Source organism: Ambystoma mexicanum, chromosome 9, assembly GCF_040938575.1.
Source record: "Ambystoma mexicanum isolate Mex_15411 chromosome 9, UKY_AmexF1_1, whole genome shotgun sequence".
Classification (NCBI taxonomy): Eukaryota; Metazoa; Chordata; class Amphibia; order Caudata; family Ambystomatidae; genus Ambystoma; species Ambystoma mexicanum.
This window is the reverse complement of record NC_090931.1, coordinates 1,121,020,112-1,121,164,290: the sequence shown is the minus strand read 5'-3', so window position 1 is coordinate 1,121,164,290 and position 144,179 is coordinate 1,121,020,112.

The window sequence follows — 144,179 nt, the reverse complement described above, 5'->3', positions numbered from 1 at the left end:
ATAAACATAGGGTCCTCTTACTATTTCTTGGTTGGGTAGAATTAACTCTGTGAAAATGGTCATACTTCCCAAAGCGCTATACATGCTCCAAGCTCGACCTATATGGATTCCCTTGTCATTTTTCCAGATGCTGCATAGAGCGATTAAAACCCCAATGATAGCCCTAAGTACATTAATGGTTCCAACAGAAGAGGGAGGGTTGGGACTCCCTAATTTTCTGAAATATTATCAAGCAGCTCAAATAAGGATCATCAAATACTGGCCTGTGGGGGAGACAGGGAAAATATGGCTACATATGGAGCAGGCTGTGGGGGGACCCTGGCTCAGGGAGGCCCTGTAAATGCCGAAGCAGGATAGACCTGCTAATATACATGCAAGTGAAATTACAAGTATGGTTGAGGAAATCTGGAATATAGCCGTTAAAAAGTACTAATTGACAACGTTCCCCTCCCTGTTCACGCCTTTTTTCTTTAATCCTCAATTTATCCCGGCCCTTGAACCCAATGCATTCAAGGGTTGGAAACAAGCTGGTTGTGAGAAGTTCAGAGATACGTTTAAGGGATACAACCTTGAATGTTTTATACAATGCAAACAGGAGCTAGGCCTGCAGGAAAATAGCAGAGTCCAGTATTTCCAAGTTAGGAATTGGATTCTTGCCCCACCAGTAAAGAAGGCAGCAGTAAGAGATTTAAAACCGTTTGAAACATTTGTGACATCTAATCCAGGAAAAAGAGCTCTCATCTAGAACCTGCATAAACTGTTGGTTGATGCAATTCCAAAGGAGTCAATAAGCTATAAACAGTGCCCGAAGTTTACACTGGGGGCCTGTGGTGCTGGAAGAGGAATGTGAGTCCTTATGGAAAGCAATACCTAAACTTACTAGGTCAATCCAAATGAGAGAATTTTGGTACAAGCTGATGGTGCAATGGCACTAAACACCTGCTCTCTTGGGGAAAATAAAACCCCCTATTTCTGATAAATGCTGGAGGGAGAGTGTGGTCTGGTGGGAGACTGGGAACATGTATGGTGGAGCTGTCCTGGGTTGGCGCAATATTGGTAAGAAGTGAATAAATGTATGGTTGAGATGTTTCCTTGCAAGAACCGAAGTCGTTGCGATCACGTCTTTTGGTGATGACTGGGGAGAACTTTAGATGGAGCCCGAAGCCAACTCTGAAAGATTTTGTTATATTACAACTAGTGTCTCTGTTGGTGATAGCCCAAAAGTGAAAGGTGAAATAACCGCCTCATATCACCGATTAGTTCTCTAAAGTTTGGAATTTTTTGGCATTAGAATGGTAAACGTTTTCCATTCAGGGGATCACTCTACATTCACCAAAGACTGGAATATTGTGTTTAACTTCTTACATAAAGACTGTAATGTTCCGCCATGTTACTTCGTATGGCTTGGAAATAAAGGGCTGTAATCGTTGCTCCTCAGATATCAGCAAGGGAGGTTGTGTCTACAAAGTGGCAGTTAAATAATCTGCAAAATCCAGCAAGACTGAACGTCGCTCTGTAAAGTGACAATGCGGAATTCAGCAGCTATGCTTTTTTGCTTCTTCTGTTTTTACGTCTGCCAAGGCAGATATTTGGCTCTCTGACAAGGCTTTTGCAGACGTCTTAGAGGAATCCTGGTGTCAATCGACTGCTCAGTGATGCATTTCAGCGTGCATCATAGTGAAGGATCTGTTACTAAATTAGCTATTTTGTAGAAGTCAAGGCTTCTGTGTAAATTGGAGTTTTGAGGGTGTGGTTTGTTGCCTCTCAAAATGATAATATTTGGGCCCCAAAAAATATTTATCATAGCTCGGGGGTTATTTTTCTCATTTTGCAAGGACATCTGCTAGCATAAAATCTGCTTTTGACTTCCAAAAATGCTTCAAGTGTAGCTATGATTCCAAAATATATCCACTTAGGCTGTCAAATAGTTTTATGGTGAACATTCCCCTGTTTGTACGCCAGGTTAGAACACCTGCTATAGTTAAGAGAGAGACCTGCAATACAGAGGAGAAGTTCAAAGTTGCCCTGAAAAGAAGGCAATTGGCACAAAGCTTTCATCTCTCAACAAGGGATGTCATCCAGCATAGAAATATCCCTTTAGCCACTACGGCCATCCTGTGTGGACCCCATCTACCTACAATTTGGCCTTCAGGATTAGCTGGGAATTACCTATGTGACAGGATTAGGAATTTAAATCTCTCAAAAGGGGATGGGGACAGCTCTCAACCTGGGGCAGGAGGCCTACCAGGGTATTTTCGAGAGACAGTCCTGTCTCAGAGGGGGGATTAGCGAGTTGGGATGGTGCCACTCTCTGTCTGCTCCACATGTGCCAGGTTACAAATGCTAAAGTACCAATTGCAGTCACGTGATAGGTGCCGTACAAAAATCTGGGCCTTTGCAAGACTTCTACATTCAAATTGTGTGGAGGGGAGTGTCACAGACAACCCTTTGGCGAGAGAAGCGGTGACACCGGCAGACCTGCGTTCAAATTGGGGGTGGGGCTTAAAAGGTGTTTCATGTTTTTCCATCTCTCTTACCTGAGCCAATCGCTACCTATATCTGCCTGTTAGGCCGAGCTGAGCATAAAGACCAATGAAAGGAGGAGGATAAAGGTCCCGGAAGTATAGTGCAGCGGCAATGTGCTCGCCTTGGAAACAAGACGACATGAAGCAACACAGGTTTGATTCCGGCTCCGCGCTTAGAAACCTCTGGGTATTAAGCGCATTATAAATATGCAACTAAGACATATTCCTGTAACAGGGCCTCGATGCCCCTGGGGTGTGTGAGTGCTTTAAAAATGCAAATAAAAAGAAATAATAAAAAAGGGCCTCAGAAAGACCAGAGGAGTGTGGGATGTTGAGAGAGGTCAAAATAGGAGAAGGCAGACCAAGAGACCAGGCAGAGGGACAGTGAAGCAGAGCATGGAAATAATTTACCAAGAGTGTGTGCAAGGTAGGATATTGGCTGATGAGAGATAGTGGTACTAGGGTGTGAGAGCATATGTATGGTAAGTCTGAAACTCTGGAACTCCCTACCACTTGCTCTAAGAATTGAACCATCCTTCCACCGATTCAGACAAAATGCCAAAACCTGGCTGATCACCAAAGACGCCTAAGCTCGCATCCATCATTCATCTGAGACACTTGTACATATATTTATAGACATATATAGCCAACACAACTTGCATTAACCGCTCTTCTTGCAATTATATTGTAAATACCCTACTTGCTATTTCTGCTTTGAATATCCCCGCTCCATAACGGATTGCACAAACTGTGAATAATATGTACCACAAGAACCATGCATATGTAACATTCACACTGTACTACAACCACAATGTATATATCACCTGCTACCCTGTAACCTGTCTATCCTGTGTATATTTTCTGCTACCTTGTAACCATGTCAAGTGTCCAGTTGCCCCAGGGCCAGGCTGTGCTATACAAAACAATAAATTAAGCTAAACTAAGTAAGGTGAGGAGTGAGACTAGGTGGGAGATTAGGAGTGTAAGTGTGGCTGAGTGAGCGAGGTGACTTAGAATGTGAAAGGGGGTGACTGTGGAAGAAGGAGTGGTGGAGTGCAGTGTAGAGTAGAGAGGGTGGTGTAGTGTAGACAATAGAGAATTTTGGGAGCAGAGAGTAGGGAACAGTGGGAGGAAAGTAGTAGAGCGTAGTAGAGGAAAGAAGGAGAGTAGGAGTAGGCACAAGGTGGCATAACATTTTAAGGACAGAGAGAGAGTGAGAGAGAGAGAAGGAGAGAGAGGGACGAGAGTGGGAGAAAGAGAAGGAAGGGGAGTAGAGGAAAGAGTATTCGAGTTAGGAGTACAATGGTGTGAGAGATCTGAGCAATTAAAAGGCACTCATTCTTGTGATCATTATTCTTATGGGACCCTGGTAAGGATCCACCTAGAAGATTCTGGTGGGAGTAAGAAAGGGTTGAATACAGCGTAAGGCCTTTTCCCTTTGACCTGTTCAGCACCCATGCAGTGTTCTAGCTCTTTGTTAATGAGGTGTGTAGGGAGCTTTTGAATGTGTTTTCACTGTCTATTTTGCAGATATATCAATTTCCTTAGGTTTGGAAGAAGATCATGCCCATCCCAGGTATCATTCAGCTTGCGGCAAAATAATCTATATGGCAAAAATGACCAAGCAACAGTTTCACGTACTATCAATGGCTTTAAAGGAATTCCTATTAATGCACATGGGATTGCTCATGAATTGCAAAAGATTCATGAGCAATTTTGGACAAGCTGTCATCAAATTCAGTCAACTACACCAGGAGCCATTAGGAGCTTCCTCAGGGTTGCCAGTCTCTATCAATGTTTCATCTTAGAGATGTCCACCGTTATGACTCCCATCACGGCATTGCATTGAATGGTGTTTGGGTTTCATTTGCCCTCAAAAACTAAGCAGGCCTGCTGTACCTTGAACCAGGTCTTTACTCCAGCCCTTGTGTTACTACTCCTCAATGGGCACGACCAGTATATTGTAGGAACATGCATCAGAGATGGCTTTGGAAGGGGGCATTCTTTTGCAGAATGCCCCTGTATCAGAGCTGGCCCATCCTGTGGCTTTTTTGTAGCATAAATTCACCTTGTGTGAAAAGGATTATGTGTTGCTGTTGAAGAGCTACTTGCTATTAAGGAAGGAAGCCTTTACTGATTGCAAATAGTACCCATTAGGGGCTCGACATACCGACTTGACTTATACGGATCACAGTAAGCAACAGTTAAAGCAATCATACCACAACATGACTACCAGAACACTTCTTTGCCACTTGTTTTCTATCAGAATTTGGATTTGTTGTTACTTGCTGCCTAGGATCCACTAAGCATGTGACGTGTATTATGAACATAAGATGCTCCTGATTCCTCCAGAGAAGATCCTCTCTTTCACTACAAAGATGATTGAATTACTTAAGGAAAATTCTCTTTCTCAGTGGAAGTGAAGTTAGCATCTTCTGCCCTTTGTTAATGGGGAACTGTAAAACTCCACACAAGAGTTTTAGAGGTTGGTAAAGCAATGGTGCCACAATTCCAATCTGGCAGGGTACCAGGGACAGATGGAAAGTCATTTGGTGGACGAGATTGTGCTCCACAGTTCAGAACTATGGATCTGCCTGTGCCGTATACACAAGCACACACAAGAACAATGGCAAGTCCAATGGCACTACCTACACCTGATGTCCCTTGATTTCCTCCTGTACAGTATTACGAGTGATTTTGTGATTTGATTGGCAAAAGGTACCGATCATGCAACTATTATAGTGGAGGTAGACAAGTTACTGAAATTAAGAATTTGTGTGGACTTGAACAGGGCTTCCAAAGCTTCGCAGTTAACCAGACTATTATTAGAGCATGTAGTACATCAATAATGGTTATTAAGGAGCATGGCCCTCAGTTTACCTCCTGAATCTGGCATAGCTTTCACAACATGATGTCCATATAACCTGAGTTCCCGATGATCTTCCATCCACAAACAGAGCATCTGACCGAGCATCTGAATCAGTCAGTTGAGCAATTTCTCAGATGTTTTGTTGCAGAAGATCCCTGCTTTGTGGAATTTGTACAGACAATGGATTTAGTGTATAATTATTTGAGACATTCCTCATTTAGTGAATCTCCATTTCACTTCACATAAGTATACCATCCCAAGTTTTTTATGTGGGTGACTCTCCGGCACCAGCCCATCAACGAGTATAAACAAAAAGCTCTGCGAGTAGTGGGGTTTGAAGACTGACATCAGGCCAATTACCATGAAATGATAGGAAAAGAAATACCCACTGAGAAATCACTGAATTTATTTTTTTAATTTATTTTTCATAATGTGGGGGAGTCCCAAATTGCCCTACCACTTCCCCCTACCCTAGCCTATCCCCATACCGCACACCACATCTATTTTTAATAAAAAAATAACACAAATACCTAATGAATTTGACACAAAAAATGTGATCATATTTCATTAGGTATTTTTGTACTCGTTCCTTTCTGCAAACCATATCAGGCACTGCTGATAATTTTCAACTTAAGTGTGATGTGTTGTTATCCACCCACAATATCATGTTTGAAGATGATTTCAAGTCAATACTAAGTATATTGGTCTTTTCGGGGTCATCACCCTGATACAATCAGTTACATATCTATTGGTGCTGCCAAAATATCTGAAAAGTCATCCAGCAGTTCATACAGTCCGTCTAAGAGGGGCTCTGGCCTCAGTTTACCTCCCGCATCAAGCCCAGATTTGACACAGTATTCCTCCGTAGTTTGTGGTAGGACATATTCTACATTCAAGGTTAGTGCAAGGGCTGCTTTGGTACCTTGTCAACTCAGCAGGTAAGCATCCAGAATGTTAATCCTGGGGTTTAGCTGAGCAGGTGCATGCCCCGGGACCAATTATTGTTGTACAGCTGTATCACTAAGCTAAACCCTACATGTGGAAGTGGCATTGAGAGTGCCATGCTGTACTCATCATCACCAAGGACATCCCAGTCATCATGTTGACTGAAGCATTTTCAGTTTTCTTATGACGATTTTCTAACGTGTGGAGATAGTTTTTTTTAGAACAGTGAAATCAATATTTTTAGCAATGACCTTGTGCTATTAAGGTTATTTTCCAGTCAGTCGCTACATACTCCCTTAACTTTGGTTCAGAAGGACATGATATTCTATTGATGGGTGCCATGTGAAAGCATGCACCCAGTTATATTGGTTTCCAAAATACTGCTTAAAGCAGAAAGGAACTATTTGAGGTTTGACAAGGATGTATTGGTGATGAAGGATGCATGTTGCCATTTGATGCAATACTTACAAGATGTGGATCACCCATTTGTGACTAGAAACAATGAAAGCGGTTGTATCTTCAGACCATTAAATAAGTGAATCTAAAGCAAGCAGAACTGATTCTTCCCTTTTCATGTATGAATGATAATGCTGATAAGGCCTGGGCAACTCTCCCAAAATGTGACTAACAAAATATTTGTCTTATTTATGTATTTAATTAATTACTTATACCACGCCACATGCCTTTGGGCCTCAGGGCGCACATGCAACAACACAAACAAACGCACACATAGTCAAGGGGCGTAAATCAGTCAGCTACACTTGTGCTTAACCAGGATTAACGTTAAAAACATGGGTTTTGATGGCTTACTTGAACACAAGCAGATCGGGAGATATTAGTATTGGTAGGGGAAGAGCATTCCATTTCCTGGGAGCTTGCACGTCAAAGCTTGTCCCACCAAATCCGACCAATTTGAATCCCGGTTGCAGCAGTTTGTGGGAGTCGTTACAGCGAAGGGATCTGGTGGGGTGGGCCACTGTTAAGCGACTCATTAAGTAAGGAGGGGCAGGGGCCACATGACATTTGTACGTCAGTGTGGGCACCTTGTGAGTGATCCTGCGTCAACTGGGAGCCAGTGGAGGGCCTGCTTTACAGGTGTAATGTTTAGATAGACCCTGAACAGCTCTACCGGTTCCATTTTGGGCAATCTGGAAGAGATGTAGGTTAGCTTTGGATGTCTCTATCAAGAAGCTGTTACAATAGTCTAAACTTGCATTGAGAAGGGGAGAAGCAAGAAAAGATCGTTTTCAATGGACAGGTAGGGTCTTATTTGATACAGCAATATGTTCACATAGTGACAAGAGGAATAGAAAGTTCCACATCAAGGTAAACTATTAGTGTCTTAGCCTGTTTGGAAACAGGTATCATGCAACCAATGACCTTAAAGTGTGTTTAAAGAGGATGACTTTGTTTTAACCGAGGCCAGGGTGCAATAACAAGGAGTACTGTTTTCTCTTCATTGAGGGTCAAGGAATTGAGAGCCATTCAGGATTGAATGGCAGCAAAAGCTCTGTTTACGGCTTCAGTGTCCTTGATGTAATTACATGATAACTCGAAGAGAATCTGGGTGTCATCAGTACAGTTGGTGTATTGTACACCCAGGCTGCCAAGGGGGTTGAGAAAAGGCCTGATGCAAATGTTGAATAAGGTAGGTGACAAACATGAGCCTTGGGGTACCCCACAGAAGGTGATAATATGGAGGCTTGTGCGCCATCAACAGTTATTCAGGAAGATCTTGGCCCAGGAAAGATTAAGCGATCTTCGAGCAGCAGGTGATGTCCTCGAGTCTGTTAGCTAGAAGATTGTGATCAACAAGGTCTAACACTGCTGAGAGATCTAATAGCATCAGCAGCGCCAGACAGCCCCTATCCACAATGCTAGAAATGTTTGACTTTAAGTCCAATAATACTGTTTCACTCCTGTGTTTAGATCTGAAACCTAGGATGTTGGTTGCCTCCACACATTCCTGGTACTGAAGGTAGTCAACATGGTCCAGGATCTTCAGGAGATATGGAACATAATTAATAGGATGATATCTTATTTTTTAATAGAGGGGTGATCCAGGATTCTTTGAGACATAGAGGCACAATGCCATCTCTAAAAGTAGTGTTCACAATCTTCGTGAGCCAAAGGACCGAGACATCAGTGCACAAGGTGGGCTTGTTTGTTTGTTTGTTTGTTTGTTTGTTTGTTTATTTTATTTATTGGGTGCACCAGACCCGCAGGTATTAGGGCGCCGAAGGCATAAAGAGGGTTGTTCAGCTTAGGTTACAGTGCTGTAAGGTATATGTTAAAATACATTCCATTACAATACGTCAGAATATGAAGCTGTGTGGCGACATATACATGCAGTTATATACATATTAGGCAAAGTCGTCAGGAACATTATATACACAGAAAGATAACAATAGAAAGGTGTAGAAAACATTATGTACACAGAACACAGAAGGTGTAGGTAGGGACTAGTTAGGTTAGATGTTGTTTTCCTTGATCCATTGGATGAGGTTAGATCTGAAGCGTAGGTAAGGTAAGTCTTCCCTTAAGGAAGGTGGGAGTGAGTTCCAGTTCTGAGAAGCTTTGACCTGGAAACTACTTCCACCTGTTTTAGTGCGTTTGAATCTGGGCACTAAGAGGAGGTTATGAGGAAGTTAGCTGTAGCTGTTCTAGAAGGGCGGTTGGAGGATTGTTTCATAAATCCAGATGTCAGGTATTGTGGGGCGGCTAGGTGTAAACATTTGTGAGTTAGGGAGACTGTTTTGAGGAAGATTTTGTCTTTAGTGGAAAGCCAATTGACAGATCTTCTCAGATCAGATATGAGGGATTTCTTGGGAATATTTAGGGCTGCTCTCGGGGCGTTGTTTTGTAGGATTTGAATCTTGTTGGTAATGTATTTATTGCTACCTGCATATAAGGCATTACAGTAGCCTAATTTCAATAGTACAAAGGCTCTTGCTAGGGTAATACAGACTTATTTTTTAACGGTGAGAGTGGAATCCAGGTAGAATCCAAGGGTTTTAACTTCCTTGGCTACTGTAATATTGTTATTGTCAATTATGAAATTTGAGTAGGAGTGGCCCAGTTTCTTGAGGTTGGCCGAGATACCGACAATAAGGAGTTCCGTTTTGTCATCATTCAGGCATAGACCATGAGAAGCCATCCATGCCTGGATGATGAGGTACACTCTGTTCACAAAGGCCAAATCCTTGTTGTAATCTCCCGTCAGCGGGCTGAGGATATGTGTATCATCTGCATAGTTCATGTAGGTGATACCCATGCCATCTAGATCATCAAAAAGGGGCTTTGTGAAAATGTTGTACAGGGTGGATGAGATGCAAGAACCCTGGGGAACACCGCAAGTAATGGGTATTGGGTCGGCAGATGCTGGGGTGAGAAGACCCGCATCGTTCTGTTGTTAAGGAAGGATTGAATCCATCCTATAGCTTCTTTTGAGAAGTTCGTGGTGGAGTCTAAGTGATGCCAAAGGGTCTTGTGGTCGACCAAATCAAACGCTGCTGGGAGGTCAAGTAGCAGTAGGAGTGCTGTTTTGCTGTTATCTCTCATGGGCCCTCATTACAACTCAGGCGTTAAGGGTTTAACGGCGCCGTCGGCGGCGTTAACCCTTAACGCCTGATTACAAGTGTCCCTTTGCGGGTTGGTGTTTAACGCCTGCTTTTAGCAGGCGTTAAAAATCCAACCCACAAAGGGACTTTGGAGCTAATTACTGCACCGTAATTTACGGTGCCGTAATTAGCGCCTTCCCCATTCCCATCATGCCCTATGGGGGCAAAAATGGGAATGGGGAAGGGCAAATGGTGAATGGGGAATTACCGCCCCACTCACCTTGGAATGGGGCGGTAATTCCGCCATCCACCATGGCGGAATCGTAACCTTAGCGGCATGGACCATGGTGCTAATAGCACCATGGTCCTCCGCCAAGGTTGTAATGAGGGTCATGGTGTCTATTTGTGCTTTAAGGTTGATCAGTGCGGTTTCTGTTCCAAGTTGAGGTCTAAAGCCTGATTTGCGTACTCCTAGAAGGTGGTTATGTTCCAGATATTGTTGTATTTGTAAGTATGCCACTTTGTCTAGAATTTTCAACAGGAACGGAACTGTAGTAATGGGGCGATAGTTTGTAGGTATGGCTGGGTCGTGTTTGTTTTTTTAGATGTGGGAGGACCCATGACTGTTTCAAGTTGTCGGTGGAGAAGGAAGCATTTATGAGCTTAGTGATGAATGGGGAAAGGTTTTATGATTTGTGCTGGACAGGGGTTTCCATGGCAATTGGATGGTTTAAGAGTTAAGATAACTTTTTCCACTTCTAAAGTGGATACTTTCTTGAAATTGAAGCGGGGTGTAGGTGGAATAGGGTGGGCCGGGGGTGAAGGGGTAGGGATCGTAGAGGTGGTGATGTTATTAGGATTAGAGGCCAGGAGGAGAGAGTCTTTTTTGTTGTTGATTTTCATCTGGAGGGTTGTAATCTTGTTAGCTAGGGCGCTTTGGATGCCTGTGCACCAATTTTTATCTTTGAGGCAGGTGTCGGGGGCTAGAATAGGTGTTTCTATTTCTTTTAAAATAGTGAACAGTTCTTTGGTATTGGAGTTGGCTTGGGAGATGCAGTGAAGCTAATTTAGTGAGGTTGTATTTATTAGTAACGGATGGATCCCGTCTCCAAATTAGTTTGCATTTGCGTTTCTCTAACCTAATAGTTTTTAGGTGAGGAGAGAACCAAGTATTCACATGTTTCTTTTGTTTGCACTTTCTAATTTTCAGCGGTGCGATAGTATCAAGAGCTGAAAGCATTGCTTTATTGTACTCTTCAATCAATGTGAAGGGATTAAAGGAGTAAGTTTGTCAGCTGTAATATTCTTTTTAACTCTAGTGGGGACGGCGGGAGCTTTACTGTCGACAGTTTGGGGGGATGTGGCTAATAGGGAGAAGGAAATCAGATGGTGATCGGACCAGGGCACAGGTATTATAGAGGTAATGGAAGTCTGCCAGTTATGCTCCGCTATCCAGTCAAGAGTTCTACCTTTGGAGTGGGTGGCGCCAGTTATTTTCTGGGTGAACCCTAGTTCCTCAAGGGAATCATTGATCAAGGAAGCTTTAGGATCCGCAGGGTCTTTGAAGCCTAAGTTGAGGTCTCCTAGGAGAAGGCAAGGTATTCTTAAGGTTATTGGAAAGGATATTGGTAATATCTTCTTCAAAGAAGCCTAAAGGACATGGCGGTCTGTAAATGAGGTGGAAGGATGGTCTGGGTATCCAAAATAGTCAGATTGACAGTCAGGGCTTCGCAGGAATCAACATTAGTTTGATTTGATTTGATTGTTTATTTGATAATGCGCACAAAACCCAGGGGTAGCCGGGCGCAGCAGGTACAAGGTTACTTAAGCTTGGGTTACATACAGAGTATAGGCGAGAAACAACATAACAGTACAGTAAGAACATATCAATACACGCCGTGTGGAAGGAAAAAAAACTAGCATATTGTAGTTTTGAGGGAGTGTACAGGTGTAGGTATGAGAACAGAATCGATTTGGACAACGGTATCATGGTCATTGGGTGCCACGAGAGTTAGTTGTCATTTGTCCAGAGCCAGTTTTTTACCTTGCATCTAAAATTGGAGTAGGGTAAGTTGGCTCTCAGTGCAATGGGCAGTGCGTTCCAGGCCTGGGCAGCTTTGACAGGGAAGCTTGCTCCGCCCGCTTTGGAACGTCTGAATCTAGGGGTTTCGAGCAGGTAGTGGTTAGTAGCCCTAGTATGGTGCCTGGATGATTTTCTAGTCAGTCTGGCTGAGATGTAGGGGGGAGCAGTGTTGTTGAGCCCTTTATGGGTAAGCGATAGTGTCTTGAGCAGGACTCTGTCGCTGATTTTGAGCCAGTGGTGGTCTTTCCTAACGTTTGAGATATGTGCTTTGCGGGGTATGTCAAGGGCTGCTCTAAGAGCGTTGTTTTGAAGGATTTGCATTTTATTTATGATGGATTTGTTGGCACCTGCATAGAGGGCATTGCAATAGTCCAGTTTGGACATGACTAATGCATTGGCAAGCATGATGCAGTTGGTTTTAGAGAGGTAAGGTCTACAGGTCCTGATTAATTTGCAGGTGTACGCTGTAGAGGATGCCAGGGTGTTAACTTGTTTTTTGAGGGATAGAGTGGAATCGAGGTAAAAGCCCAGGGTTTTTACCTCGGTGGCCACCTTGATTGTGTTGCCATCTATGTTGAAATTACGATAGTTGGGGCTCAGTTTTTTTAGGTTAGAGTCGGAACCCAGTATTAATATCTCAGTTTTGTCGTCATTTAGGCAGAGGCCGTGGGAGGCCATCCATGCCTGAATGAGGAGGTAGATTTTGTTTACTAGAGCCGTATCTTCGACAAAGTTGCCTGATAGAGGTATGAGAATCTGCGTATCGTCCGCATAATTTGTGTAGGTTACCCCTAATTTGTCAAGTTTGTCGAAGAGAGGCTTAGTAAAGATATTGTACATAGTCGGGGAGACGCATGAGCCTTGTGGGACACCACAAGTGATCTGGATTGGGTCCGCTGCTGCTACAGGGGAGAACACTCTCATCGAACGGTTGGCTAGGAAGGATTGTACCCATGCTATAGCTTCACTTGAGAAGTGAGCGGCAGTCGCTAGATGGTTGCATAATACTGCGTGATCCACAAGGTCAAAGGCCGCTGACAGGTCAAGGAGGAGGAGCATAGCTGTGTTACCTTTATCCTTCAGCTCGTCGATTTGTGTCTTGAGGTCAATGAGGGCTGTTTCGGTACCGTGTAGTGGTCTGAAGCCAGATTGCCGTGTACCTAACAGTTGGTGCGTCTCCAAATGGTTTTGGATTTGGAGGTAGGCTACTCTATCAATGATTTTAAGGAGAAACCTTAAGTTGGAGGTGTTGGAGGTGTAAGTCTCATAGCTAGGCAGGTTTTGGCAATTACTTCAGATTGAAAATGATTTGAAGAATTTCCTTCTCGGTACATTGTCAGAATACAAACTGGTTTAGATTTGTCTCACCAATCAACCGTAGTGGAATCAATGGGGGCCATGTGGCAATAGAACAGTCTTTCAGATGGTACTGCCACGAGGTAATGGCTTGTCGGTGGACAGCAATTTTCTTCGAAAACTTATCCTGTATACCCTGGTACCAAGCATAGTTCTTTTCCACCATAGGAAATACTGAGGATTCACCCTTGATTTCCTCAAGAATTCTAAAGAGTTCTCTGGAGCTGGACTTGCTGTTAGTGATTCTGGTTTTAAGATTATTGGATTTGGCTTCAATGATAGCTCCTTTGAACCCACTTACAGACTCATTATATGGCGCCAATGTAACGGGCCAGGATTCTTTCTCCAATCTCGCTCCAGGACTGTCCTCTGTTTCCTGCCTCAATGATGTCATCACTCAACCAATAATTCTTCATGGTCTCAGGCTTAATTGTTTTGGTCTTCTCAGGGGCTAAGTGATTAATCGAGGTCTGAACGGATTGGGGGAAATGAGATACCAAGAGCGAAGGGTCATCAAAGTGTTCTAATGCTTTTGATTTAGGAGCTAAGGAGCCTGAAAAAATAAGAGGCGTAATACGCTTCAGGTTCCTGATCTTTTTTGGATACTCTCAGTAGCATGTCCAAACACAAGTGTTTGGAGGGTAGTATGACTATTGTTTGGAGATGAGCATGACTATTGCATGTTCAGACCATGGCCATTAAACACTGGTGATGGGCGAGATGGAGATGTTATGTGTCAGAACCCAGTATAATATGTGACCATCTCTGTGGGTCTGTTCTTTTACCAATTGTGAGAAGCCATGGTTTTAAGGGATGCAAGTGGAGCTGGTACTTGAGCATCCTCCTTCTCTGCCCACAGGTTAAAATCACCCTACACAAGAGATTGAGATCCACTGATTTCATTGAGAAGGGTCAGGAAGAGTTCTTCAAACTGCAATATGTTATTCAGGGGTTTAAGTAAGACGGCAAAACTCATTGAAATGTTGTGATTAACTTTCAACTTAATGAGTAGAGTTTCACAGCCTTCAATATGTGCAGTGTTTCACGGAGTGGCAGTCAAAATGGTATCTAACAATCAAAGCCACGCCTCCCTCTTTCTGTCCCAGTCTGTCCAATCTGAATATTTTATATCTGGGTGAGAGTGCCTGAGAGGCATGGGAAGCTGCCTCATGAAGCCAGGGCTCCGTAATGGCAAATATGTCTAGGTTGGTTGTGGCAACATGATCCGCAATCTCAAGTCCATGTTTAACAAGGGGCTGTGAGTTAAGTAGTGCAATGTTTAGGTGTGGTCTATGAGTAGTGTTCTTAAGAATAGAGAAGTTTGGTTCACTCAATGTTGGCTCTGATAGATCTGAGTTTGTGACCATCTTTTTATCAGAATATTCCATAGCATAGTCAGTAACGCAATTGAGAGTGGCTGGCTCAAAAGTGTTAGTGTTACTGAGTTGCAACATTTCAGCTAGTCCTGTGTGAGTAGTCATACCGTAATACAAGTCAGTTATTTCAAACAATTAGAGAGGCCAGGATGAGAAAGATTATCAAGCTGACTTAATTCTTTGTTTAATTATGAGGCGCCAAAAGCCTGCGGGCATTGGGGCCCAAAACATACACACGAGGAACATAGAGAGACAGTACAACTCAAGGAACAGTTAGGAGGGTGTGGGGGGGGCTAAGGGTACTATGGCCTGTCCCAACATGGAGATTGAGGTCACCGACAACAATTGAAGAGCGGTAATGGGCACACGGACTCGAGTACCTGGCTGAACTGAAGAGCGGGTATGTTGGTGCAGCGTAACAGGAAAGAAGAGAGGCGTGGTGAGTCCCTAAGAGGAGCCCAGTAAAAGAAAATACTTGGGGAAGGGCCATTACGCTCTACTGCGCAAAGTCGCATTGTCTGAATGATGCGCAAGCGTAATGTAAAGTAAAGCTTAGAGGAAAGGACATAAAGAAACGTGTAGATAACGTACAGTGGCCATTTTGTGTATACAAGTTGCCAAGGTAACCCATACAACACCGGAGGAATAGAAATAGCGTTGCAAAACACGATACAAAGCTGGAAATGAAGCTGAAGTTAGTGAATACAATAAAATAGCCAAAATACAAAGATAAGATTGTTACTGATGGTGATGTGCAGTGCGAGATTAAGGGACATATACATTTAAAAAATAATGAGGAAATGAATGAATAATTGAGCAAGTTAATGGACAGTGTTATACATCCATGAAACATATGTTAAGGGAAATACCTATGGTAAAGAAGAGTTGTTACGACAAGTGTTGAACAAAAGAACAAGAGTTGAAATCTATTGACATTTAAAACAATACTACCTGTAAACTAATCCAATAATGCAAAACATTACTGCACCAGCTACATTTTTTGCACAACCAGGAAATCCAGTATGCAGTTGTGAACAGTGGGTAGACAATTTCCAAGTGTATCTCAGAGCAGTGGGAGGAGCCAAATTCAATGACGATCTCAGAGAAGCCACATTATTGAACTGTATAGGTGCAGAGGCCTTGCAGATTTTTAAAGCTTTACCTGAATAAAATAATTTGAAGGAAGGATCTGAGAAGGTAGCCACTTGTTCTGGCAACAATAGGAAGTATGAATTGGCTGTGGCAAAATTGACCAAACATTTTGGAAATAAAACAAATATAGTATTAGAGAGATTCCGTTTCTTCTCGAGGAAACAAAACAAAGGAAAGACTGTTGATACATATAAGGCTGTTCTGAGTGTGTTTATATCTATGTGCAGGTTTACTGGAGTGGCAGACAAATATTTGAGAGACCAATTGGTTCTACAAGTAGCTGATTCTCAGATACAACAATGCTTATGGCAAGTAAAGGATCCAAACCTAGAACAAGCCATAGACATTGCCAGATCAATGGAATTTGGAGATAAGTGCAAGAGATAAGTGCAAGATAAAGCTCAAAGTACTGAAATTAGATGCGTACAAGAGGTCCAAGAAAATACTTCAGATAGAGATGAAGAATATTTTATTGCAGCGATCAAGAGGATGTCAAAAGACAATTATAGTAGCAATAACATGAGGAGAAATGGAAAGTCTGTTGGCAGGATACAGAACAGGTGCTACAAGTGTGAAAGGTATAAACATAACAACAACGAAAAAGAATGCCCAGCATTCTCAGCAGAATGTTACAAGTGCTGTTATATAGGACATTTTGGGAAGGTGTGTCGAACACCCGAGGAAGAGGGAGAACACTAGGAGCATCTTCTTTGAGTAGAATACAGAAAGAAGGGAACCAATTCACAATGAATAACATCTCAAGTATAAAAGCAGTGGAGAATAATCCTAGTCCCAGCAATTTAATGGCTATGATCAATGAAATAGAGGAACATGTACAAATCCTGACTTTGAGACCGTCTGAAGGAAGTGTTGGATTGTGGGTGCCAATGCTTGTAAATAGTATACCATTAAGAGTAATGGTTGACACAGGGTCACCATATACCATGGTGGATATACAAACATTTGAGAATGAGTTACAAGGAAGAAGAGCTGAATTAAGAGACACAAGAGTGAGGGCAACTGGATATGGAAAGACAACCATCAACATAATTGGTTACACATGGGTGCATTTATGTTTTAAAGAAAGGAAGACATAATGCAAGCTTTACGTGGCTGAAAATGGATTCTAAATTGTATGATGGTGGGAACAAGCTTCCTTACAAATCAAAATACATCCAGGAGAGACAGTACCAATTTTGGGTATCACTGAAGAGATGTGTAAAACAAGTGAAAACTTAGCAAAGAGTTTCCCAAAAGTATTCAACGAAAGCATAGGCAAATGAAAGGGATTCAAACACAGGTTCATATTAAAAAGAAATGCTGAACCAATAGTCCACAAGGTGAGAAATATTCCATTGGGCACAAGACAGGCTTTACAGAAAGAACTAAAGAGACTATGGGCCTCATTACGGGTTTGGCAGTAGCCATGCCGCTATTGGCGGCATGGCTGCCACCAAAACTGGGTCCGGGTTCCCTGGATGGGGAATTACTGGGCCATTCCGAGTTTGGAGTGCCCGGTAATTCCTCCCTCTGGGAACACGGACCCGGACCTTCCGCATTCCCATTTGAGTCCCCATAGTGCTCAATGGGAATGGGAGAGGGAGCTAACAACGGGCCGATTACGACCGGCCGTTGTTAGCTCCCTCCCTAGCTCCCTGGTCCCCTCGCGGGGACCTCCTAATCATGCAGAATGGTGTTAATGGGTCCCACCCATTAGCGGAACCCGTTAACCCATTCCGCACGGGTTGTAATGAGGCCCTATGTGAACAAGACATTATAGAACCTATAGAGAGCTCGGAATGGCTGACGCCTGTTGTTATTGTATGCAAACCAGATGGATCTATAAGGATGTGTGTAGATCTAAGAGACTTAAATGCAAATATTTGGATAGTCAGACATCCTCTACCAAATATAAATGAGATGGTGACGACGATGAAGCCGGCGAAATATTTTACAACACTAGATTTGTCATCTGCTTATCATCAAGTAGTTTTAGATGATGAATTGAAACACCTCACATTGTTTGTTACCCCGTTAGGTGCATTCAGATATAAAGGATGCCTTTCAGATTGGCGTCGGCAGCGGCCGTATTCCTAAGGTTAATGCACCAGTTGTTTGATGGTCTCCAAGGGGTACACTATTTTCAAGACGATATTTTAATATCAGCAATGACTGAAGACGACCATGATGCGAAATTACTAGGAGTATTGCAGGTTATTCAAGAAAGAGGTCTTACACTCAGAATTGAAAAATGTAAGATAAAGAAAAGTGGGGTGACCTATTTAGGTAATTCCATAGATGCTAATGGCATTAAAACAAAGAAAACGCTAGTGGATACAATTATGGGAATACCAGAACCTGTCAACAAAGACCAACGTCGCAGTTTTTTAGGATTGGCGAAGTACTATTCAGAAATTTGTGCACACCATTTTTCCCATAAGTCATGTCATATGAGGGGATTGATGAGTAAAGGCATGAAGTTTGCATGGTCAGAAGAATGCAGGAGAGAATTCGAATCACTCAAAGAACAAATCAATACAGCTCCAACAATTAAGATGTTTGATTATGGTGCCAAAAGTATTACATCTGTGGACGGCAGTGGAATAGGTTTAGGTGGAGTCTTTGAGCAGATACAAAGTGGCATGGTTGTACCTATAGCTTTTGCCTCCAGGATGTTAAGAGAGGCAGAAAAAAATTATTCCACTATTGAGAGAGAAGCATTGGGAGTGAGGTGGATTTTAGAGCATTTTAAAGGTCTCATTTGGCAGCGATTGAATTGAGAACAGATCACAAACCATTGATTCATGTTTTGAATGCTAAAAATATGCAGTTGACATCCCCATGCATCAAAAGGTGGATTTTAGACATCATGCAATATAATGTCACAGTGAGGTATACGCCAGGCAGATCTAATTTTGTGGCCGACTGTCTGTCAAGATTACCTTGGAATAGTGCTGTGGAAGATGTGCAAAGTGAGGAATATCTGGAGGAGAGAGACATAGGTTGTGTAATAGCACACATCACTTCAGGATTTTCAAAGGAAGAATGGATCGAGGCAAGAGATGAGGATGCTGAACAAGGACATCTCAAAAGAGCTATCAAAAGTGATTGGAAAACTATTGATGAGAGCATCAGAACGTGGACCAAGATAAAAGATGAAATCTCATGTCATGATATGTGTACATATAGAGGAGATCGCATTGTTCCACTGATTACATTGAGAAATAAGATATTGACAATTGCCCATGAAGGACATATTGTAAGGAACCTTACAAAAAAAGAGAGTAAGGGAGGTGTATTGGTGGCCTGATATGTGGAATCAAATGGAACAATTAGTAAGAGAGTGCAGAGCATGTGCCACCAGTGATAAAGGAAACAAAACACAACCCACACCATTGCAACCTGTGGAAGTTCCTAAAGAGGTATGGACCAAATTGGCCATTGATATAACAGGGCCGTTTCAAATATTGGAGCCCCAAAAAGTGTACATTATAGTTTTGATGGACTATAGGTTAAAATGGGTAGAGTGGGGGTGTGGCAGAATAAAGTATTACTGCTACCAAGGTGGTGACATTTATGGAAGACATTTTTAACAGAGAAGGGGATCCTCAAGAAATAATTTCAGATAACGGTGCACAATTTATATCTTTAGAGGTACAAAAGTTTATGAGAGAAAGAGATATTGAACTTTCAACAACGGCCTTATATCATCCCATGGCGAATGGATTAGTCGAGAGAATGAATGGATTCATCAAGAGCATAATCCAATTGGCAGTGGTTAATGACCTACCATGGAGAGATACCTTGAAGGAGGCATTGAACACTTATAGAGTTACCCCACACTCAGTCACGGAAGATGAATCTTTCACCCTGATGAGAGGCAGAATGGCTTCTATTAGGCTAAGATCGGCTTGGCTTACGTTGAAGAAGAACAAGGAGATTAATATGGATGAAATTATAAGGAGAGTAAAGAAAAGACAAGCCGAATACAAGAGATATTATGATGAGAATAAGCATGTGAAGAAGAGTACCATCAAAGGAGGAGATTGGGTTTGTGTTAGAGAACCAAGAAAGATTTTGAAAGGAGAACCTAAATACAGGGCCCCACAAAGGGTGGAACATTGTTAGAATAAAGCTGTAATACTGAAGGATGGAAAAAAGTGGTCCTGTGACGACGTGGTGTTGGCAAGAACAAGGTTACCTTTGGAAGATAAACAAATTAAAGAAGATATTGGAGACAATGAGAAGGAGACTAGTATGTCTTCAAAAAACAGAAGAAGTATACGTAACTTTAAAAAAGATTTTGTATACCATTGAATCAACATGCAACTTATGCAGAAACTATGATTTCTAGAAGTTGCTTCCAGAACATATCCTTTTTGAGTTACATTACCACCATTGTTTTCATAGTTCATATTGATTACATTCTTGCATTGTTTTTTTTGTCAAATGTTATTGAGTGTTTTGTTGTGGAAGGGGAGATGTTATAATATTACAGCTGGCACTGTTGCCTTTTGTGATGCAGTATGATTCTCGAGAGTCATAAGATCGCGGAATGCCAACGGCGCAGGCAGCAACCTCCTGAGGCGGGGACCTCAGTAATGTAATACGTATAAATAAATGTATTTACGTAAGATCTATTCCGGAGTGAAGATTATTAAATTATAACAGGTACCAGCAGGGAATTCATGATAATAGCAGTGTTATCTGCAGCTGCCCAAAGTCACTATCAAACATTGTGAAGGACTCACTGATTTTACTGATATCACTTGGCTTGTCTTGGTGGATACTTTCCGGGTCCCTATTTAATATACTAGTGGAGACAGCTTGCAACTTTAAGATAATTTTCCGGCATGATCGAATTCAAGGTAGAACTTGTGTCAGATTTCCTGTTCTCTTGGGTTGATTCATAGTCCAATCAGGAGCCTCAGATCATGGGTAGAATCTAGGGTTGATTTGAAGACTTTTTCCAGTCAATTGGAGGACTTTCTGACTGAATCATCAAGTTTGTTCAACTAATCAGATCCTTCAAATCTCAAAGGACATTTTGGGCTCTACAAAAAGCACATCTTACTTCCTGTTCCTTTGACGGTTTTTAGAGACTGTTAGGGAAGGAGTAAAATAATTGTTAAGTTTTAGGAATGTTTTCAGGAGTATAGGAGCAGGGACTCCACTTTGGCGTTTGTTTTTGTGTAGTTTGGCATTGTTTGAAGAGTTTTTGTTGTCTATTTTGTGCACCTTTGTAGATTATTTGTTGAGTAGTTTGTTATTTTCACCCTGAAGTGAAAATCAAAAATGCCTTTACTCTTTACCCTTGTCCCTTTGACTAGTTTCCCGCTGATAAAACGTTTAAAGGCCAACAGTCTTTCCTGTCCCATTCCTTTCCCAAAAAAACAAAAGTTTACACGTTCCCAATGTCCCTCTAAGTGTGTCTTGTTGCATCACGCCTAGAAACACTTGTGTACAGGCGCATTATAAATGACATATCATATCGTATCAGTTGTCACTGCACCTGTTAGTTGTGCTGATGGTTTGTCTTTTTTGTTGTATCTGTCTGTAGAGCACTGTAGTCGTCTGTGTCTTCTACCATGGGTGCGATTCTCTGGGTGTTTTTGGTTCTATAGTCCTCACAATGTCCAGTTCTCATAATAGGAGTTGAGTGGTAACTGTGCAGCACTGTAAAGTGTAGGAGCTGGGAGGGGAGAAGGAGAAACTGATTTTCTTCTTGTAGTAGGAGAAGGCTTCCCCAATGATTGATTCCTCTTGCTGTTCATTGGTACTGGTTCATGGGTATAGCTCATACAGCATCTTCAGTTTCCATGTTGGTGGGGGCACTGAGGCATTGGGATGGCATTTGGAAAAGGCAGGGAGGTGGAAGAGGAGTAGGGCCATAGAACGAGTCCCCATTGGGTGCAGATGCAGGGAGGGTCATGGCCTCTGTTGGAGGTTCCCCAGGATACAGGACTTGTGGTGGAACAGGAGGGTATTCAGGTGGTGCAGGCAGAGGATACAGGCATGTTCCTTATCTGGTGCTAGCAGGCTATTGCTGCAATCACCCTGGAGTACAGTGATATGGACCCTGTTGTGCAAGGGACCAGTGCAGAGGTGGAAGCGGTCTTCACCCAGCAGAGAAAAGGCAAAGAGGAGGGGGAGGTCCTTAAGGAGAAGCATTGTGTTGGGGAGGAGCCTCAGGGGGAATAGCGGCTGCAGGCGGTGTACATATCTACAGGGGTAGGAGTTAGAGGAGTGCCACCATGTGCCTACCAAAAGATGAGGAGGCAAGGTAGTCAAAGAGTTCATATGCGTCACAAACACCACACCCTCCCAAAAAGGTAATTGAAGTGTAATTTCTTTGGCCTGCCATCAGGAAAGAATGGCAAGTGTGATGAGTGGTGTGAAGTGTTCTGGAGGGTGAAGGGCTATGACAAGAAAGAAAGGCGGGGCAGAAAAACATCCTGAGACGGAGGCCACCCACAACATATTTGCCAGTGGCATGAAGATATTCAACAGGTGAATGAGTCTCCCAGCACCACAGAGCAAAGCATGACTTGGCTTCCCTCACATCTCCCGCCAGCAGTGATCATGATGTAGATGCTAATGCCTCCTAGGGTCCGGGTGCAGCAGAACATCATTGGGCATGGTGTGAAAAGCAGCAGAGAACCCCTGTTCCTCCCAAGTCTGCCCAGTCAGTGCCAGTGTCACCAGCAACGGCAGGCAGCAGCATGCTCCTATTGATGATTTATTTATTTATTTGATTAATTTTGACATTTGTATAGTGCGCCAAACCCGGGGAATCTGGGTGCTGATGCTTCCTCAACAAGCTATTGGAAGTAGGAGGTCACTGGAAGCACCTACATTTGAGTATAATCACTGGTACTTGGTGATGCATCATGCAGGCATCTACTACTTGGCTTGTACCTCTCAACTGGAAGGAGCCGGAGTCCAGGACAATGAAAGCTGACACAGGGCCGCATTTTCTGCAGCACCATCCTTCTCTTCAGTAGGTCACTATCAAGGGGAAAGCTATGAGGCAGTCATGGGGAGCAACTGCTCTCTATTGAAATCTCCCTGCATATGATAGTGGTAGTGTCCTTTATGAAAGCTCAAAAACTATAGACGCTGTCTGTGCTCCGTGGGAGAGCATGTGAACTTCCCATACTCTGCGCCCGCACCTCTCATGCATTTTTCAAAAGCTGAGAGTAATGTACTGCCCGTTGATGCCATCAGCATTGGGCCTGACATTCTCAATGGAGCTGCCAACATTTTTGCTGCCTTTGTTCTTTCTCCAAATGAAGTTGCAAGGGTTGCAACAAAGAATTTGCATATCTGCAGAGTGTCACCTCATTGCGATGTGTGCTGTGACTCATGTTCCCCTTACGCAAGCAGATGAGAAGCAGGCAATTTGACCTTGAATTATAAGTCCATTAATAAAAGCCTAGAATCAACATTGACTTTAAATCTAACTATCTGTAGATCACCACTCCAGGTTTAAAGTAAGTCCTTCACCATCTGTGATGCATCCACATCACTTGCCAAGGCATGGACGTTCACCATGTTGAACTGGTTCAGCTCAAGCAGGTACACCAGAGGGAGAAGCTCACTGAGGGATGTGGGGGCTATCCCCTTCGTTGGAATCCTTGAAAAGTCTCAGTGCAGAGTAGACAGTACCTGCCACTGACACTGTATCAAAAATGCCCCATCTAGAGCTCTACTGTGAGTGTTGCAAATATCTGTGATCGCATTGCACTTCTGAAGAAAACTGCCCATCAGGTGCAAAGTTCCAGCGGGTGGCCAATGAGATCTTCAGGTTGTGCATTCGAAACGTGCAGTTGTTGAAGTGCATTTTTGGCATGGTAAGCTCAACTGAATTGGGCGCTGATCCCCTGGGCATCATCGATCATTTCTTTCACAGAATGCACACTGCTAATGAACCACTTTCCCAAAACCGGACGTGCACTGTTTTGCCAGTTCATAAAGTACAAATGGCATTTGTATGATTATCAGCTACAACAAAGACACAATTGAAATTACTAGACCTTTTGAACTGCTCCAACCCCTTCACCTTCTCTCAGATGGTAACTACACTGTGGCATCTGTCCTACAATCCGTGCCCATGCAATGAATGTTGCCTAGGGTTAGGAAAGATTTCTCTTTTAGGCAAATTTCCCTCCATTTCTATGGACCTCCAAACCTTTTGCTTTTATTTTTAGATCTGACTGGACCTTTGTCCAGTGATATTTACCCATTTGTCACGGGGAAACCGACTAGTCCTTAAGGCTGCCAGTACTGGGAAACTGTGTTTCCTTAGCTGGATACAAGTTATCTATGTTTTTGGGTAATTTTGTATCATTGCACAATGCATCTTACAATGCACCACAGTGGAGTTATTTTAATATGACTTAGGCTAACACACAGAGGATTGTTGGTTACCTATGATGTGCCTAAAAGACAAACTGATGGCAGCTGTGGCATTTTTACTATTTTTGCAATACTTTTCTTTAGCCCTACTGTGTTTACTGCATTTGTCTACTAACTGTGGAAAGTGTCCCAACATGCTCGTGCCACAAGGTTTTTGTGTGTTCTTTTGGTCATCTTGTTCTGTGACCTTCTTACTGCACTGCCAGGTATGGAAATTCTTTTTAAGGTCATGTGCTTGCCCGGGAAAGCCTTAGTTTTCACGGGCTAGTGCAAGACCATGTGTGTGTGTTTGCAGGAATCGGGATGGAAGTGTCTGTCTTGAATCCAGATACTGGTGCCTGAATGTCTGGTGTGCATGCTTGCAGGAGGCCCAGAGTGGTCCTTGATTAGACCACTGTTGGTGTGCATGAGTGGGGCATATCTTGCCATTGGAAGGCTGAGTCTGAGCACTCACCTGGCTTTGGATAAGAATAGGAGTCCTACAGCTATGCTCCAGACATTCTGCAAAAAGTCCTGCATGGAGCCAAGTATCCTGCATTGCTGAAGATCAGTGAAGAAACTGTGGACCCATCCAATGAAGGCCTGGCAAACAACTTCTGCTGCTGTCCTGGAAGAGCCCTGTCTGGCAAAACATCTTTAGAATTCCTTTGTTGGAGCTTCGACACTGGGAGTGGAGGGAATATCCATTCCAGATGTCTTCTTGGTGTCCTTTGAACGAGAGCCTTCAGAAGTGCCCCTGAGCCAATCTGTGGTTGTCCAGCTAGAGGGTGGGGCTACCTCACTGTAGATGTTGCAGTTCTGCATTGAGGCTCAGAACTTTTAGGATCAACAGCTTGTGCGACTGGACTCATCCTGCCAAATATTGTGGTGTCAGCATCGAGGGGACCGGAGATAGGAGGCGAAGTCTGACTGTGACAAGTGTGTCCTCCTGTGTCGCCATGTATCGGTGGCCATGGTCAGACAAAGAAAAGGGCAGTTCCTGTTTGGACCTGTTCGGACCAGGAGGATCATGGTCCAAACTCCTGTTCAGACAGCGGGTAAGCATGCACCGACATGTGTTTACTCCCTCTGTCCCCACAGTCCTTCCCCACCGCTCTGGCCCCCCTTTGATGTTCCCTTATGCCCCCCTTCTTGCACACAGGTGTTACCTTTATTTGCTTGATTCTTCTACCCTGCAACAGCCTACTTCTGCAGGAGTCTATCCTGATTCATTCTGGTTTGGGCCTGTAGGAATGTCATTGTATTTTCCCATGTTCCCTCCCTTGATTTGAAGCGCTTTGAGACACATTGTGTATAGGCGCTATATAAATAAACTATCATATCATAGGATAGATGCGCTTCCATTATACTCATTGATCAAGAAACACATTGTATTTCTAGATTGTGGAATGCATTGAGCAGGTAATTCAAGATGAAGCTACATCTGCGTGCACTTGATATCCTCAATCCGATGGACATAGAGAAACCCTCAGCCAAACACTGAACCCTGGAAAAACAATACTTTGGGGGTCTATCTGTACACACCTATGCAACTCATTCACCATTGAAATCTCTACATTCTTTTCTTTTCAAGAGCCTGTGCTGCTTCCGGTGAGTGGTGTCCCAAATGCGTACTTATTGTTAGAAACCTGATTTTAGAATTACATCAAGGACACAGTGTGATGTTTTAATACTTGCAGAAAACGAAACCTAAACGAATTATGCACATATCATTAGGAAACTAGTTACAGATTACTAAATTGAATATACAATATGGCTCAGAACTATGCATGTGTATTTTCTTGGCTTTCATACGAAATTGTTTCAAATTGCAAAAACTGGAATCCTTTTGGTTATCCAAATAGAGATTCTGCCATTGAAGAGTTTAACTATTATTTAACCCACTCCATCACCAATCGGTCTGGTGATTTCGAGCAACATGTTGAGTGTGAGATTAAATAAATATTTGATTTATGACACCACAATTCTGGTGGAGATTGACAGGAAGGGGAATGCGCGTGAGAAATGGTATTGGGCACTCCCTCAGAGTGTTTAATCAAAGAAGTTGGTACAAACGTACCCTGGTTAACCTAAATCTCATGTCTCAGACGGGTAGGGTCTTTGCTGAGGTTCTCTCAGGGTCTGACTAAATGAGAACAAACAAAAGTTGATCGTCTCAATTCCATAACGTTTCATGGTAGATATGGCAAATTGGCCTATGTAATGGTTTACCACAGCTATACATGGACATATCCAGAGTGTGGACAATCTGGGGTTTTCATAGTAACCCTGCCTCTCAGACACTGGTTGGCCTCTTGTTGATGTTAAGTCCTTGAAGTTACTGGAGGTTATGAAATGTTGGCAATGGGTATGCCTGGGGAAGATGAAATAGAGACGTCAGGATGGAATGACAGAAGAATGTTGGCTACTGCAAATATTGATATGATATGGCATTTGTAGCGCGCCTATACACAAGTGTTTCAAGGTGCAATGAGGGAAGATAAGAAATTGCTTCTACTGGGTAGGATTAGTTTTGTTTCATTGACAATTCTTGTGCAAACGATGTTAAGGATCAAAGGGACAAATCCAGTTTAAGAAAACAAACATGGAGGGTAAGCGTTCCATATTTGCATTGCATTATGCACGTGTTGCAGCGTATTTGTCAGTCAGTCAGTATTTGTGCCATGCAGGAACATGCTTAGAGAACATAATGAACATGATCGAGACACAAGGCCTCATTACGAGTTTGGCGGCAGCCATGGAGCTATTAGCTCCATGGCTGCCGCCAAACCGGGCTCCTTTACCGGGTTCCTGCAATGAGGAATAACCGGGTTATTCCAACATTGGAGGACCCGGTCATTCCTCCTTGCAGGAACCATTCCCCATTCCCATTTGAGCCCCCATAGGGCTCAATGGGAATGGGGATGGAGGTAACAACGGGCACATTATGAGTGCCCCGTTGTTACCTCCTTCTTCCCCTCGCGGGACCCGAAAAGCACACCTGGTAAAACCAGGCGTGCAATCCGGGTCCTGTGATGGGAAGCTTGGAATCAGCCCTGTCGGAATAAAGGGGGCCGGTCCCGTACCGGCCCCCTTCATTCCGACACTGCACGGGTCATAATGAGGCCCTCCGTCTTGGAGTAAAGCGCTCTATAAATGACAAATAAATACAAATACACAGACATTGATTCTGTAAAACATATCCAAATAAGGCCCTAAGCATCCCTCAGTAACTTCTGGCCTGCCTTGCATCGCCAATGTAAAAGCATACTCTGCTCTGCTCCCACTTCTCCCCAACCATCCATAACATTACCATTTTACTTGCAGGACCCAAAGAACCAACAAGGCATGAGGATGCACAGGTTGTGGTAGAACAAAAGGAAATCTGAAGGTTGATAACTGGAAGGTTTTGATCTAGCCATAACCACTGGCATTGCTCTGGGCAACCTTCCCGACATTCTTTGTTCACATGTTAATCCTGCCATGCCAATACAGTAGGAGAAAGACTGTATGCACATCAGCTTAGCCCCACCACAAGTCGCACCACAAAAGAGGTAGTACAGCCCAAACTGCTAGGCCACATGCCTTATTCACAAGACCACAAGCATCCTCACACATGTTTTAGATAGGTATTTAGGCACAGAAGGCTTGGGCAGAGGTCTGGCTGTGGAGTACTCCAAGGCTCCCTCCTCTCACCAATATATTTAAACTTTACATGGTGCTGCTTGCCACACTCCTCAAACATCCCACTACGGCCATCCACCAAAATGCAGATGATGCTCAGTTGTACATGAGAGTAAAAGCCCACAGGACTTCAGTCATCTTTGTGGATACCGAACCATCATCCAGTCCTGATATCGACTGCCTAGCTCAAACTTAACCCATCCCAAACGAAATTCATCCTCATCGGTCTCCCCGCTATACAACTTGCTCAACAATGGCTTATTTCTAGGCACCTGGAAGGATTTGATTGGCAACTCTCAGATTCAGCAAAATCCTTAGCATTCCCAATTGAAAGCAGCTTGTCCTTCCAGAAACACATAGCCAAGAAGGCCCAAATGGCCTGGTTCCAAATCTCCACACTTTGCAAAATCAAGCCCTTAAACCAGTCACAGGACTTCCGGCCCATAGTTCAGGCCCTTGTGATCTCGAATATCGATAGGGGAAACACCCTCTTTAAGGGGCTCTAGTTGCACGCTTGGTTCTCCTTAAAGCAGTCCAACATGTGGAAGCATGTCCTATTATGGGTGTACATAATTTTGACCGAACCACCCTATCCTACATGAACTATATTGGCTTCCTCTCTAGAAAAGGATACTGTATCATTTACAAAGCAGTCAAGAGCAGCACACCAGCATACCTGTCAGATAAACTCCACATATCTGGTGGCACCAACCGAAGTGACTCACAACTGGCTGAAAAAGAGAGATCCTGCAAACAACATTTCTCTTGTGAGGCATCAACCCTTTTGAACTTGATCCCATTATCAGCTCAGAATGCCCCCAAAATTCTCGAATTTGGCAAATCTCTCAAAATGTGGCATTTTCAGCAACACCTGACCAAAGAATAATCCAACAAGGGATGCACAGACTGATACACAGAAGCAACTCCTAGTACTGCGGTACTGTTAAAAGATGCCACGGTACTGTTAAAAGATGCCACGGCAAATGCTGGCTTCTCACACCCTATTGAGTGCTTTGTTGTTCTCGAGCTAGGTCTGCTCTTTAAACAATAAAATTAATACATAATGTGGCATTTTTGATAGAGTAGGGGTCCGTGACCTTTGGCTGCCTAGATGTTAGGGACTTTAACTACACTATGCTCTAACCTGCATAGTCAATGGTGGAAAGTTAGGGCAGTCAAATTTCAAAACAGCAGGCTAGCTGCAGGTTGTAAACGCATGTGATAGAGGATGGCTATCCTCAACAAAGTACCAAAAGTTAACTTTTACTTAGCTCAGGGGATCTTGCTGATTTATTTTCTGGCAGCAGCCTATTAGCCAGGTCCAATAAAACCAAAAATATATACCTTTTCATATACCAAAGTGATGCTGCAAAGTGTTAGTTGCAGTCTGCAGTGTGTGTGCGGACCATGGTTTTTCTTCACTGCATGTGGATTTTCTGGCTCCTCCTATTACCCTGCAACACCTTAAAACAGCCAACTCGCCGCAAAGTGGGCCACGAAGTGAGGCTGCAAAGTGTTGCTTGCAGTCTCTAGTCTGCTGTGGGATATATTGACCCACTCGACGGCATTGCCCCACACCACTAAGCTGCATTTGTGCAAGAAACAGCAACCTGGCTGTGCTGTCTCCTGTGCGCACCAGAACCTAAAAACTGCCTTTTTACAGCAACAAAAAGATGGCTGCACCATCCTGCCTAGCACACTTCAGGCAAGACGGAACATGGGGACACACTGAAAAAGTATGCCAGTGTGTTCCGAAACTGAATCAAGTGAAAAGGCAGCAGTGCTTTGCTGAAAACCCAAAATTCCCCTTCAAAATGAAACATTTTCACCCTTTAAAAATGCTGCTTTGACGCTAATTCCATCTGTTCATTCTGAAACCACTGTGATTAAAAAGGCCCTGTCATGCCCAGGATATTTCACTGTGCTTCACCAAAACCAGGTATAAATCCTGAGTGACAGGCCCAGTCAAACCAACTCTGAGAGAAATCAAGAAGCAACTTCACTTTCACTTGCACGGGAACACGCGTTTATTTCTTTCCAAAAGTATCCAGGCTCAGAAGTTTAAAGAGACTTTAACTCTCTGAGCCAGGTTAGTGTCAATCTATCTATGCTTTAGATACAACTCCTGCATTCAAGGAAATGACTACAGCTGCAAAGGCAGTGTGGCAATCTGGTGGAGCTGCCAAACCGAATTTAAAGAAAGAAATGCTAGCAGTTTTTAACACATGTGGAAAAATGGGCTTTGCTGACTGAAGAAAAAAAAAAGGCCTATGAAAGGAAGATCGCAGGGAAAGCAGGTGCTTGTGATTGTTACTACCTTTACATTGTTGCTTTAGTGAAGAACTGTATTTGTTTCAAGGTTTTTGCACACATTCATTATTTTATTCATCCATTTCTGAGTGTCATTTTTTGGATTTCAATTCTGTTTCCTGTTTGTCATTCCTGATTACCTGCTGCTTCTGTTTATCCACTCAAAATTGATTATTTGTGGGTAGAGGGAACATTGCAGGGGGAAATTCTAACTGAAGTGCTATCTTACCTAAAATCAAAAAGTGCTCCTATTCCCTGGTCTTTTGTAAATGTGTCCATAGAAGGTTAAACTAAGTGCATTGGTTCCATTCCTATTGTTATTATCACCCCATTGGTGATCGCTGCTCCATATTAAAAATTGTAGGATTTATTTAGAATTTTAAAATAAGTAAATAAATATTACATTTGATGAACCAGCCTGGTTCATGGTTTATCGTGCCCTGGGGTATTTGAAAAGGGGGTGTGATTTGAGTGGTTCACCATCTCAATATTGAATCTAACATAAAAACATAAGCATTTCAATCGTGTTCTGCACACTGGGCTGAGACTAAGGTGTGCGTTGCCTGATTGAAATCCTCAACACTGCGGTACGTGGGAAGGAGACTAGGTCTCTATCGGCATCAATAACAGCCAACACTCTGGACAAGCCAAAGGTGGGTGTGAAGTCATACTGACTATAGTTGGGAGGTTAAATCCTCCGGTGCGCTGGACTTATTTTTCGGTGTCTTACTTCCACCACCCAGACACCTCACAGAGTAATTGACACCTGGTATGGTATGGTATTGTTTATTTATATAGCGCCTAAACACAGGCAAGTGTTTGAAAGCGCTCAAGGAGGGTGGGAACATGGGGAAAAAACAATCAGTTGCTCAGAGCCCTTGAAATTCTGAGATGATAATAATCTACACAGGCAGAGTAAGTGCGTAAAGAATACATTTAACAGTTTGGGAGACAGCAAATAGGCGGCGATTCTTTAGTTTTAATAGTGCAATTTAGGGGTGAAGAGAAGGGAGAACAGACAGACGATCTTCAGGTGCAGTGCGTACGGATCGTGCAAGTGCACAGAGGGTCTTAGGGAAGAGGAGTATCAAGTGGATCCGGTCGGTTGGGACTGGGGTAAGTGCAGGGTGCGCCACTCTCTTGGATTCATTTCTCAAGTGCATTGAGTGAGGGTGTGGTGTAGGGCTCTGGGGCAAATGCAAGAAAGGACTGGCAAGGGTGCCGAGCACCATTGAGACTCTGAGGTACACCCGGTGGCCAGTCAGCATGCTGTAAGGAAGAGGAGGGAGAGAGGGAAAAAACAGATAACTGGATTAGCAGGATAGAGTGAGAGAGAAGGAAGAGGAGAAGAGGAAAGTCTTGAGGAGTTTCTGTAATTTAAGGAGATCCAGCTCAAGAGGGAGGGTGGCAGGGAGGCTATTCCAGAGGGAGGCAGAAGAGGATAAGGGTCTCCCTCCAAATCTCTGCTTGCTGAACCAGCTCACTCGCAAAAGTGGCAAATCTAACTACTGGCAAATCGAACTACTTCAGCTGTAAGGAAAGGCCCTAAGAAGAGGTACAACCTTCGTAGTGAACAAACTACATCCCTGGCCGGGTCACCGAGTGGTCATTTTTTGAAAGAAAAACCATAAACCCCTGATAAATCTAAAATCTCTGGTTTCTTTCCTCTAAAATTAAATTAGTCATTGAACAAATTAATTCAGACTGACCCCTGGCCAGGTGAAACAGGGCTGGTTGAAATCACATTGTGTGAGATGTCGGGTCCCTTGCTGCGGTAAATAGAGCATAGACTCAGTATCTCTCCACTGGAGGGAGGGATCATTCTGGAGAGATCCACCGATGGAGCGACTGAGCTGCTCACCATGGATGTTTGAAACCCAATCCCAGATCTGCTCATTGGACTTGAGCACATCAATTGCTGAGGATGAATTTGAGGAAGAAAATGAGGCGGACCAGTCCTCATTGTCCCTGCCTGGTGACCAAACGGCCGATACAGAGGACTCTGACCCGAATTCCAATCCCCTGATGGCACTGAATATTAGACTACAGTCCTTCAGTAGGCAGTATGATTCAGTTGTGCATGAAGTCAGTGCTCACTGAAGCTCGTTGAAAGAAATCCAAACTTTATTACTAGAATGGAAAAAGGCAAAACTGGATGGAGCCGTGACAAATGTGGGAGAAGTCCTATTTTATGGTGCATGTCTTATGCCTGAACTAGATAAGGCTGTGCCCTTAACTTCCGTGCTGGAGTCTGACATCGACCCTAGTCCCCGCAAGACTGTGCCTATAACTTCCATGTTGGAGACTGGCATTGTCCCTAACCCCCGTGAGATTGTCTTCCCCGATCCACAGTGGAGGCTTCCATATATCCTGCGGAGGCATCTGCTGGGTGAGGGAAAAAAATCTAAAAACAATCATATGTCACACCAGCAGAGAAACGCGCTTGAAAACATTCTTAAGAACCATGTTCCTTCAAAAAACCTGAAGGCCCTGGAGACCAAAGCGAGTGAAACCAGAGAGCCAGTGGCAGATAAAATCATGCCTTTTGTGACAGGTGAGAGTGTGTGCAAACCAAACAACAACACAAGCAAAAACAAGGACAAAAGGATTCAAAAGGACTGCAAAAGGCAAGTGGTTGAGAATAAGAACGGCAAGAAAAAAAGTAGAGAAAGCCCTCCTATAACAGACGTAATAACCCAAGGGTCTACAAGCATGGTGCTGAGTTGGGCTCCGCCAACATTGAACATGCCGAGGTGAAAGGGGGCAGACAGTGAGTCTCAACTGAAGCATACTGCTTGGTCACAAATTAGTGGGCGGGCGCCTCAGAAAACCGAGTGACTCATGCTCTGACGGGGCGTGCCCAGGTGGATCAAAAACCTACGCCTAACCCCATGAAGCCTCTGACATTTGAATCCTTCTTTGAGGAGGAACAAAACATCCCATTGAATCAGGCGAAATTATTATCTCTGCTGTTCATCAATCTCAACACAAGAGCTGAAATGTATGCATCTGAGTGAATGATTGCGGCTAGGCAGGTGCACTGTTTATTTCACCTCTAAACTGATTGAAGACTTGGTTTACATGCATCAAGAAGATATCTTGGTTCAGGGCTTTGAATGCTATCACTCCAACTTGGACTTGAAATATTACGCACAACCAGAGCAAAATGTAACCGTGACATGCCACTATGACTACGATCGCTGTTGGCTCACTAATCGCCCATACCCGGATGATGGGTGGAGATGGTTGGCAAGTACCCTGCCCCCAATTCCAACCGTGCGACCCGGATTCTAGACTGAACTTATTGTGCTGCAACACTTGAGGTTTTAACTCCTTTCTGCAACAAGGCCAAGCAAATAAAATGATATGTCATGATATTATCATGTTTCAAGAGACTTGGCTATTGGAGAGCCCCGTGATTGATGGCAGACTTATAAATCACAAACATGCTATCAAAGGGACGCGTGGCCATCCAATGGGAGGTCTGCTAATGACAGTAAAAGACACTGGGCCTCATTGCGAGGTTGGAGGTAAGGGTTTACCGGCACCAGTAAGGGTGCCGGTGCCGGTAATCCCTTACCTCCATATTCTGAGGTCCCTTAGTGGGTCCCGCAATGGGTGCCTGGTTTTAGCAGGCGCCCTTAGCGGGAGCCGCTAAGGGACCAGGGAGCTAATAACGGGCCCGCTAATAGCGGGCCCGTTATTAGCTCCATCCCCATTCCCATTGAGCCCTATGGGGGCTCGAATGGGAATGGGGAATGGTTCTCGGAATGGGGACTTACCGGGTCCTCCACGGTTGAAATGACCCGGTAAGTCCCTATTTCGAGAACCCAGACCCGGAATGCGGTAAGGGGGTAGCCATGGTGCTATTAGCACCATGGATAACCTCCAACCTCGTAATGAGGCCCACTGTAAAAACTGCCCATGCAAATCTGCCGCTTTATTGCCAACAGTAATCTCTTAGTGTGTGGTCCCCTCACCTTCATATATGTTAATAGTGAACATTTACTTCAACTCAATACCCTGCCCTATTGAGGAAGTGCAAAATTAGTTGGAAAATGTGCTAATAAAATGGAATGGCACTTACCCCCAATCTCCTATTATAATAGGTGGGGATTTTAACTGTCAGTGCATAGTCTCTGAGGATGGAGAAGGGTTTGGAGGTGATAAACTCTGTACCACGATTAATTACCTGGTTAGCTTAGGGAAAAGGGGAGCTCATGGCAGACTGTGGTCTCAGTTCTTGTCCAGGTGGGGCTTTATTCAATCTAACCTACTCTTTGGTGAGACTTGGCAAAGTAGCCCACTTGGCAGAATCACGGGGCCGAGTCCACGATTGACTATATGTTTTTGAAAAATATGGATCTGAGTGATATACATGCGTTTAAAGTGGAGACAACGTCATTGAGTGATCATACTATGCTCTGCCTTACTATTAGTGTGGGGGCAGCTGTGGCATCCAACACTGGGGGCCCGATCAATTTGGTAATAAATTGTAGGAAAAACAGAGTATGGAAAATAGTCAAGGTTCACAAAACAAAATCTTAAAATTAACATCTGGCTGGCATCACTCCCTGAAGATCAAAAAAATTAAGCTACTCTACCAGCATATTTTGCCAATATTTTAGCCAAATTAGGCTCCTCTGGGCTGGAACCATAGGCACCCTCGCTAATTGTGTTTGTTCTAAATCATGTTAATGGGCCTCATTAGAAGTTTGGCGGTAGCCTTGCTGGTAAAACCGGCAGGTTGCCGCCAAACCCCCGAACATTTCCAGCGCCCGCGAATGGGCAATTACCGGGGCATTCCGGCCCTGCCTGACCCAGTATTTGACCATTCACAGGCGCCAGAAAAAAGATGCTCCCCATTCCCATTCAGCCCCATAGGGCTGAATGGGAATGGGGAGGTCTGCTGCAGCGGCACTGTTTATAACGGTGCCAGTGCATCCGACATGCTGTGCTCGCGGGTGCCTTTCTACCTGCCAGGTCCGACCTGGCGGGCAGAAAGGCACCCGTGAGCACTACTCGTAGTTTGCCAGTCAGGGAACTACAGTACAGACAAGCTTACCGGTACCGTAGTTCCCAGACCGGAAAACTTATAATGAGGCCCAATGTCTTGGATCAAACCATAAATTACAAGAAAAACGAGCTGAGGCAGAAATCGAAATCCCTCAAGTCTACTATCCGAAAAGGGGCAGTCCTCACAGGAAGGTTAAAGATACTCAAAAGAGAATATAGCAAATGGCTTAAGTCAAATAGACTTCAACTCTATCTCCAGAAATGAAATCTAACCCTTTTTAAAAGCCTGGTCGTCAAAGACATCTGATATGATATGGCATTTGTAACACGCCTATACACAAGTGTTTCAAGGCGCAACGAGGCAAGGAAGGGGGATGAGAGGGAGGACAGAGACAACAATCTTACTAGTCCAAGTGACATTGAGATTCTGCAAGTGCAGGTGACTGGGGAGAGGAAAAGTGCCAGGGGAAAGATGAGGCTAGCAGTGCTGTACATGTGATCAAAACAGTAACACAAAGTGCTGCAAGCAGGTGGCAGGTGCAAGGGTAAGTGCAGACAGCAGGTGTCCAAAAGTGCAGTTAGGGGGATTGTAGGGTTACAGATACAGACCAAAGTGCAAGGGTTGCCGGGAGGCAGTGTGGGTGTGAAACTGGGCGGGCAGGGGCCTGGGCCTGAAATCAGTGGGTAGCCAGGTTACCAGTGCAGTATCTGACAGAAAATCAGCAGGGGAGAGGAAGAGAGAAAGCAGACACAAAGAGGCAGGTCTTGAGGTGCTTCCAGAACTGGAGATAGTTCTCCTCAAGTTTCAGAAAGGCAGGGAGGCTGTTCCAGAGGGATGAACTAGCCGAAGAAAGAGATCTACCACCAACTTGTTGCTTGGAGAAGCGACTGACCCTGAGGGAGTTGGATGTGGAGGAGCAAAGAGCTTGAGTAGGAAGGTTTTTACGAAGAGTGGGTTGGAGGTATTGAGGACTTAGGCCCCAGAAGGCCTTGTGGACAATGCAGAGGGTCTTGATCTGGTACTCTTGTACAGAGGAGAATTGCCCAGCATTTCAGTGCTGGACTGCCCAGGGCAGGACAAAGACTTCTATGTTTTAGCTATTTCTCCTCTGTAAAAGATTGTGAGCTAAATAATCTGGGTAAGGCTCTCATAACGAGGACTAATATCTGGCAGAGGGACTCCCAGGTCCCACCTTCATTGTTTGGATCTTAAATGGCAAGCAGGACCCAAAATCAAGTTTGCAATCGTGTTGTGTATCAGAGACTGAGTGGTGTGACTAATACTACAAAAAGTTTGACTGCGGTACCCCAAGTACCTTAGGGGATCGAAAATTTACCAACAGGCTTGAGATCTGGAAGTATGATTTTGATACGACAGACATCTCTGTGGCAATTAAAACGCTGCACAATTCTGAAGCGAGTTGTCCTGATGGGGTGTTGAACTAATTATATAAGGAAAATCTCAACCTCTGGTCTGACATCCTATTCAGACTATTTCAGTGGATTGCCAAGGGTATGGACTGCCCTGGTTCTTGGTGAACATCAACTGTCATCCGATCTTTAAAAGTGGTGACAGATCAAGCCCGGCAAACTATAGGCCAACTGGGCTGATAGACTCTGCAGCCAAGATCTTCGCCAAACTGGTGCTGAAAGATTTAACTAACTGGACAGAAAAGGAAAGTATACTTAGCCCTCGTGAGACTGGGTTTAGGAAGGGTGTAGGCACTTTATGAGTGCTGTGGCTCTCTCTGTCTGCACCTCAGGCATAAGCAGACGTTTTTGTAAAACGTTATATGTGGCAGTGCTGGATTTGAGCGCTGAATTTGATAATGTTAACAAACAAATCCTTTGGGGATGACTCAGATGGTGGGGCATTGCAGAGGGCCGGCTAAGAATGATCCAGCTGTTATACAGGGAAAACTCAGTAAGAATTTGGCTGAATAGTCAGGGGGACCTGTCGAAGTGCATCCGGATTACCAAAGGGGTGAGACAGGGATGTGTAGTGGCCCCAACAATATTGAACTTATATTTACCTGACCTATGGAAAGAAAGTTTGGCGTGGCGAGGATATGCACCTAGATGGCGAGATCTGCGGGTGAAAATCATCGCTTACGCCGATGATCTGATAGTAATGAATTGCACCCTGGCAGGCCTCCAAAGACTTCTCGACGGCGTCCAAACCTTTCTGGCGAACAATCACTTGAAAATCAACCCCCTCAAATCCTATGCATTGTCCTGTGCAACAAAACGTACAGGTAGCAGGTACGTATGGAAAGTAAATCAAACCCTGATCAAGCAAGTAACCAGTATAAACTATCTGGCCTTCCCCATCTCCACAATGCAACATCTTATTATTCAAAAGGGGAGAATGGAGGCAAACAATTAATTCATCTATTACTTTAATGAAAGTACTAAAAAATAAGCTCTGCACATACTCTCTATTGCTATTGGTCGAGCGGTAACAGCAATAATGTTATGTGGTTGTGAGCTTATATTGTTTGCAGACAGGGTTTTCCATGATCGGTTAAAAAGTAAAATTTGCAAAGCAGTCCTGAATTTACCAAAGTCTACACCGATCAGTGCAACCAGACTGGAACTGGGCCTGATCTCGTGGTGGGCACAATACATAAAAAGATCTCTGTCTCTAGTGACCAAAATAGAGGAAAGTGAGAAACATTATTTGAGCTTGTATGTACAAGAACGTATGCAGAGCGGCTTAGAGCCTAAATCATTCCTACTAAAATGTTATACAAATTGTAATATCTATTTGGACATGATCCAAGTGGCTAGTGCAGACAGTGCTTTCAAAATAAAAACAAAATAAAGCACTGGGATAGAAACTCTGATTACGGGGAACTATATAGGATACACCTACATAAAACCAATCAGCACCTACGTATCCACTCAAACCTGATAAGATCCTATGTCCATAAATTCCCTTTTAAAAAGCATAGAAACTTATACCTGAGATTTCATCTGAACGTTCTTCCAACAATGGAAGTACTGGGGCCTAAATTCTCAGTATCAAAGGAAATGTGAGGTTGCTGTGCATGTGGGCTAGACCCAAACGAATCCCTGTTGCTGTGCAATGCCGGTTGCCATGCATGTGGGCTATACCCAAACTAATCCCTCTTTCATCTGTTCCTGGAATGTCCCGTCTTTCGGGAGCAGAGAATTCACTCACTAACAAAGTTCATTCACTCGACCTCCTGGGTTCTGTCAGACAACTTGTGGTTGAGGATTATGATGACCACTAATGAGGGTCTCAGAGTCGCCTTAGCAACACTGTTAGAACAAATATTCGAGGATTAGAATAAGAAATTGATGCAGGGAGAGGCAGACCGGAGAGCAATGTGTTGGGACTTACTGCCTGCCCAGGTTGCTCTCTCTGAGCTGGCTCATCCCGCATACATTCTGACAAGGGATATGGCTATTGGTTGGAACATGATGTAATTTCACTAGGCACATGAGGTAATTACGCTTGGAACAGGATAGCTATAGCACTTATGGAAAGCTTTCTACTGACACCATGGTGTGAGGCGACGAGAACAGTGTATGGAAACTGATATGCTGTATGATTTTGAATGTACCATCTACTGTATACATGCTTAGATATTAGTTCTTTATTGAAGTGTAAAACGTGTATTCATAAACTAAACACACATTTTCTTTTAAATATATACCTTTCTGGTATATTTAAAAGAATGTTACTACTACCCCATGTATATGGACTGACCATTACAAAGTCGTTTTCAATCTACTGATCCCTCAGTTAGCAAAAAAACCTGCTAACGATGCTAAGAAAGTGCACTCAAGAAATTTTAAAAATATCGAAAGTGCAGATCTACAATCCTGCGTCAACAGTATCATTATGGCTGACATTAAGGAAACAGACTCCTGTGACACCATCATAAGCAAATATGACCATCGGATGCTAAGTTTGATAAACCTAAAAGCACCTAATCGCAAAAAAACAGTCAGGCCTAACTCTAACCATCAAAAATGGTACACATCAGAACTGACTAACCAAAAAAAGAAAGAAAAACTTAGAGAAGCACAATGGCAAAAAAATCCAACAGACGACAATAAGATCAGTTGGAAATCACTAGAAAAATCATATAAGAACAGCATTAACAAAGCCAAAAGGAACTACTTCAATAGTCTAATTGAAGCATCCTCGAGTTCAGCTAGCAAACTCTTCGACATATTAAAATCTATCGACAAACCACAGGCTCTGGTTCCCAATTTCAATCCTTCCCAACTTGAATGTGAAAACACTCAGATAGCTTTCGCTAATAAAATCACCAACGCCAGAGAAGGAATTGCATCTGCTCTTGAGACCAAGTCCCAACCTAACCCCTCAGTCGAACCGACAACTGACAAGGGGAAAGAGAAATTCCAATTTCAACAAATATCTATCGATACCATGAAGAAAACATTGACATCTAAGAAACCATCATCTTGCGTGGAAAACAAGCTTCCCCCTAAAATAATATTTGAACACCCTGACATATTTGCTCCTTTAGTTACTAAAATTGTAAATACATCTTTCCGAGACAAAACAGTGCCGGAAAATATAAAAAAGTCACCATTAACCCACTTGTAAAAAAAAAAACAACTTAGACCAACGCGACCCTAACAACCTGAGGCCCATTACAAATTGCAACTTCACTCTTAAAGTCATGGACAAAATCGCTACATCCACAACAATCTGGTTTTAAAGCCGCACATAGCACAGAGACAGAAATGCTAGATCTACAAACGAAAATGCTGGAAATCATGGACAAGGGCAAAACCGGCTTACTAGTGCTTTTAGACCTAAGTGCAGCGTTCAACCTGTTAGACCACCAGCTATTACAACAAGCACTAGCCAAAACTGCAAATTGCTCCAATGAAGCGATAAGCTGGCTCATCTCCTTCCTTGAGAATAGAATATCACGTGTCCATTGGGGAGACAAATTTTCAACCGAACATAACATCGCGTGTGGGTTCCTCAAGGAGCTAGCCTGTCACCATTGCTCTTTAATATCTACATATGCCCCCTGTGTGAATTACTAGAACAACTCCAAGTGTTTTTCACAAACTATGCTGACGACACGCAGCTAGTCATGGAATTGAGCGGTGATCATGTTAAGGACATTATTACACTTAACACCCTCTACAAGAATATTGAAGAGTGGATGAACAACAACTGGATGTGCCTTAACAGCAATAAGACCGAGTTAATGGTATTTGGATCCACCCAGGCGCGTGCCAAATTGTCATCCGACTACAAGGCATTTCTAATCAAGGAATCTTGCATTGAAGTAGTTGGTAAGGTTAAAACACTTGGCATGACTCTGGAAGCTTCACTCAATGCAGATGCCCAAGCTATGTATGTCAGCAAAAATTGCAACTACTATATTAGACTCCTCAAAGCAATGAAAAGAATTGTGCCACTATTGCCAGAGCCACAATTTTATCGCGTTTGGACTATGGTAACGCACTCCTTGCTGGTGCCAGCAAGCAAAGCCTACACAAGTACCAACTGATTCAAAATCAGGCGATAAGAGTTATCAAACAGAAATCAAGGAGAGATCACATTAGCGAAGCCAGACGCAACCTACATTGGTTGAAAAGGGAAGACCGTGTACAATTCAAGTCCCTGTGCCTAACCCATAAATGTCTTTATGGAAAAGCACCCGCCTACCTAAAGACCAAACTCACACCCTACAACCCGACCAGAACATTAAGATCTGAAGCCAAGGGCTTGATAACAACCTTAAAATTTAAAAAAGAACTAGGGCTAGGAAGAGCCTTACCCACCCGTGCGGCAACCTTCTGGAACAAACTACCGACATGTCTCAGACTGGAAACAAACCTTTACTCTTTCCATAAAAAACTTAAAAGCATGCTCTTTAAATAATACCAGATAAGATTCCTCGTCCACTGCTGGCTTAATCCTCCTATGTGCTGACTTGTCCCGTCTACTGTCGTGTCTTCTTATTATTTGTCTTTGTCTACATGTATGCGCCCCGATACTTGTGAGCAGTCGGCGCAATACAAATAAACAAATTTAAAAAAAAAATACTTCCAGACTAAGCCCCAGGCCCTCAAATGCTACATTAACTATTCCTATAGCAGGGTCCGGTCTCCAACACATCTGGGCATTGCCTTTCAGCAAGTCACTCAATAATTTAGCAGGGGTTTGGTGGAATATATAGCAAGGTCTGTGTTTGATCCTCCTAAATACGTGACTGGTTATTTGATGGTTGGAAGCATGTATCTTCATAGGGTGCCTGGCTGGAGATAGGGCACTGCAAATGAATCCAGTTTAAGCAAATGGTATTAGATCCCACACTACGTACATTCAACAATTATTAGAGATAAGATATTCAAACTATGGTTGGTGCAAATGCAATGTTATCATCCTGCTCATAAAATATAAGCATTCATTTAGATATCTATTGATGTAATAACAGCAAAGTGTCAAACAGGAGTGTTCCACCACGCCAAGCAGGGAAGGTAGTTATCATGTCTTCTCAACACATACCTGTGTGCACTTGCAACATACATTTAAGGACACTGAGTAATGGCCATAAGCAAGTGTAAGTTTAGGCGTGAAATAGGTGTTGGTCACTGGATTTAATTTGTCACAGTCTATAATTAAAATTGAACCGAAATCAAGAACCAAAGTGGATAAATACAGTCTTAGTAACGCAATAGATATAGTGAATAGAAATAAAGTTTCACCAATTATTGCCTGAATAGCCCATGTCGAATAACTTTTGAATGTAATTAGCGCAGGACTGAAATGAAAACAGAGGATTTTGCTGAGTCAATAATAAAGAATGTGACTACCTACAGTTGTGGTGTAGTCCACCAGCATACGGGTGTCACAGTCTTGGTAGATGAACAGCACACCTGAAGACAGCTAGCTAGCTGAAACCAAAAAGCATGAAGTGTTCACAAGATTCCCTGTGAGGTTTCAAGGCAGACCCTGAAACACCGATCCAGGAACATTGAAGGCACTCGCAGATACCTGTAAGCTATCCTAATGCATAGAATCCAAAAAGTTCCCTCAAGTACCACAGGATAAAGTCAGACAAATCAATGGAGTGGATTTGTTGGGTCGGGCCAGTAACTGGAATGAGAGTAGAGGGGCATTAAAAGGCATGTGATAGTAGAAGGGGCAGTTACCAAGTTGCATAATTCTGCAGGCTTTAAATTGATCACAAAACTTACCTAAGGCAAGGTCCTCTGAGCAACTGAGGTGATAGGTCGCTAATCAAGGGCCTTTCAAGGAGACACTTCCTGGTCTGAGAAACCAGAAACTCAGGACACCACTGAAATCATTGTGAGTATGGGTGCAACTGTAAAAATATACACGGAAAGTGCTGCATGGTTAAATATCCCACATTTCCTCATGTACACTATTTCGTATGCTTCCATGCAAACCGAAAGAATTTGGTGGCAGTTTAAAAATAGTTCAAAAATACCACGTTTTTACCATTACCACTATACTCACAACGAGGTAAGGGCTTGTTGTTGCCTGCCCTCGCAGGGTTGAAGCTGACCTTAATAATTAATACTTTCAGGGAGAACGAGGGCATGTGAAGGTTTGAAGATGGAGTGTCTGTCACCCCTTTTCCTGAGAGGGTGATGAAAGATGCAGCTCTTGACTTCTTCATTGGACTGTACTATGTATACGGGTCCTTAGTAGATGGAACTCTGATAACATGACTTGGAGTTAGGAGCAGTAGAATGCTCAGTTAGGGGCTATTCAAAATGTAGAGTTGTCAAGTAACCACAAGGAAAATACTTCAAGGTGGTGTGGTATCAATAAAAGACAAATGGACGCCTAATGAGTTTAGCAGTTTTCTGGTAGTAAATCCACGGAAATACAGTCAAACAGAATTGCTGTTACTGCCACTTGGTCCCATGGATTTACCGGAGGATTACAAGTGGTGGTAGGGCAGTGTTATTACTCATTTTTGGAGTACATAGGACTACATGGGCCTTTTGGCAGAATTACCACCAGCAGTAATTCTGCTGATTTTGCTGATTTTGAGTGTTAAGGCAGCAGATTCACTTCCAGCTTTTTGCTGGAGGTGAATCTTCTGCTTCACAGTCAAACCTGCAGTATGGGGTGCAGTAATGCGGAAGTGAGGGAATTGCCACCATATTTCTACAATGTTTACTACACCAGAGTACTCGTATCCTGAACAATCACTCCAGAGTTACCCTGGGCCCTTCTACAGGTATGGTAGATTCTTGATAGAACATTCATCTTGTAATCCAGGACACCACACAATTAAGTCTTGCAAAATACTAAAATGATAGATCACCGGGAAGTGGTTGAAGCCGTCCCCATGCAGTTTAGAGATATTGTGGCTTCAGTGATGAATGTTTCCTGAAGGACTATTGCTCTGGAAATCTGACTGTTGTGTCTCCTTGGGTACCCCACTTTGTTTCCCTTTGCCTCCCATCTCTTTGGCTGTCCAGAATATTCACTGCTTTTCCAAGGTGTGCCAGATACATATAGACTTTGTTTGGGCTGGTGCCATGCCAATCTGAGGAGGTATACACGAATGCTGGTTGGGCATGTGCAAACTCTGTACATGTGCAATACACCATAAAACAAGATGTTTATAATGGCTTTGTGATCAGTCGTCAAAGGCAAGATTGTCAGTCAAACTTCATATATGGTTCCTTCATAAAAAGGATTCTTCTCATCCCAATGAAATACACCCTGTTCTTCTCTATGACTGAGGTATTCTCCTTGGAAGCTGATGCAATCATTGGACAGAGGCATTTCCTAAATTGCAGAGGTATTCATGTGTCCACATGCTCTCTTTAGCACCACTGGTTATTTTTTGTAAATTTTGTCAATGATTTGTGGTTGAAGTATGTTTGGGAACAAAGCCTCTGGTTCTTTTTCAGTTGATCCCAGAATCTCTACTTCTTCCTTCCTTGAGGTGGAGATCTGTTGCATAGCAACTGTGCTACAGCATACATTTGCTGTTCCTCAAAAGAGAGATCCACAAAATTTAAGAGTAGAATGCCAACATTCCCTCTGATGTCTTCACCTGTGACTCCTTTTCCCAAACCAATAGAACTCATCAGAGCTAGCTCCGATCTGGCTACAACTTTCCAGGAGTTTTAACTGGAAACCCCACTCTGCCCGTTGGTTTAAACAAATGCTCAGACTTTCTCAGGAATACTATAGTTTTAAGTTCTACACAAGTCCAATTCATTTGTTAGCTGGGACCTTTGGTAGGGGCATACGACTTCGGAGTAAGTTTGTAAGTCTCAGAGTAAGTTTGATCAAACCCAGCATTAGGTTTTCTGGATGTGTCACGTTTGCAATTGTCTTCCTTCCATGATATGGCGTCTATGGTCAGGTGCAGTTGCATCCCACTATGCCACCAAATGATGTGATTTGTTAAATGAGAAGAAAAGGTAGAGTTTATGAATTGTATTATTAATAGGTGTGTCGTGTGGGATAGAGTATTGTCAGTGTCCACAATCCTTTCTTTCTGTCTCAGGGTGTTTTGAGCTTTGACTTCAAATTGGAAGATGTAGTATTTGTTAGCTTAAATCCTGATTTTAATGAGTCCATGAGTGCTGCAGGTTTCTTGAAATAGCACAGCATTGACATTTTGGTCTTTTTTATCTTGTAGTTATGGGCCTTGCAGCACTGGACTGCAAATGAGGAATAACAAGCCAAAGCTGCAGTATTAGTGGACAATGGCCACAATTCCTGGGCTACACCGTCCCTACCTACACACAGAGCAGGCGATGAAAGTGAACCTCCTCAGTTCAGGCTAAAACACATGGCGCTGCATCTGTTGCAGAAAAATTAGAAACAACATATGATCACACAACAACTATTCCAGCAGAGGTCAGCATTGTTCACGGGGCAATGTGGCATTTTTATACAAGTGATGATGCCAAGCAGAGAACGAAGAGTGTGCTCTTCCCTTTGTTGTATATGAATTGTTTGAGTCACAATTGCTCTAATGACAATTGACCTTTGCAAACAAAACTGACTGAATTCAGAAGGTCAATTGTTACATATATGCGGGGCTAAACCCTCCATAACCCCCCACCCAATGCAAACCCCTTATATATAATACTGTGATCAAGCCACAGGTGTGTGGTGAAACGCGTCAGGATGCCAGCCAGCATAGATGTGACTATGAAAACTGCATTTTAAACTGCACAATGTTCAAATAAAGGTTGCTTTACTATTTCAACCCCTGCAGTTTGCAAGTTGACTTTTGTTTTGCTGCAACAACTTGGAAAGACTGTGAAATTCACGCATGGGAGTGTTGCTCACCGTAATGGTGTTTTTGTTGTTTTTTAAGTATATATATGTGACCAAGCGCTCAGGGAAGCGCGAAATGCGTCGTTCAGGACCCTTCCTTGGCGTCCTGCTTTGTTTGTTGTGTATGCTTTTGCCTTATTTTTACCTTCATTAAGCTCGTTTCTCCACTTGGATTCGAGTTTGTTATTTTTCTTGGGATTGCCAGTACCTCATGTTTGGAGTACATTTTTCTTCCTCTGCTGTGTTCCACGATGATATATATATATATATAGTAGTTATGGTTAAATTGGTGTTTCCATAGGAAGAGCACTTTTTGGGCGGCTTATAACTTCGCTCCCCCTGGACGAATCCTCACCAAACTTTGCAAAACAAGTATATGGCCCACTCTGAATTTTTTGCAAAGTTTGGTGAGGATTCGTCCAGGGGGGGGCAAAGTTACAAAGTTATAGGGGGGGTCCCAAAACTTTTTTTTTCCCATAGACTGAATGGGAAAAAAAATGTGCTCGCGCCTACAGCCCAAACTGCTGGTGAAAATCCATCCAGTAGTTTTTGTTTTTTAAATGACCAAAAAGTAGGTAAAAAAAAATTAGTGATATCTGTGTTGGGTCCGCTGACACACTTCCCTGTTCGCTCCGCGGACAATCTCCTGATTGGCCGAGCGGCTTACGTCATGTCCGCAGACATGCAGCGTGTTCGCTGATTGGAAGGTGTGAAGCGTGAAGCGCGTCAGATTTTCGGTAGCGCCTGCCATCTTGGATTTGCGGACGTCCGCGGACAGCGCGGTGAAAGTTTGTTCAAAATGTGTATTTAGTAGAGTATGTTGGTGTGTAGGAGTGTTTGGGGAGGATGGGAGGGTATGAGATTAAATGTTGTGCTTTTTTATGTGGTAGATGTTCTTTTTGTGTTCGATTTGTCTGTGGACATCAGGGGTGTTCTGAAATGTTCTAAATAAACTGAATGGGGGGTGTTCTGAGGACTCAATATGTGTCCGTTTTGTTCGCAAGCAAGCTGAAACTATTCTAAGAACACTCGCGGTGTCCTGAAATGTTCGCAAATAAACAAAATGGGGGTGTTCTGGGGACACTGTCCATATTGTTTGTTGTCAAGTTGAAAGTGTTCTAAGAACACTCGCGGTGTCCTGAAATGTTCGTAGGGGGTGTCCTGAAGACGCTGTCCGTATTGTTCGTTGTCAAGTTGAACATTTTCTAAGAACTCTTGCAGTGTCCTGAAATGTTCGTAGAGGGTGTCCTGAAGACGCTGTCCGTATTGTTCATTGTCAAGTTGAAAATGTTCTAAGAACTCTCGCAGTGTCCTGAAATGTTCATAAATAAACAAAATGGGGGTGTTCTGAGGACGCTGTCCATATTGTTCTTTGTCAAGTTGAATGTGTTCGAGGAACACTTGTGGTGTCCTGAAATGTTCGCAAATAAACAAAATGGGGGTGTTTTGAGGACACTGTCCATATTGTTCGATGGTAAGTTGAATGTGTTCTAAGAACACCCGTGGTGTCCTGAAATGTTCGTAGAGGGTGTCCTGAAGACGCTGTCCGTATTGTTCGTTGACAAGTTGAAAATGTTGTAAGAACTCTCGCGGTGTCCTGCAATGTTCGCAAATAAACAAAATGGGGGTGTGTTCTAAGAACTAACGCATTGTCCTGAAATGTTTGTAGGGGGTGTCCTGAAGACGCTGTCCGTATTGTTCAATGGCAAGTTAAATGTGTTCTAAGAACACTCATGGTGTCCTAAAATGTTCGCAAATAAACAAAACGGGGGTGTTCTGAGGACGCTGTCCGTATTGTCCTGTGGCAAGCTGAATGTGTTCTAAGAACACTCGCTGTGTCCTGAAATGTTCGCAAATAAACAAAATGGGGGTGTTCTGAGGACGCTGTCCGTATTGTTCGTTGTGAAGTTGAAAGTGTTCTAAGAACTCTCGCGTTGTCCTGAAATGTTCTTATGGGGTGTCCTGAAGATGCTGTTCATATTGTTCGCTGGCAAGTTGAATGTGTTCTCAGAACACTTGCGGTGTCCTGAACTGTTCGCAAACAAACAAAATGGGGTTGTTCTGAGGACGCCGTCCGTATTGTTCATTGTCAAGTTGAAAGTGTTCTAAGAACACACATGGTGTCCGTATTGTTCTTTTTCAAGTTGAATGTGTTCTAAGAACACTCGCGGTGTCCTAAAATGTTCATAAATAACCAACATGGGGGTGTTCTGAGGACGCTGTCCGTATTGTTCTTTGTCAAGTTGAATGTGTTCTAAGAACACACACACGGTATCTGTATTGTTCTTTTTCAAGTTGAATGTGTTCGAAGAACACTCGTGGTGTCCTGAGATGTTCACAAATAAACAAAATGGGGGTGTTCTGAGGACGCTGTCCGTATTGTTCAATGGTAAGTTGAATGTGTTCTAAGAACACTCGTGGTGACCTGAAATGTTCGTAGGGCGTGTCCTGAAGACGCTGTCCGTATTGTTCGTTGACAAGTTGAAAATGTTCTAAGAACTCTCGCGGTGTCCTGCAATGTTCACAAATAAACAAAATGGGGGTGTGTTCTAAGAACTCACGCGTTGTCCTGAAATGTTCGTAGGGGGTGTCCTGAAGATGCTGTCCGTATTGTTCAATGGCAAGTTGAATGTGTTCTAAGAACACTCGTGGTGTCCTGAAATGTTCACAAATAAACAAAATGGGGGTGTTCTGAGGACGCTGTCCGTATTGTTCCGTGGCAAGCTGAATGTGTTCTAAGAACACTCGCTGTGTCCTGAAATGTTCGCAAATAAACAAAATGGGGGTGTTCTGAGGACACTGTCCGTATTGTTTGTTGCAAAGTTGAAAGTGTTCTAAGAACTCACGCGCTGTCCTGAAATGTTCATAGGGGGTGTCCTGAAGACGCTGTCTGAATTGTTCGTTGTGAAGTTGAATGTGTTCTCAGAACACTCGAGGTGTCCTGAAATGTTCGCAAACAAACAAAATGGGGGTGTTCTGAGGGCGCTGTCCGTATTGTTCGTTGTCAAGTTGAAAGTGTTCTAAGAACACACGCGGTGTCCGTATTGTTATTTGTCAAGTTGAATGTGTTCTAAGAACACTCGCGGTGTCCTAAAATGTTCGTAAATAAACAAAATGGAGGTGTTCTGAGGACTCTGTCCGTATTGTTCTGTGTCAAGTTGAATGTGTTCTAAGAACACTCGGGTGTCCTGAAATGTTTGCAAATAAACAAAATGGGGGTGTTCTGAGGATTCTGTCCGTATTGTTCGTTGTCAAGTTGAATGTGTTCTAAGAACACTTGTGGTGTCCTGAAATGTTCGTAGGGGGTGTCCTGAAGACGCTGTCTGTATTTTTCTAAGAACACTGGTAATGTCCGCGGACATTAAAGGTTTCCATAGGCCATAGTTGAAATGTTTGACTCTATGGGTGTGATATGCTGCAGTGGTTGTAGCCAGGGCATAGAATGTTGGGTACATGACCATTTGGTCATGCACCCAACACTCTATGCCCTGGCCACAACCACAGTAGCATATCACACTTATAGTTGCTTATAACTTTGGGACAAAAACACATTTATAAGGAACAAAGTTATAAGATATTTTGGGTGTGATATGCTGCGATGGTTGTGGCCATGGTATACAGTGTATAATATACTTACTGTTTGGTTTAGTAACTGGAGTACATGTATTTCTTGTTAATTTCTGTGATAAAAGAAAATAGCATGTTAGTATTAGTATTTTGTAATGAGTTGTTACATTGTATTATCAATATTTCTTTTTTTTGGACCCTCATATTTAGTAGATTACAAACCAGACTACTGTGCAATTTGCTCAGTTTCTCTGTTCGTTGCTAAAATCATTGGGTCTGTGGGAGGAAAAAAATCCATGTTGGATTAAAAAAAAAATCTTTTTCTGTTATGCTACAGTTTGTTTGTTTTCAGTGTTCACTTGTTGCTTCTGGTGGAGCAGTTAGATACCAGTAGGCATATTCTAACTGTCTATTTATTGATATATTTTAGTGGCATTGATTTATCTGTTTGGATATTGTTAAATTTTTGGACAGTTAGATACAAATCGGCGTATTCTAATTGTCTATTTTTTATATATTTTAGTGGTATTGATTTATCTGTTTCAATATTGTTAAATTTTGGGACAGTTAGATACCAATTGGCATATTCTAACTGTCTATTTTTTGCTCTAATTTAGTGGTGTTCATTTATCTGATTAGTTGTTGTACAATCTTTGGGCAGTTAGATAGCTTTTGGAATATTCTAACAGTTTATATTTTTTACTACAAGTTTACTTAAGGTTTAAGTACAGTTTAGTTATCAAATTTTGGTTTTTAAGAACAATAATAAGCGTTTGTAAGATATGCTGGTAATCTCTGCTTTAGAGTAATGGTACTATCATTACATTCAAACCATCCACATTTCTTTTTTATATATGCAGTGTAGTGCCCTGAATTGGTTGTGGCTCCTGCGTGGCTCCTATTGTTGTGAAGGTTTTCTTACCAAGTGATATTTGACCATGTGTGAATCCAGTCAGCTTGCAGTTGTTTTTGGTACCATCTGCATTGTAACATAGAAGCATTAGTATTACGTATTTACTATGTGTTTGTATTACTAACGTGGAGTGATTATTTGAATTGCAGGTAGAACATAATCTACCATGGTTTGCATTTTGTACAAGTTGCTGAAATGGAATGGATTCACAATTAGGTATTGATATATATATATATATATATATGAAGCATTCATTGGGGATTTCTTCGTGTGTCACATTGTTGCAGAGATTGCATGTATGCTTCCACATGTATGAAATCTGGAAGATTTCATTATAGGTATGTTTTTGTATTCCAGTACTAATAGTAAGTACATTAGAAATCCTTGTGGTTCTTCCTGTGAGTTTATAGTGAATTTCACCATTCCAGCACAGTAGTCTAATTGTTGGCGTATTCCATAAACACTATACGTGTTGTTAAGGTTTATTTGCTGCATTACTGTGAAGTACTAACATTTGCATACACAATGGGCCTGTACTGTGTATGTAAATGTTGTCAACAATTGGTGGTAATTGAAATAGAATATTCATTGCTACATTTGCGTCACAACTTACACCAACTATATTTGAGAGTTTAAATGGACCAGGTAGTTCTGTATCTGACTTCTTTTTTTGGAGTTCAATACACATGATATGTTCTTAATGAACAAATTGTATTGTAATGACTAACTTTAGCGAACAAAATATCTTTACTATGTTTGTGAAATTCATAATGTACCACTGAATACCACTATTTCTGTAACTAAGGTCTTCCAGGTAATAGTGTCTCAATGTCATGCTTAAATTAAAGTAATTGAATAAATAAAGAAATAAAACAAAAATATAAAGTCAGTTTGAAAATGTGTTAATGTATTGTACAGAAAATATGCATACCTGTAGTTTGTGTTCATGCATTTGGATATGCATGGAGCTACGAGTAGAAATCTTGGAGACTTGTACAGTATTTCTTGTAGATGGTGCTTGCCAATGATATGACGCTTGTACTCAGAGAGATTGACAGTACATTTGCAGTGCTGATCTATGATGATGCAGGTAGATGTAGAGGTCTTGAATGTGATTGGTGGATGGTCATGTGACTTCTTAGCTACGTCCAATGAGGGAATGGCACAGAAAGTGAAGTGGAAATGGTAGAAGGGCTGTTCATGTTACGATATGTCCGCGGACATGGTGGTAGTACTGATTGTCATAGGTTTTTAGTGGCGCAACTTAACCATAACGTCCCTGACTTTATATACATGTAACATAGAACATACTGAACCCACAGCTAGTGATTTTGATGTCCGCGGACTGTGCGTATGTCCGCGGACAAGACACGGACAACAACACTACCCAAAAACTCAGGGGGTATCTTAAATTGTTCTATTAAGTCATATTAACACTGCACAAGTTCAAAAAGCAGCATATAAACACATTATATGCAATAATAAATAAGAAGTGGAACCTATATATGTAACACATCAACCATCCATTTAAATACCATATGTACTAAAATGGAATATACCAAAACAAAAAAGATATGCCTCCAACATAATATCCTCACAGAAACTGCACAGCTAGGAGCAACAGCAGACCCACAAAACAGTAAGAACACAATTTACCAGAAGCTATTAAGTAAAGTTAAGGTTTCTTATATATTTCTAAACTTTCTGTATTAGGTACACTAAAAGTAATATATATATTTTTTTACACAGAAATGGCCAATACTTTGGAATGGCTTCAGGAACATTTTCCACGTGAGGAAATGACTGAAGATAATGATACTAATGGTAGACACTTCTCTATGTAAGCAAATTAATAATCATAACTTTATGTGTACTTAACATTTTTATCTTTCTTCACAGACCATACAAACATTGAGAATAATACACCTAAAGACACCTTAGAACATACTCTGCACCGCATGGAAGAAGAAATGGACATGCTAATGGAAAATTTCAATCTTTTGAAACATTTTGTGGAGGACCGGATAAAAGAATAAAATTAAATATCACTGTCCCACGTGTACCTTTTCCCCCTCTCCATGTCAAAGTTAACTACCCCAAACCTTCCCCGCCAAGAAAAACATTACGATGAGACGTCCATCCCTTCATTTCCTCCCATCCATCCTCTCCAAACCCCCAATTCCCCTGTGTTTGTGTCAGTTTCTGCTTCCCCCTCTCTTTCATAAATTTGATATCTGTATATAATTAAAAAAAATTAGATGTGTTTTAATTCAGTCCTTTTAAAAAAAAGGCAGTTAAGATGTCCGCGGACAGCGCGGGTGTCCGGAATGTTCGTAATTAACCAAAATGAGGGTGTCCTAAGGACACTCCCCCGTCCGTACTGTCCGCAACCATGATGGAACTGTTCTAAGAACACACTCGGTGTCTGGAATATCCACAATTAACCAAAATGGAGGTGTCCTAAGGACACTATGTCTGTCCATAATGTCCGCAGTCAAGTTGAAACTGTTCTAAGAACATGCGCGGTGTCCGGGTTGTCTGCAATTAACCAAAATGGAGGTATTCTAAGGACACTATACTCGTCCGTACTGTACGCAAGCAAGATGGAACTGCTCTAAGAACACACTCGGTGTCCTGAATGTCCGCAATTAACCAAAATGGAGGTGTCATAAGGACACTATACCTGTCCGTACTATCCGCAGGGAAGTTGAAACTGTTCTTAGAACATATTTGGTGTCCGGAATGTCTGCAATTAACCAAAATGGAGGTGTCCTAAGGACACAATGCCTGTCCGTAATGTCTGCAGGCAAGTTGAAACTGTTCTAAGAACACACGCGGTGTCCGGGTTGTCTGCAATTAACCAAAATGGAGGCGTCCTAAGGATACTATGCCTATCGACATGCAAGTTGAAACTGTTCTAAGAACACGCACAGTGTCCTGGTTGTCCGCAAATAACCAAAATGGAGGCGTCCTAAGGATACTATAACTGTCCGTAATGTCCGCAGGTAAAATGGAACTGTTCTAAGAACATGCGCGGTGTCCGGGTGGCCCGCAATTAACCAAAATGGAGGTGTCCTAAGGACACTATGCCTGTCCGTAATGTCCGCAGGCAAGTTGAAACTGTTCTAAGAACACACTCAGTGTCCTCAATGTCCGCAATTAACCAAAATGGAGGTGTCCTAAGGACACTATGTCTGTCCGTACTGTACGCAAGCAAAATGGGACTGTTCTTAGAACACGAGCGGTGTCTGGGTTGTCCGCAATTAACCAGAATGAAGGTGTCCTAAGGACACTATTCCTGTTCGTACTGCCTGTATAACATTTACGCACATGCGCACCACACCCATAAGTCCTACGAACATTGCGCCTGTCCGTAACTGTCTGTCTCACTTGTGTCGCACTTTTAATTAGTGTTAGGACCCAAACACTGTCCGTAGAACACCCGCGCGCATGCGCACAGCCGTTCCTGTACATTTGGTTCCCTTCGCGGAAGTGTCTGCAATGTCATCATGTGACCGCACCCACGCTGAGCGTGTGTCCTGAATTGAGGACACTGTCCAGGCCCCCAAACATTTAAAAAGTACTTTTTCAGGCAACCCAAAGTATGTTATAGTACAAAATCACCATAGCACATGTCCCAGACAATGTCCCTGACTTTCTACATACTTTTTGGAACTTTATGAGCCTTTTTTGGGTGTTCAATCTGTCCGCAGACAGTGCGGGTGTCTGCGAAACGTGCACACGCATACCTATAAAAGGCCACACCCCAGAGCTCATCCTCATTGTGCTTCTGGCTATCTGACAGAGCATTGTCTACTTTGCTGGTAATCTTACAGATTTTTCTGCCATTGCTGCTGCTTTCCATGAGACCTGATGGCATCAATACTTTCTTCTCCAGCTGGTGCTACATCTGTCTCAGCACCACCCCCACCCGCTCCACCACCACCACCTCCCCAAGTGCCTGAAGAGGGGAACAGGCATGAGGATGTAGAGGAGGAGGATGAAGAGGATGAAGAGGATGAGGTAGTGGAAGTCCCTACAACCAGCACTCGTTGTGAGTCTTGGGTGTGGCGGTAATTTACCATTCATGGTGATGTACCCAAAGCACGTGCAAACAAAGTCGCCTGCAGTGCAAAATGGTGCTGTGTCGCGGGAGGCCTGGTTCATACAGCTTTCGTACGACATCTATGAAGCGACAACTAAGGTTGTTCCACAGTGGGGCCATTCGCAAGGTTGTACCTTGTGATCAACGTAGTAGGTTGAGTTCCTCTACTACATCCTCCGTTTCCGCTCCCCTCACCACAAGAGACACTCCTGTAGGAGAGCGCATCCCTCCAGCTGCCTCACATGCCATTCACGATGCTGATGACCCTTACCTTTTGAGGGTCACAGTTTTGTTTATGTACTGCAATGCAGTACTCTGCAGGTGGGGGAGACTTCAAAGTGCTTTCGAGACTGCGGTCAAGGAGCACGAGAAGACCTGCTACCTACATAAGTAAGACCCACCCTAAATCTTCCTTTCTCCACCTGCCCTTTCCTATCCCCATGGTTGGTGCCCCCCCTTATCATCCTTTCCCCTCCTCTCCTAGTGTGTCGTGTGTAAAAAAACAAAAAAATATAAAACAACAAAAATAAAAAAAGGCTCTTTTCAGAGCCACCTTTCACAGTCTAAAAATAGAAGTGACAAATAAATGGAGCAGGGCCCTGTGCATTTTTTTGAAGTCCGCAGACAGTTTGCAGACATCCTAAATTTTGGGGTGCTGCCCTATCAAAACCATTGCACTTTTATCTGGGAGGAAGTGGTGGCTCTGAAAACAGCATTCAGGTGGTGTTTTTTGTGTTTGAAAAACTTGAAATAGTCAACACCTACTGCAAAATGGATGGCTGTCATTCCACAAAAGGTCGCAATGCATTTTGTACATTTCTCTGAAAAATCTGATTACCAGCATAAGTAAGATGGACTCCATCTGTGCGAAAAATGTATGTGTTACGAAACATAATATTTTCATTGTGGAAAGAGGACATGCCAACATCTCTTAGAAAGGCACGCACAGCCTTACTAACATTCTGCCTCAATTTCTCCATTTGTGGACCAAATGAAGAAGAACACAGCCACATCTGTCTCTGCGCAATACGAGAAAAAATTACTTGGGAATTTGGAAACATGTGCATGACCTTCCTAAGTCCTTCCTTAATCGCAAATTGCAAATAAATTCCTGACACATGTCCTGAACTGTTCCCTCCACAATTAATTATAATTATGTCTGGATGAAGCTCTGTCTCCAAAGTAGCACAGAGAGCTACCAAGTCCAACCACTTCATTCCACGCACTCCATGCCAGTGCACTACCACATGAGAGAGTCCAAGAACAGCAGCTACTCCACAGTGTTCTGCATGCACCTCCAACCAATGTATCCATGAGTCTCCCAAAATCCAGATAATCTATTTTCTGAAACACACAACCATAGCTAACTGTTCTTCTCTCAGGAAAAAGACTTTCTGACAAACTCTCTCCTTACACAACACACCCAGTTAACTTTACTGACCAGTCCCTTGCTCTGTTCATTCTCATTTGCATGCCTCTCCACCCCAAAATCCCTGTATGTAATATGCGATATCCGCAGACTACCGCCATGTCCGCAGACATATCAAAAATCTGAGCGTGGTGAATGTAAATTTAAATAGTGTGCCCCATTTCCCCTTTGAGGTTGGCTCTGAAAAGAACCATTTTTTGTTTTTTTTGCAGATGCTTGACAGACACCTGTTATTTTTTATTTTTGGGTTTTTTCTTCTTACTTTACTACTAAAATCTTCACATAACCTTCTCCAAAGCAACCTTTACATTCCAAAACACATAGCATTTCCCCAAAAAGATAAGGAAATGCCATCTTCTTTAAAATAAACAGAATTACTGGAATCAATATTCTCATTATTACAGAAAAACATACCTGCTCTAAGCATGAAAGCAGACATGCCTCAGTTGATTGCACACCTATCAATGGTTTGCTGAGGACAAAAAACAGAACTATATCCCATATTGTCCTAGGTAGTAATCCAGAAAAAATTACTTTGGCTTTTGGAAGGATGCTCATTAATGCTTGAACCAAGTGTTCCAAATCTGCCAAAAAAGTAGGGGCACTGACATAGCCCAAATGGAAAGCACCATACTGCAAAACTACCACATGGGGAATGTTCATCCTGCCCATATCTTCACAAACTTGTACAATTCCCTGTACATTGCAATCAGGCACAGTGCTCCACACCACCTCCACTCCTTTAACATCAAAACTGTTTGCCACATGCCTGCATTGAGCATACTGCTGTAAACCATGCACACACATATCTCCAAGCACCAAGACCCTGACTTTATCACCTCTGCCATCTTCACTACACACAGCCGCTTTCAACACAAATCCACAACCTCAACATCTGATTGGCTGATTCCCACAGTCCCCTTTCCATGCTGAATTTGCTGGATGTGGCACGCCCTGTCCGCAGACAGCTGCGGTGTCCGCGGACCACGTAACTCTTGGACAGCCCTTCTACACTTTCCACTTCACTCTCTGTGCCATTCCCTCATTGGATACAGCTAAGCAGTCACACAACCAACCACCAATCACATCCAAGACCTCGACATCTAACTCCATCATCAGAGTTCAGCACTTCAAATGTACTGTTGATCACTCTGAGTATAAGTCTCATATCATTGGAAAGCACCTACTTGCAGCTGCATGAATATCCACATGCATGAATACAAACTACAGGTACGCATATTTTCTGCACAGTACATGTACAACTCTTATACATGCATATAAACAGAGTAACTGCCACCTAACCTGTATAGCCTATAAAATTAACCTACTGTCATTTTTTCCATCTCCTATAACAACTGTAACTTCCAAACCTGTCTGCTATCTACATGTTATTAACACACACACTTATCTAAAAAATTATAATATTAGAAGATGGAAGAAATAATACAATTGTGGAAACTCACTTAGTAGTGAATCATAGAATTACACACAGCCAGTAAAAGGTCATGCATCTTCACACACTCACACACAAAGACACTAAAATTGGAAAGCTTCCAGCTGCAATAACACCACTACCTGTAAATCACATCCTTCTGCTTTATTACCCACACCTTCACAAATGCATATATTCCATGCTTTTCTATACAGTTTCTGCCATTTACCTTATAAAAATTGCAAAAAAAATATATATTTATTTCTTCTTTCTCCTAACATTCTATAACACAGCTTTAAAAAAACAAGCGAATTTCATACACTTAATATTCTACTCATTTGCAAAGCATGTTGAACTAACATAATGTAAATAAAATATAAAGGCTGCACATAGTCAAATGAAACTGCATGCATACACTATGTTCAGAAATCAAACAAGAATACTACTACAAAGACATAACAATGAACCTCTCAATTAACATCAGTGCTATAAACACACAAAATTACTAACTTCTTTCTTCTACAATTGCAGTGAAGAACACTCTCCTGGAAAACAGCAACATCTCAACTACAAACACCAGCTCCAAAGAAACCTGCTAATTCCACAAAAAAGAGTAAGTACAATACAGCCTTAGTTTCTCTGCCTAGTCTTTAAATCTCTCCACGATCTTGCTCCCCCTTGTCTCTACTCTCTCCTCTCTTTCTACAATCCCTCCCACTCCCTTCGCTCTGCTGACCACTTTCTTCTCACTGTTCCTCTTTCCCCTTGTGCCACATCCAATTTCTGCTCCTTCCATCTCCTAGCCCCCCTGCACTGGAACTCCTTACCTCTCTCACTCCGCTCTATTTCTACCTTTTCATCATTCCGCACTTTCCTCAAATCTCTCTTTCTCCATTCCCCACCATGAAACCCCTGTCCCTCTTCGTGCCCCCTCCCCCCTTGCCTTATCTCCTTAATCATCTCCCTCCCCTCATCCCTCCCCCGCTATTCTCACCCTCCACCCCATCTGTTTCCCTCCTGCTCCTCTTCCCCACCCCTCCCTATCTCTCTCACTTCTACTGCACTACTCTCCTTCTCCCCTTCAGTTTAGTTGCTCTACTCACTGTTTTGTAAATTGCTTCTACTGTTACTGTTACTGTTATAATTTTAATTGTTATATGTATCCTGTTGTTGTTAAAATGTGCAGCACTTTGGTGTAAAGCACTATATAAACGAAATAAATACAAATACAAATACAAATATTCGTACTGTTACTCAAACACACTGTGCGAGTGATTCATGTAATTTGTGCACCAAAAAAACCAATACTTGTTCACCATTCTGCCCACAAATTACCATTTATTAAAAAGGGATTAACACGCAGAATGGCACACAAATCCCCATTTTTCGGAGCTCAAATAACATAACTCAGCCCCTAGAATGTTAGTATTACAAAACAAAGAATGTTTTAATTTTATATCATTTGATTAACTATTAGTCCTTATCCTCACCACTAGCTCACTTTCTACTGTCATCTGAACCGCAGTATAGTAACAGACAAATAGAAGAATAGCCTTCCAACCTAATTGTAGATGCCCAATGCACAATCACACACCACCAGATACATCTTTACCATCATACTCAGACACTCATGCATACAGCACACATACATTGCACAACCGCCCAACCCATACCTTCTTTTTTTTGTTTCAACAAACCCCACAGAATGCTTACCAGAAAGAAAGTCCATAGAAAACAACGCAGAAATAGAGCAAATGAAAATAAAGATGTCCAAAATAAGCATCCATCTCTAGCAGAGTTTGTACAAAAAGTTAAAACAAAACAGCTAATACAGTCATTTAGCAAAACAAAACAATCTTCCTGTATAAAAACTTTGCCTCTTCTAACACAATGTAAAAGAAAACAGAAAATGATTAACAAGAATACAGCCATCACTACTGCTAAAACTGCTCCTATAAGTCTTGATATAGTAGGACGTAACCATGCCAAAAAAAGTATATTAGCAAAAATGTTCCGCCACAGAGTCCTTCAGAATGTTATAAAAACAGGAGACAAATCATGCAAACCCCGTAAAAACTACCGTAGAAAATTAATCTTAGAAGTTTTGATAGACAGTGCAATCCTCCTCAAAAGAAAGTTATTTATTTTAGTGTTAACAGAATGAAACCACTAACAAAACTAAGTACTAAATTACAAAAAAGACTTCTCAATAAACGGAATGTCAACAAAAATAACTTCTTAAATATCTGTGTAGGTGAATGGAGTCACACCACAAGCACAGAACCATATTTCAATGAAGAAGCATACAAACAAAATCAAACAAACACAACTGCCATACATAGCAGTGGACGAGGTTATGAAAAACTTAATAATACCATAATGCAACAAGAAATACTGCTTACAAAAATATCCCCAGAAAACTCAGTATCAATTTTCCATTCCACTGAACCAGAATGTCCAGTATACAAATGGCCATGCACGTCAATGTGTAACATTGCCAAAAAATCTTTCAAATCTTTACACCAGTTCCTCAATCAATATGTGAAAGGCAAAGACAAAATCAAAATAAAACTGCTGCAAAATATGGATACCTGTCCAGTGTGCAAATACACAGGACTGCAAGGACATTCATTGGCCTGCATTTCAGGACCTATTTGCAAAAGCACCTTCCATCATATCAAAACGATATCAACACATCATTCAACTATAAGAAATCTAGTCTATAAACTGTACTATGCTAAAAGTCCTGCTTTAGCACCAGCCAATTTAAATAACAATCTTCTACATGGTACAGCCAAAGACCTAATCGAAGAAATCAACCATATCCAGAGAAAATATTTTGGAGGTGAAAGCCACTTACAAAATGCAATAGCAGACTAGAAACAATTCTGCACATGGCAACCTTCTACTACACACATACAAAAAAGAAATACTAAAATTCAAAAGTACATCCGCTGAAGTACCAAACCATGTGTTTGTGTGTTGCTGCAGAACTTTTTATAAAAGTAACACAAAAACTATAGACGTAACATACAAAATATAAGACAAGGAGGGTTCCAAATGGTTTGAATTAGCTCTCTACCTTATAGTATAGCAGAAAACAAATACAAAATAACTTACCCCTTAATACTTTTCAGTTACTGCACTACAAAACTTGACAACATTCAAACTCCTTCATGTGCTATCACAAATAATTTGGAATTATTCCCACTACCAAAACCCCTGCAACAACTCAATTTATCTGAGAGCATCATAATTCAAACAGTGCACCCATTTCAAGCAATAATACGCCTTCAACCAAAAACAGCAAAATTATCTCCCTCTGAATTGGTGAAAGGCATTTGTGGCAAAGTAGTGTATTTACCATTAGATCTAAAAGAAAATGTGCACACCCTGGGAGTGCAACGTCCAATAGAGCAATCTTTAATTGTCTTAGTAAATGGTGTACCTATAAAAGACAAACAAATTTGGCAACAACTGGTAGACTTACATAAAGGTAGACAAGCCTTGCAATATCTAAAACACAATAATCAATACTACAAAGAAATAAATATTGAAGAAAACGTAAGGGAAACAACTGAAATAATTCAAGAGTCACCAGAAACTGGTCAATTTGAACTTCTAGATTCTGCTACAGTATCCAATATTATAGATCATTATACAATTCATCCATTACACTCTAATGACTCCATAGAGGATGCACTAGAAACATACCAAATGCGACAAACGAAAGGATCACCAATCAGCATATGGGAAAAAGTATAGAAGCACATGCTTTTCCTGTACTCTTTCCTTCTGGTAAAGGAGGAAGGTACGATGGTAGACCTATTCAAATAACAGCATCAGAATACCGCTCATTACAGATGTATTCTGAAGATCCCAGATTTAGACAAAATGTGGAATACATATTCCACCTACTCTTTGAAAGTGAACTAGTAACTCTATGTTACGGAGTTGCACACACATTAAAATCAGGAACCCACTTTCAAAATATGTCAGCTACGCAATTAGTACAAAAAGTGTAAGAAAAAGATGAAGTTTTACAATCAAGCATTACAAATCTATTAGCAAACATGCGTGGTACTAAAGAGTACTGGTTCCGACGTCACAAAGATGTACGTTGTATAATAAGAAACCTTGGCCCACCCACTTGGTTTGTCATATTAAGTTGTGCAGAATATGCATGGGAAGATTTACATGATTTCCTATGCATATCAAACAAAAACAAAACAAACATAGATATACTAACACCTGGAGAACTTTGCTCTCTAGATCCTGTTAATGTTTCAAGATATTTCCATCATCGATTCATTGCTATGCTACACTTTATTTGTAATAAAACTGTTCCTCCCCTCGGAGAAGTGCAACACTTCTTTTGGAGAAAAGAATACCAAGCCAGAGGAGCACCACACATCCACATGCTTATATGGATTAAAGATGCTCCTAAATTTGGTCAAGACAGTGATGCCACTGTGTTACAGTTTATCGAAAAATATGTCACTTGTGAAATTCTATCAGAAGCAACAAATAGTGATCTTCATGCACAAATTGTACAATTTCAAAGACACAAATGTGACAAATATTGTCGTCGAAAATACAAAAACAAAGGGAAATACTACACCAAATGCCGCTTTGGTTTCCCTAGACCGGTTACAGAAACAGGTGAAGTGAACAACTTCATGTCTTCAGTTAGACATAGTGTTAAAGGTAAATCACCTAAAAATACATATTACATAAAAAGAACAGAAGAAGCAAAATATATCAATGATTACAATGCAATCATTGCCCTATTATGGAATGCAAACATAGATGTGCAGTACATTGCAGAAAATTCCACTGCAGTTGAACGATATGTTACAGCCTACTTAGCCAAAGCAGAAAAAACAGAGCTTCAAGACCTCTGAAATGACCTGTCATCAGACAAAACACTGTCTCAGAAATTCTACAGCTTGGGCATAAAAATGCTCTCCCATAGAGAATGTGGCTGCTATGAAGCTGCAGATTGTTTAACCGGTACTGCTTTGTATGGAAAATCTGAAAATATTGTATGGCTAAGTCTTGGTCCTACTAAATCTAGAATAAGAGTTCTCAAATCATACGATGACATAGAAACAATAGCCAAAAATGATCCCAACAGCCAAGACATTTTGAAAAACAATTTACTAGACACATACTACCCTAACAGAATTACCACTTTGGAAACCATGTGTCTATACCACATAGCCCAAAACTTCACATACAAAAATAATATAAAACCTGATGAAAAAAAGGTAGATACAGAGTGACAAATTGTGAAGGCAGCTTATTAAAACCTACCAAACAAAGTTTAATTAATCATATAAAATTGTCATTAAAAACGCCTCAACATAAAGAACTATATTACATGTCCCTGCTACAACTCTTTAAACCATGGAGAAAAGAACTATGACTCCTATGAAGATGCTTTGCTTTCAAAGCAAATGAAAGCACTATAACCGATGTAAACTTTACACAGTACAAAACAATGTTGCACAATGAACAGCAACACGAAGAAGAACTTCAGGCCCAACTAGATAAGAACCACTGGGAGAGCCACTAACAGCGACTGAGGCAGAATTAGCTACGACAGAAGTAGAAAACACCATGTGCCAGTATGAAGATACAGAAGACTTAACTGTACTACAATCAAAACTAAACAATGAGCAGCATAACATTTTTCAAGAAGTAACAAAATAAATTGCACATGATGAACAACATGAAAATAAAGAATGTACCTTCCAAAATTACAAACCTATACTACTATATGTCAGTGGTGAAGCTGGTTCAGGCAAAACATTCTTAATCAAAATCATTAGCAAGTTACTTCAACTATTGACAAACAACAAACTGTCAGCTGTTGTAACTGCCCCCACAGGTTTAGCTGCCTGTAACATAGGCGGTGTAACTTTACACCGATTACTACTCCTGCCAGTAGAACACCAAAACAAATTAGAATATTACAAACTTTCTGAACAAGCTGCAATGGAACTATGCAGAGTGTTAAAACAAATGTAAATGCTACTAATAGATGAAGTGAGCATGGTCTCCAACCTAATGTTGGCTTTGATTCACCTCAGATTACAAGAAGTACTTAAAACAAACAATGAAGAGCTCTTTTGAGGAAAACACATTATTGTTTTCAGAGATCTTCTTCAATTGACACCAGTGAAAGGTGAACCTATTTTTAAAACCTTAGGACACAAACTCTGCCGTGAAACTGTTGGCAGCATTGGAAATGTCAACCTTTGGTAAAATGTCCAATACAGAGAATTAACAGAAAACATGCAACAGTCTGCAGACCTCACCTACACCAACATTTAAAAAAATATTAGAGTTGCTGTACTATCTCAAGAAGCACAAGCAATATTAAAAACCTGGCACATCCATGCACTTTATGGCCATAACTCATGTGCTACTGATGTCATGGAACAATTAGCACACAAACATGTCAATTGTATGTCCTTGATGCCAACTCTTGCAAGCTGTTCCAAATTCAATGAAGCAATGTTGAAAAAAGAAATGCAACCAATAATTGAAATTTCCGCTGTAGAGTAATGCTTAAATGTGACCTTGATGTGGAGCAAGGACTGGTTAATGGAGCACTGGGTACAGTTGTTGGCTTTCAACCATACCCACGTGAAAACAACATTCAGTTTGCCAATATTCTCTTTGACAAACTTTCAGAAGCAAAAAGGATTGGGCGCTCAACAGCTCGATTCCTTCTTTTCAAAGACATGTATGTACGCAGAGAACAATTTTCTCTAACTCTAGCATACGCAGTCACCATTCACAAATCACAAGGTCTTAACTTAAATAAAGCATTGATAGATATTGGGTACACAGTCTTCAAAGAAGGCATGAGCTACGTAGCACTATCACGCTTATGTACACTTGACAGTCTATTTTTAATCAACTTTGTTGCAAGTAAAGTAAACGCTGATATTCCATGCATTTTAGAATACAATGGACTACGTTCACTATACACAGAATTACCTGTTATAGGAAGGGACCCAACAACAAAGAGAGTTCATTGCCCCTTAAAATCATAAAGGAAAAATCCTAAAGAACACTAACAATACTAACTCCCCAATGGACATAAAGAAATTACCTCTTGACGGTTAGGCACTCGTATGAATGATGGATTCTAACTTTAGTTAAGTAAACGTCAAATGATGAAGGGAAATGGGTGAATTACACAGTTTGTTTTTCCCCAGCTGCAGTCAAATGTCAATGGAGGCTACGCAGGGAGGGTTCATTCCGAAGGTGGCCTAGCAGCCAGGATACTCATAAAACATGTCAGTTATGTTATTACATGAAAATAGCACAAAAGAACAGAAGGAACATAATAAACTAGGACCAGATTTAAAAACAAAACGGTATGCCACATTGTGCTCATTAACACTGTAGCCAAAAGTCTTTACCAAAAATTAAACACTTACTCCAGGCTACAGAAAACAGTACTATCTTCCCAAAATTAACATAAAAGAAATGTACTTATCTCAGGTATCAAGACCAAAAGATTGGCAGCATAACAGCACTCAGCCACCTCAGTAAACCTTGGTGCCTGCATGCTAAGACATCTTAGCCAAGCAGCCTTTTCAGTTTTCTCATGGGGCACACATTCCAAGTCAAGCCTCAGTGCTCGTCATCCCTGTAGCAGGGTAAAAAATATGTACCGCAGGGTCTGGTCTCCAGCACAACCCCTGCGTGATAAAGGTACCAAAACAAAATAAAAATTGATAGTCCCCATCCACCCTTACTTGCAGTGCAATGCTTATCCAACAATGTTCAGGGCAAACATCCAGTAAGGAGAAAGGGGTGTACAGCCTGTCTGAGAAGCATGCTTTATTTCAATAGGAGGCACGAGGCAGATCAATAAAATTGCACCCCAAGATTTTTGTAAATGTCAGACATAGATATTGCACAAGTCGTTAACTCTTTATTGCATCATTAATGTTAGTTTACTTCACCATCCCGTGTAGAAATAGACAAATTTCACAATATCCATGCATCGCATGCACATGTTTCAGATTTCAATCCCGGTCATGTTGGATCCTCGAATGTGTGTGTGTAGGGATTGGGGCTGTGGCAGAGTCTGTTTGATTGGGGGCGTCGCTCAACCAACGGCCATTTCTCTGATGATATTCCTGGCAAATTTACTTTTTCTTCGGGCCTAAGACGGTTGACAATGCATTATCTGTGTGTCCCTGTCTAACTCTGGGATCTGGTTTTGAATTTCTCTGTGGTGGGGGAGATTTGTAGCGATCATTTCCCAGGTGTAACAAACTGACTTTTCAACCATCCCTATCAAATGTGGCACCGGACAATGCTAAGAGACATTCCAGATCCACCTTTGCAAATGCAAGACCAAAGCATAGCTGATCCTATCCCAGCAAGGCCAAAGCATAGCTGATCCTATCCCAGCAAGGCCATTGATCCAGAAATTCCACTAAAATCCCAAAAGCAAAGGGGAAAAGTTGTGGTATTTTGGGTAGCATCCTGTGACCATACAAGCCTTTTGCTCACTACCTGCATGCCCACTGTACCCTTGCCATCATCCAGCGACCAGACTTGACCAGACTTGACCAGCTGCTTGCTGTTAGGAGTGTCCACCGCTATCCTGTGACCAGAACCTTTTGAGTCCAGAATCCGGTTGGCTGCCCAAATACCCAAACTCAAGTGCAGATTGTATTTCCCCATCCCTTAGCCTTACATAGTCTACCCCATCTTCATACTTTGTCTTGTTGTACTCCCTAAGACATCCTATCCTTGCCTTGGTAATTTGTTTAAGACTGTTAGAATTCTCTGTGTACCATGTCCTTCATTTTCTAGTGTAAGCACAATTCTTACATTTCTTTCTGTCTTGCATAGATCCTTAGTCATTTTTTGCATAATTTAATTTATTTCCACACAAAGAGACACGGGGCATGAGGGGTTAATGCGGCCGCTTAACTTGTTTCATGGGCAGTGTTATTTTATTGATAATCTAGCTTAAGTAAAACTTTTATTTTCTTTACAAACCGATTTTCACTTTTTAACTGCTTTATTTTCCTAAAATCGAACCTCATTCCACCTTGAAAATCTCATTCAATTCTCCAGCTATAGTCACTCTTTTACATTCATATTGTCCCTGTGATGTGCATCTATCACCCAGCCTAAAAACCACACTCTGATTCTGTGTTTTACACCCGTTTAAAAAAAAAAACATTTTTGACATTTAAAGCTGAAAAAGAGAAAAATGCAACTTTTCCATGTGTGATTTGACTGCACTGTGTTTTCAATTTCGACCTGCTTTGTGAACTGTATGCCTTTTGTGATACCTTACCACATAGTTGCTAGTGATATAACATCCCTGATACTGTGATAAAACATATGTACATCATTATGTACATCATTATTCAACCACACATATAATTAATTATTTGTCAAAATCCAAGTGTAATTTTAGGTCATTGCAAAGGGTTTAAAATCACCTCTTATTTTGTGAGGGAAGGTTGATTCTGTCTCATATCCCTGACTACCTGCTGCTTCTTTCTATCCACTCAGAATTTGATTAATTGTGGGTTGGGTTGAGGGAACACTGCAGGGGAAACCTTTACTTGAGTGCTATCTATCCTAATTGAAAAAGTGCTCCTATTCATTTGTGCTTTGGATATGTTCTTGTATAAGGTTACCCAAGCGTATTTCAGTGGTTTTCATTGTAATTATCACCCCATTGGTGATTGCTGCCCATCTAAAAATGGTGTGATTTCCTTTTAAACTAAAATAAATAAATATTGTATTCCCACCAATTGGCCTGGTCCATGGTCCATCGTGACCTGGGGTATTTCTAAAAGGGGGTGTGAGACGGGTTGGGTATCGGCTCAATAGGAATTCGTAGAAAATAAAGAGAAAGTATTATCATTGAGCGCTACATCCTAGGCTAAGGGCAAGAGTCCTGATCCGATATGTGATGCCTGGTTAGAATCCTTCACAATGCACTGCAGGGCTAATTGACCTATTAATTAGGATACATCAGTCAACCCAAGTATATGTAATGAATGGGGCTAATGGGTGCTGTACTGTTTTCATCTATGTGGAGACAGAAGTGCACCAAGGTTGTGTCCTGCCCCACATATTGTTTTGTTTGTATATCAATGATCTCCACGAGAGTTTGCTAAAATCCACACCAGATGTTCCTAGGGTTGCTAATAGAGTTATGCCGCTCTTGGCATATGCAGATGACCCAGTCCTACTTCCTCGTATGCCCCTAGCGTTGCAGAAACTCATTGACGATTATACTCTGTTTATGAATGACCTGGATCGAATGCGCCAACCAAAATGTCCTACTATGTATAGTAATGTTCTTGCAGTTCTGAAAGTCAGTGAATTTGACTATTTGGGGGTTAGATTTGTGTCAAATCTTTCCACTGACCCACACTTAAAAAAGCAAGCTGTGAAATGTAGGCAAGCTATTGGTGGAGTAGTCAGAACCATGGGAATATTTGAATCTAAACCAATGAACATGGTGTTAAAGATATACAACGGGAAAGTGTCTTCAGTAGCAAAGTATGGTATGGAGCTGTGAGACTATAGCAATGAGAATTCAATCCAGATGGTAGAAAATGACTTCTTTAAAAAGTGCTAGGTCTAGTTTGTGTGGCCCCTAACTATGCAGCTCATTTGGAATTGCATTGTGATCTCATTGGTGATGCCATCCAGGCACACCTATATTCCATTGACTCCGATTGTGGTGCAATGCAAGGCAGGTCTGACCCATGAGTTGATTCCTTGATTTTCTAATTCCCTGGTTGTTGTATGTAAAACCTCAATTGGTGTGAACAAATGCTGTTTCATATTTACATATCTCAGAGATCTGGCCCCCAGGAGAGGCTATCAATTATCACGGGCACAGGACTCCAAAGGATTTTGGCTGAGAATGTTTCACTGTGAATTTTGATAGCTAGTGCTCATTTTACCTGCCTCCCCCTGAGAGCTTTATTGGTGGTTTGGGAGAAGGACAGTAACAGTCAATGGTGCCTTCTATGCAATGCACTAAAAGAGGATCTGGTCCATTTTCTGTTTTGCCCGGCTTTCTCTGTGGCAAGGGCCAAATGACTAAGGCCCCTCCTTCACAAACTAACGTTCCTGTAGTACAAAGCTACCCTGTTTTATTTGTTATGGGCCGATTCTCCTCTAGTAGGTTGGGCTCTTTCCAATTTTCTGAGGAACGTCTGGAGTACAATGAAAAGTCTCATGGAATTTTAGATCTGTGTTTATCTTTTTTAACCTATATTGGATTTTAAATACTGCTAGCCTTGCCTCGTTTTTGTATCTTTTGGAGGTTTTTATTGTTTTATATTGTTGATGTACTGTATTTGTATTTGTGTATGTGTTTTTATGTAAATTATTGTTATTTCTCAAATAAACATATATCTGACAATTGTTTCAGAAAGACATCCTTCATCAGGGGCACTAAACTTTACATTTTTAAAAAGTACTATTACAAAATATGCACGTTTATTAAATTAAATGGTAGGCCATCATCCTAGTCTTCCATGACAGTCATTTTTTGATTCATAGGTAATTTTTCCCACAATTCCTTTTTTAACAGACAAAAATAAGCAGAAACTAAGGGACTCATTACAAGCTGGGTAGTATGTCACATTAAAAGTCTGACGGACATAAAATACCATCTCTGCCATATTTGCAGAGTGTCACATTGACTACGATTACACTACTGCGATGGCAGTAACGATATTCAAAATAACATTACTGTCGGAGGAAAACCACAAAAGACCGTTAGAGCCAGCCGACTTTAATGAAAGAAAAACATGTTCACTAGTGGATTTCTGGAAAAAGTATATTTCCACCATTACAAGTATAACATCCACTGTGCCAGACATTTTGAAATGTACAGTGCAGTATAATGGAGGAGCTGATAAAGGAGGACCCTGCCTGTTTGGGGAACCAAGTTGAAAGACAATTGACACAAAAAAGAATCAGAAATTGAAGCAAGTTGCCAACGAGTTGACTGAAGTGGCTGCCCATCTCCTAAAAGGGGATGAGGCCCACAATCAGTGGAACTTTCTGCGGAAGGATGGTGAGAACATTCAATGCTAAACCCTGGACAAAGACGATGGAGACAGGAGGGGCACAGTGGAGCTGCTGGTGCTGAGGCCCTGGGAGGAGAATGTCGCTGGGAAGCTCAACCCAAATATCCACCTCTGGCACCTGGATCGCAGACTTCAGCACAGAATCCCTGTCAATTTTCCATGAGTACACACACCTTATGCATGTACTTGCCAATATGTTCCTTTTCATGTGGCTGCTGTCTCTTGACACTGGTTATCATAACTGGACTGGCACAACTTGAGACACAAATGTCCAAACAAGTAGGAACAATTCCAGAATTATCAAAGGACATCAGGATTTACCTCATTCGTCCAGAATGCCAAGGAGCATCTTTGAATGTGTCTAAACCCATGCCAAATAGCAACACAAATACAATTGTGACAGCTGGACTATTGAGGGCCACATTCAGCAGTCCTGAGCAATACATGCTGACATGTACCCCACACTAAACACAGCCTAGCTGTAGCTACAGAGTGAGATCATTTTGCCGAAAGCAAGGAAGGGCAATGTGTACCACTGTGGTTTAAAAACAGGTGCAAAGTTCAAGTCTGTCAGGCAAAATTTAACTAATGCCAAATGGTGCAGAACATCACCATGGGTAGGGGAGACATGCAAAGGTGTGTGGTTTAAGAGGCAGTTAAGAACACTGTAGTGTCAATGTGTGATGGGTGTGAAAAATAGCAGACCCAACAGTATACACAGGTCTTTGAAGTGTGGGCCAAAGACAATATGGCCATCATACAGGCCGGGGTTTCTCAGGCCAAAATCTCTCATTTGAAATGGGTGGGACAGTGTGACATCACCACAGGTGGAAGCATACATTAACCCATCTGCATTGCGATGCAATGCAGTGTGTTCATGGCCCAAGGCCTATGCATCTGGTAGATACCAACTGCCAGAAATGTGTAGTGAATCGACGGGTGCTGAAGAGAGGGAGTGAACATATTTGTGGTCCCAATGGTATACTGCAAATTTATCCTGTGATGAAGTGGATATTACAGTACAAGAGTAGAGGCATAATAAGTGGCTAGACCACCCACTCAGCCCCACACAACCACTAAACCAGCAATTAACTCAATGATAACATTAAAACAGACACAGACAGATCAGTATACCTCCTGTGCCTTTTGTGGTAATGTAGGCAGAGGGCAGGCTATACACTTCAGGAGGGGTTTGAGCTGGTAACAGTATCAACACAAAGAACTGAAATGCAAAGACTCAAAAATATTAAAATGTCTAAGCAAGGTTCGATAAATATAAACACATTCATTGAACAATAAAGATGCAGTCAACTAACTTCAAACGCTAGCAAAATCCCACCCTTATTAAGAAAAACAGAAAATGCATACTCTTGTAGGATGACTCTGTGTGTAGATGAGCAGGTATATTCGGGCACCACACTGGTACAATGTCAAGGTTCAAGAATGTTTTGTAAGAAAAAAGCAGAGAACAGGGTCTTAAAGTTACTCAGGTCCCTAGGATTGTACCAGGGAGGCAGGACCACTTCACTGTACCTAAGTTCTTGCTTTTGGAGCTCAACATTTTTAATCCAGGAATGTTGGCACTGAACCAGGAGTCTGGGCACTTGCAGTGCTGGGCTGGGGTTGAGCATCGCTCCGCCAGGCCCCAATGATGTGGTGCTGTTTGGCAGTGGCATCAGCTTGTGGATCGAAGATGCTGGGGAAAGTGGGTGAGGTCGTGTCAGTGACGCTGAAAGAATTGACATCCTAAGGGCTGGAGCAGCACAGACACGCTTTCAGTGATGAGCAGGGTCTGCTGACTCAATACGGTATTGGGGCACTGCCACAGTGTTGGCTTAGAGCTCAAAGGAGCTGGTGACCAGGCAGAGGTGTTGAGTTCTGGACCCCTACAGGCTTGATAGGTATGATATTCTAAGATGCTGGAGCTTTGGTACTGGCATCCAGGAAGTTGAGTGTTGTGGTCAAGAATGAATTTGGTGAGGTCTGTGTAGCAAGTTGGACAGCATTGAAGGACCCCAAACTGGCGTCAAGGGGGTTCAGACATGCAGGAGGACCCATAGCACACTTTCTTTGTTCTGCATTTGATGGGATTCCCAATCTAGGGGTTCCTTGATAAGGGGAGTATGTCTTTTGCACTATCACTCCAGGGAGCTTGGCTGGCACCTATACTGGCTTTTTTTGATGTTCATTGATTGACCAAAACTATGCAGGTAATTCCATCCGTGAAAGTGTGATGTTCTGATCAGATCCGCCTTATATAAACTCTTTGTCAAAATCACAGAGTACACCTGTTCACTACTGCATAGGTATCCTGATTGTAGTGTCTGCCTACAGTGGCACAGAGCAGGTTCGGGTCACAAGTGCACTTTTGACAGCTGATGTGATAGCCAAAGTCCCTGCAGCAAAGGGGTGCATTTAAGATATGCACCTAATTCCAAAATATTATGATTATGAGTGACCCATGCTAGTGACAGAGTAGACTTTAAATATAAGCCATGCCTGAGTTAGGGCCTGGTGCATGGCACTGCTCATAATCAATGCAACCATATCCAATTTGATGTCACACATGTGTCATCTCCTGTGAGCTAGCTCTGTTGTGGAAGGTGATGTGGATTCTGGGAAATCAGGCAGCTCTTGGCATTTGAGAGGACAGGCACATGAACCATTCTTATGGGATGCTCATATATTATATTAATTGGGTACCCACTCTAAATAGTTTTTAACGGTTATGGAGCAGATGACAAGTGAGTACAACACACCTCAGTGCATATCAATACAACCTCTATGTATTGGATTTTTAACATATGATGGTAATAATAAGTTGTTGAAATTGAGATATGGTTAATTGTTGCTTCCCTATCCTTCACCCTAGATAGGCGGCTCACCAGCATACCCTAGGGCTAATAAAACACCCAGGGTCAGCTAGCACTGGTTGGAGGGATAGAATAGTGATCAGAAAAATAGAACGAAAGATACTAAGGTAACTGCATTTATGGACTGATATTTCATTTGAGTTTGATGACTCGGTCAATATAAGCAGTCCAGCTGCCCTTCGGTCCTCTTGTGTGTTAACAGGAACATGAATGGCTATGTCTCTTCTTTGATCTCTTTGTGAGAGTTGTAGCACACTCTTCCAGTAACGGTTGGGCAGCAGGAAGCTGGCCTGGGCCCAGGCATCACAGGAGCACAACCATTCAAAAGGAATAGCCTCAAACCAAGCTGTGCATACCAAAGTGGCATTTGATCCTATTGAGAATGGAAGAAGGTAGGGTGAGTGTAATCAGGGAAGGTTCCACAATCTCATTTCTCTCTGCCTCTCTCTCTCTCCTTCCTGTCCCCTCCACTTCATCTAGCACAAAACACTTTGGAAGTCGTGTCAGAAGGGCAAAATCCACTTCTTTTAGGAACAGGGATTGGGTCCCTAAAGCGGCCTAGCTTTAGTCCAAACACTTGCTGTGGATGTTTACCTTTAAAATAAGGGTCTCCCACCCCATCTTTGAATCATATGTTGGACTTCAACTCTTGAAGAAGATATCATCGTACTGTACCTGGAGTGCAGTCCTTTTCAGAGTCCTCCAGTTGTGAGGTGAAAGCAGGTGTTCCAAGGCAGAGGTGAGCTCTGTTCCATAGCTGTCCCCAGGAACCATTGTGGTTGACCTGCTGCAGTTACAAGATCTGCCTTTCTACCAGCCACAGCGGTACCAAGGACCTCACAGTGTTGGAGGACCCCTGCAGATGGGTTCCAGCCTCCCCTGGGTTTGAGAGCTTGAGCACAAGGACCCATCTTGTACCAGAGACCCTGGATTGGGCATCACAGCACCTCAAAACCAAAACAACAAAAGGATCCTTGTGTTTTCACCATTGAACCGCTTCTAGCCATGATTCAATTGTGTTTGACACAGTTTGAACCAGCACGATACTCTGAAGCTGCCTTTGGCATTCATTATTCTTTGAGTCAGAATTTGCCCATTTTGAACTGGATGAAGACCACATAGTGCCAGTTGAAACACCGTGGTGCCTTGGCTTGAACCAGGAAGTACTATTTCCTTTGTCTTGTTCTAAACAGCCAGCTTTCACTGCACCTGTAAGTCGATGGAACCAGATATCTTCTGAACAGCAACCTTTGAGCCTCTGCATCGAACTGACTTACCTGCGCATCACCAGCTCACCACCATTGAAGATCAACCAGCAAGTTCGAAGCGCAGCTGCCTTCTGTTTAACCCAGGCTAAAGAACCGCTTGCCGCTGGATCACTGCGACCGCCATACCCTCGCACTAAATCGAACAGCACCAAGAGGTTGTGTTCACTGCCATTTAACTGCCAAGACACCTGTAAAGGTATTGTTGACTGATTCCTAGCCCCTTGGTCCATCTTTGGTCCCTAGAGACTGGTTAGGTAATTTTAAACCATTTGGAACCTCAAGAGCATATCCGTTTTGAACATTGTAGTCTTTAATTTCCCTTTCTCCCCCTGTCTCATTACCCACAGATCTGCATCTACTACCTTTGCATATTCTGTGTTCTTTCTAGAGGGGTGGGTTTTTGTAGAGTTTGCTGGTTAGTTAATATTGTACATGGTGTGTTTGATTAAAATATGTATAGTTGTATAGATCATTGATCGGACATTCCTTTATTTTGTACTATTATACTTCATTGTTTGTGTTGCTACAGAACCACATTTACATCTCTCTTAAGAGCATAGACTTCCCTCTGCCCACATTAGCACAAAAGATGAAAGAGCTCTATTGCTTAACTGTGCCTGTTTTACCTTTATGATTGTGTCGGCTTTTGGTTTGTAGAAGTGTGAAGGCTGAGTAGGTTCTTTAGCCTTTGCTCATACTTGTACTCCTACAGGGCAGACGTCAATGTGTCTGAACATGACAGCAAGAATACCTTTCTTGCACTAAATGGAGGGGGCAGGAGAAGGAAGAGAGTGTTAACAGAAAGCAAGATCCTGGGACCCTTCTCTCTGTGTCTACTCTAACTATACCCTCTTCCCATGCCAGCTTATTTCAAAGAAATTCCAGTGGTCAGCAACCTGGTGTGAGGCTGGTGTTCTTATGTCAGTGCTGCTTTAAGAGCATCATTACCAGGAGACCTATTCTATGCCCTGGAGGGTGGTGTGGCCCTTTCTGCTTGGACAATCAATGGGGCAGCATCCTGGCTATTGTTTTTCATGGAATCTGTGGAGACAGTAAACCTAGACACAATAAACATATGTCCTGGCATAGGTAAGCCCTCCTTGCATAGCTGGGCATTCTCTCTCTGCCACTAATCTCTCTGGTGTTCTCACTCCCTCTCCTCTCTCTTCCTTCTCACTCTCATCCCTCCTCTTCTCTCTCTCTTTTTCTCTCGGTCTCTAGCTCTGTCTCTTTCTCTCTCATCCCACCTCTCTTTTCTTTAAGTCTAACACTCCTCTCTATCTTCTTCTGCATCCCTCTTCCATCGACTACTTCATCATCCTTCCTACCTTTCCCTCTGCAAGTCCCTTCTTCTCTCTCTCACTGTCTCTCACTCTCTGCCAATCTCTAACCTTCTATCCCACCCTCTTTCTCCCTCCCCTTCTCTCTTTCCTTCCACTATCTCCATCACTCTCTACACCCTCACAGTACAATACCTCCTTCCACCATTTTCCCTCACTTTCAATCCACCCTCAGGGCACCCTCTTCGAACTTGGTAGCACTCTCTTTCTCTCACACACAATATCTCTCCTGCACTCCCATCCAGCTCCTTTACAGACACTTCAGCACTCTGCTCCACCTTCCATCCCTCGCCTGCTCTCTCAGTCCACCTTCACACCTCTTGACCTCAACTGAAAATCTTTCATTGGGCCTGACTCTCATGGGTGTTATATACCGATGATTTCCTGTTCCACCTCTTGGCTCCCTGCCCCGTTGGTTCTGTGTTTTACCTGACTCCAGTGACCAGCTACCTCTCTCTTTTCCCCCGGGGTTGGGTTATTGTATAGCAGGGCTACATAAACCTTCCTTAACCCGCAAATTTTCTGTGCAGAACAATTCAAACAGTTTCTTATAGTTCCTCGAACAGAAACACTTGTGTATAGGTGCATTATAAATGCCATATCATATCATATGAGTTCTGTGGTCCTCTTTTCCTGAGCTGTGGTAACGGTTCTTTCTTTTGACCGATGCAGGAGTGTCAGAGTCCGTCGGGAAGCCTTAGATTTTCTGCCACAGTCCTATGGGCTTGCCTGGTACAGTATGGAATGTTGGTCCTTGTTGTTCTGAAATAAAGCAATGAGAACTTGGGAGAGGATTGAGGGTGCAAATCATTGGGTAATTGAGAGTGATATCATAACCAACTGTCAATGTACACATAGGGCCTTCAGGGACTGGGCCCTCCCAATCGGGGTAGAATCAGCTATGGCATACACCCTCGCAAGCCACATACACCAGGTCAGAAGGGGTCCCTTTACCTTCCGTACAGTGACAAACGCCTGACCCTGTCACAATATATACATATATATATATATATATATATATATATATATATATATATATATTTATATATATATGTATTCAGCGAAACAACTTTGTTAAAGGTACATTATGGTTCAGTTGCCCTAAGAAAAACCTATCAAATACAGTGCAAAAACTTTTCGAAAGGGACATTACAGTTACTTTGCACTAATAACAACCTATTGATATTATGTTTACAAGTAAAACCAAAATTAAACCAGAAATTCGCCAGTTATGGCAAGCTAAGCAACCATAAGTCGCACCACCACCGTGCACTGCTAAGACTAACACCCATGATATCAAAAATGACCTCACAAATGTTATTGATGACATCACTGATGACATCACATGTCTGGCTCCTCTTTTTTCTTTACTGACATATCTAGGCCACGTGATTTTCTTCAGTAACACTCAGGAACTAAAAATTCAAAAGGTAGTATATGTGTAGACTTACCCTTCAAATATGTTCTTACACTACTTTCCTTAGGGTCCAGTCACAGCATATGATACATATACATAGGGGAAGAATCAGGCTTGAAACAAAGCAATCATGTCTGTTCATAAAGGTAGTTAGGAAGGTTATGAACACTTTCTGGTAGTACTGCTTAACAAAGTATTTTCACTGAATTTAATAGGTTTTTAGTAGCTCAACTTAACCATAACGTCCGTTTAACAAAGTTTTTTCACTGAATTTGATAGGTTTTTAGTAGCGCATCTTAACCATAATGTCCCTTTAATAATGTTTTTTCATTGAATTTCATAGCTTTTTACCAAGATACCCTTAGTTCGTATAGCTGTACCATAGAACATACTGAATCCCCTAGCCCTATGCCGATAACCACTAGGTCCCCAGACTATGCAACTGTCTGCAGACGTCGGGTAGCATCCACACTTCCCAAAAGCTCAGGGGTTCTCTTACATTGTCGTAGTGTGCAACAAAGACACTCAACATTTTAAAAGAACAGCACATAAGTAAATTACAAAGAAAAATAAAGTAGGACTCAAACTCTATACTTAAAAAAGCAACAGTGCAATTCCATAGGGTATGCAACATAATGGAATGCACCAAGAAGAAAAATAACCTGTGCCTCCAGCGGAATTACCTCACTGCTGCTTTACACAGAAACTGAAAATCAAATGTCAACAGCACAACTGCAAAGCACTGACAGCACAACTGAACTACAAACTGGCAAGTGCACTACATTGTTTCCTATAACTGCGCAGTTTGTTCAGTGTGCTATACTAAAAATTATTTCTCTTTTTTACACAGAAATGGCAAACACCCTGGAGTGGCTTGAAGCTGATTTTCCTCAGGGTGACATGAGTGAAGACAGTGATATTATTGGTACACAGTGGAGTTTAAAAAGTAAGACAATTAATACACATTCCTTCACATGTACCTGACAAATATTCTTTTCTTTAACAGTACATACAGAAAATAAAGGGAATGCCCCAGAACAGTACATAATCCACAAGTTCATGAGCACATAGAAGAGCAAAGTAACAGTGTACAAAATCACCTACTGAGCTTGGAAAAAAAAATTGAACAATTATTGAACACTTTTGCCGATTTAAAAGATTTTGCACAGAGACATATCATGGAGAATACTAAATATCACTGCCCCACCTGCACATCTACCCCTTCTCCTTGTCCCAGTCAACCATCCCCACAAATTCCCTATCAGCAAAGACATTATGATGAGACCTCAATCCCTTCCTCCCCTGATGCCCAACATCTAGAAAACCCCCATTCCCCTGTATATGTCTCCATTTCTGCTTCCCCTTCTCTTTCATAATTTGTATATTTATGTGTGTAAATAAAGTGCTAAATGTATACTGTTGCTATATGTGTCTGCGTTTTATTTTTTAAAAACCCCATTAGGAGCCTGCGGACCACGCAACTGTCTAGAATGTCCATAATTAATCAAAATGGTGGTGTCCTACGGACACTGCACCTGTCTGGGCTGTCCGCAATCAAAGTGGAGGTGTCTGTAGAACACTGCACCTGTCTGCATGTCCGCAAAGTTGTTTATTAGTTTGAGGACCCCACCCCCTGTCCGGCGGAATCCTGGGAACATGTGCATCCCACCTTCGGGGTTCTTCGGGGTCCTACGTACACTGCGCCTGTTCGGAACTGTCAGCCGCATGTATGTCGCACTTTTAATTAGTTCGGGGAGCCCAACACTGTACTTAGGACACCAATGCACATGCGCAGAATGGATCCCACGTAATAGATGTCCTATGGACACCTGTCCCATACACAAACATCCACGATGTCACCATGTGACCGCACCCACGCCTAGTTTAGGCCCTTATCCGCGGACAGGGTCCAGGCCCCATGATACCAAAAAAGTGCTGTTTTGAGCAATCCAAGGTGTTTTACTTGTGGAATTAAAAAATACAACTATCAAGGCTTTTACACCATGCAAAGAGAAATTCACCAACACGGGCTTGTAAAGATTCCCAGAATCTTTATTGCAAAACTGAACAGTTACAAAACAAAGTACAGAAATAGCTATTTGGCCATCAGTACACCACAGAGAATACCAGAAATTCAATGTGGGCAGTGAACAGGAATTACCATCTGGACATCAGCGTATTTATACAGTTTTTGTAATGATGTCCAGCCTTCTATAGGTTAATCATACACGGGACTAGGGTTCGTGCCAGGTTCATTTCTACTTTACATATCTCGTACATACGGGTTATTCCTAATACATTTTACTGGCACAATGGTAACAATATAGTTTCTGGATTTAATCTATCCCTCTCTATACATGCATTACAATGTAGGTCAAAAGATGTTTGCATACAATGTTTAAACAGTATTGTATTCACGGGTTAACATTGTTGTTACAAGCAATCCCTTGATCCACAGGTCAACGAAGGACAAGGTCTACATGACCCTAACATGTAGCCTGCAGGCAAGTTGGACATTAACTTGCCTACAGAGGTCGAGAAAGTTAGGTTAAAAACAAGAGACCATTGGTCGGCCATTTTAGGAAACAGGGTGACTTTGCAGAGAGATCCTAAAATGGCGGATTTAACCTAAGATGGCGGCTTACATTGATTCTAAGGTCGGGACCTTGTAACACAAATTTCTTCGCAAGTAGTTTACAAGCAACTTGGCGTAGGCCAATATACATATATTTATTGCAATAAGAGGCACAATATAATTTTCCCGTTCGACAAACCCTCCTTTTGGCCTATGCCAAGTGCTAAACTATTTCTGATCTCCTTGCAAACAACTCCATGAATCATCGTCCATGCACCCTGAATCACTGTCAGAAATATCTATTGCCATCAGATCGGACAGTACTAATAGTGAATACCCCCGGTAACAAAAATCCCTAAATAACAAATTCTCTTTCAGTCCCTGGGTAACCATGGAAATGCTATATTTCCGCAAATAAAATAGACAGGTTTGCCTACATAAAAGGTCTGATCTCACTAGTCAAATTTGCAACATTGGCGCAACCTTAAAAAAGTCGCCCATTGACCGTGTACCATTCCTCTGTATGCAGGGAGAAACTGAATCGGGGCTGTGATTAACGATGTAGGAAGGAGGCGTGGCATCCTTATGCCTATCGGAGTCTTTTTAAAAGAACTTGAAGACTGAAAAGAGGGGACAATCTATCCGAAGGCCTAAAAGAATCAACATTTGATTTATTCCCATTTGCAAAGAGCAAGCATCCCAGGGAAGTAACAAACATGTTTCTAAAAACTATTGAGATTCATACCCTCAAGGTTCCCTGAGATACCGTCCTTTTAACGGCCAAAGAATAGTGCCCTATGAGAAGCATATCATGCAGTTGTCAGAAGTAAAGAATGCATATGCCAACCCAGCCCCTTATCCCTGTGTCGCAGTAAATATGAACAAATCCAACACTTAGACCTTTTAAGAATGAAATGTGTAGTGTTCACGATAAGTAATAAAGTGTTGTTGGGATAACTCTATCTATGCTGAGAATCGCTTGGAGACAAAGTATGCAAATATAAAAAAAAAGGAGTAGGGACAGTGGGTACACTTTTTCAGTAGGTAACATATTTTCAAGTGGATGCTTTTTACTTCAGGTACCAAAATCCCAGGGCAATGACTGTTATAAAACCAATCAACATTATCACTAAACAATAATACGTCTTCGGGGCCCACACATTCGAATGTTCATTTCCGTAGCTGGTCACACAGTGTCTTATGAATTCTGTACGAGCGGAATCGGCTACAGGCATTGTAGTCTTCAAACGAAAGCACCATTGTTATTTTGCTGGCGACCCCTGGCCATGCGTCTTCTCAAGTCCTTTCACAACCCTTGATGATTGGGCCAAAAAGGCAAGCCCTTGATGACTTTTCCTTCGAAGGCACAGCCGAACCGTGCAGTAGGTCTATTTCATTCAGTGCAGATGGTAGCAGGGATCGCAAGGTACGATCCCTGCTACCAAATGATCTGTAGCACAACATGCCGTCACTTCCCGTTGGAAGCGACAGATCCAATGCAGGATCTGATGCAGGATCGGGGACAAATTCGAAAAATGAAATTGTTGGACAGTGTGGAGGCAAAATGGCTGTTCCCCCCGGCTTCATGGGCTATGGGTGAGTCTTCGATACACTCTCAATGCTATTTACTGCTTCGTGATCGTTGGTTGCAGTATTGGTAAGGGGTTCTGTATCTTCTGTAACGTGTGGCACTGGGTGTAGAATCTTCTTGACGTAGGGTGCGTGGATCCAGTGCTTCAGGTTCTCCACTCGCACAGTAGGTTGTGTGACCAAAATAAAACTTGATGTGGGCCCCGTCAACAGAATGCGAGGCAAGGAGGGTTTCTCGCATCTGTTAATAAATCAAAATATACTTTTTTAAGTCGACGTTTAATACAAGACAAATACTCCACATACATTTTACATTCTATGTCTTTTTGATAAGTTTCAAATACTAACTGGCCTCCCCTCCTTGGTTTCATTCGGAGAAGTTTTTCCGCCCCCCCCCCTTTCCTTTGGGGGGGTCATCTACATGAAGAATAGAGCACTATTTCAGATTACTAAGAATGTCCTATTTTGTTTTACCCAGAGAAGTTCTAATATCTTACAGATGTTTCTTGATCATCATGTGAATGAGACCGTGAGCCATTGTGATCATGACCCAACTCCTTTCTTTATCACAATCCGCCAAACCCAGTACTCCAGTGTCTAAATTCTCTCGAAGGGGCATCAGCTTGCATACCCCTTTACCAAATCAACCCCCTCATTTATCATACATATATTTATGGATAGTTTCCTAACATACATTTCTAGGTGCAAAAGCATTTCCTTTCCCCACATCATTTGCTACCCTTTGACGTTTTATGCACTTCATGATTACTAGTTGGGTAGAAAATGTGAGTGCTGAGAGCAGCTAAAACCATCAGGGTACCGTGCTGACCTTCTTATTTTTCCATTTCCCATACGAGGTCACGAAACCGTGTTGTATCGTTCGTCAACCCAAATCATAAACCACTTTATAGGTATACTCGTTACTTACAAATATTTATTCTAAATGTGTTTCTTAAAATAAAAGAAAGAGAATTTCACAAGCTTAATTGGTTCAGTAATCTCTACGGCCTGCGCAGAGTTATACGAGAGTTCTCCTAGCTTCCACGACCATGCCTTTTTTGATGGTGGCATAAGTAGTAGTGGAGGTACCATCCAGAAGTTTCAAAAAAACGAGAATAATTGAAAAGACAGCTCCCCTTGTAGATCGTTCAGAAGGTACAAATTATTCAAAGTATTCCAGTCTTTCATTTCTTAATCTACGGTATAGAAAACAGGCATATGACATTTCGTCATTGCAAGCAATATTTTTCAAGAGGGAAATTGATTCAACCAAATTTAATATGCAACACCTTCTAAGTTTTGGGTATGCGGCACATAAAATCAGTTCGTAATTTATTGATCGTACGAAAATAAGGTGTTGCATTCTATGTTCCACTTCATGAAATATTTACAGAGTGAGGTGTTCTGTCGGGAAGAGGGAATACGGCCAAGAACCAATTCCTTACTCTGCATTACAAACGCAGCAGCAGCTTTCAAGCAATTATGCAAAAAGCGCATGCAACAGGATCAAGAATGGGGGAAAAATGACCGCACGGTCTATTCTCCTCCCCCTTCCATACTTCTACGTAACACAGCCAAAAGCACATTCGTCACATCCATACACATACAACACAAAGGCCTTACTGTACTTTGGTGTGACCAAAACTAGTACTGAACAAAGTGCAGTCTTGAGCAGCTCAAAGGTTTTACTGGCGTACCAAGTTCTATGGACATGACAAAAGAAATGCCCCTCTTTGTCAATTCCAACATTGTCTTTGGAATCCCCTATCTTATAGTAAGAAGCTACACCTATCACGGTACTAACTTCGTCCTTTGTATTTGGGACAGACATGCTAGAAATGCTTATATTCATGAATTTATTCAGGCGTCAGGCGTCATAAAACCTCCTTTGACAGGATATAGCCTACACAGGTGATTTCCTGTCAACAGTACTAAAAACACTTCATATATGGTATTGGATGAAGCCGTATGTTTTATGTTCTACTAACTGAATACGAAATAGCACAGTATTCTCTTCATAAACACCTTCCAAATCTGTAATTAAAAGGAAAGAGAGAAGGTCATCAGAATATTACACAGAAAGAAAACTGAATGAGCAAACGGTAACCTTGAATGTGTTAACCTCTCATTTCAAAGCACTACTATAATTACTTCAAGCAAAATATCCACTATTCGTTTACATAGAAATGCCAAAAAGTGGCATTTTTAAGAGAGTAGGAACAAAAGGCAGCGCTACACTCTCGTAAGTAGCGCATAAACTGATAATGAAAACAGAGTGGAATTGCTTCTTCCACTTTCCTGTACTCCGATGAAATCGAGCTATTTCCACACACTGTTCTGCAGGTACCACAATCACTCCCTGATGCCAAAAACTGAAAGCTATGGCTCCCCTATGTATATAATCATCAATTCTGCGGGACGGCAAATCTCTTTTTCATACAACCATCCTTCAGGTATCCTACCTTTACCTGTTACACTTACCTCTATATTTCCAACATACTGTGGCTATACATAGCCTACCTTTCTACGGGAGACATTGACACATTCAAAAATCCACCTAAGTGCATCTTTTGCATAAGTTCACATTCCATCACTCCTTAGCTCACAAGGAGGAACAAAACCGTTTCTGCGCAAAAAGGCGTCCAAACTATCACTGCCTATTTCATCATTCCATGACCGTTCTGACTCTCCTCTTAACTCAAACCTTCTTCGTCATGCTCATATACTTTCTCCGCAGAATCCTTTAAACAATCTGAAACATTCAAAATCCCTCAACCTCTGTGGGACACCCGCGTCCGTCAATCTATTCCATATTTCGACTACATGTATCCCCATCTTCTAAAAACACAAATCTCCTAATTGGGAATATCTCCTAAAGTAAGGAGTTGTAATGAAAAAACAATATATTTCTTATTTTTTTTGTTTCTCTAAATGTTATTTAGCCCATGTATTCAAACCTTTTTGTCCTTTTCTGGGAACCATGTTTTATATGACAACCTTAGATTCAGCGTCCGCCTCATTATTAGCTACAAGCGGAGCAGAACCGCTTTGAAAAGAAAAGGGAGTAGACAAAATCCTACATAATGAATAATAAAATAAAAACACCACAACTAAGAAAAAGAAGGGCGATTTCACTAAAACAATAACTAGTTAGTGGAGAAGCAACAAAAAGAACAGAAAGAGCTACGGGAGAAGGCGCACATAGCGAGGAGAAATAGAAAACAGCAGAAATAGATACATAAGAAGGTGGTGCAGCGGCACCAGACCTTTATTCATTAAGAAATTCATTAAACGATCAATATAAGTAAAAGAAATCTTTTAGAAACAGATATATCATATACATCAAGCTGAAGAAAACCCTCTCCATATTTTTAACAGACTGTGACTGTTCGCATTGATCATAAAATGCTTATTTTTCTTTAGGATTTATATGACGATGCACATATTCCTATTTGTTTCTCAAATTTATCATTTCTGAATGTTCTATTTGCATAGCCTCAAAATAAGCGTGGATTTGACCTCTAAAATTCAAAAACATATCCAGTTTGTCTGTGCCAAATATCTATCAAATGCTTTACTTCCAAATGCCGTTCTTACAATTCATAAAAATGCCAGTGGCCCCTCCTGTGGAGCCTGGTCGGCCAAATATCAAAGATTGACTGGCTCTGTGGAATAATGCCCTGAAACTGGCAGACAATTTCTCAGGCATATCAGAATACTGGTGTTACCTGGTGGTAATTGTTCTCATGAGGACAATGCACCAAATTCAAATATCAGGGTTGAATTAAGAATCGGGTCATGATTCACCTGATCAAAGGACTGGGAGGACCGATCGGGTTGCTAAGGACAATCTAAGGACCCACGTGTTTGGTGATTTTGGCAAATTTACCCACCTCGATATATAAGGACCCTCGTCAACACATCGTCTCGGGCTACGACTCATCGTTCAGGGATCGGATCATGCAGTACTGTCGAAGAGTTTGCGTCTCGTCCAGAGGGCCCTTTTTGTCACCGTCCGATCCTGGTCCGATAGCCGTGCCAATCCTCAACGAGACGACATCAATCTTGAGGGCCCCTATTCGGGCGCCATCTGTGGAATTAAAAAATACAAATATCAAGGCTTTTGCACCATGCAAAGAGAAATACACCAACACGGGCTTGTAAAGATTCCCAGAATCTTTATTGCAAAACTGAGCAGTTACAAAACAAAGTACACAAATAGCTATTTGGCCGTCAGTACACCACAGAGAATACCAGCAATTCAATGTGGGCAGTGAACAGGAATTACCATCTGGACATCAGTGTATTTATACAGTTTTTGTAACAATGTCCAGCCTTCTACAGGTTAATGATACACGGGACTAGGGTTCGTGCCAGGTTCATTTCTAATTTACATATCTCGTACATACGGGTTATTCCTAATACATTTTACTGGCAGTACACAATGGTAAAAATATAGTTTCTGAATTTAATCTATCCCTCTCTATACATGCATTACAATGTAGGTCAACAGATGTTCGCATACAATGTTTAAACAGTATTGTATTCACGGGTTAACATTGTTGTTACAAGCAATCCCTTGATCCATAGGTCAACGAAGGACAAGGTCTACATGACCCTAACAGGTTGGGCATTAACTTGCCTACAGAGGTCGAGAAGGCTAGGTTAAAAACAAGAGACCACTGGTCGGCCATTTTAGGACATAAGGTGACTTTGCAGAGAGATCCTAAAATGGCGGATTTAACCTAAGGTGGCGGCTTACATTGATTCTAAGGTCGGGACCTTGTAACACAAATTTCTTCGCAAGTAGTTTACAAGTAGCTTGGCGTAGGCCAATATACATATATTTATTGCAATAAGACGCACAATATAATTTTCCCGTCACCCTTGCACAGGTCCCAGACCATGACCCATGCAATCTGGATACTTTTTGGAGCTTTTTGAGCCCGCTTTGGGGTCTGAAATGTCTACGGAGCATGTGGATGTCTGCGGAGCACACCCCAGCATCCCTTTAAAAGGCCACACCCCAGAGCTACTCCTCATTCTATTTTTGGATACCAAGTACTACTGAGCACTGCTGCAGTTTGCTGTTTCCTGTTTTGCATATTGCTGTCTTCCTGGTTCCTGACACCTTTCGTGATGGCATCCATGGCTGCCCCTACTACTGCTGTCTCTGCCTCAGCACCACCCCCTGCTCCACCACCACTTTTCCAAGGGCCTGGGAAGGGGAACAAGCGTGGTGATGTAGAGGGGGATCAAGAAAATGATGATGATGAGGTAGTGGAAGTCGCCACTACCTCCGGCCAGCATGCGTCTTAGGTGTGGAGGCTGTTTACCTCTGTTGGGGGGTACCCAAGGCGCGTGCAGACAAGGTGCACTGCACTGAGTGCAAAACAGTGCTCAGTCATGGCAAACCTGACCTGTACAGCTATGGGACCAACTCCATGTGGCGACACCTGAGGTCGAATCACAAGGTGACAGTTCGGAGGGTCTTCCTCTTTAAACAAGGTAGTAGGTTGAGTTCGTCTACATCATCCTCTGTATCTGCTCCTGTCACCTAAAGGGAAACTCCTGTGTGGCAGCAGATCCCTGAACCAGCCTCGCAGGCGATATGCACCGTGGAAGACCCTTACCTTTCGAGGGCCACTGTATTGTGCATGTACTGCGATGTGGTACAATTTGGAAGTGCTTTTGATGCTTCGGTCCAGGAGCATGAGAAAGACTGCCCCTACCTAAGTGAGGCCCACCCAACTTCTTACTCTCTCCACCTGCCCTTTCTTATCCCTTTGGTTGGTGCCCTTTTCCTACCCTCCCTTCCCTTCCTTGCGTGTCATGCATAAAAACACCAACAAAAATACAAAAACAACAAAAAAGTCTCTTTTCAGAGCCCCCTTTCACAGTTTAAAAATAGAAGTGCCAATAAAAAGGTGCAGGGCCTTGAGCATTCTGAGAAGTCTGTGGACAGTGCAGTAGTCCACGGACTCCTAAAAAATGTACGGGGTAGCACTTTCAGAAACATTGCACTCTTTTCTTGGAGAAAGTGGTGGCTCTGAAAAGAGCCTTTTTGTTGTGATTGCTTTTTGAAGGATTGAGGGGGCCAACACCTACTGGAAAAATGCTCACTCTACTTGCAAAAAGGGCTACAATGCATTTTGGATATTTTGCAGAAAAAGCTGATTGCCAGCATCAGTAAGATGTCTCCAACTCTACGAAAAATGTTGATGCTAAGAAATTTAATATTGTCATTGTGGAAGGATGACATGCCAACATCTGTCAAAAAGGCTCAAACAGCCTTGTTGACATTGCACCTCGCTTCCTCCATTTGCGGACCAAATGAAGAAGAGAGCAGCCACGTATGTCTCTGCGCAATGCGTGAAAAAATTACTTGGGAATCTCGAAATATGTCCACGACTTTCCCAAGTGCCTCCATCATTGCAAACTGCAGTGAGATTCTGGTAACATGTCCTAAACGGTTCTGTCCACAATGAATAATAATAATAATGTCTGGATGATGGTGTGTCACCAACGTGGCACAAAGAGGAACCAAATCCAGCCACTTCATTCCACACACTCCATACCAGTGCACATCCACATGATAGAATCCAAAATGTGCAGCCACTTCACAATGCTTTGCATACACCTGCAACCAATTTATCTAAGAGTCTCCAAAAATCCGGACACTCTGCCCCCTGAAAGACACAGCCATAGCCATAGCCATCTGCACTCCTCTCAACAAACAGAACTTCCACAACAGTCTCTCCTTACACACCACACCCAGAAAACCTTATTGACCAATCCCCTGGCCACCAGAGACCCATTTCCATGCCTGCCAGCCTCAAAAGCCCCAGATGTGGCACGACCTGTCCACAGAGTACTGTAGTGTCCACGGACCTCGTAACACAGGGGCAGCCCTTCTTCCCTTTCCACGTTACTCTATGCACCAGTCCCTCATTGGCTACTGATAAGCTGTCACACGACCATCCATCAATCACATCCAAGAACTCTACATCTACCACTGTGATCACAGTTCAGCACTTTAGATCTACTGTTGAAGACTGTGACTACAAGTCTCCTGTGATTGCAAAGCACCTCCAGCACAAAATACTGTACAACTCATCAAGATTTCTGCTGCCAGATTCATCCACATCTGCATCCATCAACACAAACCACAGGTATGCATATATTTTGTAGAGTGCATTTCCAACTGTTTTACAAATGCATTTGAACAGGGTACCTACCACTTACCCTGTATAACCTACTCAATAAGCATACTGTCATGTGTCCCATATCCTACCATCAAGTGTCACTTACAATGCTGTTTGCTTTGAAAGTTTTCCTTTACCCATTGTAATGTGCAAACTCTTATTCTCTTCTTTCCTTCTGTCAATTTTACAACCACTTCCCCCACTAACACACCTGCTATAAAATGCCTAGAATGGACACAGGAAATTAAAACTGCATGTATCTTACCAAAGCATCGCAAGTACATAGATTGCATTCATTGAACAGGGTGCCTGCCACTTACCTTGCATAAACTTCTAAATAATCATACCATCATTTGTCCCATCTCCTAACATCAAGTGGCACTTACTTACAGAGCTGTGGGCTCACAAATTTACAAATTTACAAATACAAATTTTTCTTTTAATGCCCACTTGCATAACTGTTTGAAACTTCATATTTCCATTTTATCACCACTCTCCCTGATGTATTTATATACAAAAAAGAAAACCACATTCTCCTTTCCAATCTTTACATATTTCTGAGCCTTTTTCTCACTGTACTGCAACTTACACTAATCCATTTCCAAACCAAATACTGAAACAACAACTCACACACTTGCAAAAGTGCACCTCATAGGACACACTTAAAAGTACACCACAGGCCCCTATAGCAATAATGCTTGTTCTCCCCATTCATATACAATGCTGTACAATTTCACGTGCACACTAACTATTCCCGCTAACAAATCGTCCTACAATTCTAAATAAGGTGTTCTCCAAGTGCAATTACTGCGCCATTAACACACATATTTACTGACTTCCTTCTTTCGCAATTGCAGTGAAGACCAGTCTCCTGAAAGCCAGTGGTGTCTCAACTGCAAAATAGAACCCATATGAAACCTACTCTTCACATACAACAAAGTAAGTGCAATACTATCGTAGTGTTCTGCCGCCTCTTACTCAGACAGTGCAGTGTTGTTCTATTGTAGACTACAAAGTTCTATCAACCCAACAGCATTTTCTTCACTCTTACTCATTGCACCTCAGCAGGTGCACACTTTATATTGTCATCTGAACGCCAGTATAGTAACACACACATACATGGACAGCCTTCCCAACCTGAACTAACAGCCCATTCCACAATCACACTTTCCTTTTTTCTCCAACAGAAACTAAACAATGCCTACCAAAAAACAACTCCGTAGAAAGCAATGCAGAAGTAGAGCAGATCAAACTAAAAGCATACAAAATAGCCATCCGCCTCTAGCCGAATGTTTACAAAACATTTAAACAAAACAGCTAATACACTCAATGGGAAAAAAAACTGTTACTCCTCTTCAAAATGTAAAACTAAAAAGAAATGTATTAAGAATATTACAACTACCAGTAGTGCTAAAACTGCACCTACCAATTCTAATGTAGTCATTCAAAAAAATGTATATTACAAAAAATGTTCCACTATAGCATCATTCAGAATTTTATAAAAACGGGAGAAATCATGCTCCACACTTAAAACTTACAGCAAAAAACTCACCCTCTAAGTTCTCCTAGACAGTGCAATCTGCCTCAAAAGGACATTATTTATATTCGTTTTAAACAGAATGAAACCACTAACAAAATGAATGACTAAATTACAACAAGTACATCGCAACAGATGTAATATCACCACAGATACCCTTGGAAATGTCTCTGCAGGTGAGTGGAGTCACACCACCAGCACAGAGCAATATTTCCAAGGAGAGACATAAAAACAAGAGCAAATAAACCCAATTGCCATACATAGCATTGGGCAAGAGTATAAAAAGGTAGACAATACAATTATTGAAGAAGAAACGCTGCTTGTAAGAATTTCCCCAGCAAACTTACAATCAACTCTCCATTCCACCGAACCAATAAGTCCAGTCTACAAATGGCAGCGCACATCAAGGAATCAGTATGTGAAAGGCAAAGACAAATTAAAAATTAAAATATTACAAACTATGGACACCGTTCCAGTGCGCAAATACACAGGACTATGAGGACATTCATTAACCTGCATTTCTGGACCTGCTTGCAAAAACACCTTCCAGCATATCAAAATGCTAGCAACAGACCGTTCCACTGTACAAAATCTCGTTCACAAACTGTACTATGCAAAAAGTCCTGCTTTAGCACTGGACCATTTAAATGACATTCTCCTACATGGTACAGCCAAGCAACTGCTCGAAAGAAATAGACCTCATCCAAAGCAAATATTTTGGAACTGAAGAGCACTTACAAAATCCAGCAACTTTATAAAAGAGTAGCAACAACCTTGCAGATGTCAACCATCTATTACACATATACAACAAAGAAATAGTAACGTTTAAACGCATGTAATCCAAACAGTACACCCATTTCAAGCGATAATACGCCTTCAACTAAAAACAGTGAAGTTGAATCCCTCTGAATTACTGAAAGGCATTTGTGGCAAAGTAGTTTATTTACCATTAGATCTCAAAGAAAATGTAGACACTCTAGGATTGCAACGGCCACTAGATCAATCTTTGATTATCCCAGTGAATGGTGTACCTACAAAAGACAATAAAATGCGGCAGCAACTAGTGGACTTAAAGTTAGAGAAGCTCTGCAATATCTTAAAGACAAAAATGAATACTACAAAGAAATAAACATATAAGAAGAAAACCTGAGAGAAACCGCCAAAATAATTCAAGAATTCCTCAGCAAACTGGCCAATTTGAACTTCTAGATCCTACTAAAGCCTCCAATATTTTAGACCAATAAACAATTCACCCACTGCACTCCAAAGACACCATACACAATGCACTGGAAACATATCAAATGTGGCAAGCCAATGGATCTCCAATCAGCATATGGAAAAAAGTGTAGCAGCACAAGCCTTTCCCCGACTGTTCCCTTCTGGAAAAGGTGGAAGGTATGATGAAAGATGCACACAAATAACAACATCAGAATACCGCTCTTTACAAATGTATTCTGAAGACTCCAGATTCAGACAAAATGTTGAATAAATATTCCACCTCCTCTTTGAAAGTGAAGTAGCAACTCTATGTTACGGAGTTGCACACACATTGAAAACAGGTTCCAATTTTCTAAGCATGTCTGCTACGCAGCTACTTCAAAAGGTGAAAGAGAAAGATTACGTTTTACAGTCAAGTATTACACATCTCTTGGCAAACATACATGGTGCGAAAAAATACTGGTTCCGACATCACGCAGATGTACGGTGTATGCAATGCAACCTTGGCCCACCCACATGGTTTGTCACTTTAATTTGTGCAGAGTATGCATGGGAAGACTTGCACGATTTCCAATGCATAGCAAACCAAAATAAAGCAGCGATAGAGATGAAAAAAGCAGGAGAACTCTGCTCTCTTGATCCTGTAAATGTATTGAGGTACTTCCATCATCACTTTATTGCCATGTTGCACTTCATTTGTAATAAAACAATTCCTCCCCTCGGAGAAGTGGAACACTTCTTTTGGAGAATAGAATATCAAGCCAGAAAAGCACCACACATCCACATGCTTTTGTGGATTAAAGATGCTCCTAAATTTGGTCAGGACAGTGATGCCACTATTTGCAGTTTATTCACACATATGTTGCTTGCAAAATCCCTTAAAAAAGTACACATAGTAACCAACATGCACACATTTTGCAGTTTCGAAGACACAAATGTTGCAAGTCTTGTCAACGCAGAAATAAAAACAAAGGCAAATACTACACCAAATGTCACTTTGGTTTCCCTAGACCAGTTTCAGCTACAGGACAAGATTACAATGCAATCATTGCCCTCCTATGGAATGCAAACATGGCTGTGCAGTACATTCCAGACAATTCCACTGCAGTTGCACGATATGTCACAGCCTACTTAACCAAAGCAAAGAGAACAGATTTGAAAGACCGCTGGGATGACATGTCATCTGACAAAACACTTTCACAAAAATTGTACAGATTTGGCTTAAAAATGCTCTCTCATAGAGAATGTGGCTGCTATGTAGCCGCAGACTGTTTAACTGGCACCGCCTTGTATGGTAAATCTGAAAACATTTTCTGGCTAAGCCATGGTCCTGCTGCATCCAGACATAGAAACAATAGCCATAATCTATCCCAACAGCCAGGACATTTTGAAAACAACTTATTGAACACATTGTCACGACCCTCGCCCAAAACCCCCTCTGGCAAACCCAATGGCCTGGTGGAGCCAGGACTCTGGCCTCTAGAGCCTGGCATCCTCTTCAAAAGCCCTCATGGGGCCAGTCCTGGCGCCTATGGCGCCAGGCTCATACACCATGAAAAACAATGTGCTTGGGAACTACTTTATTGTATTGTCAGCCAACATGGAGGCATCCACATAGCTTGGTTACTAAGAACCAAGCTAAGAACCAAGCTATGCGGTCTAGTGTTTTGGGTGTGGTAGCCTAGGGACTATTTTACCTGGACTATTTTGTTGGGGCTATTTAAACCACACCCGAGCAAGACAACACGCTTCGTGTTACTTTGCAGCTTGCAACGTGACGCTCACTGTGTCCAGCTATTCCCTCGAACCTCGGAGAAGCAGAACCTGCAAGGAGACAAAAGGAACATCATTAGCAGCAGCATCTTACCTGCAGTCTTCATCTTTAAACACTTGCAGCTACTGAGAACAGCTTCCTCGAATCTGCACGCCTCCCAGACAGAACGACCTGAAAGAGGAAGGTAGAGGCAACATTAAAGAAAGCAGTAGAGACATTTACAAATTACGAACTGCTCAAAAGGATTACCTGGCTGGTCGCCTCTCGGCTGGCACCACTCCGGACATTCCACTCGTGCTGAAGAACACCGCGACCTACACAGGTTAGCAAAGTCAAGACTTCGCAGCGCTGCGCATAGTGCTTACTTACCGCATGACAGCGTTCTTAATGCGCCATCATTTATCAGCGGGGCTCAGCCAAGCCAGTTTGCAGCACTGAAGCTCTGCAAACCTAAGGGAGAAAAAAGAGACATTTTAAACAAAGAAAGGCATGCAGGATAGCAACAAAACTAAAGAACAGCAATAAGACCTACCGGAACAATATCAAACAGGCCGGCGTCAGTGAAGTAACTGGACCGCAGTCGCCCATGAAAGACAACGCGCCCCTGCAAAGAAGGCAGGACGGAGAGCACGCCTAATTCTACCACAAGGTGAGGAGAGGGCGCCAGAGGGACTGAAATCATACGGGGGTGGAGGGAGGATACTTACCCCAGTCGATCAGTCTTGAACTCAGTCCTCCTGTATTTTCAGGCAGAACCTTCCCGCAGACCACATCAGGGCAAAGCTGAGAAGCATACCAGCGAGTAACCCGTCTGGGTGGCGTCCCTGTGGATACCAGGTGAGCGTAACAGACATACTACCCAAACAGGGGTACTGCTTTAGAAACCATATGTCTATAACACAAAGCTCAAAACTTCTCATACAAAAAGAATATTAAACCAGATGAGAAAAAAAAATAGTCTAAGGTTCTGAGGGTAGCTTGTTCAAACTTACCAAATGCAGCCTGATTAATCATATGAAGCTATCATTAAAAACTCCTCAACACAGAGAACTGTACTAAATGTCCCTAATCCAACTTTTTAAGCCATGGAGAAAAGAAGAAGATTCATTGGACCCCCAGGCCTAATATGAAGATGCTTACAATGCAAATGAAAACACTATGATAGATAGAAATTTTACTCAATACAAAAACATGTTGGACAATGAACCCCAACAAGAAGAAGAACTTCAAGCACAACTAAATATAGATACTCCTGAGAGCAGTTAATCTTCTCTTACAGGAAGCCAAGAACCACTTGGCCAGCAGAATTAGCCATAACTGAAGTAGAAAACACCATGATTATGAAAATAGCAGCAATCAAGACAGTATACAGTAATGAATAGATAACATAATCACTGAAGACACAAAGTCAATAAAGTTGCATAGTGCTTTGTAAACAAATTGATAAAGTGCTTTCTGCATAATGTGCTAAGTGTTTTTCATGTGCAAACTTGCTGCATATTAAACACGTACATATGTTGCCCTTTAAAACAATTATTAAACCATGGTAACTGCAAGATGGCATGTACATATTAAAACCGGATATCACATTGCAGAAGTGGCTCTTTCATGTACAAATGTTCAAAACACACAAATAAATATAATGCCCAGTGGGCTGCCCAGATGCAGCATAATCCTAAACTTAACCACAAAAATATATCACATAAACAGTGCACAGAGAGAAAGAGAGCCCCTCCGAAATCCCTAAATAAGGGTCTGAGGACAAAGGAAAAAAGTATTAAAAAAAAAGAAAAAGAAAATACCAACACCGTTGTGATAAAGTCTCAGAACATAGCAAATGAACACATAAGCAAAACATTGTTGAAAAGTAGTTGAATCAGAGCCACAACAAATGCAATTGTCACCAATTAAACAATGACAAATGAAAAAAGGCTAAAGATAGGAAAGAGACACATAACATTCCCTCACAATCATATTTAAACTCCAATTTTCAAAGTTTCACCTTAAAACTCTGCCAGTCCCCTCCTTCTAGCATAATTTTTAACATTTGTAAACACTTTTTGCAACTTTTTCCACTGCTCGTATGTTCGTCGACATTTGCGAACGTCTGATGTCATCGCAAACTTTTCAGATGGTGTCATGTGACCATGCACTCGTGTGTGAACGGGTCTGTGCTTTACAAACAGTTTGGAACTGCATTTTTCAGCTCACCTAGGAACTTCGAAGCTCAAAATATACCCTTGCACAGCTCCCACACCAATTCTTACTCATTAACCTTTAACAATCTAGCGCACAGCACATACCTGGAAGTATATTAGCAAAACTGCTATTTATCTTAAAAATTGCATTAGCTATTGCCATCCCTCCTACCCAAGAACCACCACCACCAGCTGGAAAACGTACTCAACGAAAGAAGCGCAGTACTTCAAAAGACAATGACAAGGACCAAGAAGACGAGGTAGAGGAAGTGCCTACCTCTAGCACCCAGAGAGAATTTTGGGTGTGGCAGTTCTTTACCACTGTTGGGAATGAACCACAGGCTAAAGCTAGCAACGTGAGAGCAACGTTGTACTGATTTGCAGACTACCTGGGCAGTACTCCTATGAGACCACCTCCATGCACCGCCACACCAAATCGAACCACCACATTGCTCTCAGAAAGGCTGTTCCTTCCTTAGGAAGTAGTAGGATGTCTTCCTCCACCTCATTTTCCTCAACGATTACGGTAATAGCCTACTTCTGTGGGACACAAAATCCCACCAGCTACCTTGCAAGCAATAAAAAAGGCTGTTCATCCATATCTTTCGAATACAACAGTACTCTGCATATACTGAAATACACCACTCTGCAGGGGGGGGGGGGATTTCAAAGGGCTTTTGAAGCTGTGATCAAGGAACATGCGAAACACTGCCCCTACCTATGATGTAACACATGCGCAACATCTTCCCCTGTCCAACTGCCCATCTATATTTGTGGTTGGTGCCTTCCCTAATGTCCCTCCCCACCTTACTTTCTGACCTCTTCTGGACAGAAAAAAAACACCTAAAAGAGGTGAACCACCTTTCACAGTTAAAAAATAGAACTAAAAAATAATCTTATAGACTCTACTTTAAATTTCTCAGTAAAGTAGTTAGACTCAATAAAATACTCAACATTTCCATTAGCATTTTCTAGTATGCTAATGGCAGTAATGGACCATTGTATACTAGAGAAAAATATAAAAGGACAGAAACAATTTTATGTCCCAAATATTTTTCTCTAGCATACAATATGGACCATAAATGATGGAACTTTATAACTATCCGCGGTCTCCACAGTCCCCTTTCCAGACCATGGATCATTAAAAGACCACAATGGCACCATCGCACAGGGCAGCCATTTGTAACACTCCCTCACTGCCTGCTTTCAAACAGTCACACATCCATCCACCAGTCACTTCCAAAAACTGTACATATAACCATATGAACATTAAGCTTCCGCACACCAACTACCACTTAACAATCTTCTACAAATCTTGTGCATCTGCATTTCCCTTACTTAGGACAAAAGTTGTACAGAGTGGTCCTGTAAATGCACATATGCATTGTACAGTGACAGAAGTGCATAAATAGAAGGGGCAGTATGGATGGCCAAGTGCTCATGAGAACTTAGGAGGGAAGTGCCAATATATGCCAAGGTGGAACCTCACCGGCTTACTACTGGAGCAGAGGAGTTCCAAAGGTGGGATGCATCTTAACCGTAACATCCCTTTAACACATTTTCTTCTGTCAATTTAATAGGTTTTATAAGTGAAAATGTTTCATGATGATACATCACTGTGTATAGGTTATTAATAATTCCTCTTTGCATATATTAAAACAAACTATAAACCTCCTTTAAGAAACACATTTTTTGCAACACTTATTTATGTCTGTCGTTATCAGCAGCACATGCTGGGGATGCAAATCATCGGTCAATTTCCTGCGACATAAGGCTCGACCATGACCCCAGCCCCACCAAACCACTCCTATTATTCACTGCACCTACCCTGCATCCTAGTTCAGTCTCCACTATACCCTAAAAATGTGACTCATAGCCTGCATCAATGGCCTATCTCCAAAGACATGGGGCATGGGCTTTAGCCATGCTGCATTCCCCAATATGAAAATCAGAGTACACATTTGCAGTTCGTGCCTTGAAACACTTGTGTAGGTGCATTATAAATGCCATATCATATCATATAATGCACCAACGGCCAGGCCCACTACCCAGACACCACATTTATATCACTAGTTTTTGCACTTACATTCTTACACTTTGGAAAAATAAAAACATGCTTTCATGTCCTTGCTGATGCTGGTCGCGCAAGTTTGTTGTAATGTAATCCACCACTTCAGGCTGTAACCGCAAGCAGAATATTTTTTCCCATTCAAACCTACTGCTTCGGCCATGCCAAATTACCCCAATAAGCAAATTACAGTACACATTTGTCCTTGCTGAAGGCCAGGCCCATTGTCCAGACACCAATGTTATATCACTGTGTTGTTAACTTACATTTTCAATCTTTCAAAAAAAAGAAAACACAGGACATATTTGCAAAGCCATGCTTTGAAGTTCTTGCTGATTCTCCTTGTACATATTTGCTGCAATCCCATCTAGCACCTCAACCTGTGCCCATGAGCAGAATTATTTTCCCATTTAAACCTATCCTGATTTCGAAAAACGTTACCACATAACCAGTCCTTGGTGGCCATGCCCACTTTAACCCCATTGCTGGTCTCTCATGGTCATGTCCAGTAGCCCGGACAATCTAGACACTGCCCATGACCGCAGGCTCTACCTAGTCAGCAAAGGTATACCACTATTTATTCTACCTACATTATGACATTTTTTCAAAAATAAAAGACAGAAACATTTTCAAAACCATGCTTTTGGGACCTTGCCTATGCTGCAAAGTCACACATTTATTTTTTAAAGTGCCAACATGTATGTACACAAAATACTCATATAACTTAGACCCCACTTGACAAATTCACATTCACACTTTTCACAAACATTCAATGTTAGGTTAAAAGCCATCGAAAAATGTTGAGACCCCCCCTCTAATTTTGCCCCCCCTTGACAATACACCACCAATCTTTGCAAAAACATTCATCTCTAGGTCATACATATGTTTTCAAATGTATGTGCCAATTCGTCAAATGGCACCACATTTATAAGTCTAGCCTGAATGGAAAAATCTTTGCTCACGCCTACAGCTCCAACCGCTGGAAGCTAGACGGATTTTTACCAAATTTTCAGCAGGAGCGGCGGCGTGGTCCCAAAAGCATGCTTTTGTAAATTTGGTGAAAACATCGGTCCAGTCATTTTTTTTAAACGGGCAAAATGTAGGTTAAAAAAAATAGTGATATCTGGCTCCACTCCGCAGACTCATTTCACTGTTCACTCCGCGGACCGGACCCTGATTGGCCCGGAGGGCCGCGTCATGTCCACGGACATCCAACACACCTGCTGATTGGCTGGAGGGAAGTGTGATGAGCGTCATATTTTTATGAAACACCCTCCATGTTGCATCCACAGATATTCGTGCATAGCGCAGCAGCGAACAGGGCTGGAAAACATTTTTTGTGCATTTGGTGTTGGAAAGAGGGTCTGGAAAGGGTGGGTAGTGAAAGATGGGTCATATGATGTATTTGTTTAGGTGGAAGAAGACTGTTGTATCCGCGGTGTTGGTGGACACCGCAGCAGTTTGTGGGTAGGTTCTCAGGTGAGCATCTTATCTGGTGACTGCAGAAGGGCTCAATTGCACACATTTGTGTAGTTTGTGGACTCTCATAATTAGTACTTCAAAAGTACTATGCTTTAAACAAGTGTACTCTGCTTTGTGCTCAGTTCCTGTGTTTGTTGGCATAATCATTGGGTCTGTGGGAAAAGAATACATGCAGGATAAAATAAAAATGTCTACGTTCATTTGTTGTTATGTGGCACACTCTGTTTCATTGATGTGTGCACTACTTACAGGAATCTTTAAGGTGCATATATATGTGCTCTTCTGGTTATGAGCACTGTTGCAGTACGAGGAATTGAAATGGTGTATCAATTTCCTTTTGGAAGAGGTGGTACTGTGGTTGCAGTTAGATAACAGGTGGCGTATTCTAACTGTTTATCTGTTTCCTCTTTTTAGCAGTATTTGTTTATGCATTTGCTTGCTGTTGGTGTTTTTTTCTAAGTGCTGTAGTATTGAAAACTATTATTGCAGGATTGTGGGGGCAGTTAGACACCTGTTGGCGTATTCTAACTGCTGGTAGTTTGAAAGTTGTTGAGGGTATGTTTGTAGCACTGTGATTGCTGAAGGTTGATTTTGGCAGTTTGACCGCTGGAAGTAACAGTGTATTACTGCGAGTGCAGTGAGATACCAGTTGGTGTATTCTGGTTGTTTATACTTAATAAGTGTTGAAGGGTTTCCTTAGAAGAACATTCATTTTTGCTGGTGGATTTCAAATTGTGTAGTAATGGGAAGTAATATTGTAGTATATTGGTTGCAGTTAGATACCAGTCGTTGTATTCAAACTGTTTCTCGGTTTTGCAGGGTTTGTCTTCAAGCACATTCATTCTTGTCGGTGGATTTAAATTTTTCACTATTGGGAAGTGCCTTTGCAGTACTATGCGTGTAGTTACAGACAGGTGTGTATTTCTTGCATTGGTATGGGCATTGTAAGACAGCTGTTGCCGTATTCTACCAGTTGGTCGTTTCATGTGTCATTGAAGACAGTTTGTAGACCCTCATACTTTTCTTTTTAAGTACTATGTGGGAAACAATATTAGTGTGTCCTTTGCACAGTTGTTTCTGTGACTATAATCATTGGGTCATTGGGGAAAACTGTATAGCAGTGCAACTGATGTCTTCATGGGCCATTTGGTGTATGCTAAATTGTTCCAGTTTCACAGGGTAGAAGATTATTTGTCCCCGAAAAGATTGCAGTGGTTTATATGCTGCCGACCCCTGCATGCTTTGGAAGTCTGCGGACTACCGCACTGTCTGCGGACTTCTCAGACTTGCACAGGGCCTGCACCATTTCATTGGCAATTCTATTTTTAAACTGTGAAAGGTGGCTCTGAAAAGAGCCTTTTTTGTTGTTGATTTTCTTGTGTTTTGTGAATATTATTTCATTTTTTAAACATGACACATAAGGGAGGGAAGGGTGGGGAGGGTAGAGAAGGGACACCAACCACAGGGATAAGAAAGGCCAGATGGAAAGAGGAAGATGTTGGGTGTGCCTCATCTAGGTAGGGGGCACTTTCCTTCGTGGTCCCGGACCGCAGCCTTGAAACCACTCCGGAACTGCTCACCCCTCCGGATACTGCATCGCAGTACACACACAAAACAGTGGCCTTTGAAAGGTAGGAAATCTACTGCGGTGTGTATGGCCTGCAAGGATGATGGAGAGATCCTGTGCCACCCAGGAGTCTCCCTTTTGGCGACATGCGGAAGATGTCGAGGATGCTGCAGTGGAACTCAACCTACTACCCTGTTTGAAGGTGACGACCCTCCGAACTGCTGCTTTGTGGCTGGATCTCAGGTGTCACCGCATGGAGGTAGTCCCATAACTGTACAGCCCAGGTTTGCAGTGACTGAGTACCATTCTATTCCCCACTCATTGCAGCAAACCTTGGCTGCACTAGCCTTGGGAATATTGCCAATGGTGGTAAAGAGCCTCCACTCCCAAGACTCACTTTGGTAGCAGGTAGCAAGGACTTCCACTACCTCATCCTCTTTGTCCTCTTGTTCCTCCTCTGCATCGTAACACCTGTTCCCCTCCCCATGCCCTTGGGAAGGTCATGGGTGTGTTGTAGGTGGTGGGGATGATGTTGGGGCAGAGACATCAGGAGAAGTATCCAAGGATGCCATTGTCCAAGAAAAAGTAGTATGGAACCAGGAACAGACCAATCTGCAAAACAGCAGGAACACAGCAATTTGTCAAATAGCTGAACAACAACCTGCAGCAGTAGTACTGGCCAGCCACAACCAAAAGCAATGCCAATTGTAGCCAAGTAATCCAGCAATGGAATGTCAATGATAGCATGTGCTCTGTTCTGGAAATCCAAAAACAGAATGAAGAGAAGCACGGGGGTGTGGCCTTTTATAGGAGTGCTGGGGAGAGCTTTGCGGACAGTCGTGCAATCCACAGACACTTTGAACCCCAAGCTGGGCTCAAAAAGGTCCAAAAAGTGTCCAGATCACCAGGAGGATGGTCTGTCTGGGACCTGTGTAAGGGTGAAGTTTCACAGTAAAACACCTTGGATTGCTCAGAAAAGCACTTTTTTGCGGTTCGGGGCCCCGGTCCCTGTTCGCCAATAAGGGCCGATGTTCAGCGTGGGTGCGGTCACATGGTGAAATTGCGAATTTGCACGAATGGGACGCCCATCCGCAGGACACCTATTGCGTGGGATCCATTGTGCGCATGAGCATAAGTGTCCTACGGACAGGGTTGGGGTCCCCAAACTAATTAAAAGTGTGACACACATGCGGCGGACAGTTCCGAACAGGCGCAGTGTTTGTAGGACCCGGGGGATGAGATGTGCATGTGCCCAGTTGTCCCCCGGACATGGATGGGGTCTCCGAACTAATGAAAGTACGTCACTGCTTTGAGGACAAGCCAGATAGGCATAATGTTCGTAGGACTTGGAGGGAGAGATGCACATGCCCCCAAGTGTCCGCCGGACAGGGTTGGGGTTCCTGAACTAATTAAATGTATGCCACAACTTTGCAGACTTGCCGGACAGACACGTTGTCCGTAGGACACAGGTAATGAGATGCGCATGCGCCCAGGTGTCCGCCAAAATGGATGGGGTCCCCGAACTAATTAAAATACGTCATCAATTTGCAGACATGCCAGATAGGCACGATGTTCATAGGACTTAGAGGAGAGATGCGCATGCCCCCAAGTGTCTGCCATCAGGCGTGGGGCCCCAGAACTAATTGAAGGTACGTCACAGCTTTGCAGACATGCAGACTGGATCGGGGTCCTGAGGACACCTCCATTTGGAATGCGTACTTCCCAACTGGCGAGTTGTTCGCAGGACACCTCCATTTTGATTAATTGCGGACATCCCAGACACATTTGTGATGTAATCTTTGATGTCATGGTGGTTAGTCTTAGCAGTGCACGGTGGTGGCGCAAGTTATGGTTGCTTAGCTTCCATAAATGCCCAATTTCTGGGGGTTTTCGGTTTTACTTGTGACCATAATGTTCCTTTAACAATGTTTTTTCACTGAATTTGATAGGTTTTTTTTAGGAAAACTGAACCATAACGTCCCTTTAACAAAGTTCTTTAACTGAATATATATATTTATTACATGGCCTGCGGTAGCAGCTGTGTAGTTATGGTTAAGTTGCTAAACCCATAGGACGAGCACTTTTTGGGTTGCTTACAACTTCGCTGTGGACAAATCCTCACCAAACTCTCCAAAAGGTATATGGCCTGCTCTGAATTTCTTTGGTAAGTTTGGTGAGGTTTTTGTCAAGGGGGGGCAAATTTATAGGGGGGATCCCAAAATAGGTTTTTTCCATATACTAAATGGAAAACAAAATGTGCTCACGTCTACAGCTCAAACCACTGGACGGATGTTCACCAAATGTGTGGCAGGAGCGGCAGCTTGGTCCCGAAAGTGTGCTTTTGTTAAATTTTGTGAAAATCCATCCAGTAGTTCTTTTGAAAACAGGCAAAATATATGTAAAAAAAGAATTGTGATCTCTGGCTCCTCTCCGCTGACCCATTTCGTGGTTCGCTCCGCGGACAGGACTCTGATTGGTCCGGAGGGTTGCGTCATGTCTGTGGACATCTAACGTGCCTGCTGATTGGCTGGAGGGAAGCGTGATGTGCATCATATTTTTATGAAACGCTCGACATGTTGTATCCGCTGATATTAGCGGATAGCGCAGTGGCGAATAGGGCTGGAAAACATGTTTTGGGGCATTTGGTGTTGGGAAGAAGGGATGGAAAGTGTGAGGGGGTGAAAAATGGTTCATTTGATGTATTTGTTTAGGTGGAAGAAGACTGTGTTGTGTCTGCGGTGTCCGCGGACACTGCAGCAGTTTGCAGGTAGGTATTCAGGTGAGCAGCTTATCTGGTGACTGCAGGCAGGCTTCATTAGGGTAGGGGAGTGGAATGTAGATGATATGAGGATGTTTGTATAGGCTGTATTATGCTGTGGTGGTTGGAGGCCATGCACCCAAGAGTCTGCCCACTGACTGCAAGTAGTGTAATAGTATGTGTACAGAAGTGGACAGGGTGTGTGGTAGGTGGCTTATTGGACTGCCCCGAGATTCTTGGGTGTATGTTATAGTCTGTTCAGTGGGTGCGAGTGATGTAATGGTATGTGAACTGAAGTGGACAGTGCCTCTGGTGATTGCAGGCAGGCTTCATTAGGGTAGGGGAGTTGAATGTAGATGATGTGAGGATGTTTGTATGGACTGTATTATGCTGGGTGGTTGTGGCAAGCCCCTGACTCTTGGGTGCATTCACCTAAGAGTCTGCCCACTGGTTGAAGTACTGCAGTAGTTTGTTTGTTTAATCATTTATAATGCACTCCAGACCCAGGGGTATCAGGGCGTAACAGTTACAGGACTATGCGAAGCTAAGGTACAAAGGTTACAAGTTACAAGATATAAGCAAGAATGGTACAGATACAGGAGATGGATATATCGATGAATACAACAAGGCGAATATGTGCAACTTAAATACGAGATATAAGCAAGAGTAGTACAGATACAAAAGATGGATACATCAATGAGTACAACACAGAGAATATGTACAAACTATATACAAGGTCAAGTTCAGGTATCTGCGGTAAGGGATAGTAAGTCATGCATGATCAGGTTTTACTGATCTGTATGGTTTAGCCAGTTAATGTAGTTGTGTCTGAAATTCAGGTAGGGTTGGTCTTTTCTGATGGGGTGTGGCATGGAGTTACAATGTTGGGCCGCTTTGACAGGGAAACTCCAGCCACTAACTTTGGAGAGCTTGAATCTCGGGATGGTGAGGCAATTGGTGTTGGATGGTCTTGTGGGTCTAGTAGATGTTCTCTTATGGAATCTATCCGTAAGGTAGCAGGCGGGGGGGTCTTTGCTCAGTGCCGTCCTTAGAACGTTGTTTTGGAGGATTTGTAGCCTCTGGATAGTTGATTTATTGGCGCCAATTTATATGGCGTTGCAATAGTCCAACCTCGAGAGTATGTAAAAAAGAGGGGTGAGGCGCGCACTTCAATTCCTGGCCAATATACTACCTGAAAAAGGAAAAAGAATAAATGGGTGAAATCCCAAAGTGTCCAATTCGCTGGGTTAGATCCCAATTGTTGCAAAAATATTCACAGGGTTAGATCCCAATTGTTGCAAAAATATTCACAGGGTTAGATCCCTTATGCTGCATTGGTACTGCTGTTCTCCTCCTCCAAATATTCACAGGGTTGGATCCCTTATGCTGCATTTGTACTGCTGTTCTCCTCCTCCTAGCGCTTTCGTGTCCCAACGCTCTTCAGGGAGGCTGTGTTGCCTTTCACTTCAGGTGAGTCCAATTAAATTGCTAATGCAGTCTCTAAGAATTATGGGAACTGTAGTGAAATAATTTGTTCAATTCAGGTGACCATGGAAAGACTCCACCCTCCAGGAGCACACATCTTACCCTTAGCAGCGGGAGGGGGAAAAGCATAACTATGATTCTCCACTTTAGGGAAAAATGTCCCCGGTGCTGCAGCCTCTGGAGTCCAGATCTCCACAAATTACATATAAAAAAAGAGGGGTGAGGCGCGCACTCAAATTCCTGGCCAATATACTACCTGAAAAAGGAAAAAGAATAAATGGGTTAAATCCCAAAGTGTCCAATTCACTGGGTTGGATCCCAATTGTTGCAAAAATATTCACAGGGTTAGATCCCAATTTTTGCAAACATATTCGCAGGGTTAGATCCCTTATGCTGCATTGGTAATGCTGTTCTCCTCCTCCAAATATTCACAGGGTTGGATCCCTTATGCTGCATTTGTACTGCTGTTCTCCTCCTCCTAGCGCTTTCGTGTCCCAACACTCTTCAGAGAGGCTGTGTTGCCTTTCACTTCAGGTGAGTCCAATTAAATTGCTAATGCAGTCCCCAACCCCACAGACACAGGTGCATACGTCTGTTCAGTTCGGGCTCCCCGGTCACACTGTCGCGGCTGGGAACACCCCCTTTATTTATAATGCATGCAGCGGCGTGCCACGTCACGCCGCTGCGTGCGCGACCATTAAGGGGGCAGCTCCACACTCCTCCTTTTCCATGAGGACAAACAACAATCTTTTAATAATTTCTAACAACAATAGCCAACACAATATTAACATCAAATCCCCATATACCCCTTTATTCACAACTACCCTGGATCCCCCTAACTACCACACAGGCCCACAGGCCAATCATGAGACATGTCCCAGCACATAATCGCTGAGGTAAGCGGGTTTCCCTCGCCCAGCCCTCTGGGGGTACCTCCCGCTTACTTCCGGCACGGGCAGTCCATCTTTTGGCACTCTCCGGGCTGGGGATGTGGGCATGGAGTAGTGGCCTCCACCCTCGTCTGGTACTTCCATCCTGTCCAGTTCAAGGGGAGGCTCAGTCCTGGGGTTGCCTAGCTTCTTGAAGAAGCTCACGTTTCGGGTGACGGCCGACCTCCCATCCGTGGCCGTCACCATGGACCCCTTGACGGCCACCAGGTCAAGTGGTTCAGGTTCATATGGGAGGGAGGGCTTTCCATGGGGATGCCTGTTCCTAATAAGCACCTCATCTCCCGGCTCCAGTCGTTGCGGGCAGAGTCCTCTCCTTGCGTTCTCTTGTTCTGCCAGCAGCCGGCGATCCAGTTCTGCCTGCTGATCATCGATCACTCCGGGCTCCTTCTCCCCCACCTCGGGCAACAGCCCACGATGGCACCGTTTGAACAGGTCCTCTGCTGGCACAACACCTGTGGAGGCATGGGGGGTGGTGCGATAGACCCGCAAGAACTGGTAGAGAGCCCTCTGCAGGCACTGTCCCTGGCCCTGCACTATCCGGAAAGTCTTATTCAATGTCCTCATCAGCCTCTCCACCTCACTGTTGTCCCGCGGCCAGAGTGGGGTGTTCTTCCTGTGTTGGACCCCATTCCCCTCCATCAGTTTCGAGAAATGCTTGCTTTGAAATGGCACCCCGTTGTCTGAACACAGGGTGTGGGGAAAATCGTGGGAGGCAAACACTTTCTCGATGGCCACCATCACGTGCTCAAATGGCACTGAGTCCACAAATTCGACCTCCGGATAGCGGGAGTACTCGTCCATGATTACCAGGAAATGCGTGCCCAGACACCATCCAGGTCAGCGAGGGCACCTCCAATGTTTTGAAACACCTCCAATGTTTTGAAACACCTCCACTGCCGATGACACACCAAAACTGAGTCTCTTGTATTGGTAAAGTCCATGATTGGCGGTGAACGTGGTTATGTATATTGACTCTGGGTGCAGGACAACTTGGTGATAGCCGGCCCGGAGGTCCAACTTCGAAAAGAAGCGAGCACCTTGTACCTCCACGATGATATCATCGATGGTTGGGGTCAGGTGTCTCTCCCTTTTGATGGCCTTGTTGGGTAGCCTCATGTCGACGCATATGCGGACGGAGTCAGATTGCTTTGGTTTCCTGGCAACCACAATTGGTGAAACCCAAGGCGTCGGACCTTCCACCTTCTCAATAATATATAGATTCATTAGATTGTCCTATTCCTGGTCCACCTGCTACCGGAGATGAAACGGCACCCTCCGATGTTTCAGGGCTATGGGCTGCACAGATTTGTCAATGTGCAGCCTCACTGGGTCACCCGCCATTTGGCCAATTACATGGAACAAAACGGAATATTTGTCCAGCAGATCACGGATGTCATTGAGATTTACCGAGTAGGCAAAACTGACAATGCCTAGGGCTTCCGCCGCAGCACAACTCAGGAGGGTGTTTGTGCTCACCGGTGTGACATAGAAGCGGGCCGTGATCTGCGAACCATCATGCTCCACCTTTGCCACAAAGGCACCATCCAAAGGAATGGGTTCCGAACCACCGAAAGTGAAGATCAGGGCCTTCGGACTGACCAGCCTGGGAGGTGTGTCCATTGCATCATAATGTCCACGGGCCATCACGTTGACCGAGGCCCCTGTGTCGACTGGGACCGGTGACTTGTTCACTTCCACGACACACCTCGGTTGGCGTCTGTTCTTTGACTTGAGGGCCCCCACACTTGACACGAAGAACATTTTCTCTTCCTCCACCTCTTCCTCTTCTTCCACGGGGGCACCCTCCTCGCCCTGGTCGACCTGGGCCACGTTCGGTGGGGCAATTTTGACAGAGGAACCCCGACTGAACCGGGCCTCTGGGCACCATTACTGGCATGGCTGCCTTGCACACACGGGAGTAATGGTATGCAAGACTGCACCTTCTGCAGGTTCTTCCCGCCGCGGGGCACTTAGCAGGGTGGTCATACCCACACTTCAGGTACGACCCACCAGCTCTCCCGCCCCTGTCGCGGAGGCCGGTTCCAGGTCTTCTGACACCTCTGCCACCCCGCCACATGGCACATACCTTCCCAGTCTTTACCAGGCGCGAACCAGCTTCCATCCTGGACACCCGGGCCTCTGACACTTCATGGCAATGCCCCAGCTCAAGGATGCCAGCAAGTGTGGTACCTGGTTCCCTCAGCACCTGCCGTCTCAGTTTACCGGATGAGCAGGCTTGAATGCGCATGGTCCTAATCATGTCATCTGTATCACCCCAGGCACATGCCAATGACAGGCGTCTGAGGCAGCCATAGAAGGTATCCAGTGTCTCGTCCTCCTTTTGCCGTGTTGACAGTATCACAAACCTCTCGTAATCAGCATTGGCGAGGGGAAGGAAGTGATCTTGAAGAGCAGTCTTTGCCAAAAGGATAGGAGGCGTTGGCTGGTTGGAGGGAATCAAAAATGTCTTGCACCACAGCTCCAGCCGCATACAGCAGGGTCGCAAGCTTGCTTTCATCATCCATTTCCATAGTGGCCCTGAAATACATGTCCAAACGGTCCACCCACCTCTTCCACCTGGGCCCCAGGCTGGATGGCGGGCCCGAGACATCGAACTCCGGGATAGGCTGCAGCACCGCCGGGGCCCACATCTGCGCCATGACTGGAGGGGGCTGCTGCATGACTGGTTGTGCCACAGGTGGAGCTTGAGGTAGTGGCTGCGCTTGGGGCTGCGCCACAGGCTGGGGCTGTATCACAGGTGGAGCTTGAGGCAGCTGCTGGGCTTGAGGCTGCGCCACAGACTGGGGCTGAGCTTGATGCTGTGGCTGTGCTTGAGGCTGCTGAAGGTCCGCGGGCTGCCCACCGTTCTGGTCGTCAGTCACATTCATGGGTTCTAGCGCACAGGCACCCCAGCGTGAACTGGGGACAGCAACTCACCCCACCACCACAGTCCAGTCCCCACCAGGGGTCTTGAATAACACCAGTCCAGACACACACAGGAGCACACAGGTCCAGACCTGATGATGATGATGATGATGGGTGGCAGGACTTCAGACCAACAGTGTGCCTCACACACATGCACAGCAGCTGGGGATGATGATGAAGATGACACTGGCAATAGGAGTCCTCAGCTGCAAAGTGCTGTGTCCCAGCATGAATGTCCCAAAAATTGAGCCAGGGAAGCATAAGGGCTAAGCAGTTCTTGGCATCTTTCCCCCTTTCCTCACCTTCACTCGACGTAATTCGCCCAAAAATCAACACAAATTCAAAATTTGGGCATGTGTGTGCAGGTATAACTGCCTGCTAACAGTATTTCCAAAAATTAGGCATGGATTCCCCTCACAGGCCCTACCGGAGCTCTGCAAGTATCCCCTGCCAGGAATCCAAAATGGCTGCCTGCCGCGTGGCTTCTGCACGGCAACGAATCTTCAAAATTATCTGTTTCATGTCAGAAATTTAAGGAATCTTCACCGCCGGACCCGGGCAACGCACCGACCTCGTCGCCACTGTTGGGGGTCCCCCAGTGACCCATGCGGCATTCCCCGTGAGCCCCCAAACCCACAGACACAGGCACACACGTCTGTTCAGTTCAGGCTCCCTGGTCGCACTGCCCCAGCCACGAACGCCCCCTTTATTTATAATGCACACGGCGGCGTCCAGGTATGAGTGGATCCAGGGTTTGCTTTTTTAGCAATGGGAGCACCCAAGATTGTTTTTAGGTTGGTGGGGATGATGCCAGAAGCGAATGAGGAGTTGATAAGTTTAGAAATAAAGGGAGCCAAATCTCATGCGGCATCCTTTATGAGCTGGGCAGGTCAGAGGTTGCCCTGGCAATTGGAGAGCTTGAGTGAGTGAATAACTTTTTCAACATTAAGAGTAGTGGTTTTAGTGAAGTTAAAATGGGTGAGGGAGTCGGGTGGGGAGTCCATAATTGGAAGGTCAGGGGACTTGTTATTAGGATGGGACAGCAGCGAGTTAAGTGATGCTTTTTTCAGGGCTATTTTGTTTTGGAGAGTAGAGACTTTATTAGCGAGTGCCTGTTGTATGTCTGAGCACCATGTTTTGTCTTTAGTGCAGATGTCAGGGGTGGGAATGGGAGATTCTAATTCCTTAAGGATGATGAATAATTCCTTCATGCTAGAGTTTGCGTTGGAGATTTGTTTATTGTAGGGGTTGCGTTTGGCCAGGCAAATTTATTTTTTATATTGAGATGAAATTTCAGTTAATGGGGTTCTGTTGGCTTCTGAATGGAGTAATCTCAAGGATATTTCACAGCTCCTTTTTAGTTGTCATAAGTCTTTTAACTGTGGGGTGAACTATTTGTTCAGGTGGGTTTTGGGCTTACTGGGTCTAAGTTTGATAGTGGCAATGATATCGAGTGTGGTTTGCATAATTTTATTGAGCTCATTGACAAGTGTTCCTGGGTCTAGGTTGTCAGCAAGTGAGTTAAGGGGGGCGGAGGATGGCAGAGATCACTTTGTCCACTGTGATACTCTTTTTATTTCTTGTAAGGCAGGGTGGGGCAGTAGGGGTAGCTGCTGAAAGTGGTCTGGAAGTTGAGAGTACAAAAGATAGGAGGAAGTGGTCTGTCCAAAGTTGTGGAACGATGGAAATGATGTTGGCAGTGCAATTATAGTCTGCCACCCAGTCGAGGGTTCTCCCTTTGGTATGGGTCGGTTCACAAACTTTTTGACATAGGCCAAGCTCAGACAAGATGTTGGAAGTGGCTGTAGCATATTTATCTGAAGGGTCGTTGAAGCCCAGGTTGAAGTCGCCTAGGAGTAGTAGCTGTGAGGTGGTTTTGAGGTTGTTGGAAAGTATGGTATAGATGTCCTCTTCAAACATCCCGATAGGGCCATGAGGTCTATAGATTAAATTAATAGTGAGGGTCTGGGAATTAACTAGCAGAAGTTTTACTGTAAGGATTTCACAGGAATGGTAGGTTTGGGCAGAAGCAAGTCTCATGGAGAGGCTATATTTGAAGATAATGACAATACCTCCGCCTCATGCATTGTCTCTATCCTGTCTCAATATTGCATAGCCGTCAGGGACTGCTAATGATAGCATGTGTCCTGCCGCTTCATGCAGCCATGAGTCAGTGATGGCGAGAAAATCCAGGTTATCTGCCAGTATCAAGTCAGAAATTTCTGTAGCATGAGCAACCAGGGACTTGGCGTTTATTAAGGCTCCTTTGAGGGGGTTGGTGGCATTATTGAGAGTGGTGGTTAGGTCTGCTGTCTTGGGTTTATATGCCTTACGGTATTTGGTGGTGGTGTTAGAGCCTGGTCTGGAAGTGGTGAGGTTATCACTAGTGACCTTCTGGGTGATAAAATGGTTAGTTTTGTTGACAACAATCAGTACGCATGTATTCAAAGTAAGGCAATCACGGGAGAATGGGCAACATGAAATGGTTGGTCAGCAAGTACTTGTAGCTATGGCAACAACAGGCCATTACATAAATATAGTCATCGTAATGCAGATGGACCGTGTGTACTTACGGTGAAGACAATCAACAGCAGGCATATATTAGCAGTATGGCGTATAGTACAGTGGATATAAATCAAGGAGTAGTCAGATGCTACATCTATTTGTGGCAAGGAAGTTAGTGCTCAGTACAGGGTACCTTGTGCTGATGGTGATTTCCATAAGTTCATTGGGTGTATTGGCGTGTCAGGCCAAATGACATATACATTAAAGAACTCAGCTATGACGTGGGTCAGGCTAAGCAGTGTTGGCCAGTAGCAGAGGCAATTTAATCAAGAGAATAGGGTGGCTGATAAGGTCATTGTAATAGTGAGTTTGTACCTTTCAGATGCAGGGACAGAGGAGTAGGCCATGCCACGCTCCCATGTGCGAACAGGCGCAGAACAGGGCCTTTTCACCACAGGCCTTCTCCAATGAGGGCCGGCTTCCATCTCGCCAGCCGATGCTGTGCAAATATGAATACAGGCATCTCCTAGCAATGGGACGATGCTCCAGTGGCAGCGGCCATCTTAGGTGTAGGCCGGCAAGGATAATATGAACGAAGGAGGAATGAACAGCAGATGGAACAAGCCGCTCTGCAGGAAAGGCACGGTTCTCAGCGGGTGATGGATATCAGGTCTGTTGTGGTGGTTGGTGTCAAGGTGTGGGGTTTTTGGGGGGCACCAATCCAGCGGCCAATCGCCAGAGCACGAAGGCTGCTTCTGTGCTGCTGCACGAGGAGGGATGCTGGGGCTCCTGCCCACTCTAAGGATCGGGGTCGGATGGCGGAAAGGGCACTGAACAGGGCCCTTTCCCCACGGGCCTTCTACAATGAGGGCCGGCTTCCACCTCGCTGGCGGATGCTGTGCAAACATGAATACAGGCATCTACTAACAACGGGACGATGCTCCAGTGGCGGCAGCCATCTTAGGTGCAGGCCAGCAACGATAATATGAACGAAGGAGGTACGAACAGGTGATAGAACAAGCCGCTTTGCAGGAAAGGCTTGGTTCTCACCGGTATGTTTCTAAAGCACCTTCAATGGTGTCATTGGTTTGTAGTGGTTAGATTGTATGCTGGTCTAAAATGTTGCCTTCACAGACAGGATCTACACGTTCAGATTGGCCAGTTGATGGTGAATCTTGAATTATATGGGTGTTTTCTCTTAGGTTTTCCTCTATGTTTATATCTTGGTAGAATTCATTGTTTTCTTTCAGATATTGTAGGGCTTGCCTAACTTTATTTAAGTCAACTAGATGTTGCCAAATTATTTTGTCTTTTGTTGGTATACCAATAATTAGTACTATTAGAGATTGATCTATTGGCCTTTGTACTCCGAGAGTTTCTACATTGTCTTCACGATCTAATGGCAAATATACTACTTTGCCACGGATGCCTTTTAGTAACTCAGATGGAGGCAATTTGGCTGTTTTCGGTTAAAGGCGTGTTATAGCTTGAAATGGGTGTACTGTTTGGATTATAATGCTCTCATAGAAGTTAAGTTGTGGAAGAGCCTTTCAAAGTGGGAATATTTCTAAGTTATTAGTGACAGCACATGATGGCATTTGGTTATTGTCAAGCTTTGTATTGCAGTATGTGGAAACTATTGATGAGTCAGTTATTTTGTATTTATTTTCTGCTGTTAGATAAAAAGCTAATTCGAACCTTTGGAATTCCTCCTTGTCCTCTATTTTGTAGGCCATATCTACTATTTTTGTGCTTTTCTCATAAAAAAGTTATGCGGCAACAGACACACACTTGGACTGGTATTTTAGTAGATGTGTTTTGAAACAGCTATTTCTTTTTTGTATGTGCTTGTTAGGAGGTTGGTGTTTGAGAGGCATTCCCTAATGTTTTCTAAAGTTAGTGAATTTTCTCAGTCAACTGCAGTTCCAAAATATTTAGTTTGGATGTGCTCTATTTTTTAAGGTGTTATTTGGTTGTTCCATGTAGGAGAATGTTATTTCAATGTTGCAGTTCTAGAGCAAGACTTTTTGCATAGCAAATGTTGTGTTGCTAACATTTTGATGTGAGGAAGGTGCTTTTGCAGGCAGTTCCTGAAATGCAGGCTAATGAATGTTCTTGCAGTCCAGTGTGGCCGCCCACTGGACAAGAGTCCATGGTTTGTAAAGTTTCTATTCTACTTTTGCATTTTAGTTTCACATAGTGATTGAGGAATTGTCATAAAGATTTGAAGGATTGTTGGGCTGTCTTACACATTGAGCTGCTTGTCCATTTGTCCACTGGATGGTTTGTTTGGGCAAAAGGAACTTTTGGTTGAAAGTATGTTGGGGAGGTTTTTTCTATATGGGTGTCTTTTGCCATAATGCTGCCTCCTACCATTTCATACCCTTGCTATTACTGTCTATGGCAATAGTTTTTGTTGTTGTTCTGGTTTATGAACATCTACATTGAAATATGGTTCTGTGCTGCTTGTTTGAATCCATTCACCTTCACAGAACTTTGAAAAGGTATCTACATTGACATTGCACATGTTTAGAAGTACTTTTTGTAATTTATTGATGAATTTAGTTAGTGGCTTCATTCTGTTTAAAATCAATATAAACAACTTTCTCTTTAGTGGAAATGCGGTGTCAATTAGAGCATTGAGGATTAGTCTTCTGCAGTCATTTTTAAGGGTAGATTGTGAGTTTTCAGCTGTCTTTATAAGATTGTGAAGAACTCTGCAGTGGAATTTGTTTTGGAAAAAAACTTTTTTTTTAATGCTTTACTGTGACAACCTTAACATTGGTAGATATAATGTTAGGTTAATTGGTGGGTTGCGTTTGTTTATACATCTTTTTTAACTTTTATTTTTTGGACGAGGTGCCTTACTTTCTTTAGTGGTCGCTGGTTTATTTTTCTTGAGTGAGGTTACTAGCTGTTTTGTTTAATGTTTTCTCTAAATTGTTTGAGAGGTAAATTACTATATGTCTTGCTTTTATTCTTATCTGCTCTATTTTTTTTGGTTTTCTACGGAGTTACTTTTCAGTAGGCATTCTTTTTGAGTTTGAAAGTTGTGGAATGTACATGTATGAATTGTGGACAGGTGTGTGGGTGTGATTGTAGAGATGAAGAGATGTTCTGTGATTGTATAGCGGGATGATAGGTGTAGTTAGGAAGGTTGTAAGGGTAAAGGTCTGTGCAGGTGTGACGGGCTCTAGTTAGTGAGTAAGGGAGTGGTGGTGTGATTGAATAAGTAGGGACATTATGATGTTTTGAGGAAAACAGTGGGTGTTGTAATGGTGGTGTTTAGATGGGAATGGAAAGAGTGTGAATGTTGCAATATAATGAGTAAGAGTCAAATAGATGATGTTGATTTGAAAACAATACTCTAGACTAATATATAGTGCAAGTACATTGTTACATTTAAAAAGGCACACATTGTATATTAATGTACTTACTTTGTAGGATGTGAAGAGTGTTCTTATTTCGTAGATGTCTTTGGCAATCTTCTTCTTTCCTGTATTTGTAAAAGAATGTTAGTGGGTGTATGTGGCAATGGTGACGTACTTTTAGTAAGCAAGGGTTTTATTTACTAAGATAGGAGGACTTGCTGGTAAAAACAATTAATTAAGTTGTGTTTTGGGTGGTGTACTAAGGTGTGTTAACTATGTTAGAACAATTGCAGCATGATTACTGCTGTTTGTCACATTCGAAGTAACCGAGCAAACATGGATGTGTGAAAACGGTGTACATCTAGGTTATTTTTGTGCTGTTAATTCTAATAGAAGCAGTGCTGTGTTTGTGGTTAAATGTATTTGTAATGTGTTATAGTGTTTTAAAGACTATGAAAACTGTGACCTAGTGGTAATGCATTGTCTGATTGTTGTAGTAGTGTTTGGTGTCTTATAGTAGAGGTTTGGAAAGAAGAGTACTTTATATGGAAGTTGAAGTGTTGTACATATATACTTTGGTGGTATACATGTGTGAGCAGGTGTCGAATGGTGGAAGTGTAAGGGATGTAATGAGATAGGTTGGACAGTGTGACATTTATAAGGAATAGAAAATGGAAAATGTTGACTGTTTTAAAAAAAATCTTTTAAGTGCATTATGATGAAAGTAAAAAAAAATGGAGATATGCATTTATAGCAGCACTGTGTGTAACTTTATGGAAAAGAAAAGAAAAGCAGATGGGGAGGAATTGTAGCAAATCTTTAAGTGGCAGTTGTTGTGTGGAAGTTTAATATATTGGCCGTGCATGCATACTTGCCAACATGACCTTTTGCAATATATAGGTGCTTATAAGTCTTGGTGTTTTTCTTTGCATGTTGGGTGTTGTACTTGCACTTTTTCTATTACAAAACTTTGAGTGCAAGCCCCAGAATGCATCGAAGAAGCTAGGACTGGATAAGCACCTACTTATTGGAATAGGTGATGGTAGCAGCTAAGCATGTAATGTGAAGATATTGAACTTCCACACACTAAGTGGTATTTACAAATGTTGGAGAAATGTTTGGCATCTGTTTTTTGTTTGTTTTAAAAAGAAGTTACACACATTACTTCTGTAAATATATATGTGCATGTTGTAACTGTTGTGATAATGCTCCTAAAAAGACATTGTTTTAAACGCTCAGTATTTCCCATTTTTCATTTAATTGAAATCTGACACTTTAAAGGTTTCAGTGTAGGCCTGGTTAGTTTCTCTTTTGCATTATGGGACTTGTAGTACAAGTTGTTTAAAGGGAGAAGAGGTATTAGATGTCACAAAATGCAATGAAAGAAACCAAGACATGATAAGCAACTATGGTTTGGAATGGGTTATGTTGGCAAATATGCATCTACTGCCAACATATTAAACTTGCAAACATCAATTTCCACTTAGAAATGTTGTACACATCTTTTGTATCTGCTCTTCCTTTCCTTTTAGAAAACAGTTACACACTGTGATGCTTTTTAAACTTACATCATTGTAAGCAACTGCCTCTTGATGTGAGCAGGTGTTAAATGCTGCAATTAATGTCATTTGATAGAATGGTTAACAAAGAGAATATGCTTATTGAGAAGCTTATTACAGGGTAAGTTGCAGGAACCCTGTATATATACATTTCTGAAAGAGTGGAAAGAATACTTAAAAAATATAAACATGCCTGTACTATGTCTTGTTAGATGCAGATGTTGTTGAATCTTCAAATAGACATTTTGGAGAGCTTTACAGTAGTTTTTGATGAAGGTGGCTCTGAGTACCAGGAGACATGTACTCTGAGAGTTTAGAAGTGCATCTGAAGTGTTTAACTGAGATGATAGGGATACATGTAGAGTGTCTGTATATGATTGATGGGTGGATGTGTGACTGAAAGCAGCCAATGAGGGAGCTTTACAAACATGAAAGTGGAAAGGGTAGAAGGGCTACCCTGTGCTACGGTGTCCATGGGCCCTGCGTTAGTACACAGATGGCACATGCCACATCTGAGTCTTTTGAGGATGCCTGGCATGGAAAGGGGACTGTAGCGATAAGTCAATGCATTGTTGTGGTTTACAGGAAGGCAGGGTAGCAGGTGTTATGTTTGTTGTGTGCAGGTAAGATTTCTGTGGCTATTGCTAGGAAGAAGATGAATGTGTGGATGGTGGAAGATTGTTGGGTGAATAGATTGAAAGGTAATACTAAATCTTGTGGAATCTCTACTAATATTGGATTGCAGGGAGTGAATGGTTGGTGTTATACAGTTTCTGAGCTAAACTGGGTGAGGCTATTATCTTTTTGTCAGAGTATGGCACAATTCCGATATCCAGATATTATTATTGTGCATTGTGGAGGAACTAGTTTGGGCTATGTTACTCCAGTAGTTTTTCAGGTTGCATTAAAGGATATGTTCTGAAGCGTAATGGAACTATTGCCATATGCAAATATAATTATTTCTAAAATAAATCAAAGAAAAATATGGGGGTGTCCAAATGTGTTTTGTGTACAAATTGAAGAAGCTAGGCTCCAGGTGAATGAAGGTGTATGTGCTTTTTTGAATGGCTTATGTATCACATAGTTTCCAAATTAAAATATCATGTTGGATGATTTAAATACTTTTCAGAGCAATGGAGTGGATTTAAATAATGTTGGGAATTACATTTTTCTTTTGAATGTTAAAAATGCTTTGAAAATATTCATGTGAACAACTTATGGAGTGCATAGGAAAGTATTTGTTAGTATGGGTAGGATACAAAAATGAGAGAATATTTTGAGGAACACTGAAAGAAAAAAAAAGTTCCTTTGTAGAATACATAGTTTTAATTGAGTGTAAACTTCCACACCCCTCCAAATGGACATAATGTCTGCAGACACCTTGGTAACCCGCAAACGGCACATGCCACATCCAGGTCTTTTAGGGATGCCTAGCATGCAAAGAGGACTGTGGTGACAGTGGACAAACAATGTCCACGGACATCAGGGGATCAGCCACTCATGTTTCCTGGGTGTGGTGTACAGGAAAAGAGGGTATCAGGAGTTTTGTTTGGTGAGTTCACTGAAGATGGCTATGGCTATGGTTTTGAGGAAGCAGACTGTCCGGATAGTGGGAGACTTGTGGATCCATTTACCTAAGGTGTATTCTGAGCACTGTGTATTGTCTGACAATCTTAGATTTGATGAATTTCAAGTTTCATGGTATGAAGTGCGAGGGGGAAATAGGCCAAATTCCTCTTGTTTTGTGAGAATATTGTTATCTTTAAGCATCTGAACACCATTGTAGTGCACTGTGGAGGAACAGTTTGGACTATGTTACCAGAATGCCATTACAATTTGTAATGATGGAAACATTTGGAAAGTTGATGGAACTATTTCCACATTCAAAAATTATTTTTTCACGGATATCTCAGAGACAAATGCGGAATGCGTCTGAATCTATTTGGTCCACAAATTGAGAAAGCAATGCGCAATGTGAATACAGTTGTATGTGCAAAATTAGAAAATCTTTTTGTGAAAGTTAGAACAAATAATTGTGTTCTGTAGAATAATTGTTAGTTGAGTACAGAAAACCAAAGAATTAAAAAATATATGAAAGCCAAAAAGAGAAAAAAAGGTTTTGAAGAGCCACCATTTTTTAACAAAAAACATTTTAAATGATTTTAATTCTCCAACCCCACGCCTGGAATTTTCCAGATGTCCGTTGACTACGGCGCTGTCTGCGGACTTTGTAGGCTGCAAAGGCTCATGTGACTTATTTATTTTTTGTTCTGTTTTTTACTGTGAAAGTTGGCTCCTAAAGGAACCCTTTTTTGTGTTTTTATTTTGTATTCAGGAGAGGCAAGGTAAGGTGGGGGAGGGAAGGGACACCAACCACAGAGACAGAGGGGCAGTTTGGACAGGGAAGATGTTGGGCGGACCTTAAATTTAAGGTGGGGAAGTATTTTTGCTTCTCATTAACCGCGGCTCAAAAGCATTATGAAGCTGCTCCCCGCTGCAAATCGATGCTTCGCAGTACAAATATAGCACTGTGACCCTCGAAAGGTGAGAGTCAAAAGCATTCTGTATGACCTGCAAGGTGGCCGCTGGGAACTTCTGCCCCAAACCAGTATTCTTTTTGGTGACAGGAGCGGTCGAGGAAGATGGGGTAGAGGCTGCCAAATTACTTATCCCTGAGAAAGTCACTGCCTTTCTCAGAGCACCTGGGTGGTTGGATTTGGTGTGGCAGCACATGGAGGTGGTCCTGTAGGAGTACAGGACAGGTTTTCTATGACTGAGTGTGGCACTCAGTGCATCTCACCTTGGCTACCAGAGCATTTGGTACACCCCCAATGGTGGTGAAAAACTGGCACACCCAGGACTTTCTGTACCTCATCTTCATCTTCCTCTTAACCTCAGCTGTATCTCTGCACCTGCTCCCCTCTCCAGGCCCTCCAGGTTGATTTGGTGGTGGTGGCGGACCCTGGGAATGAGAGACTGGCAATGAGTGAAGTCATTGGTGCAAATAAAGGTGGTCTGCAAAGCAGGTGTCACTCCTGATGCTCTCTCCCGGATAGCCAGATTGAGAATGACTGAAAGTAATTGTTGGGTCCCTTAAGAGGAGCTGTCTGTGGGAAACCAAATCGAAAATAGGCCTTGGAAAGTTGTAAAATGTTGTCAGATCAACTAAGATTGGGTCTAGGAGCTCTGGAAGGCTACATTTCAAAATGGAAACACCCTGGAGTGGCTGCAAATGCAGATTTAAACTGTCAGCGGAAACACCATCATGCTGCATGGGTGAAGTACATGATGACGTCCAGGGACATCCACAGCTATGGTGGCTGTCCACGGACACCCATTGGGTGGGAATCACAGGGTGCATGCGCCTTCGGTGTCCGTAGAACAGGTGCACTGTCAGACTAATAAAAAATGAGTCATGCAAAACTGGACATATGTGGACACTGCACGCTGTCCAAGGGCATCTCCATTTAGACAGCAGAGAGTGTGGGGTGTCTGTTCTCAAAATGAAGGTGTCCCCAGACAGTCACATAATCCGCAGAATATTAAATGGGGTTTAAAAAAAATGACAGAACAATATACAAGATATTTATAGCATAAAATGTTTTATTTATTTATGAAAGGGATGGGGTATCGTAATGGGAAACATACATGGGATTTCTGTACAATAATGATCAGGGGAGGAAGGGAGTGAAGTTTCATCAAAGCGGTTTTCTTTTATATTTTGGGAACTTGATGGGGATGATTGCTGCGGACAAGGGGGGCAGGTGCAAGAAGGACAGTGATAATCAACATTTTTAATAACATGATTTTTAACATAATTTAAAGGTTCCTTAAAGTCATTACTAAGTTTATCCAATTTTGCAGACAACCTCATGATTTCATTATGTACAGATGGGGATAGAGATTTTCTTTGTGATTCTAGTGATTCTCCACAATTAAATTGGGGCGTTGTTTCTTCATGTAAACTATGTAATCGAAGAAAAGAAGAAATGATTATGTCACTGTGGTCTCTAGACATTACATTATTTTTTTTATATTAAAAGATGTATTGTTTACCAGATGTTGTCATCACCAATTTCTTCTGTTGGAAGTGTGTTTACCATTTCTGCTCAAATAAAAAAATAGTAAAATGTGTTTATAAATAAACTTTTACATAATGAACGGTAATAATAAAGAAATAAATATGATGTACTTACTGTTTGGTGAGATTGTTTAGGAATAAGTGCTTGGTGTATGTGAATTTTTATGAACAGTTGTACTGAAGTGATAATATGAGGTGTACAGTTATAAATAAAAACTCATTTGTAAATTCTGAAGTAATCATTTGTACAAAAAGACATATTTGAGTGCAGTAAATAAAAGTAATTTTGTGTTATGTATTTGTTGATTAAAGATTTGTTATTTATATAGTGCCTTAATCCAAAGTGCTTTACAGAGCACATATTTACATTCAATATCACTCAACTGAAATTCGTACTCATTTATCGACCTCAGAAGGATAAAAGGCTGAGTTGGCCTTGCTGGGATTCAAACCTGCGACATGCAGATCACGCTCAGATCACAGCGGCTAGTGCTCAACCCGCTGAGCTATTGGCTTTGTGCATGCTATTGCACTGTCTGCAGACTCTACAGCTGCTATGTTGGGTGGTGAACAGAACATGAGGAATGTGTAGTAAATTAAGGTTGCAGTGGTAAAAAGCTATGAATTCAGTAAAACATGTTGTTAAAGGGCCATTATGGTTAAGTTGCACTAATAAATATCTATAAAATCCAGTGAAAAAAATGTTGTTAAAGGGACGTCATGGTTAAATTGCACTAATAAAAACCTATAAAATTCAGTGAAAAAAAGGTTAAAGCGACGTTATGGTTACAAGTAAAACTGAAAAAGCCCAGAAATGTCCAGGTTACGGAAAGCTAAGCAACCATAAATTGCCCCACCACATTGCACTGCTAAGACTAACACACAGGAGATGAAAGATTACATTACTGTGAACTGTCTCCCATCTATGCAGTAACCAGGGCCAAACCTGCTTAGCTTCAAAGAGAGGAAGAGGACAGCCCCCTCAGGCCATGTTGAAAAGTACACATAACAGCGTGTCACTCAAATATATAAACCCTTATAGAACTCTGTTAGGCAAAAAGTGTACAATTGTGACATTATTCCCCCCATCTTGACTGCAAGACTACAAATACCAGAATGCAATTCAACAAAAGGCAAAACAATTGTCTCTGAGTGCAAAGCTTTCAAGGACGGACAGTAGCATGGTTTAGAAAAATAATAATTGGGATGACATGTGTTTTGAGATATTTAAAACTAAGAAAACACATGGCATTCGGGACTGTGGACTGTCTCCAATCCATGCAGTAACCGGGACACACCCTGCTTAGTTTCAAAGTGAGGAAGAATCCATCCACCTTAGGCCATGTTTCTCTAAGTGGTTGTGCAAGGTGGGCTCATTTATTAGGCAACATGGTCTTAGGGGGCTGACCCCTTCCTCACTTTGAAACTAAGCAGCGCTTGTTCAAGTTACTGCAGGGATGGGAAATCCACTGTTGCTGTAATAATATGTATTTTCTTTCATTATTGACTGGGAGACTACAAATACCAGAATGTAATTCAGCAAAAGGCAAAAAATTGTCTCTGAGTGCAAAACTTTCAAGCACTGACAGTAGCACATTTTTAGAAAAAATAATGCGGATGACATGTGTTTTGAGATATTTGAAACTAAGAAAACACACAGCATTCGGGAATGTAGACTGTCTCCAATCCATGCAGTAACCGGGACCTACCCTGCTTAGTTTCAAAGTGAGGATGGATCCAGCCCCCTTAAGTCATGTTTATCTATGTGCTCGAGTAAGGTGGTCACATTTATTAGGCAACATGGTCTTAGGGGGCTGACCCCTTCCTTGCTTTAAAACTAAGCAGTGTTCGCCCAAGTTACTACAGGGATGCGAAATCCACTTGTCGGGGGGAAATTCTGCCGGGGTCGGCCGGGCCGTCCGCAGACCTCTGGGCAGGGAGGCCCCAACTCCTCCCGTATATCCCAAAAGAGATAGAGTATGAGACACATGCAAGAAGCAAGGTGACTCTGCTGTTTATTAGACAAAACGGCAGGGATAGGTCAAGGAGCGTAAGCGTCCGTCCTGACACACACACAATCGTGGGGCTCGCAGGCCCTTTTTACCGACGTGCTACTTGCGTCATCTTACAAAGTTTAGTAAAAAACCTATTTCCACTCTGGATTGGTTACTCGAGTGGTAGGGTTAGTATAGCGCACATATAGAGAACGGTGTTAGTGGCTGAGGGTTAGTCAGGTGGTATACCTGGGCTGTCCCTTCAATTTGATACATGAAAATTGTTACATGAAGACCTCTGAGGATTGGTCAATGTTAATGGCGTCAGTGATAAGAGCCCCATGTTCTGATTGGTCCGCTCGCAAGCCTCCCAGTCTGGGACTATCGCTGTTCCCAGCTCGCGGTGCACCTGTCATTTGCAACAATGTTTTAATATGGGTAGGTGTAAACAATGTGAGGATTTATTCATATGTTGGGAGGTCGACTACTCCCACTGCTGCAGATGTCCAATGAGTCTTTTAATTGTATCTGCCTGTGTCTTGAAACGTGGTATTCAGGCGTCTCCTTCCTCCTGGGCTTGGCATCTTGTCAGGTTTGGCTTTGTCACGTGATGTAACGCTCACCTGATTCCCGCAGAGGCACCGGTCTTGACTGGGTGAATGCTGTATCTTCAAAGGTGATGTGTAACACACGGTTGGCTCTTTGGGCTGGACCTCTGTGCACTGTATGTCTGACTCGAAGAGTAAGATGTTTGCAGATAGAAAATATGGGATTAATGAACTGGGGTTATTGGGTGCCTCTCTCCTCTTCCCTTTCTCTTCTCCTGTAGAACCCCAAAGGTTAACGCCCTCACCTTAGGTAAGTGAACGCCGAGCTCTCCATCTGCCTCGGGGCAGGGTTGCGTAACCAGTTTCTTCACTGGATAAGGGTGTAGGCCTCTTGACCTCAGAGGACTGCTGTCCGTCGTTAACTGCACGAACGGTAAGTTCTGGGCACTTCAAATGTCTTAAAAGTCTTTTGTAATGATATCTCTTGTTTTGCAGGGTTCCGGCAATGGCGGATGGCGGGCTGATGAGAGTTGAGGATCAAACCCGCGTGAGGAATAGAAGCGCCTGGAAGCACGTAAGTAAGCGCTTGTAGCCTGCTTCACGATGCGCACTAACTGTCCCTTTTATCTTGCAGGTACAAGTTCGGAGCTTTAGAGAAGCTGAAGGGTGCTGGAATACCCACTGGATTCGGCGTGGGAAGGAGTAATGGCACGTGAGTAATAAAGTTGCCCAATGTCTTTAAACGCACCTTCTTTTGTCTTTCAGATGCGGGATGCAGCGCCGAAGGCCTCCGGAGCGTGCGAAGAGCCGGTAAGCTTTTGTCTTTCAGATGCCGGAATGCAGTGCGAAGACCTCCGGAGCATGCGAAGAGTAGGTAAGCCTTTGTCTTTCAGATGCCGGAATGCAGCGCAAGGCGTTGGTGACAGCCGATGGACCAGGTAAGAGATGCGCTGCCACTGAAGACCGTAGTGCTAACCTGTTCTTTCTTTGTCTTTACAGGTGCTGCTGAAGACTGGATTCCAGGATGGTAAGCCTTTGTTCCATTAGGCCCAGGATCAGAAGCAGAAGACACGATGAGCGTTCTGCTGCAGAGAATGCAGAATAACGCAAAGCAAGATTCATCAATCGGGTGTGGTTTAAATAGCCTCCTGTAGTGCTTAGGTGTCTCCTTCCACAGCCACGCCTAGGTAAGAAAAGAGTTCCTGCTTTCCAGAAGAGTTCCAGTGTTCTGAACCTAGGGAGTGGCTCCTGCCCCACCCAACAGGAAAAGTAGTCCCAAACAGAAGAGGATCAGGGGTTCAACTGGCAGGTAAGTAAGCAGCATGGTCTGCTGCAGGTAAGCCCACCCAAGCATTATGAGCCCGGCGCTTCCAGCGCTGGGACTGGGCATCTTTATGAGCCTGGTGCCACTGGCGCCAGGACAGGGTCCAAAAGGTCCCAATTGGGACTGGCTGGCACTCGGAACCGGGGTTATGGGTCCGCTTCCAAGGGAGTCGGGCAAGTCCTGATCTTTTGGAAGCAGAGATCATGACACGTGAGGTGGGATCGTGTTTGAGGCAAAATTCAACATAATTAATATTGTTTTTCCTACTGTGTGCCTGGTTTATCTTGCAGGTGCGACCTTGGCGTTGGCTTGCAGCGTGCGAGATTGCAACATCGTGCCCTTGGCGGTGTCCTTTGGCCGGGCTCATTTTGCAGGGTCAGCAACCCAGTTCTTGCTCATTCAATGTTCATGGAAGCTTTTGCTTGCGGCCTACTTGGGCCTGGTGCATAGGTGGAACCGTTTGATGCAGAGCGCTTTAGGTTACGGTATCATATTGCTTTATCCTCAGTATCGTGTCCCCGTTATATTCTTCATTATGGTACATGGCTCTTAGAAGAAGCGTGAGCAAGCCTTTTTAGATAAGTTCATGATGCGTCTTGCGTTTCTGCATTTTGAGAGCCTATGGGGAAAATAATAAAGATGCACGTCCGTGAGTATGTCTGTCGCCTACGTCATAGCACTGAGTATATTCTTCGTGTGGATTGGTGTGGGAGTGTCCGGTGTGTATATTTGCACAGGTGTGCTGACCGTTGGCTAGGTCGTCATGGCATCTCTAACGACGTGTAGGTTTAGTCGAGTTGATCCGTGCCGCAGGTGTCGGCATGGACAGGGCGGGCTGCTGGGCAGGTAGATGGGCACATCCTTATGTTCTTGTACCAGGGTATTTGGTCGCCTGGTAGATAGGCAAACTCCTCTTGTGGCGGGTGTCTAGGCCGTGATCCTCTAGGCCAAGCGCGAGGGGGGAAGGGCGGGAGCCTGGTCTTCCATTCTCCCACTTCACACTGTTGCTGTAAACATATGTACTATTTTTCATTATTGACTGGGAGACCACAAATACCAGAATGCAATGCAGCAAAAGGCAAGAAATGATCTCTGAGAGCAAAACTTTCAAGCACTGACAGTAGCACAGTTTGAAAAATAAAATAATTTGGATGCCCATTCAGTCGCCCATCCATGCAGTAAATATGACTGACACTGCTTAGCTTCAAAGTAAGGAAAGGACTGGCCTGTTTCTCTAAGCAGTCTTGTAGCTTAGGCTTATTTATCGGCAACATGGCCTGAGGAGTCTGGCCCCTTCCTCATTTTGAAGCTAAGCAGTGGTTGCCCTTTTACTGCATGTATGGAAGACCTGGATGGCAACTGTGTCACTGGCCATGGCCGTTTCACCCCTACATCACTATAGCTGTAAAAATATCCCTAAAAATTAAAAATCTGTAACTGCAGGCACAGAGCTTCTCTGGCCCATGGCTATCCGTAGTCCTTTACAGCTGTGAATATCTGAAAAATGGGGGGAAATACTTTCCTACCTCACTAAGTGCCCCCCTCATGTCTACCAGATCCCCGCTCCCCATATGGCTTCCCCACCCGCCTTCTCCCTTTGCAAACTTTGCAAAAACATTAAAATCTGGGTCTTAAATCATTTAGCAAACTTTTGTGCATATTCGTGAAATGGCACCAAATGTATAAGTCTTTCAAATATTTTGCGATCCCCCTCTAATTTTGTTACCTCTTGGCTGAACAGCACCAAACATGTAGAATAATATCACAAAATGTCATACAGTTTTATTGAGTGGCGCCAAAGTTATACACCATCCAAAAACTGCTTTTCACCAACACTGTAATGCAAAAATATGTATGGATGCCCCCTAACATCTGAGATGTTCACGAACCTTACACGGCTGTCCCAAACTGTCGGCAGACATCGTAGATGAAAAACCACCCACTACTGCAGCCCATGTAAAATATACGTATACATATTACATATATATATATGTAATATGTATATATATATATATGTGTAATATGTATACGTATATTTTACATGGGCTGCAGTAGTGGGTGGTTTTTCATCTACGATGTCTGCGGACAGTTATATATATATATATATATTTATTTATTTATTTTTTAAAGGGCCTCTGGTAGCGGCCCTGTAGTTATGGTTAAGTTCCTCAACCCATAGGAAGAGCACTTTTTGGGTGGCTCTAACTTCACCAAACGAATCCTCACAAAACTTTGTGAAAACAGTATATGGCTCCGTCAGATCGATCCTGCAAAGGTTTGGAATGTTTTGTGAAGGGGCAAAGTTATAGGGGGGATCCCAAAATGTGTGTTTTTTCCCAGGGATGCAATGGAATAAAATGTTGCTCATCCCTACAGCCCAAACAGCTGGAAGAATTTTCTCCAAATTTGTTGCAGGAGTGGCGGCCTGGTCCTGACAGCATGCGTTTGTATGTTTTGTGTAAATCCATCCTGTTGTTTTTTTAAAAACGACCAAAAAGTAGGTACAAAAAATGTGTGATATCTGGGTTCGGCCCGCAGACTCATTTTTGGATTTGCCTTCCATATTGGATCCGCGGACAGCCGCAGATGAGCGTGGACAGAGCGGTAGGGTAAAGTCTAAAAAACACATTTTGGGTCATTTGGTGGTGGAAAGAGGGGCTGGGAAGAGTGGAGGAGTGGATCAAAAATGATATGTGGCTGTTTTTCTAGGTTGAAAAAGGCCAGGCGGGTGTCCTAGCTGTTTGCCGACACCACAGTAGTTTGCGGACAGTTCTGTGAACAGATGGCTTGGAATAGACATTTGAGGTTATTTGATGGCTGGAAGAGAGCATAGAAATGGTAGAGAAGTGGAATGCAGGTAATGTGGAGCTGTTTTTATAGGTGTAAAAGGGGGTTGGAAATGCTGCTGAGTCTGCGTTCAATTTTGGTGTCCACCGAAATCATTTTGATTGCAGGGGAAGGGGTCAGGGTGAGTGCACAACTACCCCTGCAGTTGTTACGCTCACCTAGTCTCTGCAGCGACGTTGGGGCATGGTTGGAGCCCTCCCTTGACTTGGCTCCCTTGGATAGACTCTCTCCCCCAGCTGCTGCTGAGCCTGCTGTTCTGGATGCTGGTATTGCCCCTGAGAGAAGATGAGAGGCAATGAGAATGGCATGGCGGTGTTGTGAATCCCCTCGACCCTCTTGTGCCAAAATGAAGTGCGCAAGCATTTTCCCATGCAAGCTCACCTGTGGTTTTGTAACGTTGAGCTCTCTGTCCTGCTTCATGTAGCAGGGGTGCGTAGAGTGGATCTATTTGCTTCACTAGTCCATGGAAGTGGTGTTCCAGACCGGCTGCGGCCAATCCACCTAGAAGGTAAGTCTTTTGGTTATGATTAATGTTTGTTTTCTTTGTAATGTCTTTTGTCTTGATTATTAATAGGAATTCTTGCAATTTCATATCTCTTTCCCAATAGGTGTGTAAATGGCCAATCGGAGTCGTGGAGCGAGTCTGGGGATTCTCTTGAGGATGATGGAGCTCACGAATTAGCTGGTAAATTGGCCTTTATAATGGAACTCTAGACTCAGGTATGGTGCGGCCAAGCGTTTGTTGTTTATATGGTTTCTAACCTGTTGTGTTCTTTTTCCCTTGCAGGAGAAGACTGGTGGCGTAGAGCGGAGTTTGGAGTCTAGGACGCAGCTTCGCGACTGTGTGCACACAGAGTGTGTAAAGCACACTTTTCCATGAGCCTGGCACCACGACTGGGTCCATTTGGGCCCTGGGGGAGATGGGCCCTTGTCCAATGCCCATGACAACAGTAATATGTGTATAGTAATTCTAGGTAATGTAGTGGCAGTACAAAATGTTTGTAATATGGAGCAATGATGTATGTAATTGAACTGTATATGGTACTTATGATTGTAGTACAAATGAGGATAATTGCTGTGGTTACTTAGTGCTGTAACGTTAAGATGCTGCAATCTCTTGTTTATTTTCTGTGGACAAAAACAGTACAATTGGTTAAGCAGGATAGTTCACAAGCTGTAGTTGTAAATAAATTTAAATATACATTTTCTTTTTCAGTCCCTCATAAACAGTACATTTTAAGTACTATGTTTGGTACAACATTAGTGCAAGACACACTGCTGTTGTACTGGCATTAAATAATCATTGGGTCATGAGGAAAATAAATCTGTACTGGATAAAAAACAATTTCAGTTACATGAGTGTTAGGGTGAAAGTATGTTTGTTTGAAGTATGTTGTGCTTAAGAGAACGCTTGAAGTAGTTAGATACCTGTTGGTGTATTCCAGCTACATTAGAGGTTAGAAGATGTGTTGTCGTATAGGAATTGAGATGGCGTATTTGAAGTGCTTTGCAACGAAGGCTGTTTTTCATGTAGTTGGAAACCTGCTGGTGTATTCTAACTAGATTGACTTTCAAAAGTGCTATTGTAGCATTGTTGATGTAGTTAGATACCTGCTTGCGTATTCTAACTGTTAATTGTGCTATAGCCTACTGACTAAATTTGGGTTGTAGGAATATTAAGTAGGCATTTGGTAAATTTGCTGGTAACCTATGTTTTGGAGTAACGGAGGGATTGTTACATTCAAACCAACAACTTCTTTTTTTGACATGTGCAGTGTAGTGCCCTGAAGTGGTTGTGGCACTAGTGTGGTATACTATACCTACTGTTGTGAAGTTTTTCTTTCCAAGAGATACTTGGCCATGTGTGAAGCCTGTAAATTTACAGTTATTTTTGGTACCATCTGCATTTTGCCTTTGAATGACATATTGGCTATGTGAGTTTATTTGTATGGTGGAACAATTGTCTGAATTGCTAAAAGGGCATACTACGCCACGATTTGCATTCTGCATAAGCTGATGGAATGGAATGGATTCAGATTTGGTATGGATACACAAATTGTTCATTAGGGATGTGGTCTTGCAAAACATGGTTGCAGAGAGTGCATGTATGTTTCCATGTGGATGAAATCTGGAAGATGTAATTTATAGGGATGTTTTTGGTTTCTAGTACATGCAGTAAGTACATTAGAAATTCTTGTGGATATCCCTGTGTGTTTATGGTAAATGTTACCATTCCTGCACAGCAGTCCAATTTTTGCCTTATACCTGAGACACTGTAAGTGTTGTCAGGATTATTTGTGGAATTTCTGTGAAGGACGAGCATTTGCAAACACAACTGGTCTGAGCCATTTAAGTAAATGTTCTAAAAAATTGGTGGCAATTGAAAGAGAAGATTATTTGTCACATTAGCATAACAATTTACTACAGTTGTGTTTCTGAATTTAAATGGACCAGAGAGTTCTGTTTTTGGATCATTTGATGGGCCTGCAGATGTATCTGAAAAAGAGAGATTTGTGTGTTTCTTTTGTGATGGACATGCAGTTTTGTGATGGACATGCAGTTGATTTTGTACTGGACAATTTTGTGGTTGTATTGTTTGCTGCAGGAGTTGGTCATTGTTTTTATAGTGGTATTGTTGGGAAATCTGCTATAGCTTCTGTTTCTATTATTTATCTTTTAAAAGGTTTATTTTTTTAAGGCACAGGGAACATATCTAGATGGGGGTGCATAGTAGCCGTAGCATGTTGTATTCCAGGATGCAATGAATGTCAGCATTGACTTGGTTTGCATCAAAGTTAACTAGGAATATACTATTGAGTGTATGCAGACATGATAGTGCTACCTACTCAAACCTTCTTTGAAGTCTGTGTTGCTGATGTCAATCAATGCTCAATGCTTGATACAGGGTTAGGCCTTGTGCTTTGTGAATGACAGCATATGCAAGAGATAGAGAAAATTGTTCTCTGCGTATGTACATGTCCTTGATAAAATGGAAATGTTCTATTGTCCAGCAGTTTTTTTTATCTTCCATAAGTTTGTCAAACTGGATGTTTACAAACTGAATATTGTTGTCATGTGGATATATTTGGAAGCCAACAACTGTACCAATTGGTACATTGGTTAAATTTTGTTCTAAGCCAAGGTTACGTTCTAGAATTACTCTGCAGTTTAGACACAAAGTCAATATTTTCTCCAATCCGGCTGTGTTGGAGATACATTTTTCTAAGCTATTTAGTTGTGCTGTTGCTTGGTGACACATAGGAAGTGTCATGCTGTGCACTTCTAGTTAGTCTGTGGAGCTGATATGCAGTATGGGTTGCATTTCTTTTTCAACGTTTTCTCATTGAATTGACTACAGCCTGCAAGGGTTGGCATTGAGGACATACATTTTTGATTTTGTTGAGTTAATTGTTCCATGACATCAGGAGCAGATGTATTTTGCCCATATAGCTCATGCATTAGTCTACTATTTAAGATGGATTCTGCATCTTTAGTAAGCAGCCCAGTTCTAATGATTTTTTAAATGTTAGCATATCTGAGGTCTGCAGACTGGCGCATGTTTTGAGTTAGTTCTCTGTAGTAAAATGTTGCCAGTGATTTACATTTCCAATGCTGCTGGGGGTATTGCAGCATTCTTTGTGTCCTAATGTTTTGAGAATAGTTTGCCCTTTCACTGGTATTAACTGTAGTAGGTCTCAGAAAATAATAACATGTTTTCCTCCAAACAGTTCTTCGTAGTTGGTTTTTAGGACTACTCATTCTGAGATGAATAAATGGCAACATGAGGTTGGAAATTATGCTTACTTTATCTCTCAAGAGCACTTTCATTTGTTTTAGAATTCTCTGTACTTCTGTAGCAGCTTCTGCTGTTAATTTGTAGTATGCTCATTTGTTACGGTGTTTCTACGGGTAGTAGTTGGTGGAAAGTTACGCCTCCTATGTTGTAGACAGCTAAACCTGTGAGGGCTGTTACTATAGCCAAAATGTTGATGTTTGTTAAGTTTTGTAGAAATGTGCTGATTATTTTAATTAAGAATGTTTTAGCACAGCCAGCTTTACCACTTACATACAGGAGCAGATGTTTATAAGATTACAGCTAGAGGTCTTATTGTGATGTTTAAAACCATCTTAAATTTCTTGAGTGACTTCTAAATGAATGGTGAGTTGTTTATCATTTAGCTGTGATTCCAGAACTGAAAAGTCTTCCTCAGATTGTTTATATTGATACCTGGTATTTTCTACCCCAGACATGGCTATTTCTGCATCATTTAGAAAGAGTGGTTCTCAAAGTGGGTCTTAGCTTCCTGTAAGGGAAGGTTGACTGCCCTCAGGAGTGCCTTTGTCTAGTTGAACTTCAATGTCTTCCTCTTGTTGACGTTCGTTGTCCAACATTTTTTTACATTGTTTGAAATTGTCATTTGTTATACTGCTTTCATTCACGTTGAATGCAGCTTCAAATGAGTCATAGTCATCTAATCATTGTTTTTCTTTTCTCAAAGCTTTAAAAAGTTGGAGTAGGACCATGTAATACAATTCTCTATGTTGTGGAGATTTAAATGATAACTTTATATGATTCATTATACTGGGTTTGGTGGGTTTCACTAGACTTCCTTCACAAGTTGAGACTGTAAATTTGCCAGTTGTCTCATTTGGCGTGACATTGTTTTTGTAGGTGTAGTTTTGGGCAATGTCATACAGACACATGTTTTCCAAAGCAGTACGTCTGTTTGGGTAGTATGTGGCAATTAAAATGTTTTTTTTTAATGTGCCTGGCTGTTGGGATCATTTGTGGCTATGTTTTCCATTTCTTGGTAGGATTTTAGTGCTCTTTTCTTGGGATAAAGCTGGTCCAAGGTTTAGCCAGACAATGTGCTCAGATTTACCATATAAGGCTGCACATGTTAAACAATCTGCAGCTTCATAACACCCACATTCTCTATGAGAGAGAATTTTTATACCAAAGCTGTACAATTTATGTGATAGTGTTTTGTCAGATGATATGTCACCCGAGTGGTCCTTTAGCTCTGTTTTCTCAGCTTTGGTGAGATAGGCTGCTGCATATCTTGCAACTGCAGTAGAATGGTCTGCAATGTATTGCATGTCTATGTTTGCATTTCACAAGAGGGCAATGATTGCATTGTAATCATTTATGTACTTGGATGCTTCGTTGTTTTTAATGTTGTATGTATTTTTAGGGGATTTGCCTTTTACACTGTGGCTAACAGAAGACATCAAGCTATTTAGTTGTCCTTTTTTGCAAACTGGTCTAGGGAAGCCAAAGCAACATTTGGAATAGTATTTCCCTTTGTTTCTATATCTACGTTAGAAGTATTTGCCACATTTAGGTTTTTGGAAGCATAAGACTTGTGTATGTAGGCCACTATCTGTGGTTTCTGAAGGGATGTCACCGGTAATGCATTTTTCAATAAACTGTAAAACAGTGCTGTCACTATCATTGCCACATTTTGGAGCATCTTTTATCCACAAAAGCTTGTAGATGTGTGGTGCATCTCTGGATAGATATTTCCTTCTCCAAAAGTAGTATTGCACTTCTCCGTGCAGAGGTGTAGTTTTATTGTAGATAAAATGCAGCATGTCAATGAAGTGATGGTGAAAGTAACTTGATAGATTTACAGGGTCAAGAGAACACAGTCCTTAGCATATACCGTACATCAGCGTGACATTGGAACCAGTATTTTCTTGTAACACACATGTTTGGCAAGAGATTTGTGATACTTGACTGCAAAATATTAGCTTTGTCTTTTATTTTTTGAAGCAATTGTGCAGTGGAGATCTTTTAAAAGTTAGTCTGTTTTTAATGTGTGTGCAACTCCATAACCTAGAGTTATTAGCTCACTTTCAAAGAGGAGGTTCAAAATGTATTCAACATTTTGTCTGAATCTGGGGTCTTCAGAATACATTTGTAAAGAGCGATATTCTGATGCACTAATTTGCGTAAATCTTTCATTATATCTTCTTCCTTTTTCTGTAGGGAAAAGTAGAGGAAAAGAACATGCTACTACACTTTTTTCCCATACGTTCATTGGGGAAAATTTTGCTTGATGCATTTGATATGTTTCTAATGCATCGTCAATTGTGTCGTTAGAGTGTAGTGGGTGAATTGTATACTGGTCTAAAATGTTGGGTGGTGTAACAGGGTCTATATGTTTAAATTGGCCAGTTTCTGGTGACTCTTGAATAATGTGGGTGGTTTCTCTTAAGTTTTCCTCTATGTTTATATCTTTGTCATATTGATTGTTTTCTTTTAGATGTTGTAGGGCTTGTCTAACTTGTTATAAGTTGACTAGTTGTTGCTACATGTATTTGTCTTTTGTTGGCACATCATTAACTAGTACAATCCAAGATTTATCTATTGGCCTTTGTACTCCTGGAGTTTGGATATTTTCTTTTAGATCCAACGGTAAATATACTACTTTGCCATGGATGCCCTTGAGTAGCTCGGATGCAGTTAATTTGGCTAATTTTGGTTGAAGGTGTATTATAGTTTAAAATGGGTGCGCAGTTTGTATTATAATGCTCTCGTACACGTTAAGCTTAATGTCTCATCTATAAATCTTGAGGTGTTTTCCAACAGTGCTCCACATAGAGTTACTATGGGTCTGCACAGAGGTTTTAGCAGGCTCTTATGCACTTTGGGCAGAAAGTAGACAGTAGGAATCACTGGGAATTTAGGATGTAAGAATGTACATATGTTTTCATCCAGCAGGTCTCTCTCTTTCCATGTCTGTAATAGTTCACATAATTTGTTGTTCAAGGCCTGTGAAGGATCCTCTGTTAGTTTGGCATAACAGTCTTTATCCAGAAGTTGTCTTTGGGACTCATTTATGTAATCTTCACGATTCATGATTACTATATTCGTCCCTTTATCAGATGGTTTGATAATATAATCCGTCATGGCACTAAGTTGTGTCACTGTGCGCTGTTGTAAAGGAGTTAAGTTCTTTGTAGGTGGGGCCCATTTTTTCCTGATTTTTTTCAAGTCATCGATGACCAGATCTTGAAACGCCTCAATATGGCCTCCTGAATTGAACATGGGTTTGAATTGTGATTTGACGTTGAGTTCAGTCTTACCTGGCCAGGTAGTGTCTATATTCAATAGTTCGCATTCTTGTTCCCAAGTGTCAACAATGTTCTTTTCATCCGTTATCAAATGTTCTAGGTCACTCAGAACAATCATATCCTGTATAGAAACTTCAGTAGATCCTTGAGGCTTAACTTTGGATATGGGTTTCGATGGGTTCCTGGCAAAGAATGTTTTCAGTCTCACCTTGTGCATGTACTTGTCAAAGTCGATGCGGGTTTCAGCATAGTTGTAAAATGACATGGGGCAGAAGTTGAGGGCCAAATTCAGGACTTGTGTTTCCTCAAGGGTAAGAGGATGGGTAGACAGATTTATTATGGACATATCTAATGAATCCATAGTTGTTGGAATTATTTATTTACTCGAGAGCGTATTAGTCACTGTTTTGTCTGTGTTTGACATTGAGGCAATGCCTTCCCCTCCTTGTTTTTTTCATCCTCTTTGTCCCAACGGTTTTCCTCTTCCTCTGCCTGTTTTCTTGCCATTGTTGATTCTGTCTTCCATGCCTTTTCAGTCTCATTTCCTCTAAAAAATTAAGCTTTCTAGAGGGCTGTCCACTTTCACTCTCAGTAGTATCCATCTCTGAGGAAGATAAGTCAATGGAAATCTCATTGGGAATGTTTGGTGGTTGATGAATAGAAACATTTTGGTGTAAAGTATCAAAGCGTTTGGCAAAAGTTAACACACTTCCCTGTTCATAGTCATTTTTGTCCCAAATTAATTTCCTTTGTTTTTGCAGTTTTATATCTTCCTCAAATGCTTTGTATCCCTTCTCCATGCTGATTTGAATGGTCTTGCCCTCTTCATTTGTGCCTAGATTCTGTATTTGCTCTTCTATCTCTTGAATCCTGTATACGATCTTATGGCGGTCATCCTCGCTTATAAGATTAAAATATTCAGGAAGGTTACGGAACAAGTGATGCTGTACTCTTCCCATTCTTGCAGCATGGCTGGGTCTTGCTCTTCAAAGGAGGTCATAGTGAGAATACGTAGGCCTCGTGGAATGCGTCCCACATCGATATAATTTTGTAGCCAGTGTTCCTCCCACCATTTGCTAGTTTCTCCAAATCCCTTAATGATCTGACTTCATTATTGGGCTGTGCCTCTGAGGATGTTCATTCAGTTTTGGTTTATCAATGGTTGGTTGCTTCTCACAGAAAAGTGAGGCAGCTTGTACCTTGTTCAGGTTTTCCCTCTCTTGTTGTGATGTCATAATTAAATTTATGCTGTGCAGGCTGGGTGCTGATGTACTCTTAACCATGAAACAGTGTTCGCTCTCATACGCAGACAGTCAACATTCTAATGAATGGGCTGTAGTCTCCATACGAATTTTACAAAAGACAAAGGGCCCCAGGTCAAAGAAGCCCCAGCAGAAGTGCGCTTGTGCGAGCCTACCTCAACAGATGGGTGTTCGTCGCATCCTCCGATGCAGCGAGTTCCCAGTCCGCGATGTCGGTAAGCTGCTGCAGCGTGCACCGTCTCCGTGGCCCAATGTATATATATGCATGTGTGTGAGGATAATTGCTGTTACTAGACTAGTTTAGTACTGATAGTTATTGATTCCTAAGTTTGCTTCTGATAAGAAATACCCTTGAGGAGCATAAAACAGTGCTTACATAAATATATTCATCAATTTAAAATGGGTGGTATAGAAGATCAGTTTTATATATTTCTGTGGCTTGCCTAAAGAAAAATGATTTCAGTTTAGTTTGAGATGAATATCTTACAGTGCAAAACGTGAATACATTCACAATTTTTTCTTCTCGTGTTTCTGAACTTGAAGTGCACAATTAATAGCAATCATGTTGTGCACTTGTGCAGAGCTTCATCTGCCAAATATATATTGCAGTTCAACGCATTATGTATGCCACAAAGTGGCTTGCTGTAGCACATTGTAATTTAGTTAATTGCTCGCTTTAAGAGCCCTCCTGAAAATCCCTATTTTTTACAGTTGCAGAGTACTCCTGTAATTACACAGTAGCAGGATGTGACAGACGAGCTTCCAATTTTAGAAAATTATCTCTAACTAGGATTTCAATTAAACCCCTTTGTCTGACTGTAGCATCAGTGTCAAACGAAGCATAGCGTATTTTCATGTTTTATTTAAAAAAAATGCCGCAGCTGAGAGACTTCCAAAAAAAAAGGAAAAGTAATGTTTGCATACAGTTATGCAGACTGGTTATGTAGTGTGATGTCCATTTTGTTTCAGAAGACACAAGAAGAAACTGAAGCGTACGGTCATACAAGCAGCCTTCACCTTCTTTGGGATGTCTGCAATGACCTGAACTGTGTTGCGCTGCAGTATTAATGTGTCTATGTGCTGAGGCCGAATCAATACCGAAATCAAAATTAAGATACAAATACAAATCCCTCCATCTCGGCACCAACAATTCTGCGCTACTGTGTAAAATGCCAAGCCCAATGCTGGCACCCACCCACAGTAAAGAGCTCTGCTGCTCTCCCGCTAGATTTGCGCCATAAGCAATAAAATAAAACAATGAATATTTACATATAAAGTGCCTATCGTAAACACTTAAATACACATTGTGATAAGCTTGAATCCACAATAGTGGAGGTGAGCCAGACCCCTGAGGCTCCCCAGATGTTTTGTACTAGGACTTTCAATGTCCCTCACCTTTGACTATGCTGGCCAGGGCTGATGGGAGTTGTAGTCTAGAGTGTCAATGGTGCCAGACCCCTTAATGAATATGAAGAGTCTTCCCTCTGGGTAATGTGCAGTTGCGATGTATTTACGGTTGCATGCTGAACTCTTTCTGAACCAGACCTGACAATACAGTCTCCGTAGTGCCCACAATCAGGATGAACACCAGACTGCAAGCAACTAGCATTGCAATAGTGTCCTGGATACATCTTAGCACCAATTGCTCGCACTGATCCCAACATTGGGTAGCCAACCCACCCAGCTAACTTTAGAAGCCAGTAGAACACAATATCAGGTATGCTGCATGACTATATTAATTTGAAATGCCACGTACTCATTTAATTTTGGGTTATGTTTTCTGTGCACACGATTTTCTTGTCAGAAACATGCAGTTAAGTCCAGGTATAACATTTTCCATGTAGACTTCTGCCCCTGTAACCTCTTTGCATCCCGCATCGCCATATTATCTTTCAGAGCACTTTTATGTCCCGACTAAAGACCACTGTGGAGGAGACGTTTGATGATGAACCGGAGATTCTATGAAGGGCCGTTCGTCCTCAGGAATAAGGATTATAATAAAGTTGATGGGCCTGATTACAAATTTGGCAGTGCAGTAAAACATGGTGCTAATTCCACCACCATCACTTTTTTAGGTGGCAAAAGATTTAGCACCAGTTTATCACACTGCTTAATGACTTTGCAGCTGAGGATTTGCCTCCCACAAGTTGCAGGAGGCAAGTCCTCCTCTTTAATGTCAAAAAGTGTCCAATTTAACGTGGGCAAAAATACCACCCACAGTAAATATGCTAAATATGCTAAATCCGAAAGGAGTACGATCACTACAAATATGTAGATTTACACTGCTACATCCCCACTTGTAATCTGACAGTAACTCCGCCGAACAAAGTGGAGGTAATGGTAACTGAGTTGGAGGGGTATTTCTGCAGAATTACCACAGGAATACTGCCGCTCTCGAAATGAGACCTGATTCATTGTCTGCCCACATGTAAACTCTCATACATTTTTGCTAACACCAACTGAAACTGTCTATTGAGTGTGGTGAGTGGATGACAGACCAACTTCACTGACTGACACACTCACTCACATCTTCCCACACATTCACTCACACATAATCTAACTCACTCAAAACGTGAGAAAATAAATATGATCGCACTCATACATAAACAGATACTCTCCAATTAAAATTAGGGTGAATGGATACATGAGTGAAAGAGACAGTGAATGAGATGGGTGAGTGAGAATGATAGGTGAGTGATTGAGAGTGAATGAGCGAGTGAGTGAGGTGTCATAGTCACACACACCCAGTCACAAAATCATCGCACACTGACCCAAAAATCCACATACTTTGAAATACGTGTCAATCACTGTGACAAAATGACTACTGTTCTGCAGTAGTACCGGGATCAGTAGTGGCTAAACCCATTACATAGGTCCAAAGTACTTTCAGCCCAGCAGTGATCCCAATCGTAAAGTCGAAACAGACACAGCCTGACAGGTATACCTCCTCCGCATACCACCTTTTGTGATAGCGCAGGGCGAGGGCAGACTACAGTCTTCAGATTGTGTGTGAGCAGATAAAAGTGGCAACACAAATCATTTAAGGACAGTGGTCCAACATTTCTAATGAAGGTTCTAAAAAAATAGACTTTTAATTAAACAATTAAATGCAAACAACTAACTGAAAAACAACAGCAAAACCACCCCTGTAAAGAAAACACAGAGAATGCAGACTTTTGTAGAATGGCACTCTGGGTAGATGAGCAAGGGTGTTCAGGAATTTAATTGACAGAATGCCAATCTTCAAAAATGCCTCTTGCCAGAAAACGGTAGAAAGGGCGGGCTTAAAAGAAACGATGGTCCCAAAAGTGAAGCAGGGGGACAGGGCCTCTTCACAGTACCTTCATTGTTGGTCAACCCTGAAGTCTGGTCCTTTTGGCGGCAGGCTGGGGTTAAGTTGTGGAGCGTCATGACATCAGCTTGCGAATTGAAGGTGCTTGGAATGGCAGGTGGTGTTGGGTTGGAGGTACTGGAAGACTCAGCAACCTCAAGGATGGAGAAGGGGAGACCTGTCTTGACTGGGAGCAGGCTCAGCTGGCTCAACATGGTGCCTGGAGCACTGCAATGCAAAGCGTTGGAGCTCAAAGAAGCTGGTGACTAGGTGGCCGTGTCCAATTCGGGTTGCTGGAATGCTCAACGGGTCTTGAGAAGGTCAAGGGTGGCTTTGGCAGTTCCAGTGCAGCAGCTTAAACATCATTGAAGGTGTCCAGACAGGTGTCAAGATAATTCTGAGATGCAGGGAGAGCCAGCAATTACCTCTTTGGTTCTGCGGTTGCTGGGAGTCCCAATCCATGGGGTCTAGCATAAGGTACGCCCTTCTGTTCTTTATCCCCACTCCTAGTGGCTGGTACCTACATGGGGTCCTTTCCCTACAGTGAACGGGGTCCTGGTTTCAGTGCAGCAAGCAATGAGGCCTTGGTGCATCAGCAGTCATTCCCAATGCTCCAAAGGAATGGTTAGTGACAGAACTCACCTCTGTCTTAGATCCCTTTTGTCTTCATCTCCCTGGCAGAGGACTTGAGAGAGACTGTATCCCTAAAAGAGGTCCAGGTTAATTGTGTTCTTCTTAGAGTGCAGAGATGAATCAAATATGATTTCAAACATGTGTTTGGTGTATATATCTGTACATACATTCTTGTCATTTAGGTATTGTGGTAAGTCAGAAGAAGGATACAGAGTAACTGAAGGCATTCTCACGAGTATATGTATTTAAATAATAAGTAAGAAAGCCTAGCTATCCCTAATAGTATGGTATTTGACCTACCTTAAACAAAACAAACTAGGGTGCTTGTTGTTGAGATTTCCCAAAGTAATAGTATGTCCTCCGCCCCAAACTATTGTGGTCGGTCCCTACCACTATTAAAAAAGGCTCAAAAGAAAAAGGGGTCCAGGAGAATGATTCCCTTCTCTTGGACAGGCTTCTAAAGCATCAAACAGTCTCTCTTGAGATGGCAAAAGGTGATATTCTGAATAGGTTCCTTTAGTACTTCAAAGGGGCTCTTATCACTCCAGGGATTCACCTTTTCTACTGTGGGTTCAGTTTCAATGACCATAGACTCTGTGTTTTCTTTTTCCGCAAGTCTAGCAATGTCTGTATGTTGCATCCCAACTTTTGGTATGCCTGGGGTCTTTCCGTGGCCTGTTCGTTATGTTCTACAGATAGTCCTGCTGTTATACAGGGACAATTGGCCTCTTTCCACTCCTTTCTTTCCAACTTTCTTTTACCTTTAAGCAAATATGTTCACTAGCATATCTTCACTAGCTTGCCAACCTTCACTTATACTAGGATGAGTTTGATTGGTCCCTTGGTACTCTTCACTAGCTTTCCAACGTTCACCTATACTGGGACGAGTGTGAGTGGACGCTTGGTACTCTTAATTAGCTTTCCAACATTCACTTATACTGGGAGGAGTATGATTGGTCACTTGATACTCTTTATTAGTTCTTTGACCCTTTCCCTCTCCAGGTCTCCCACCACTTCCGTTACCTTTCTTTTACCAGGGTGGCATCACTGGTTCTTCTTGTGGGCCCAGGATTGTCTGACACAACCTATGTGGGTTTCCGTTTCTTCCTCGTTCAGCTTGCAGCTTGGGTGAGCCCATAATTTTGTGGTCTCAGTGTCATTACAGGCCCACACAGTCCACATTCTCGGGGTCACACTACCATCTCCATGTCTCCTTCCCACACCCAAGTTGAGCTCCAGTCTCGTTGGTGCGTCTTCCTTCTCCCGATTCTGAGGGTTTTTTTTCGACAACACACCACTCCGCTACCTCCTACTGCTTTCTTAGCCAAGGGTTTGAACTTCCGAGGCGCCAATGACAAGAACATCTTTCATTGGTCCTTTCTTGGTTTTTATGAGGAACCTTTGGGCCCTCTCCAGTGTGGGCACACAGTCCTTTGTTTCTTTCCGGGGCATATTTGTTATGCCTCGTTCTATCTCCTTCGTCTAAGTGTGGTTGGCTGCCAACCACTGATTACTCTTCATGGTTCTCTTAATCTTCCTCTTTCTAGTATGAGTGGTAGTTGAAGGTTGTTTATTGACATTATTGCAGTAGCAAATAGTGACTGGTTTAGAGGGAGGTTTTGGTTCTTTGATGTTCTGGTTATCTTGTTGGGAAAGTTTATAGGGAGTTCCTGGATGGAACTGGGGTCCCTATCCTCAAGAGGGGAGTCTCTCGCTGTGAGGTTCTGCTTTCTGCCACCCCAAGGGGGAATGTTGCATAGTGGGCACACCTCCATAGCATCACAGGGAAGGGTTCCTGTTTGGGGAGAAGTAACGAGATCCTGTGAATCATAAATAGTCAATGGGCCTAATTACGAGTTTGGATGTAGCCATGCCGTTTTTACTGGCATGGCTACCCCCAAACTCGGGACCGGGTCCCGAAAAATGGGAATTACCAGGCCATTCTGACCTTTGCAGGCCTGGTAATTCCCATTCGTGGGACCCGGACCCTGTACGGGCCATAGGGCTCAAATGGGAATGGGGAGGATGGTAACGACGGTCCCGTTAATAACGGACCATTGCTACCATCCTGTTCTGCTCACGGTAGCCGCTCTGTACGTCTGGTCTGACCAGACGTACAGTGCGGCCCCATGAGCAGAATTCATTATGTGGTGGTAGAGTGATAACGGTGCCGGCAGCACTTCCGGCACCATTATCACTCTACCGCCAGGGTCGTAATGAGGCCCAATGTATTTTGTTTCAAGCACAGTTAAAATCTTTCTCAGCATGTTTTTTACTGTAATCACAACTGTGCAGTATATGAAGATGTTATAAGTATGTAATGAATTCTGCAATCTCGTATCTGATGCCTCCTTAAATGCTGGTGTTTGTCAGGAAACTGTTAAGAGTGGTGTTGTCTCTTTTCACATTCAAAGATGATGTCTCAATCACAATTTTCTCATGCACACTCATGACATATTCCAATAAGGTCAGTCAGAAATAAACAAAATCTCTCTTTCTCTCTCTCTCTCTCTCTCTCTCTCTCTCTCTCTCTCAATTTTGCTCATACCTATACAAACTGTCATTTACTCAGAAACAGTAGGGCAGGCAGATAACATAAGGTGTGACACGCAAACTCGTCATACACTCACTCACCCACCTACTTATGCACTGGAATATGCATGCATACACACGTATTCACATGAAGGTACTTACTCTGAGTCAGTAAGTATGTTGGTAATGAAGCTCACACAGATGAGTGGGTTGCATTAGAGCGAAGAATTGAGATGAGTGGGTGAGGTAGATAGATAAGCGTGATGAGATGAGTTAATCATGTCAAATGTACTCTCCCAAATGCAATCACACACCTACCATTGAGATTAGGTTTTTGTTAGTGTCATTTTAGCAGGAGACTCCTTAATGCCAAATACACTAAAAAGGTGGAGCCTACTTCCCCACTAATGTTTTGAGGAATAGCAGTAATCTGGACTGATATTCCACTCACTCTCATGGCTTCGTGCTACTAAGATAAAGGATGCAAAGTGACCATACTATAAGATTGACTCATTGTTTCTAATGCCCGTGGGTTTTTCAAGGAAAGTGCATGGAACCTGCTATCCAGTATTCTATATTCACATTTGGTTGCTGCATGTAACTTTATTTCTGTAAATGAGGTGTGTTTCATAATAGTTGCTGGGTTGCCATTAAAGTGTCCTGAGAACAGAGTTCAAATGTGTGTCTACTATGTTGATGTTAGCAATCCAGTGATCCACATTACGCACTGACAGCCCTACTTGGGTAAAAACTAGAATCACTTTATACAAAACATATCATAAAAGTGAGATTGCTTGGCATACCTAACTGTCAAGTAGAATCGATTGGAATAGGGCTCATAAAAATGTTTTTAAAAACCTTGGGAGGTTTCACAAATCTGTCACACTCCCCCCCAGTTGAGAAATGGTGGGATACATATCTCACAGAGTCAAGCTCTGTTAGGGTCAGTTTCATCAACCAGGTGATATGGCCTACAGGGGAATCTGCAACTCTATCTCCACGCTTTTGTGTGGTGTTTAGCCCAAATCCTAATATGACTATGGATCACTGCATGGACCCTGGATTTCAATTTCACCCTGGCATGGGGCATTTTATGGGCTCTAGATTAACCAGACCCAGAAACATCACTACACTCCAACCCTTCCAGGTTCAAGCTCTCCTTTTCTCTAGGTAACCACATCTTTAAGCTGTGGTTCTCAGTAGTGCATGATAGATGGTAGCTGATGTACATCCATGAAAATGTTTTTTTTCTTTCTCACCATGCTGAAGCCGTTAAGATGGAGTTGGAGACAGGCCTGGAACAATGCCATCATCAAGCTCTTTTTTATGGGGACTGAGCTTCCTCTGCTAGCACCAGATGCTCCGCTATAGCACTACTCACACTCTTTAAGCATGTTCATGTACAAAGCTGTTCTGCAGGAACTCTTCTCTTCAATGGGAGACAACAGACTAGCAACCTAGAATCACCAGTCTTCATTCTCCTGGTGTCATGGTCAGCTTGATCCACATTATTTGCAATGCACTAAATACACAAGCTTACAGGTCTGCTTTCCTCTTTGATATGTGTACATCACTCGGCTGCTCTGCTGTGTTTTCAAAATAGTGCATACATGTTAAAACAGTACAAATGTGCAGCAATTAGATTTTCATGGCCTGCTTTTTAACATACAAGAGCATGTGCTCCATTTATAACAACAATGTATACTACACACAGATTAGTTCATTAAAGACAATGGTGATTTGTATGAGTTTGAAAGTGTTTATGAAGTACAAAATTGTGGAATTGCTGCCAAAATTCTTTCCCTTCACTGCCACTCAATCGCAAGCAATTACCACAGGATCATAAGTGGTGACCCCCCGATGCTAGACCACATTTTCAAAGTCCATACAACTCCATGGGGATATTTTTGGAATAACCATGAGCGGTAAATCCAAAGAAATAATTCTGATGATTTTTGGAAGATAAGTTTATGAATTACATCCTGTTTTCTGCAGGAGGTATCGTCTCTACTTCACCATCAAAAAACACAATATCCTGGTATGACAAATTGGCAGTAACGTGTCCATAACATAATTACAGCCACAATGTCGCAATTTCTTCCAACACCACCGAACTCATAATGAGGCCCATTCAGTTCACACTCGATTGCCTTGTATTATGCAGTTGACAATATGTCTGTAGCACACGTCTTCAGGAAAAATGACCAGACTAGACTTTGTAAATCCATTGGAATTCTCTAATATAAGAACAGATATGAAATGTAATTCGGCTCTTTGGGGATTTTGGAAATTAACATTTTGACAATTAATGAGTAGGCTAATATTTGCAACTTCATTTAGTTAGCACTTTCATTTTCAGAAGGAAAATTTCATATGCGAAATAGAGTGCCAAATGTCAATAGGATATTAACAATTGAGGCTTCCCACTAAATTTACATAGAGTAATTGGATGATTATTTATTTGTTCCTGTGGGTCGGCTAAGAGTTTATTGCTGCAGGAAACTTTAGATTAGCCTCTGACATCACCAAGACTAACATCTGCAGAGTCATTTTTTCAAATCATTGGGAAGTGCATGGTAACTCTTAGTAACTGATCTCCAGAGCAGTTTTCAATTTTGGCTGGGCAGCGGACTAAAGCATTGCTGTGGGCTGGATACATTTTAAATTAAAGTTTAAAGAGAGAAAATTACTTGTTTATAAAGAAGAGATTTGCACTGTTAAATCTTAAAATAAATGGGAAGCCAACAGAAATGGTCGCAAAATTAAAACTTGTGTTTAGGACGCTGTCACCCACAAGTCAGAATTGGCTGGCAAGAAAATGAAATGTTTTGATAAGCATGACTCCAGACTATAACAAGCTGAAACACAAAGCGGCAGGACACAAAGGCAGACAGAAACAGCTTTCCTGGTGAGCGGATGCCAAAAGGGAAGAGCTTTGCAGTAGAGCAGAACCGCAAGGCTAGGGCTCTTCAGTAAAAAGAAGTAAGCACCTATTGTAATTCTAATTGGCCTATATATTGGCAATTTCACAATGTTTCCAGATACATTTTTTGCCTGTTTCAATATTTTAGACCCTGGCTGAAATAAGCAATTTCACTTATTTATTAAAAACATGTTTTTATTTTTTTTTGCATGGTTACACCATTAACAGAAACAATTATGTATTTTTTTCAGGTATCATTTCAACTGGTTTTTGTGCTGGTGAGACACTGAGTCTATCATGATATGAGTCTGGGAGTTCTGGTGAGATGATATGAGTTTGGAAATAACACATCAAGACCTTTGCTCCCCATCATTTTTCTTTGGCCCCGAAAAGTCGACCTCTCAAAGCACTTGGATGGAAGTCAATAATCCAATCAGGTTGATTTAAAATGATGTTTTAATCCATGGCTTTTCATTGCTTTCACTCAACTGTCCTTAGAAGCTATGGCCATTTGACAGAGTTTCTTAAACCTTTACATTTAATATTTTTCCAGGGGTTTGGTATAATCTCTCCTTGCGAACCCTGCAGCATTGCTGTGAAAATAATGTGATGCTTTACTGTGCCAAATGTTTAAAGGGCAACACACACTGTTGGTTGTAGGATGTGAATAGAAAAATAGGATGCCAGGACTATATTCAAAAAGGATAAACAAATCCCTATTCCATCTGGAGTTTAAAATAAGATCAATCAGAGGCCATTAGTATCAGAGAACAATGTAGGCTTGGACATTGCACAGGGGCAGACAGAATTAAAAAAAA